A 121896-nucleotide genomic window follows, 5' to 3' on the forward strand; every position below is an offset into this window, starting at 1 on the left:
CAGTATTGGAAGTTGGGAAATACGAATTAAAATCCAACTCCTAGAAAACTCCAGCCTAAGCAAGTCAATTCTAGATTGGTGTTAATCAACAATTTTCTATTTGGGGAATGCAAAATTAAATGAGAGTTATAAGATTATACTTTAAAAATCCCATGTTATTTCATTAACTTCTGTGGTTTCTGCATTCCAACGATTGCTGATTTCTGAATCTTTGTTTGTTTATACAGCCTTGATTCCAATGAAATGTTAATTTTTAGTTTAGCATTTTTTATTTATATGGATGGTTGGATAGGATGTGCTGGGTTATTAAATGTGATCTGAACATCATGTTATTTCTAACCTAATTTGATTCCTTTGCATCTTAAAACTTTATTAAACTTTATTAAAACTCTCACCTTTAATTGGGCAAAACAGTGCACCAAGGTACTTCAAGTGGGTTTATAGAATGTATCCAAAATCAGGGACCATGACTGCTGTGGGATTGAAATTTGGAAAAGTTGTGGCTGCTTCAGTGCTACTGGCTACTGCTGGGCTGCTGCTGCTGCGATCACATAATCCCTATTTTCAACATTCTGTGAAGATTTCCCAGGAATTTCCCTTCCAACCCTATGAATTTTTGAGAAGGCTTGAAAAGCTACAAGGGATGCATAGTTGTCTTTTCCTAGGACAAATTGTCCTAATAGACCACAACTTAAGTATGAGCCAACAGTGCTGTGGCTTCCCGAAAAGCCAATGCAGTCTTGGACTGCATCAACAAAGGGATAGCATCAAGATAATACCACTTATTACTGCACTGGTGAGACCACACTTAAATATTGCATCCAGTTTTAGTCATCGCAATACAAAAAAGATGGCGAGACTCTAGAAAAAGTGCAGAGAAGAGCAACAAAGAAGATCAGAAACTTGGAGACTAAACTGTACAATGAGCGATTGAGGAACTAGGTATGTGTAGCTTGGGTGTCGGCAACCCACAGCTCCGGAGCTGCATGCAGCTCTTTTGTCCCCCTGCCGTGGCTCCCTGTCAGCTAAACCTTGTCCCTTGCCCTCCCCTCCCAGTCACTCTTCGCCTGGCCTGAGAAGGTAAGGGCGACGGCAGGATATGGAAACTTGCTCCATATTCCAGAGCAGGAGCAAAGCACCCCTGTACTTGCCTCCTGTTGCGGACACTTCTTCCGGCCCTTGTTGGTGCTACACGCACCTTGGTCACTGGGGAGACGTGCCACTTGCTTTCCGCCCCCAAGACACTGGCCTGGCCCAACTGCAACTGATGCTCCACGTCATGATGCTGTCTCCCCCATTGTGAAGCTAAATTTAACTTTGCTGCGCAAGGCGCTGCGAGAGCTGCTCTCGTTGCCTCCATGGCCTGCCCACTACATTACGATGCGGAGCATCAGAGAGAGAGAGACAGAGACCGAGACAGAGAGAGAGAAAGAGGGGAGAGAGGGAGGGAAAGAGAAAGAGAGAGAGAGAGAAAGAGAGGGGTGAAGAGAGAATGAAGGTGAAAGAGAGAGGGAGGGAAAGAGAGAGACAGAGACAGAGACAGTGATGTGACTGGATGGGAGTGAGTGCCTCCCATCCAGGTTTTGTGGCTCCCAATGTTTTCTGTGGGATACAGGTCCAAATGGCTCCTTGAGTGTTTAAGGTTGCAGACCACTGGTCTAGCCTATTGAAGAGAAGGATTTGGGAGGTGGGGGCAACACCGTGATAGCTGTCTTTCAGTACTGAGTCACTGTTACAAAGAAGAGAGAGTCAACCTATTCTCCAAAGCACCTGAGAACAGGAAAAGAAGTAATCAGCAGAAGCTCATGAAAGAGGGATCCCACCTAGAACTAAGGAGAAATTTCCCGACAGAACAATTAACCAGTGGAACGGCTTGCCTCCAGAAGCTGTGGGTGCTCCAACACTGGAGGTTTTCAAGAAGAGATTGGACAGACATTTATCCAGAATGGTGTAAAGTCTCCTACTTGAGCAGAGGATTGAACTAGAAGACCTAGCCGCCTTTACACAAGACAAGAGGATGGCCCAGGACAGGAGAAGCAACATCACAGGATCAGAACCAGCAGGTTACCTTCATTTAAAAGAAAACGGTTCTCTTTGAGGACAAAATGTTTACATTTTGGACAGGGAAGATCAATGGTTTGAGAGAAGAATGAAGGAATCTGGTTATGCCGAAGTGGAAACTCCTTGTTGTGGCTCCATTACCTGAGCCTGTGTCATCGGCAGTAGAGGACTCCGAGAGTGAAGAAGAGGAGTTGGCAAGGCCTCCCTCTCCAGGACCCTCCTCTCTGGCAATGCCTTCGGTGTCCGCCGAAGGGCAAGAGATAGGGCCGGGGCCAAGCACGTCCATGCAGCCACAGATGGACAGTGATGAGGGTAATGAGTCTTGGCTGGATCCACGCCAGCATCGCAGAGATAAGCGCGCGCAACAGAAGAAAAGGCGTGCCTGAGATTAGTCTGAGTTACTGGACCACATTCCACAGGATATAAAAGGGAGTGTGGTGGCCAGTCAAACCTTGTGACGAACAAAGCTGAAAGCTTCCATGCCATTCTGCATTGCCGGACTTTTGCTATAAGGCTTAGCTGGATTATCTCTGGACTTGATTAACTCCGTAATTATTGAGCTGATTCTTTTGATGTATCAGAAGTGGGGAGAAGTTATCTCTCCTCTTCGTAAATAATAAACTCTTGGCAGGCAGCCACTAGGTTGTTGCCAAGTTCCATTATCTTAAGGAAAAGGATTTTGCCGGCTGGTTTGGTCTTTAACTCTTGAACGTCTGATGGTGTGTGTGCGTGTGGTTGGGGACAGAACACTCCTTCCTTGACCCAACCTGTGCCTATTTTTTATGCTGCTCTTGTATCAATCCCCGTGAGCATCAAGACCATTTCTCAGGTTCACCAGGGAGGCCACCCTTAATGACCCACCTAAGGATTTAGGAATATTTACATCCCAATAACTCTCTGCCTACGAGCCTATCCAGAAATGAAACCTCCCTGAAGAACATACATGGGGTCCACCCCAACCAACCTGCTCAGACTGAAGAAGCTGCTTGGATAAGCAGTGAAACTTTTCGAACCAACAAGAAAAGAAATCCAGTCACCATAACTCAACTTCTAGATTCCAACCCACAATTATTCTGTGTTCTGCAGAATTACAGTACTTTTTGGAGTATAAAACGCACCTTAGTTTTGGGGGAGGAAAATAAGAAAAAATATTCTGCCTCTGCCTACCAGCATCCATCGGTATTCATCTGGCTAGTGTCCTGTCAGTGTGTGAGACTGGAAACTGAAACTGCTGTGTGAGCAACAAGGAAGGAGACAGCAAGGAGCCTGGGCATGGCTTAGGTCAATTATTCTAAAGCTGCATGTTGTGCTGATCTCTGAAACTAAAACTGAAACTGAAAACGCCTCTCCTCTGCTTGTGTTTTGCTTGCTACTGCAAACTCTGACACTCCTTCCAGCAAATAGCAAACAGCCAGGTCTGCTTCAGCACATTATTGCAGCCTGATTCAGCATGAGCAGCTGATTGGCGGATGAATCGGCCTCCCGAAATACCCCCAACCAGCTGTTCCAAACTGCAGGGATTGTCATAGACCCATGATGGCGAATCTACGCCACGCGTGCATAGGTGGCACGCAGCGCCCTCTCTGTGGGCACCCGAGCTGTCACCCCAGTTCAATTCTGCTGTGCATATGCACGCGCCTCCCATCGGCCAGCTGGTCTTTGGGTCTCTGCCACGTATGCGCGAGGATGGGACACATACGTGGGGCACATACGAATTGCATTTTGGGGGTTCAGGCGTGCTTTGGGCACTCGGTCCAGAAAAGATTAGCCATCACTGGATTTTTAGACCATCGCCTCCTCCGTGCCTCACGTTTTTGGCTACATTCGGTATTTAAGACGCACCCAAATTTTCATTCTCTTTTAGGGGGGGGGAGAAGTGTGTCTTATACTCCAAAAAATACAGTACACCAAGTGGAGAATGCTACAAAGATAACCATTTGGAGAAAGACATTTGCCATGTTCGTTTTTCCTCAGCCTTCTCTGCTTCAGCAAACTATCCCAATTAAAATGGTATCCGGCAGCAGGGGACATCTCTTTTGGCCGTTATGTGCCTCCTCCTGATAATTGCCACGCTTGGGTGTTCATGTACCAGCTATAAAATCTGTGGTGCTGTATACTCTGAGATTCTCCTGTTGAGGTGAAGGCTTTCCTCCCACATCACCCCTGGCTTGGCCCTTTTAGCTCCGTAAACTAGCAATGAATCATGGGACTGGCTTTGCAACCTTATGTATGCTGTCCTTTATTGACTGAAGGCTGGGGACCTCTTCAGAAGCCCGTCCGGGCTTGGGAGGGAGCGGGGGAAGCAAAATGATAGTGTGACAACCACTGTCCCTTTCCCAAAAGCTCCACAGCCCTGTGACTCAAATATCTCCCAATTAGTATTTGTGCTAGCGTTAATGGAAGGACCTCCAGCTGGAGGAAGCATTGGGCGATGTTCTTGTCAACTTTTTTCTCCTCCTCCTCCTCCTCCCCCACCTAAGCCATTCATTAAAAGTTATAAAATACCTTGTTGGAGTGAAATGTTTTTCCCTGCTCCTCTTGATTTTGGCTTGAGCCTGGAACTGCTGCCAATTTAGCTAATTGGGAGTCTCAAGGCTCGACAGACATCTAGGCTTCCTAGTGGTGTTTTTTGAAACAGCAGGCCTGATGTAACACCTAAGGCTGTGTAACACTCCTTGTGCTACCGCTGCAAATTTTGCTTCTCTTCCCCCGTCTAGATAGATAAATAGGCATCCTTCTAAAAAAGATGGCACACATATCACTGATTTTTTTTTTAAATCAGATATGAGTCCAGATCTGCAAGAGGATAATCTACACTCAGAGATAGTTATCTGTGAAAAGGAATATTGAGTGTCCAATTCATCTGATCCATTTCCATCCTCAAAATCTATATACTATTAAAACTCTCATTTCTAAAACCTTTAACTGGGAAAAACAGTGCATCATAAGGCAATGATTTTTGAACCAAGTGACTCAAACAGGCTAACTTCAGAAGATCTCAAAAGTTCAGGACCCGTGACTCCCAAGGGAATGAAATTTGGGGAAATTGTAGTTGCTTCAGCACTGCCAGGTGCTGCTGTAGTCATGTGATGCTCATTTTCAACATTCCATGACAGTTTCCCAGCCACTCTCACAATCCCTCACTCCATCCCTCATCCAGCAGCAGCCATTTACTTGCTTACTGGAAAGGGAAGGGAAGGGAAGGGAAAGGTGGAATAGGAAAGGAGGAAGGGATGGAGGGACAGGGAGGAAGGAATTCCTGCACACCTTTCTTGGTCCACATTGTCCCACCGGCATTTTCCCTGACCCACAGATCACCTCTTGTACACCCACTCACACCCTTCCCAACCCGCACCACCCAGTGTGCTTTCCTGATCAATGCAGGATTTCTTGTACACCCTCATGCACCCCATACACCATCCCTGGCCCGCACGGCACTTCTCGCATATTGCAGACACTATTATTTATTTATTTCGCCAAGCATGTATTAGATAACAGATATAAGTATAAACATAATTATGAATACATGAAATGGATACGAATAAAAGGGAACATTAGGACAGGGATGGTAGGCACCCTGGTGCACTTATGCATGCCCCTTAAAGACCTCTTAGGAATGGGGTGAGGTCAACAGTAGCACCCTTCCTGCCACATGCTGCCCATCTGCACACTCTCCCCCACCCACATGCCATCTCTCATTCATCCTTTCATACCCTTCCCACACTCACCCCCATGTACCCTGTCACTCAGTCCCCTACCCAGCAGCAGCCACCTTTACCTGCCTGCTGACCTTGGAATTCCAAATTCCTGCTGGGTTCCTCACTGACTTTCTCCTAGCAAGCTTCCCATAAGCAAAATAAATGCGGGAGATGGATGGAAGGAAGGAAGGTGTGATTCATTTAACAACTGGCAAGAAGGATTGTAAAATGGAGCAAAACTCACTTAACAACTGTGTCACTTAGCAATGGAAATTTTGGGCTCAATTGTGGTCATAAGTCGAGTACTACCTGTATTTCCTCCCCCACCATCCAGTCATTAGGGTCAATCAAAGGTGGAATAAACACAACTTTAAATGATGATCTTCGTTATATCTTCACTCCAATGTATGTTTGCTCGCTTCTACGCATTTCAGGAACCGTACTCCGTTACGCCTTCACTGACATCAAAGTTTGGAAATTTAGGGGTTGAACCATGAGCAAATACCGGGAATTTATTCATTTCTTGGAAGAAAAAAAAAACCTTATTCTGAAAAGGGAAAGTTTTCTGTTGTAGATGCCAAATAATACGGGAAATAAAATCGCAAATTCACCTTCTTAACTTAAAAGATTAGCAATGAAACCGGAATGGTGTAGTTTTTAATGTCGGCTAAGACACTCAAGGAACAGGAAAGTGAAAATATCCTAAATGGAAAAAGAAAAATTCCCTGGAGCCATCTAAGAATTCAAATTGTTTTGGCCCACCTCTACCCTCCATGTGCCTGGCCCAAGGCCAAACTGTGTACACAGGGCTTCCGTTCCCATTAGGGAAGGATTCCATAGCTAAATGACCCATAAATCAACTTGGCATCCCGAAGGAAAAAATAAGATATCGTGGCCACTGTTTCCTCCTCAGTGGGAAATTTTATTCTACCCTGTTCCTCTGAAGAGGAAGTGAGGAAACCAACGTTGCCTTTCCCTTCAGAAAAATTCTTGAATAGGAAAAACATCCTTTTTGCTGCATTCTGATGAAACTGGAGAATATAGCTTTTTTATAGCCCACACGGAAAGCACCAAAAATAAAGTTACACACTGAGTAATGGCTTTGTCGATATACAGTATCTGGCCATTCCGGCTGATGATACATTGATGGACTTAGAACATAGAATAACAGGGTTGGAAGTCTGGAACTTGGAGGCCTTCTAGTCCAAGCATCTGCCCATGGTAGGAGACCCTATACCAGGGATGTCCAGGCTTGGCAACTTTAAGATCTGTGGACTTCAACTCCCAGAATTCCCTAGCTAGCTATGCTGGGAGTTGAAGTCCACAAGTATTAATTTTAATTTAATTAAATTTATCGCATTTATATGCCGCCCAACTCCCAAGGGACTCTGGGCGGCTTACAACAAAAATAATGCGAACAATGAACATAAAAATTGTTTAAAAACATTATAAAAACATTTAAAAACATTAAAAGCCCATGCACACCATCCATGGCCGGATCTCGCAAGATTGCAACAGCGAGATCAACGGCCCCAGGCCTGCTGGAAAAGCCAGGTCTTCACCACTTTCCGGAAGGCCAATAGGGTGGGGGTGGTCTGGATGTCAGGAGGTAACTGGTTCCAGAGAGCTGGGGCAGCCACAGAGAAGGCCCTCGCATGCGGGCCCGCCAGCCGGCATTGTTTAGCTAACGGGACCCGGAGGAGACCAACTCGGTGGGATCTTACTGGTCTCTGGGAGCTATGTGGTAGAAGGCGGTCTCGAAGATAGCCTGGCCCTGAGCCATGTAGGGCTTTAAAGGTAATAACCAACACCTTGAATTGTGCCCAGAGACCAATAGGGAGCCAGTGCAGCTCGCGGAGAATTAGTGTAATGTGGGTGTACCTAGGTGCATCCACGACAGCTCGCGCGGCTGCATTCTGGACCAACTGTAATCTCTGAACACTCTTCAGGGGTAGCCCCATGTAGAGCGCGTTGGCCTTCCGGAAGTAATAATAATAATCAGAGTAGAGCTGGACAAGGGAATAACAGAGTTGGAGGGGACCTTGGAGGTTTTCTAATCCAGCCCCCTGCTCAAGCAGCAGACCTTATATTATTTCAGATAGGTGGCTGTCCAGTCTTTTCTTAACAAGCTCCAGTGATGAAGCCCCTGCAACTTCTGAAGGCAACTCGTTCCACTGGTTAATTGTCTTCACTGTCAGGAAATTTCTCCTTAATTCCAGGTTGCTTCTCTCCTCGATTAGTTTCCATTTGCCCTGCCTTCTGGTGCTTTAGAAAATAAATTGACCCCCTCTTCTTTGTGGCAGCCCTCAAATACTGGAATACTGTTATCATGTTACCCCTAGTCCTTCTTTTCTCTAGAGTCGAGACCAGTGATGGCTAAGCTTTTTGGTGCCAAGTGCCCAAAGCGTGAGTGCGCAAATGCACGCACACATGCTCGAACACCCAAAGTGCGATGCGAGTGCCCTCCACACATGTACCCTGTCCCCACGCCCCATCTCTGCACATGCGCACGCAACCCCCAGGCATTCGCCCCATCCCCTCGCATCCCATTTTGGCTTCCACGTTGGTGCAGGTGGCTTTCCAGGCCCAAAACAGGGCCCGTGGGGGCCTCACGCGGTGCCCCTGTGCCCCGTTTTGGCTTCCAGGTCCAAAATGGGGTGTGAGCCCCCCCCTTTGCCCCATTTTGGGCCTGGAAAGCCTCCTGCACCAACCTGCACTCCCTCGTGCATGCATCCTGCCCCCCCGCACATACACACGTATGTTCCCCCCCACATGCATCCCACCCCCTGCACATGCACGGCAGAGACCTGGAGACCAGCTGGCCAGCAGGAGGCACGCACACATGCGCTGTGGAGCTGGGCTGGGGTGATGGCTGGCGTGCCCGCAAAGAGGGCTCTGTGTGCCACCTGTGGCACGCATGCCATAGGTTCGCAATCACGGGTCTAAACTGTCCATAGTACTACCCAATTCCTGCAACCGACTTAAAGTTGCTAAGGTTGGATATACCAGCCCTATACCATTGCACACAAATGACTGTCCAGTCTCAAGATGTCCCCCAAGATGTCTCTGAGCATATCAGTCCTAGTAGTATACCTCCAGGATTTAGCCTACCCCGACACATATGGGTGACATATAATAGAATTAGAACAACTCATGGGGTGTGTGCTGACTCCCTGTATAAATGGGGAAAGACACCTTCAGCACAATGTGATTGCAGGGCCCTTCGACAGACTATCCAGCACATAGTGAGGGAATGCCCTAACAGAAGGTATCCAGGAGATTCTAGGGACTTCCTCTGCATAACAACGGCAGCTACTGACTGCATATCCAAACTCGACATTAAACTTTGAAATGTTATTTCTGTTTTCCTTTTATTGTTACTGTAACTTAACTGCTACTGTAACTATTGTTATTGTAACTTTGAAATGTTATTTCTGTTTTTTTTTTTATTGTTTTTATTGTTTTTAACCTGTAAAAATGAAGTGTTTTAATACTGTGTGTGACCAGCCATATGCTAAATAAATAAATACTGTCCAGTTTCTGTAATGATGGAGCAGCCACAGTTTTGGAGGAAATCCATTCCACTTAGTAGCCAGTCCAGTTGGCCAATCATGCAGAACAGCATCTCCCAAAATATTTAGGTTGCAGGTCAGTTTCCACAGAAACAAACGGTAAGGTTTTTTGTCTCTTCTTTGCAAAAGTGGGAAAACACACTTGTCATTCTTGGCTCTGGGTTACAGTATTCCTTTTATTAGAAACATATTCCTTTTATTAGAAAATGTTCCAACTTTCTCCTTCAGACCAGTGTTTGGTAATGAAACATATATTTCAGTGTTTCTCAGCCAGTGTTGCTTTATTGGGGAGATGGGCAGCATATACATTTAATAAATAAAATAAAAACAATAAAACTTAGCAACTTTAATAAGATAGCTAGCTGAGGAATTCTGGGAGTTGAAAGCCAGATATTTTAAAAGTTTCCCAGATTGGAAAACACTGGTACAGGAAGTCCTTGATTTACAACCATTCATTTAGTGATTATTCAAAGTTACAATGGCATTGGAACAAATGACTTACTTAACAACCGTCACAGCATCCCCATGGTCACACGATCAAAATTCAGGTGCTTGGCAACTGGCATGTGTTGACAACCGCTGCGGCATCCTAGGGTCATATGATCACCATTTGTGTCCTTCCCAGCCAGCTTCAAATAAGCGAAGTCAATGGGGGAAGCCAGATTTACTTTGATGGTTGTGAAACTCCTGTCCACCAACTTCGTTGAATAACCTCTGGCTTATTATTTGGACGAAGGCAGAAGGTCTGTCTATTTTTGATGTCCTGTGTGATTTTAGACAGCTTGATCAGGTCGTTCTACCCTGGATCAAAAGATGGGAGTTGTTGCTTGAAAACGTCTGATGCCCTTCCTTTTAGTTTTATAATCTATTTTTTATAAGAGCCTTGGTGGCGCAGCAGACCAAAGCACTGTTCAGTAACACCAGCTGCCTGCAATTACTGCGAGTTCAAATCTCACCAGGCTCAAGGTTGACTCAGCCTTCCATCCTTTTGAGGTAGGTAAAATGAGGACCCGGATTGTGGGGGCAAAAAGCTGACTTTGTATAAAAAAGAACACCGCTTGGGGGGGCCCGAAAGCCCTACTAAGCAGGTATATACAAAAGTATGAAGGCTATTGCTTAACGCATTGTAAGCCGCCCTGAGTCTCCGGAGAAGGGCGGCATATAAATCGAACCAATAAATAAATCGAACCAATAGATAATCTCTGTTCTTAACATCTGTAATCTGGGCCAATCAAAGCATCTAAACTTCCAAAGACAACCTCGCGCACCGTGTACAATGAAATCTGTCATAGGTGCACTCTGCCACCTAATTCTTCCCCAGTCCCATGTCTGAATACCACAGTGTGTGTAATAGCTAACAAAGTCTCTTTGATCCTTTAAGCTTGGCCCTTTTAGATAAATATCTCCTTGGACTGATAACCAAAGAGTTTGAGTTATCCTACCGGTTGCATCTTTTCTTTCTTTTAAAACATTATTTCTTTTAAAACATTATTTCTTTTAAAACATTCAAACCATTCTGTGTGCTTCTTCAGCACACATTCCAACCAAAACTAGTGTGAAGAGAGCACCAAAAAGTGATGCACCTGGAGCATTTTCTAAAGAGGAATAGTTCAGGACTGTTACAACATAGCATCTCCTGCTTGAGCAGAGGTTGGACTAGAAGACCTCCAAGGTCCCTTCCAACCCCTGTCCAGTCTCTTCTTAAAAGCCTTTAGTGATGGAGCACCCACAATGTTCAGAGGCAAGCCATTCCACTGTTTAATTATTCCCTCTGTCAGGAAATTTCTCCTTAGTTCTAGAATAGAACAACAGAGTTGGAAGGGACCTTGGGGGTCATCTAGTCCAACCTCCTGCTCAGGCAGGAAACCCTGTACCACTTCAGACAAATGGTTATCTAATCTCTTCTTAAAAATTTCCAGTGTTGGAGCATTTACAACTTCTGGAGGCAAGCTGTTCCACTGATTAATTGTTCTAACTGTCAGGAAATTTCTCCTTAGTTCTAAGTTGCTTCTCTTCTTGATTAGTTTCCATCCGTTGCTTCTTTTCCTGCCTTCAGGTGCTTTGGAGAATAGTTTGACTCCTTCTTTGTGGCAGCCCCTGAGATATTGGAACACTGCTATCATGTCTCCCCTAGTTTTCATTAAACTAGACATGCCCAGTTCCTGCAACTGTTCTTCATATGTTTTACTTAAATGGTCATCCATTAGGATACCTGTCACAGTTACTACTATTGAGCGAGGTACCACCTATTCTATACCTGTGCACTTGGTTTTTCTTGCCTAAGCGTAAAACCTCAACGACATTCAACTATCAAACAAAAAAAACTACATTCTTTTGTACATCCTACAACTTTTCTCACCGCTTGGAAGCACGTTCTCCCATCGCAGTGGCTCAGCTCTTGGATAAAAGTCAGCTTTTCCAGGTAATCTCTTGACACATTGATACAAATCGTCCATCAGCACCACAGAGAAGTTCACATCGAAGGATGTGAATCATAATGAGATTTTTGTTCTTTGTTTATTTAGCGTGCCCTCGAATGTGCCTCTTTTCTGATTCTGAAGAAGTCGGGGTCAGTGTTTTCCTTTCCATTCCAGGGGACGGCAACTGCCGGAACCGAATGTCAGTGATCCTCTTAATGGTGCTGTTTTTGGCATTCTGCAAGCTTCATCTCCGGCCTTGAAATAGTTCACCCTTTTTACTCTTGCCAGATGGCTATTGTTTGCACAAGTGGGTCTGAGATCCTCTTTTTTGGGACAGAGGTTGCCTTCCCTTCCTGTGGAGTGAGGAGAGGATGCCACATAAGCATGATCTCAAAGAAGAGCTAAATCCAGACATATAGGCAGTCCTCGACTTAATGACCACAACTGAGCCCAGTTAACCCTAAGTGAGACAGTTGCTAGGTGAGTTTTGCCCAGAGGTGGGCTTCACATAATTTAACAACTGGTTTGCCCAGAATCGAAAATGTGAGTGTGTGCGTGCTTGCGCGCTGCGTGAAAAACACGGCGATTGTATCGGACGGGATAGCTTCGCTCACACACGTGCCTTACGAACTTGCACGCTGCGTCAAAAGCACAGTGATTGCATAAGACAGGATAGCACCGGGGCAGTGGGTGGGCCCAACCGCTGGCCATAACTACCGGTTCGCCAGAACCGGTTCAAACCGGCTGAATCCTACCCCTGGTTTTGCCCCATTTTACGATCTTGCTTGCCACAGTTGTTAAGTAAATCACTGCCGTTGTTAAGTTAGTAACATGGTTGTTAAGTGACTCTGGCTTCCTCATTAATTTTGCTTGTCATAAGGTTGTAAAAGATGATAGCATGACACCAGGACACTGCAACCGTCGTAAGTATGAGTCAGTTATCAAGCGTCTGAATTCTGATCACATGACCATGGAGCTGCTGCAACAGTCATAAGTGTGGAAAACGGTCATAAGTCCCTTTTTTGAGTGCAGTTGTGACTATGAATGATCACTAAATGAACTGTTGTAAATTGAGGACTACCTGTATTCTGTATTTTACCTTTTTGGAGATAAATTGTCTTGGAGCAGTGATGGTGAACCTATGCCATGCGTGTCACAATGACACACCATATAATTTTTGGAGACATGCCTAGAAGGCACACAAGAATGTGGTCCTCAGGTATTCCTCAATGTATGGCCACATTTGAGCCCAACATTTATGTTGCTAAGCAAAGCAGTTAAGTGAGTTTTATCCCATTTTACCACCTTTATTGCCACAGTTGTTAAATGAATCATGCAGTCATTAAGAACCGTGGTGGCGCAGGGGTTAGAATGCAGTATTGCAGGCTAATTCTGCCCACTGCCAGGAGTTCGATCCTCACGATTGACTCAGCCTTCCATCCTTCCAAGTTGGGTAAAATGAGGACCCAGATTGTTGGGGGCAATATGCTGACTCTGTAAACCGCTTAGAGAGTGCTGGAAAACACTGTGAAGCGGTATATAAATCTTAAGTGCTATTGCTATTAAGCGAATCTGGCTCCTCCCATTGACTGCTTCTCGGAAGCTGGCTCGGAAGGTGATCACATGACCCCAGCACAATGCAACTGTGCTGGGGTCATGTGATCACCTTCCCAGCCAGCTGCTGGGAAATACATGCCAGTTGCCAAGCACCCCTATTTTGATCATGTGACTAGAGAGATGCTGCAATGGTCATAAGTCACTTTCATTGCCGTTGTAACTTTGAACGGTCATTAAATGAATCATTATAAGTCGAAGACTACCTGTATTCCCCTGTGGCTTTTGGACACTTTTTTCCAGTGTCCCATGCTCACATGCCTTCATTCTATAACAGTTTTGTCAAAAATCGCCACTTCCGTTTTTGGGCAAAACTACACCCTAGTGAACAATGGGTTTGCTTAACGGACGCAGCGTTCAGTTAACAACAGCTGCAGAAACGTCATTAAATCGGGTCGTTCGTGTGACTGGCCATTTTATCATTATGATTTATGACCATAATGGTCAGGCTCCATTACAGTCATAACTCGAGAACTACTTGTACTGTTCTATAGAGCAAACAAATAGAGCATAGAATAATAGGGTTGGAAGGGATCTTGGAGATCTTCTAGTCCAACCCCCTGCCCATGGCAGGAGGTCCTATTCCAGAGGTGTTCAACCTTGGTAACTCTGCTCCCAGAATTCCACAGCCATCCTGGGGAATGGCTGGCTGGAGAACTCTGGGAATTGAAGTCCACAAGTCTTAAAGTTGTCAAGATTGGACATCCCTGCCTTATAACATTCCAGAGAAATCACTCTCTTATCGCTTCCTCAAAAGCCTCCAGTGATAAAGCATCCCCAGCTTCTGTAGGCAAGCTGTACCATTGGTCAGCTGACCGATGACCATCCAGTAATAAATAACCATCTAGCTGTCAACTCTAAAGTGAAGCGGGCTGAAGCCATCTTTTGCTGCCTCATAATTGCCACGAACTCTGAAAGGGGGAAGGGAGGGGGAAGTAGATAGACTGACTAACAGTCAAAACAAAAAGTTTTCTTGTGGGAACCAAGGTCATTCAACAGGTGGCAGTTGAAGGAAGAGAGGAGTGACCAAGCAGCCTGCCAGCTACTTTCATTGGACAATGTGACCGGTGACATCTGGGGAAGGAAACATTTGCTCTTTTAATGAGGGGAAAAACCGTGGGAATTTTTAGAGATGGTTTTTACTGGCTGTGCCAGTGAACATGTTCTTTGAGGAATCTACCTGCCTCGGAGTTTTGCTGTTGGCGGATGTGTTACTTAGAATGCTGACATTAGTTTCTGTATGAAGGCCTCTAGCAAAGAGAATTTAGCAGCTGAGGAGTTACCGTATTTTTCGGAGTATAAGACGCTCCAGACTATAAGATGCACCTAGCTTTTGGGGGGGAGGAAAACAAGGGGAAAAAAATCTGCCTCCCAGCAATTTGTCTCCTTGCAGCAAACAGCCTGTTTCATTTTCAGCACAGCCTGATTAGCACAAGAGGGGAGGGGGGAAATCTGCTTCTGCCTCCCAGCAATCTGCCTCCTTGCAGCAAACAGCCCATTTCAGCTTCAGCTTCAGCACAACCTGATTAACACAAACAGCTGATTGTCGGTTGGATCGGCCTCCTGAAGATCAGTTGTTTCAATCTGCAGGGATTGCCATAGCCTATTGCCGCCTCCGTGCACCCCATTTTCCGGCCGGCGGGCAGGGCTACATTCGGTGTATAAGACGCACCCAAATATTTTCACCCTCTTTTATGGGGGGTAGGGAAGCGCGTCTTATACTCTGAAAAATACGGTAGTCTCTTCCACTGGCTGATAGTTTGTACAGTCAAGAGGTTCTTCCTTGGTTACAAATTTGAACTCTTTCCTTGTAAAGAGCCGAGGTGGCGCAGTGGTTAGAGTGCAGTACTGCAGGCTACTTCAGTTGACTGCTAGCTGCAGTTTGGCAGTTTGAATCTCCCCAGGCTCAAGGTTGACTCAGCCTTCCATCCGCCCGAGGCGGGTAAAATGAGGACCCAGATTGTTGGAAGGGCAATAGGATGACTCTGTAAACTGTTTACAGGGGGCTGTAAAAGCACTATGAAGCAGTATATAAGTCTAAGTGCTATTGCTATTGCTTATAAGCTTAACTCACTGACTCTGGTCTTGCCCTCTGGGTGAATAGGCAGCAAGGCCCCTCTCTCTTCCTTGTGAGAGCCCTTCAGATTTCTAAAGACTCCCCTTGTACCTCTCATTGGTCTTCCGCTCTGCAGGTTAAAGTCACCCAGACCCTTTGAATCATTCCTCAAAGCCCTGAGTTTCCAGGCCCCACACTGTCTTAATAGCTCTCCAAAAAGCTTGTTCCATCTGATCACGCTTTGTTTTCAACTGTGATGCCCAAACCTGGAAACAGCAGGCAAATAGGATCCAACCAGAATGGAGCAGAAATGGCACGATGACTTCCCATGTTCTGGATTCTGTGCACCTATTAATGCATTGCAAGGTACGCCATAAGCTGCTTGTTCAAATGAAGCAAAGATTTGCCTGTCTTTTTAGATGGGAAGGGACACTTTGAGAAGTTCTAATTACTTCATTATTAATTTCCTCCTTTCAGCTGCCAGGACCGGAGGTCACACGGCATCCCCCGTCTCTGCATGTCAGTTCCATTATCCAGCCACTCTTCCTCTTCTATTTAGGAGTTGTTTTCATAATATCCAGCAGGAATCTGTGTTACTGTAACTTAGCTCTATTCTTCTACATCCTGCAATCTGGAATAAGTAAAATAGGATCTGTTGTAGCGCGGGAATAACGAGAGGCACAAGCAGGCTAGTAACAACAGCTCTTTAATTCAGGGTGAGACTTCAGCAAAAACTCACAGGCAACAGCCCTCTTTATATGCTTTCCAGAGGCAACCAAGAACCAATCAGAATTCACTGTGCATTTGAATTTCCCGCACAAAATAGATACATACACAACACCCCTCCCCTCCCAGAAGGCACTTATTCTATCTATTTACATATTTACATACAAAATCATGCAGGTGACCAGGGCATGTCTTAATCCTGGTTGACCTACGCAGTTCAGTTGTTGGCGAGGCGTCGAGCCGGTCGGAGGGACCTCCCGTCTCTCCCGGCTCCGCTAATGGAACCTCCTGGATTTTTCCGGAGGTGTGGCTATCTCTGGCTGGGAGTGTCGGCTCGCTGGGGCGGCGCTGGAACTCAGGGTTGCCAGATAAGTATTCCGGCTTACTCGGGCTTGAGGTAGCTGTGTCAGGAAGACTTGGATAGTTAGGACACGAGTTTTCGTTTGGTAAACGTTTACGCAATTGATCTATATGTCTCCTCCAGATTTTACCATGCCCTATATCAACTGTGTATGACTTTGGACCGGTAATTCCTACGATGGTTCCCTCTACCCATAAAGGCCCATTGGTGTAGCTTCTAGCAAAAACTGGTGATCCTACTTCGAAATGTCTTAGTCCTTCCCCTTCCCCGATGAAGCTATTGGAGGAGTAATTAGGATGCAGTCTGTCTAGAACGCATCATAGCTTTCGGCCCATTAAAAGCTCGGCTGGGCTGTGGCCCGAAGTGGGGCACGGGGTGGCATGCTGTACCGCTAAGAACTCATCTATTCTAGCCTGCCAGTCCCCTGCATCGAGTTGGGAGAGGGCTTCTTTGGCCATTCTTACAAATCTTTCAGCAAGGCCATTAGAAACCGGATGAAAAGGAGCGGATAATGCATGTCTTATGCCTAATTTGGCTAGGTAGCCTTCGAATTGAGTCGCTGTGAATTGGGGCCCATTGTCGGATACCAGGGTGTCCGGCAATCCGTGTGTTGCGAATAGTTTTCTGAGTACTTTGATTACGGCTTCAGAAGTGGTAGATGGCATTAAGGCAATTTCAAGCCACTTAGAATATGCATCTACGATAATAAGAAAGTTCTGGCCATGGAACGGGCCAGCGAAATCGATGTGAATCCTCCCCCACGGCCCTTTTGGTTTTTCCCATTCCCGAACAGGCGCTATGGGAGGATCTGGGCGGGACTCCTGGCAGGGCCTACACTTCCCCACCCACTCAGTGACATCTTGGTCGAGATGTGGCCACCAAACATAGCTACGAGCTAGGCCTTTCATGCGAACAACACCAGGATGTCCCTCATGCAGCATTTCTAGAACTCTATGCCTTAACCGCGAAGGAATGACCACCCTGTCTCCCCATAACAAGCAACCCCCCAACATTGACAGTTCATTTTTTTTGTTAAAATACAATTGGAAGTCACCACCGTCCACCTTGGTAGGCCAACCCCTCGTTACCCAGCCCATTACTGTGCGCAAAACAGAGTCTCTGGCAGAAACCCTCGCCACCTCGTTCAAAGAAATGGGGCCCGGGGAAACAATGTCAAGCAGTAAAACCAGGGCTTCCGGGGTCGGGTTGTCCAATAATTCAGGCAATGGACATCAGCTGAGGGTGTCAGCATGTCCTAAGGTTTTGCCCGGCCGGTGGAGCAGTCTGTACGAATATGCGGCCAAGAAAATGGACCATCTGGTCATCCGGGGGGAGAGAGCCGCCAGGGTCGGTTTATCTCCAGCCAAAAGTCCCAAAAGAGGCTGGTGGTCTGTAATAAGTTCAAAGGTGCGGCCAAACAAATACTTGTGAAATTTTTTGACCCCCGCTACAGCCGCTAGTGCCTCCCTATCTAGCTGGCTATAGTTCCTTTCAGCACTAGACAGAGTGCGAGAGTAATAGGCGATGGGCGCCTCTAACCCATTCAGCAGTCTATGGCTTAAAACCGCGCCTACGCCAAAGGGGGAAGCGTCACAGACCAATACCAGAGGTAGTTCAGAATTGTACTGGATGAGGAAACTGTCCTCAGACAAAAGTCTCTTAACTGCATTGAATGCGGTCGCTTCTCGCTTGCCCCAAACCCACAGAACGTTTTTTCCCAGGAGCCTGTGCAGAGGCTCCGCAACAGTGGCTTTGTGTTTCAAAAACATCGTATAGAAATTGAGAAGGCCCAGGAAAGCCTGCAGCTCGGATTTCGACTTGGGGGTGGGCGCGCTTTGGATAGCCCTAACTTTGCTTTCTGTGGGGTGAATGCCTGTGCCGTCGATTCTGTAGCCTAAGAATTCCACTGATGGAACCGCTATCTTGCATTTATTTTGTTTGAGTTTAAGTCCCACTTCTCTGAATCTGGTTAAGACTTGTCTAACCCTTTGGCCTAACTGAACTTCGTCTTGGCCACTAATCAAAACATCGTCGAAATACGGGACGACACCTGGGAGGCCTTGTAGAAGGCGCTCCATTGTGCTTTGAAAAAGTCCTGGGGCGATGCTGACCCCAAACTGAAGCCTGGTGCATTTAAAGGCACCTCTGTGAGGTACTATTGTCTGTGATTCTGCCGTAGCGTCATCTACTGGCAGTTGCTGGTAGGCCTGCGCAAGGTCTAGTTTTGCGAATAGCTTGCCAGGCCCCAGGGAGTGTAGTAGATGCTGGACTATTGGAACCGGATAGGCGCTCTGCTGCAACGCCTTGTTAATCGAACATTTATAGTCAGCGCAAATTCTAATTGAGCCATCCGATTTGACTGGCATGACTATTGGGGTTTCCCACTTAGCGTGATCCACGGGAACTAGCACCCCTTGCTTAATGAGCTTGTTGAGCTCCGCATCAATTTTGGGCTTTAAAGCAAAGGGAACTCGCCTTGCTTTCAGTCTAATTGGTGCTACGTTGGGGTCTAAATTAAAAGATATAGGGGTCCCCACGTACTTGCCTAGAGTCTCTTCGAAAACGTCCCGAAACTCGTGGAGCAAGGTTTCTTTAAGTGATGATCCGCTGATGCTGTGAACGCCGTGAAGCCCATGCCGAGGGCCTGGAACCATTTCATGCCCAGTAGACTTGGAAGGGGCTTGCTAATGACGGTCAGGGGCAGCTCTTTCTGGAACTCGCCGTAGGTGACCCGGAACGTGCCCACGCCTTCAACGGGAACTCGGTTTCCCTGGTAGTCGAGTAGGCGGATTTTCTGACGGGACAGCTGGTTCTTCTGAAGCTTGGGCAGGAGTGCCTTGAGGGTTGACCAGGACATGATCGATAATGTAGACCTGGTGTCGATTTCCATTTCGCAGGATTTGCCGTCAATTTCTACTTTCGTGTAGACTTTCTCGTCGTCGGTTGTGCTGGCTTGGCCGATTCTCGTGCTGTAGGTCTCCCGCTTTTGAGGTTCGCACCGTTTTCTCGCGCCATCATTTTGATTGGTTGTTTTGAACGAGCCAGCTCTGGTTGGTCGCGGTAGTCACGTGGCTTTCGACTACGCGGAAATTGAGCTCTGCAAACTCGTGCTAGGTGGCCTTTTCTATCGCAACGCCTGCAAATGGCTTCTCTTTATTTACACGAATGTCTCTCGTGATCCCCGCCACAGCTAGGGCAGTTCTCGTGGCGGCGGCTTTGTTCACTCGATTTCTTGTCTGTATGGAAGACGTCCTCGTCTGACTCTTCCTCTGTGCTGGTTCACACCTCTTCTCTGTGGACGGGGGCTGTTTTTGGCCCGTCTTTGCTTGAACTTGGTCGCTGCAGCGCTTGCAAAGCTTTCGTTGAGGCCTCATGTGCTCGGGCTTCGTCTAGCGTGCCGGCTAGCGTTAGGTCTGGCTTGGCTAGAAGACGCCTTTGTAACCGGGTATCTCGAACCCCGCAAATCAATTGTTCAAGCAGCGCGTCGTCTAAGTCTCTGTAGTCACAATGCGTTGCGGCTTTTCGAAGTGCGGCCACATAAGTGCTGACCGGCTCTCCTTCTTTTTGAACTTGTTGCTGGAGTTCGTAGCGCTGAACGAATTTAGACGGAACTGGAGCATAGTAGGCTCTCAGGTTGGCCTGGAGGACGTCCAAGGGAACCGTCTAGACTGGGGTTGGCTCGCAGAGTGATTCGGCCATCTCGAACACGTCTGGTCCGCAGTGGCTTAAGAACAGGGCCCTTTTCCTGTTTGCCGAAAGCCCTTGCATTTCGCTTGCTTCCAGGGAGCACTCGAACCTGGTCAGATACGATCCCCACTTCTCTCGGGTCAGGTTGAAGGGTTTTGGCGGAATGTAGGCAGACATGCCGTGTCTCCGTGTTCGCTAGTCACCCTGGCTGAAACTCCAAGCTCTTTTTGATTTGCCTCTTGTGGCCTCTATCCCATCTTTGTCGCCAATGTTGTAGCGCGGGAATAACGAGAGGCACAAGCAGGCTAGTAACAACAGCTCTTTAATTCAGGGTGAGACTTCAGCAAAAACTCACAAGCAACAGCCCTCTTTATATACTTTCCAGAGGCAACCAAGAACCAATCAGAATTCACTGTGCATTTGAATTTCCCGCACAAAATAGATACATGCACAACAGGATCAGTTTTTCTCTGATCATTAAGAAGGCAGCCTTTATCTCCACCCTCCTCGCCCTAATCTTCTCATCTCAAGCTTCCTTCACAGGGTTTAGTTTACAGGGCCTTCTTCATCCACATTGTTCTTCACTGCACATATTCCTGATATTTATTTAGTTAGTTTAGTTTAGTTTAGTTTAGTTTAGTTTAGTTTAGTTTAGTTTAGTTTAGTTTAGTTTAGTTTAGTTTAGTTTAGTTTAGTTTATTATATTTATATACCGCCCTTCTCCCGAAGGACTCAGGGCAGTGAACAGCCATGGTAAAAAAATATACAATAAAAATTTAAAAACCTAATTAAAATAATTCAATCATTGGCCGAATTTAAAACACCCAACTAAAATCATTTTAAAACCCCTATCAAAACCCAATTAAAAAAACCTTTATCCTGTCAGTCCAGCTTGCTGGAATAATAGGATCTTCAGAGCACAACGGAAGGCACGGAGGTCGGGGCCCCCACAGAGAAGGCTCTCCCCCTGGGGGTCACCAGCCTACATCGTTTGGCCGACGGCACCCTGAGGAGGCCCTCTCTGTGGGAGCGTATTGGTCAGTGGGAGGCAAGCAATGGCAGAATGCAGTCCTGTAGATAACCATTTATTAATGTAATGTGTGGTTTCGAGTCAGAGGGTTTTTTTTACTCCTGATGGCTACCTGGAAAAGTCCCTGGAGTTTTCTTGGAAAGATTTCAGAAGTAGTTTGCTATTTCCTTCTTCCTAGGGCTGAGAGAAAGTGACTGGCAAAGGTCACTCAGCTGGCTTCATACCCAAGGCAGGACTAGCACTCACTGTCTCCTGATGACTGGCTCAAAGTCATCCAACCAGTTTTGATGCCTGAGGCTGGACTAGAAGTCACTGTCTCCTGATGATTGGCCCAAAGTCACCCAACCAGTTTTGATGTCTAAGGTGGGACTAGAACTGTCTGTCTCCTGTTGATTGGCCCAAAGTCACCCAACTAGTTTTGATGTCTAAGGTGGGACTAGAACTCCCAGTCTCCTGGTGATTGGCCCAAAGTCACCCAACCAGTTTTGATGTCTAAGGTGGGACTAGAACTGTCTGTCTCCTGGTGTTTGGCCCAAAGTCACCTAACCAAGTTTAATGTCTAAGGTGGGACTAGAACTCACAGTCTCCTGGTGATTGGCCCAAAGTCACCCAACCAGTTTTGATGTCTAAGGTGGGACTAGAACTGTCTGTCTCCTGGTGATTGGCCCAAAGTCACCCAACCAGTTTTGATGCCTAAGGTGGGACTAGAACTCACAGTCTCCTGGTGATTGACCCAAAGTCACCCAACCAGTTTTGATGTCTAAGATGGGACTAGAACTCCCAGTCTCCTGGTGATTGGCCCAAAGTCACCCAACCAGTTTTGATGTCTAAGGTGAGACTAGAACTCACAGTCTCCTGGTGATTGGCCCAAAGTCACCTAACCAATTTTAATGTCTAAGGTGGGACTAGAACTCACAGTCTCCTGGCGATTGGCCCAAAGTCACCCAACCAGTTTTGATGTCTAAGGTGGGACTAAAACTGTCTGTCTCCTGGTGATTGGCCCAAAGTCACCCAACCAGTTTTGATGTCTAAGGTGGGACTAGAACTCCCAGTCTCCTGGTGATTGGCCCAAAGTCACCCAACCAGTTTTGATGTCTAAGGTGGGACTAGAACTCCCAGTCTCCTGGTGATTGGCCCAAAGTCACCCAACCAGTTTTGATGTCTAAGGTGAGACTAGAACTCCCAGTCTCCTGGTGATTGGCCCAAAGTCACCCAACCAGTTTTGATGTCTAAGGTGGGACTAGAACTCCCAGTCTCCTGGTGATTGGCCCAAAGTCACCCAACCAGTTTTGATGTCTAAGGTGGGACTAGAACTCAGTGTCTCCTGATGATTGGCCCAAAGTCACTCATCTGGTTTTATTCCTATGGTGGGATTTGAAACAATCTCCTGATTTCTCAGCTAAGCACCTTAATCATTGCACCAAACTCCTTTCATCTTAAAGGGCCAGAGACAAAAGTGAGAATGACCTTTGCAGCAGCGCCAGTGAGGACAGAATTAAAGAGAGATGCAAAAGCAGCTGAGTTGGACTTCTGTAAGAGGGCGACATTTTGAAATGCTGGCTTTCCCCCTGGAACCATGTGATTCAAGGGTCCAGCTTAGCATATTGATTAGCAAATAAACTTGAATACAGGTAATCCTCAATCTACAACCATTCATTTAGCGACCATGCAAAGGTACAATGACACTGAAAAATTTCGCTGATGACCAGTCATCACCCTTAAGACTGCCACAGCATCTACACCAGTTTCCAACCTTTCTGGCTTTGCGGACTGGCGAAGCGGGGAGGGGAGAAGGGATGGTTCTGTGTGAGCAGCGGATGAGCGTGCAGGCACGCAGTTCCATTTGCGCAAACGGCGGGTACACGTGCCCACCGCTCACACAAATGGAGCTGCGTGTGTGTGTGCTCGCCTGCCATTTCCACAGCCCGGGGGTTGGGGACCCCTGATCTACACATCTACACAGCAATTACAATCACATGATCAAAATTCAAGGGTTTGGCAACCATCATGTATTTATAATGGTTGCAGCATACCAGAGTCATCTGATCATAATTTGCAGCTTTCTGACAAGCAAAGCCAATGGGGCAGGGGTGAAATCCAGCAGGTTCTGACAGGTTCTGGACAACCGGTAGCGGAAATTTTGAGCAGTTTGGAGAACCGGTAGCGGAAATTTTGAGTAGTTCGGATACCACCGTTGGCTGGCCCCAGAGTGGGGTGGGAATGGAGATTTTGTAATATCCTTCCCCCAGGAGTGGGGAGGGAATGGGGATTTTGCAGTATCCTTCTCCTGGAGTGGGGAGGGAATGGGGATTTTGCAGTATCCTTCCCCTGGAGTGGGGTGGGAATGGAGATTTTGCAGTATCCGTCCTCTGCCACACCCACCAAGCCACGCCACGCCCACCAAGCCATGCCCACAGAACCGGTAGTAAAAAAAAAATTGGATTTCACCACTGCAATGGGGGATTCATTTAACAATTGCATGATTCACTTAATAACTGCAGGGATTCGTTTAACAACTGTGGCAGAAAGGTTGCAGAATTGGGCATGACTCCCTTAACAACCTTGCTTAGTAAATGGAAATTCTGGTCCCAATTGTGGTTGTAAATCCAGGACTTTCCTGTAATATGAAAATCGTTTTTGTAACCTGCCATAAGCTTTCAGATAGAGCCAATTTAGTGTAACATTCTTGGAACATGTTGCCGTTTGAGGAAACCAGCTATCCTAACTGTACTATTATCAAAACGTGGATGAAATGGATCTTCCTTATTAGCATAATCTTTTTTTTTTTGGTCCTCTTCTAATTTGCCGCCTGATTGAAATAGTGAACAAATGGATAAAATCCATTTTTAAGCATTCCGACAGGAATCAGCATATTGCAATTCTGGCTTAGGAAGGCCAAAGGTCTGTGTGTAAAACCTTTCTGCCCGCCAAATTAGGGGATTTTCCCCCCTCGCTTGAAAAATGTATCTGCTGGAAGTCTAGACAATAGCGGGGAATTTCGTGACATGTCTCTAATTCTACAGTATTTGTGCTAGGCTATTCAATCTCTTCGCTTGAAATGGGGATGGAGCCTTTTTTGGAATCAAAACAGAGAATCCGGGAATTTGAAGTAATGAATACTTTGAAATAATGCTTCTAAGGAAACCCCCCCCAAAAAAGGAAAATTCAAATATTTAGCCTGGGCAACTTTCATAGTTAATATCTGTGAATTGGTGTGCCCCCTGCTGGTGAGCCTTGGGCACTACATTTGAGATTTCAAGACGGGCAATTTTACCCAGTGTCTGTGGAGATTCTCATCCAGGTCATAGTTATCTCAAAGGTATTTTTTTTTCAAAAGCCAACTGGACTGGATTTTTTCCTTGAGGAAGAAAATAAGTTTTTTCCTGAAGGGGGAAAAAAACAACCCAGTTGCCTTTTGATAAAACACCTTTGAGAATTTTAGCCAGTGTTTCTCATCCTTGGCCTCTTGAAGATGGGGGGGACATCAGCCAGCATGGGGGATTCTGGGAGCTGACATCCACCCATCTTCAAATTGAGAAAAGCTGAGTTATTTGTTTTACACTCCTGTTGTGTCTGCACAGAGGATGCCAGCCTCTTAAGGAAATTTATTTATTTATGTATGTATGTATGTATGTATGTATTTCATCAAGCATGTATTTGGTAACAGATACAAGTGTAAACATAATTATGAATACATGAAATGGATACGAATAAAAGGAAACATTAGGATAGGGACGGTAGGCAGGATGGTGCGCTTAAGCACGGCCCCTTAAAGACCTCTTAGGAATGGGGTGAGGTCTACAGTAGACAGTCTAAGGTTAAAATTTGGGGGGTTTGGGGAAGAAAGCACAGAGTCAGGTAGTGCATTCCAGGCGTTGACCACTCTGTTGCTGAAGTCGTATTTTCTGCAGTCTAGTTTGGATCGGTTTACCATGAGTTTGTATCTATTGTGTGCTCTTGTATTGTTGTGGTTGAAGCTGAAGTAGTCATTGACAGGTAGGACATTGTAATGGATAATTTTATGTACTATGCTTAGGTCGGACCGAAGGCGACGTAGTTCTAAGTTGTCTAAGCCCAGAATTTCAAGTCTGGTGGCATAGGGTCTTTGTTGTGAGCGGAGGAGTGGAGGACTTTTCTCATGAAATATCTCTGGACTCATTCAATTGTATTAATGTCTGATATGCAGTGCAGGTTCCAGACAGATAAGCTGTATTCAAGAATTGGTCTGGCAAAAGTTTTGTATGCTCTAGTTAGCAGTACAATATTACTGGAGAAGATGAATATAAGATTCATGTTAAGTGTCCATATACCTTGAATAAAATGAATAAAGAGACCTCCAGAATTCCAAAATAGTTCTATTTTGTGCCTGCCATTTTTCCAAGAGGCAGAAGGCAATGCGGACCAAAAGAAATATTTCCTTACTCTCTCTCCCCCCACTTCCTTCCCTTAGTTCATTTTTTATCTGTACATCAATCCTGTGATTGAGCTTGGGATGAGCGATGAAACCAGATCAAGGAGGAGAAGGAATTGAAATGTCTACCTAGTCCTCATTTTAGATGTTAAACATATTAATAGAAAACAATTTAATTTTCAGTGTATTATTTCCAGCAAGTCAGACCAATTCTCCCAAATCCTCAAAGCAGGCTAAAATGGGGTTGGTAGTTTGGGATTCAGCATGGTGTGGGAATCTGCTATGTATTATTAAGCTATACAAGTGATCCTCGATTTATGACAGGTCGCTTAGCTTAGAAAGTGTGCAGAGAAGAGCAACAAAGATGGCAACAGGTCTGGAAGCTAAAATCGCATGATGAAAGGTTGAAGGAGCTAGGTGTATGTCTGGCCTTTCAAGGAGAAGGATTAGGGGTGACATGATGGCTGTCTTCCAATACTTGAGGGGCTGTCACAGGGAAGAGGGGATTGACTTGTTCTCCAAAGCACCAGTGAGCAGGTAACAAGTAGTAATGGGTGGAAGCTTGCTCAGGAGAGATCCAATCTAGAACTAAGGAGAAATTTCGTGACAGTGAGAACCATTAATCAATGGAACAGCTTGCCTCTCGGAGTTGTGAATGCTCCATCACTGGAGGTCTTCAAAAATAAAACTGCACAACCATTTGACCAGGATGGTGTAAAGTCTTCTGTCTTGAGCAAAGAGTTGGAGTGGAAGACCTCTGAGACAATGGTGAAATGTAAAATTTGTTGCTACCGGTTGGCATCTGTGGGCGTGGCTTGGGTGGTCATGTGACTGGGTGGGCGTGGCCAAGTTTTGTTGTTGTTGTTGTTGTTTTACTTTTTAAAGCAGTTTTTTACTAACGGTTCGGGTAAATAAGTAGTAAAAAATGCTTTTAAGGAATAAAAAAAAATTGTGCCACACAAACGTCGGAACCTCTTTTTTTTACTTTTTTAAAGCATTTTTCACTATTGGTTCGCCCGAACCAGAGCGAGCCAGTAGCATTTCACCCCTGCTCTGAGCTCACTATGTTTTTGTTCAGTGGTGGGTTCCTCCCGGTTCAGCCCGGTTCGGCCGAGCTGGTTGCAGTGACAATATGACGTTACCGAAACGGTTCTGCCACCCCCCCCCCGCATTATTCTTACCTTTTATTTGGTCCCACCCCCAATCTATTGCTGCCTCCCAGCTGATAGGCTAGAAGGAAAAAAACTGTTTAAACTCTTGCCGTGGGGCTTCAAAGGGCCGCCCTACAGCTGATCAGTGTTAAAAGGCAGTGTGGTGGTAGACTGGGGCCTCCAAAAACAAATGGGTAGACCGGTACAGCTCTGCAAGCAGTTAAAAGCCTGGTAGACCAGTACCTCTGCTAAATCCTAAAGAATTGTCACATGACCATCAAGCCACGCCTACAAAATAAGCCACACCCACAGAACCGGTAGTAAAAAAATTTAGAACCCACCCCTGGTTTTGTTGCTGAAAACCAAAAGGAAACGCCAGAATTTGGCAAATCTACCATAAAGCACACATGGTCTCGTGACCACAGGACACTTCAAATGGCCGTGAATGCAGGATGGTGGCTGAGCACCTCGTGAGCAGTCACGTGACCTGGCTCTGGTTGGTGGGGCCTGGCTGTCAGAACTTTGAGTTCAGGCCATAAGTAGCCCCCAGATAGGTAAGTCCATCGTAACTTCAAATGGTCGCTAAGGGACTGGTCGTAAGTCATAGACTACCTGTAGATAGTCTCCAGCTAGAATACCTAGCTAAATCTGCAATTAACCTTTGCCTATGGCCGTGATGGCGAACCTATGGCACGCGTGCCACAGGTGGCATGCGGAATCATGTCGCCTGGCACACTGGCTCAGCTCTCAGCCTCTCTAGGAGACTCTGGAGGCTGGGAACTAACCGAAAGTTGGAAAACGGACGCGTTTGGGCCTCCAGAGGATCTCCGAGGGGGTGGGGAAGGCTGTTTTCGCCCTCCCCAGATGCATAGAGAGGATCTGGAGCCAGGTGTAAAAGAAAAACGGGCTTACTGGGCCATCGCGTGCCAGGAGCGGGGGTCGCGTGGGCACACATGCACAAGAACCTCCCCCGCCCCCCCTTCCTGGCACGCGATGGCGAAAAGGTTAGCCGTCACTGGCCTATGGAGTAGCAGCATTTAGCTGAATGCTTTTTGTGTTTCTTTTGTGTGTATGTGTGTGCGCGCGGGGGCATGTGTATGTGTGTACTTATTTATTTAATTATTGGCACTGCCAGCAATCTACAGGGCATGTTATTACTTCGGCAGTATGTTTTTACATCAGGTTAATCGACAGAAGAAGAAGAAGAAGAAGAAAAGTGTTGGATGGCAGAATGAGCAACAGAATGTAGCCACAAAATTAATGATGATAGTAATTAGGAAGAAGAGTAATAAATGGAACAAAACAAAGAGGGGGAAACCTAGAAAGTGTTGTTAAACAGCTCCCAAAAAATATGACCGTGTTACCTGGAAGTCTTTTCCCTCGCCTTTTGTCAAAATAAGGATATTTTTCTTCAACGGTTGACAACCAACACAACACAACCTCTGATCAAACGTAGATTTTTTTTTTCCTTCCAAAATTGGATAATAATTAGTTTAACCTGCACTCATTCATTCACCCCAAGGCTGAATTTGTATTATTGCCACATTTGAAGCTGAAATGAGCAGCATTAGCAGCGCAAGTTTGCAGTCTGTTCCTGTGGGGGAATGAGGCATACACGTTCTTGGCTAAATCCCTCGTACAGGTAGTCCTCAACTTACAACAGTTTGTTTAGTGACCATTGAAACAAATTACAACAGCACTGAAAAAAGTGACTTATGACTTTTTCACACTTACGACCATTGCAGCATCCTCATGGTCACATGATCAAAATTCAGACCCTCAGCAACTGGCATGTATTTAGGACGGTCGCAGTGTCCCGGGGTCACGTGATCCCTTTTTGCAACCTTTTCACAAGCAAGGTCAATGGGGAAGCCCGATTCCCTTAACAACCGAGTTACTAACTTAACAAACTGCTGTGATAAGAAAGGTCGTAAAATGAGGCAGAATTCACTTAACAAATGACTTGCTTAGCAACCGAGATTCTGGGCTCAATTGTGGTCGTAAGCCGAGGACTACCTGTATTTGAGCTGCGGTGGCGCAATGGTTAGAGTGCAGTACTGCCGGCTACTTCTGCTGATCACCGGCTGCCAGCAGTTTGGCAGATCGAATCTCACCAGGCTCAAGGTTGACTCAGCCTTCCATCCTTCCAAGATCGGTAAAATGAGGACCCAGATTGTTGGGGGCAAGAGGCTGACTCTGTAAACCGCTTAGAGAGGGCTGTAAAAGCACCTTGAAGGGGTATATAAGTCTTAAGTTCTTTTGCTTTTGCTATTTGGGATCTAGCACAAAGTCATTAGAATTGACTTTTGGGGGCCTGGGAGAGGCTTAACTTTAATCTCCCCCGGAGATACGGAGGATCCTGGATCTGCGCATGTTTCGTCGTGCTCTCAAAACATTTTTATTTCAGCAGGCTGGCCTGGCCTAACTCTCCCTTTTAAATTTTTAAATCGTTTAATCTGTTTTACAAATTGGGTGTTTTAAATTTGTTTTCAGCCAAAATATTTAATAATTTTAATGGACTTTTAATGTTTGTATTATTTGTGTTTTATCTTGGCTGTTCACCGCCGGGAGTAGGGCAGTATAGAAATTTGATAAATAAATAAATAACATGAAGAGCCTTGGTGGTGCAGCAGACTAAAGTGCTGCTAAGTAGCACCAGCTGCCTGCAATTACTGCAAGTTCAAATCTCACCAGGCTCAAGGTTGACTCAGCCTTCCATCCTTCCGAGGTAGGTAAAATGAGGACCCAGATTGTGGGGGCAATAAGTTGACTTTGTATAAAAAAGAACACCGCTTGGGTGGGGGGCAAAAGCCCTACTAAACAGGTATATACAAAAAGTATGAAGGCTATTGCTTAACGCATTGTAAGCCGCCCTGAGTCTCCGGAGAAGGGCGGCATATAAATCGAACCAATAAATAAATAAATAAATAAACATACACCCGTCAGTTTGAAAATGAAACAAAACACCTAAGAAAATACTACTGTGTTGTTTAAGTTCTACTATAAGGGAGGAGACTAGGGGAAGAGAAGGAAATTGCTTTCCATAAGGTCAGGGTGGGCAGTGACATCCCTTTTAGATTTAAAAGCGTCGTCGGTGTGTGAGTTTTGGAACAGACGAAGAATTAGCAGCACAGCTGGAAGGAAGGAAGGAAGAAAGAAAGAATTAACTCAGAGCAGGATTGACTCCTGTGTATAGAGAGATCCAGGAGTCAAAGAAATGGCCACGATTTCCTTGGTATTCCTGTTCAGTTTGGTCTGCTACGGCTGCAGTAAGTCAGATTTTGTGTGTGTGTGTGTATGTTTATAGCCATATATAATGTTTGTAAATCTCTTCCAAAAATTCAATTCGTAAACGCATCCATGCCTATGTGCCTATATAGCTCATCTGAATTTACAGTTATGGGGAGGTGCAGGGAGGAGACTCAAAAAAACAGAATTGCACCGATAGTGAACTCCAATGGATCGATTGCCATTGTATAATGCAAGCCGTTTTATCCTAGATACGTTTTGAAAAACTGGACCAGAAAAAGCGATAAGGGGATAGTATTTGCTGCATTGAGTGCCGTTTTGTTCTGTCCAGACCTTTTTTGCTTCAAGTTCAGAATCAGAACGTTTTAGATTGGCTTTGCTTGCACAATATACTTAACTTGATTATGTCTATGGAGATTCTCAGTCATCCAGGTCATGGTTGTCCCAAAGGGGCTTTTTCAAGAGGCAACTAGACTTTCTGGTTTTTTATTTTTTTTCTTTGAAGGGAAACATCTTCAAAGAAATACCAGAAAATCCAGTTGCTTCTTGGGTTAACTTGATTATAGAATAAATCCATCTTCTGTGTCTGCATAGTTCATTAAAGCCTCAATTAATTCTTCCAGGGACCAATTTCACTGCGATTTCATCCCCTGGTCTGTCCTTGGGAACAATGGAGAATCAGTCTTTACCTTTGGCATAGCAGATAACAGAGTTGGAGGAGACCTTGGAGGTCTTCTAGTCCAACCCAAGAGCCTTGGTGGCGCAGGGGACTAAACTGCTGTGAAAGTAGCACTTAGCTGCCAGCTGCCTGCAATTAGTGGGAGTTCAAATCTCACCAGGCTCTCAAGGTTGACTCAGCCTTCCATCCTGCCGAGGTAGGTAAATTGAGGACCCAGATTGTGGGGGCAATAAGCCAGAGTGGATTTGATTTAAATCGAGTTGATTTAAATCACAATTTAAATCATGATTTAAATCACTAGTAAAAAGGCTTGATTTAAATCAACTCGATTTAAATCATAATTTTTAAAGAGCAACTGTCATCTCTGCTACTCCTTTGACCCACTGTTGACTCACCGATAGTCCCAGTGTTGCAGAATATACAGCCTCATGCTACATAACTAAGCTCCATTTTATCCTGAATAAACTAAATTATTTATGTATCTTAAATAGAAAACTATCTTACGATAGATTTTTACCCCAAAAGTTTTTATTAAAATAAATTCGATAAAAATCAAAAAAATCCGATTTAAATCAAAAAAATCTGATTTTTTTGATTTTTTAAAAAATATCATTGATTTTTATCCACCCTGGTTTCCTGCCTAAGCAGGGGGTTAGACTAGAAGACCTCCAAGGTCCCTTCCAACTCTGTTATTCTATTCTATTCTATTCTATTCTATTCTATTCTATTCTATTCTATTCTATTCTATTCTATTCTATTCATATATCTTCATGGAACGCCTTGACTCCAGAAGCTGTGAATGCTCCAACACTGGAAATTTTTAAGAAGAGATTGGACAGCTATTTGTATGGAATGGTATAGAGTTTCCAGCCTCAGCAGGGGTTGGACTAGAAGACCTCCAAGGTCCCTTCCAACTCTTGTTATTCTGGGCACATATTTCAAGACAGAAAGGCAGGATGTAAGAAAGAAAGAACAACGAAATGCTGACAGGTTCACCCAGGATCTCCTGTACTGTAAAGGATCCTCCTTTGTAACGGAAGGCAGATCGGAGGTACAGTTGGTCCTTGATTTACAACCGCAATTGGGACCAGAATTTCCATTGCTAAGCAAGGCGGTTGTTAAGGGAGCCATAGCCAATTTTGCAACCTTTCTGACCACGGGTGTTAAGCAAATGGCTGCAGTTGTTAAGTGAACCATGCCGCTGTTAAGCAAATCCAGCTTCCCCACGGACTTTGCTTGTTGGGAGCTGGCTAGGTAGGTTGCAAATGGCGATCATGTGACCCCAGGATGCTGTGATGAATACCTGCCAGTTGCCAAGCGCTCAGATTTTGATCGTGTGACTGTGGGGATGCTACAACGAGGAGCAGTCACGAGTCACTTTTTTCAGTACTTTTTTAACTTTGGTCACTAAATGAATGGTAAGTTGAGGACTACCTGTATATGTTTCTCTGTACAATTTTGTACAGACCTCTGTGCAGTTTTGACCATGTGACCGTGAGGATGCGACAACGTGCACACTCCTTAAGTGTGAGGAGCAGTCCTAAGTGACTTTTACCAGTGCTGTTGTAACTTCAAATGGTCACTAAATGAATGGTTGTAACTCAAGGACTATCTGTAATTTTTTTTCGGGGGCAGGAGAGAGAGAATTCAGGAAGAATCTGGGTTGAAACCTTGTAATCTGCACCTCTATAACTGTCTGTTTCGGTTCTGCAACCCAACAAGACAGACACAGACTTCAGAGGATAATTAGAATGGCAGAAAAAACAATGGCTACCAACCTGCCTCCCATGGAGGATCTGTATACTGCATGAGTCAAAAAGAGGGCTGGGAAAATATTTACAGACCTTTCACATCCTGGACATAAATTGTTTCAACTCCTACCCTCAAAACGACGCTATAGAGCACTGCACACCAGGACAACTAGACACAAGGACAGTTTTTTCCCGAACGCCATCACTCTGCTAAACAAATAATCCCCTCAACACTGTCAAACTATTCACTAAGTCTGCATTACTATTAATCTTCTCAATGTTCCTATCACCCATCTCCTCCCACTTATGACTGTATGACTAACTTTGTTGCTTGTATCCTTACGATTTATATTATTTCCTAGTATGATTCAGTTCCGTATTTGTACCCTATGACTATCATTAAGTGTTGTACCTTATGATTCTTGACGAATGTATCTTTTCTTTTATGTACTCCGAGAGCGTATGCACCAAGACAAATTCCTTGTAGGTCCAATCACACTTGGCCAATAAAGAATTCTATTCTATTCTATTCTATTCTATTCTATTCTATTCTATTCTATTCTATTCTATTCTATTCTATTCTATTCTATTCTATTCTATTCTATTGGATGGGGAGTGGGGGAGGATGGGGAGGGGAGGAGGATGGGGCTTGCATCTTTTACAATGAACTGGACGGATGGTAGTTGCAGTCCAGCATAGGTGGGGAAGAGAACTTGGTGCCTAGAGCTGAGGAAGTTGTCCATTTGTCACAAACAGGTCTTCCAATTTCTAAGCCCGCCATCCAGCCTCGGAAGCCGCTGGTGGAACGTGGAGGCACTATTCAACTGATCTGTTCCATGGATTGTCCTGATGCTGAAGTGCAATGGGAAGGCCTGGACACCGACTTGGGGAACATCATTTCAAACCACACCCAGAGCATCCTAACGCTGAGCAATGCAACCATTAACATGGAGGGGACAAAGTTGTGCTCAGGACAGTGCCAAGGGACTCCCTCTCAGGCCAAGGTGGAGCTGAATGTATATTGTAAGTTCAAAAAGCATCTGCTGCTTGAATCTATTTCCGGGGGAGGAAGGGAGAGGGGGAAGGGAAAGGAGTAATTTAAGACAGAAAACAGAATTAGAAGGAGGAGACGAGGGGAGAGGAAGGGAAAGGAAAGGAAAGGAAAGGAAAGGAAAGGAAAGGAAAGGAAAGGAAAGGAAAGGAAGTAAATGGATGAAGAAGGGAAGGAGAAAGGGAAGAAAGTAAATAGACAGAGAAGGGAGAGGAGAAGAAAGGAAGTAAATGAATGAAGAAGGGAAGGGGAAGGAGAAAGGGAAGAAAGTAAATAGGAATTGGAGAGGAGTGGAAAGGAAAGGACAGGAAAGGGAAAGGGAAAGGGAAAGGAAAGGAAAGGAAAAGAAGTAAATGGATGAAGAAGGGAAGGAGAAAGGGAAGAAAGTAAATAGACAGAGAAGGGAGAGGAAAAGAAAGGAAGTAAATGGATGAAGAAGGGAAGGGAAAGGAGAAAGGGAAGAAAGTAAATAGGAAGTGGAGAGGAGAGGAGTGGAAAGGAAAGGAAAGGAAAGACAAGGGAGGGAGGAGAAAGAAAGATGAAAGGGAGGGGAGGGAAGAGGGGGAGGGAGGGAAAGAAAATAGAAAAGAGAAAGAATGAAGGAAATAACTTTTGCATACTTGTGTTTGTAGTCATGAAAACTCAACCTTGTCTGAAGGGCATCTCTAACATTTTGGGGATAGACAATGATTGAGTGAATCATCGAATGAGGTTGTTGCTATTGTTCTTTATAACGGGAGCTATAATTATATTTCTAATCCAATAATGCCAGTCCTCTGGGTAGATTCCAATATTTCCTGAAACAATAAGAGGAACAAATGTCCCGAGAATATCATTACAGTTAACACAACGCAGTGCAATTAATCAGTGGCCCAGAAAAGGAACACCACCACACGAACACACACTCCAGGGTGAAGCCGGCACTTAACCCCCGAAAGCAAAGCTACAAAGACACACAGCCTCCTCTTCACCTGCCTCCTCTTTTCTCAGCTTTTCCAGATACTTTGCAGTTGGACTCCCAGCCCAAAACGCTCACCGTTGGGCAGCCGGCTCGCTTGCTGTGTTCCATGAGTCACGTCTACCCTCACGGTGCCCTTACGTTGAGCTGGTTCCAGGGAGATGAACAACTGGAGGCTTCCAAGGAGATGGAAGAAGAAGAAATGGAAGGCTCAGAAGACCAGCTGTTTGTCTACCACTCTGAACTGGAGCTCCCGAGGGTGGCCGAAGATGTAACTTACAAATGCAAAGCAACTCTGGAGGTCGAAGGGGAGGTCTTCGTCCACGAGAGGGTTGCTATCGCCATCACTGGTCCCAAATGTAAGTTTCCCAGGCGGTCCACTCTTTCCTCAGACTTTGAAATAGGGCCATGGTGGCGAACCTGTGGCACGCATCTCTGCGGGCAAGCGAGCCGACGCCCAAGGTCAGCTCCACTGCGCATGTCTGTGCGCCTCCTGACAGCCAGCTGATTTTCGGGTCTCTGTCAGGAGACGTGCATGCGCGTGGGTGGGGGTCGTGTGTGCAGGTGTAGGGGAGTGGGGGGAGTCGCATGCACGTGGGCGGGGGTGTGTGGCACCCCACCCCACCCCCCGTTTTTGGTTCCAGGAGGCTTCAGGGAGGCCCGCTAGCAGGGGTGAAATGTCAAATTTGTTACTACTGGTTCTGTAGACGTGGCTTGGTGGGGGTGGGTAATGTGACTGGGTGGGCGTGGCCAACTTTTTTTTTTTTTTTAACTTTTCGAAGCATTTTTTCTAACGCTTTGAAAAGCCTCTCTGCCGATCAGGCAACTCAGCTGGGATCGTCAGAGACTTTTCAAAGCATTTTTTTTACCACCTCTTTGGCCAAGAGGTTGCAGAAAAAAATGCTTTGAAATGCCTCTGATGATCCCAGCTGAGCCGCTCGATCCTCAGAGGCTGTTTTTTTTAAAATTATTTTTAAAAGCATTTTTTCAGCCGAAGAGGTTGTAGAAAAAATGCTTTTAAAAGTAAAAAAAAAAAGCCTCTGATGATCGTGGGCTCAGCTGGGCATGGTGGGGGAGGGCGCAGGGCTTTTTGCTACCAGTTCTCCGAACCTCCCGCCGCCATCACTACCAGATCCGGCGATCCGGTCCGAACCAGGAGCATTTCACCCCTGCCCGTTAGCACAAAAACGGGACATGTTTTTGGTTCCAGGAGGCTTCAGGGAGGCCTGCTAGCACAAAAACGGGGGTGTGGGCGGAGGGAGCACGGGGGGGGGGGTCATGCACACATGCGCGGGGGGAGCCCGGGGGCAGGGCCTGCGGAGTGGCATTGAATTATGGGTGTCGGCATGCGCACTGTCACACACACACACACACACTTTGGGCACCTGAAGAAAAAAAGGTTCGCCATCACTGAAATAGGGCCTGTGCCAGATCAGGATTATGGGTGAATCTTTTCTTTCATAATTGTTTTTATTAGTTTTCATTTTAAAATAAAAATACAGGGGAAAAAACAAGAAAAAAGGCAAAGGGGAGGAAAAGGGTGATTTTTAAACTTTTTTTCAGTGCAGTAAACTACAAAAAAAAAGGACACACAACCTTCATCTTTGGCTTTAGGTTTCTAAATATTTCAAGAATAGTAAAATCATTCATCATCAAAATTTCATTGTTTTTTTCATTTTGAGCAAAAAGCCCAGAAGCTTTGGTTTTCAAAGAGAACCAAAACTAGATAAATACTTCTAATTAAAATAGTTTGGCTATCCCCATAATTACAGGCAAATCTTGTACTTGGAGAACTTTATTTTGAATACCATATTTTCATTTGCATCCCCAATTTCATTAATCAGTAACTTTGAAAGTAAAATATTATTCATGTATAATTTTGGTTTTTTTTTTCTTTTTTTAAAAAAAGCTAAAAATGAACTATATAAATCTAGCTCAATTCCAGTTTTGAAGAGCTGGCAATTTCTTCAGCCTTCATCTCCATTTTTGGGGCCTTGGCTTGGGAGTGGGAAGTGAAACAGGACCAGTGATGTTTTAACTTTGTTGTAAGGGGTGAGGCCAATTTTTTTCGGCAGAGGTCTCCAAATGCAAATTTAAGTTTTGTGGATTTCAAACTCTCAGAAATCCTCACATAGCTGGTTGGAGAGTTTTGGGAGTTGAAGTCCGTAAGTCTTAAAGTTGCCAAGTTTGGAGAGCCCTGTGCTAGGAGATAAACTGGATTTACCCAGGTGGGAAAAACAAAACTGTCTCAGGTTTTTGCTGGTTCATTTTAGGGAGATCATTTTGCCCTTTCCTGTCATTCTGGAGATTTCTGGATGCCCGTCATCTAACAAAGGAGACCTAAAGTCTTGAAACAATTACTCTTAACAATTCTAAATATTTGGTTTCCAGCTACGCAGGAGCTTCTCAGTGCTACTGAGAGCATCACCCTTACTCCCACATCTGGAAGGATAAGTCAAACATCTGTTCCGGAGCTATTCACCACAGCTGATTGGAAGTCCTCAGTTGGGACAACCACTAGCCTCCTCGATCTTGTTTCCACCAAGCAAACCAGCTCTGGGACATCTGTGGCTACACCAACAGCCGCCCCCACGCTGGAATCCCTAACTGAAGATCACAACTCCATCACACTGGTCAACAACTCCGCTGGATCTTCTTACCCAACAGGTAACCCTCTGGCAGAGCTAGGGACCACATCTCCAAAATTTGAGACATGGTCCATCACCATGCACAATTCCGTTTTCAGATCAGTGCTGGGTTTCAAATATTTTTACCGCCGGTTCTGTGGGTGTGGCTTGGTGGGAGTGGCATGGCTTGGTGGGCGCGGCAGGGGAAGGATACTGCAAAATCTCCATTCCATCCCCAATCCAGGGGAAGGTTACTGCAAAATCCCCATTTCCTCCCGATCAGCTGGGACTTGGGAGGCAGAGAATAGATGGGGGCGGAGCCAGTCAGAATTTTTACTACCGGTTCTCCGAACTACTCAAAATTTCCGCTACCGGTTCTCCAGAACTGGTCAGAACCTGCTGAAACCCACCTCTGCTTCAGATGTCACTAGGTTTAGGTCTTTCAGCCAAACTCAAGATTGTTTTGCTTGTCCCTTACTTAACAGACGAAGAATTAACTACCAAGCCAATTTCCACGACAGAAGGGACCACAGAAAAACCAACTACCAAGCTGGTTTCCACGACCAACGGTTTCTCGACAGAAGGGACCACAGAGAAACCAAAGGATCCCTGCCGGCCCACGATCGTGCCTGTGCCCGCCCAAGGGATCATGGGAGGCGCCCTTCGCATCACGTGCCAGACCGCAAAATGCAGCAGAGATGTCCAAATCCAGTGGGTGGAAACCCCAGCGGCCCAATCGCAGTACCGTCTGGAGGAAGCCGAGGGCCGTTCAACCCTGATGGTTGAGAGCGTCAGCTTGGAGCACCAAGGGGTCTATCGATGCGTTGCGATTGCCAGCCCACCCCGAACAGCAACCTTGCGTGTCGTGGTGTCTGCCGGTGAGTGAGATGAAGTTGCGCGTGCAAAATAGTCTTCAACTTACGACAGCTTGTTTAGTGGCTGTTCGAAGTTACAACGGCACTGGAAAAAAAGTGACTTATGACCGTTATTTTTTTTTTTTAATTGAAAAAGTTTTACAAACATCAATTTTTCCCCCATTTCCCCCCCCATCCCTCCCTAACCCTCCCTAACCCTCCCTCCCCATGACTTCCCCAAGGTGAAATCCATCCACATTATATTATATCATACTTTACCACCCTTCTATTGTCCCCCCTGTGCACTATACATTTCTACTTAACAATAAACTATTTTGCCCCCTATAAACTATACGTTTCTACACAACCTTTAGCTAAAAGCTATCTGGTACTTCCTAGTTTGGTATTTATTCTGCACATAATCTATCCATTTCTTCCACTCCCATGCATAAATCTCTTGAGTCCGGTCTTTTAAGTATGCTGATACCTTCGCCATTTCTGCGAAACTGGCCATCTTCAAAGTCCATTCTTGAATTGTAGGCATATCAACCCTTTTCCAATATTGACCAATCAATAACCTAGCTGCTGTCACCATATACAATATCAATTTTGTTTCACCCACTGAAAAACTCTTAACTATACCCAGTAAAAACAGACTTATGACCGTTTTTTATACTGACAAGCACTGCAGCATCCCCGTGGTCACGTGATCAAAATTCGGACGCTTGGCAATTGACTCGTATTGATGACGATTGCAGTGTCCTAAGGTCATGGGATTCCCCTTTTGCAACCTTCTGACAAGCAAAGTTAATGGGGAAACCAGATTCACTTAACAACCGTGTTACTTAACAACTGCAGCAGTGGTGAAATCCAATTTTTATTTTAATACCAGTTCTGTGGGCGTGGCTTGGTGGGCATGGCCTGGTGGGCATGGCAAGGGAAGGATACTGCAAAATCCCCATTCCCTCCCCACTCCTGGGGGAAGGATATTGCAAAATCCCCATTCTCTCCCCACTCCTGGGGGAAGGATATTGCAAAATCTCCATTCCCACCCCACTCTGGGGCCAGCCAGAAGGTGGTATTTGCCTGTTCTCCTAACTACTCAAAATTTCTGCTACCGGTTCTCCAGAACCTATTGGATTTCACCCCTGAACTGCAGTGATTCACTTAACAACAGTGGCAAGAAAGATCCTAAAATAGGGCAAAACTCATTTAACAACTTAGCAGCAGAAATTTTGGGCTCAATTGTGGTCATAAGTCGAGGACTATCTGTATTGGGTTTGGGTCACATTTGAATGCACCAGGATAAAATCTGGTTGGGTGACTTTGGGCTAATCACCAGGAGACCGTGAGTTCTAGTCCTGCCTTAGACATGAAAACCAGCTGGGTGACCCTCTCTCAGCTCAATCCACCTCACAGTCTTGCCGTTGTGGGGAAAATAGGAGGAGGAGGAGGAAGAAGTATTAAATACGTTTGCTGCCTTAGCTTATTTATAAAACTAATGAAGGTGAGATTTAAAAAAACTAAAATAAATAATGTATTTTTAAAAACATTTTTTGAAAATGCTTTAAAATGGCTAATTGTAAAGTTTTAATGTTAAAAAAATCTTTACAAACAATACTATTTACATTAAAAAAGAATGAACTTATATGAATGAAGAAGAGATCAAATTACCATAAATTGAGGAGAAATGTAATATAGAGGCAGAGGTCTTTAATATTTGTAACCCGATATTTCTAAACCTGGGAAGTGGCTCGTCTTAGTCTCTTGCTCACCTACAGACAGAGGAAGGAAGGGTGGAATATACTAACAATAACAATAGCACTTGGATTTATATACTGCTTCACAGTGCTTTACAGCCGTCTCTAAGCGGTTTACAGAGTCAGCCTCTTGCCCCCAACAATCCGGTCCTCGGAAGGATGGAAGGCTGAGTCAACCTCGAGCCAGTCAGGATCGAACTCCAGACTGTGGGTAGAGTTTGCCCGCAATACGGCATTCTTACCCCTGAGCCACCAGTGAGCTCTGTGAGGTGGGTTAATAGAAGATGGATGCACCTGTCTGCTTATGGCACTAAATACATGGTTTGCACACCTTTTCTTTTGCAGATGTTGTCAACACAGATGCCCTTTTCACCATCGGAGCCACCGGATCCCTCTTCGGACTGATCATCACAGGCTACATCGCCCATCGATGGCGGCAACGGCAGAGATGGTGAACAAGCGAAAGGCCAAAAGATTTATGTCCATCTCCTTGGCTATGCCCCCTCTGGCTTCTGGACTTCATGAAAACTATTCTCTGGTCTTCAAGGGCTATCAGGGACTCCCACTGGACACATCGCCAGGATTTTCTGCACTGGTCAAGATCATAGAGGTGGAAATGAAGAGCCCGTTTCCAGGGTCATTCGCCCCATTGACGGGGCAGAGGTCATTCGCTGCAGAACTGATGGCCGGATCCTTCTTCCGTTTTGATGTGAACTCAGTGGAACTGTAGGTTTGAGTGCAACTGTTTATGTCAGGCGCGGACAACTAGAGCCACTCGGGAAAAGTCTAAGCCAGTAACTCTATTGACTTCTACCTATACTACAAGAATCTCCCAGATAAGGTTCCACGTGACTAAGGGGGAGTCAAGCTTATGCATCTCGTGACTGCAAGGACTCAAGGCTGGGTCCCTGCTTGAGCCCTCCTGCCTGCCTGGCTGGGAGTTTCCCAACAGTTTAGGATGGACCTATAAGGATGCCAGCCAAGATCGGCTGCTACGGTTTTGAACATTGAAGGGAAAGTAACTCAAATGAGGTTTTTCTTTCTCACACTCCCTTTTTTCTGCACATCCTGAACCTACAAGCACTGGTTCTCAAATAGGTACTTTCTGAAAGTTTCAGGGTTTTTTTTTCACATCCCAGCCAGCAGGAAGTTTATTTCAGAGAAAGGCTAAATTATCTCGGGGGCTGGTGAGTATACTGGGAATTTGAAGAGCATGATATGGGTGCTCTCGCCAAATGGCTTTAACAGAATAACACAGTTGGAAGGGGATTCGAGCCCAACCTCCTGCTCAAATAGGAGACCCTCCACCACTTCAGACAAATGGTTATCCAACCTCTTCTTAAAAACTTCCAGTGTTGGAGCACATACAACTTCTGGAGGCAAGTTGTTCCACTGGTTAATTGTTCTAATTGTCAGGAAATTCCTCCTTAGTTCTAGGTTGCTTCTCTCCTTGATTGGTTTCCATCCATTGTTTCTTGTCTTGCCTTCAGGCGCTTTGGAGGATGGGTGGACCCCCTCTTCTTTGTGGCAGCCACTCAAAAACCGGAAGACTGCTATCATGTCCCCGCGCCCCCCACAAATCCTTCTTTTCTCTAGACTTCGCCGTATCCAATTCCTGCAAGTGTTCTTCCTATGTTTTAGCGTTCAGTCCTCTAATCAGCTCTGTTGCTCTTCTCTCCACTATTTTCAGTGTCACAACTGGAAACTCTCTCTACCACACATTTATTTCCCAGATGAGATTGGTTCTGCCCACCACCACTAGATAGAATAGAATAGAATAGAATAGAATAGAATAGAATAGAATAGAATAGAATAGAATAGAATAGAATAGAATAGAATAGAATAGAATATTAGAGTTGGAAGGGACCTTGGAGGTCTTCTAGTCCAACCCCCTGCTTAGGCAGGAAACCCTACACCACTTCAGACAAATGGTTATCCAATCTCTTCTTAAAAATTTCCAGTGTTGGTGCATTCACAACTTCTGGTGCGACATGCCTGCTTACCTATGTTGTTGTAGGTACATTTCCAGTCAGGGATTCTAACAATTGTAATTATTTGGTGAGATGTAACAATGTGAAGTTCCTGTTTTGTTCCTGTTCCCAGCTGTAGGACTGTAATTGGTTCCCACACTAATAAAGGTTTCAACAATCTTTGCAAAGAAGGCCACGTCCTCCCCAGGTCCCAGAAAGACTTCTAGAAAGGACATCAGAAAGTCTCACTTCAACACACCTGGGGATAAATTGGTTCTAAAGCGGAACTAATTCAGGTGCTGGAATTCTTGTGACACCCTCTCCAATACAGGTGGTCCTCGATTTACGACCGTAATCAAGCCTTGAGGTCTTAAGTCATGACGGTCAAAAAGCAGGTCATTATGTGGGTGACCTTTTTGCAGCAGTTGTTAAGTGAACACCACAGTCGTTAAACAAACCACCATTGATTGCTCTGGGTAATCTTTGGTGGAAATTAGAAGTAAATGCCGGTTTTCAGCAACAATGGTAATCACATTTTTTTTTTAATTTGATTTATATGCCGTCCTTCTCCGGAGACTCGGGGCGGCTTACAATGCGTTAAGCAATAGCCTTCATACTTTATGTATATTTATACGAAGTCAGCTTATTGCCCCCACAAACTGGGTCCTCAATTTACCTACCTTAGAAAGGATGGAAGGCTGAGTCAACCTTGAGCCTGGGGAGATTCGAACTTGCAGTAATTGCAGACAGCTGGTGTTAATCACAATGCTATCAGTCTGCTGAGCCACCAGGCACCAGCCACATGACCATGGGACGACGCTGCAAATGGACACAAATGCAGGCCGCTTACCAAGGGCCCAAAATGCAGTCACATGACCATGGGGGGGGAGGGGGGCTGTCAGAATTCCAGAACCAAATCTAAATCCCTTTTGGGTACTCCGTCCTAAGTTTGAACGGTCACTAAGTGAGTGGTCGTAAATCAATGACTCTCTGTAAAACTTTGTAAAGACAACTCTGCAAGAATCACACTAGGAAGAAAAACTATCTTTGCTTCTAGGTAAAGGTAAAGGTTCCCCTCGCACATATGTGCTAGTCGTTCCCGGCTCTAGGGGGCGGTGCTCATCTCCGTTTCAAGGCTGAAGAGCCAGCGCTGTCCAAAGACGTCTCCGTGGTCATTTGGCCGGCATGACTAAACGCCAAAGGTGCACGGAACGCTTTACTTTCCCACCAAAGGTGGTCCCTATTTTTCTATTTGCATTTTTTACGTGCTTTCGAACTGAAGCTGGGACAAGTAATGGGAGCTCACCCCGTTACGCGGCACTAGGGATTCGAACTGAACTGCTGACCTTTCAATCGACAAGCTCACTGTCTTAGCCACTGAGCCACCACGTCCCAAACCAACTGCCAGCCAAACCAGCTCCCAGCCAGGGCAGAAGGGTGGTTAGGAATGCAGAGACTCCAGAAATCTGATCTCTGCGTAGCCAACCTTGCAGGGTGTTTGTTGAGACTATAAAAACAACACAAAGGACCTGCAACTCTGAGCAATGTTAATCCAGTATTTTATGCTGGGCTAGCTGGGGTGCATAGCCTCCTGTCTCAATAAATCTCACTAGAGACCTGGACTTTTTTTTAAAAAAAAAAAATCACTTTCCATTTAAGGAGGTTGCCAAGAAGCCGGACACACCATGTAGGATCTTGAACTTCTGGCAGAACAACCCATTTCCCCCCTTTCAGCTTTTTCCTCATCTAAAATTGTGCGGTAGATGATTGATTGGGTGCCATTACATTGTTGACTCCCAGCAACCACATAGACAGATTTTCTCCATGACAATCTCTCCTTAACCTGGTTTTTCAGGTCCTCCAGTGTTGTCCCCATTGCCACTGTTACTCAGTCCATCCCAGGGGTGAAATGCTACCGGTTCGGGCGAATCTGTAGTAAAAAATGCTACCGGTTCGGGCGAACCGGTATTTTCGACGATCAGCTGGGCGATGATCAGCTGTGATGCAAGATTTATATTAGCTGGAATCGTCAGATTTCCTGCTTTCTAGCTAATCTAAATCGCGTGGCACAGCAGATTCCCCCCCCCAACTGTTCTACTTACCTTTGCAGACTCAGAAAACTTCAAAATGTTCTTTTTTTAGCGCTGTGTGGGTGTGCACTCAATAGCACACTCACCAACCTCTTGGCTGCTGCTGGTCCTTCTCTTCTTCTTTTTTCCTTCCACCTTTCCCAGCATCAGAGCCGCTTCCGGAAAGTTGGGTCTTCCCATAATTAGTTCAAAGTAGGATAATTTGAGCCTGGTCATTGGTGCCTTGAGTGACAACTTTGGATTGATTTGTTCTTTTGATCTATTTATTTGTTTTCTTGGCTGTCTGTGGTATTCTTTAGCCCAGCCAATAAAAATATAATAAAAAAATCCTGATTTCAGTTCATTTCCATTTCTAGGTATACATTTTAATTGCTGCCTCTTTCTCCTCTTACGTTAACAATTGTGTACTTTTTTAAAGCTGTAATGCGATCATTGCAAACTTAACAGTTTTACAAACCAAGGAAATTTGGCGCTTAGGAAGTTAGATTAGGATGTTGTGAGTTTTGTTTCAAGCCCATTTTAAACCATCAAAATTCCCTGGGCAATTTTGGGCCTTTCTTTCTCTCTCTTCCTTGAGCTGACCTACTCAGGATTATTGTTCTGGGAAAAAATGGAAGGACGGAATGCTAGGGATATAGGTAGGCCTCCACTTACGACCGGAATTGAGCCCGGAATTGTGGTCATAAGTCGAAACATCATGTGACTGATGTTTCAAAGTTACAATTGGCTTTTTTACAATGGTCATTAACTGAATGTTCCAGTGTTAAGTGAATGCCACAGTTGTTAAGCAAAATCTTTTTTCCCAAAGGATATTTTTTTACTGGAAAATAGGAAATCACCCTCAGAAACCAGCAAAAAATACCCCAAGTCAATGTGATTGCAGAAGACTGAAAAAAGCCAAAAAGATCAGTTAGTTGCCAAGCACCCAAAATGCAATCACATGATTGCTTTGCGAGTGTGTGTGCGTTTGTGTGTGTGCACAGATGCTGTCCAGTGCAGGAAATCAAGAGTCCAGGCAGTTGAAATGAGTATATAGGTTTATTGTTCGCTAAAGCCTTCTACAAGAATCTGACCTACTAACAATCAAAGCAAATTGGTGGTAGATAAGAGTCAACAGAATTCAAGGTTGAGATGGACTTTGGTCTCTTGTGGGTGCAAAGGGACTCCAGACCGATGATGTATTTGACCCCTCCCTTGGGCTCAGCCTGGTCATCTCCTACACATGTATGGCCATCGTAACTCCAAAAATGGATCACAAGCAGCTCTGGGAAGATCTGTCTTAACTTTGAACTGTCTTTAAGCGACCGGTTCAGAGGTGGGTTTCAGCAGGTTCTGACCAGTTCTGGAGAACCGGTAGTGGAAATTTTGAGTAGTTCGGAGAACCGGTAGTAAAAATTCTGACTGGCTCCGACCCCATCTATTTTCTGCCTCCCAAGTCCCAGATGATCGGGAGGAAATGGGGATTTTGCAATATCCTCCCCCTGGATTGGGGAGAGAATGGAGATTTTACAGTATCCTTCCCCTGCCACGCCCACCAAGCCATGCCACACCCACCAAGCCACACCCACAGAACCGGTAGTAAAAAAATTTGAAACCCACCACTGGACTGGTTGTAAATCGAGGACTACCTATACTACCTTGAGCTCCTTATAGGGAAACAAGACATCCCTTTAACAAATAAAGTTGATAGCACATCTTTGGGGGGGATACCTGGACTGCATCCCCACAGGTTGTTTCAGTTAACAGTTTTCCTTGTCTTTTTCGGTTGAGCTGTTTGCTTGCATTTCGTTTGTGCAACAGGCAGTTAATATACGGACTTTGTTATCAGAAGCTGTAGACTTCTTGAAGTCACTGAAGGCTGACCTTTCATTCAGTTACGGAATCTGGTCGAATGGCCAATTCTGAAGACCCCCTGAAGACAACGGCTTGGCCCTCAGGACACTCCTGGACATGGGAACCATCTTCTGGAGACCAGACAGTATAAGCCTGCCATATCTCGGATACCCAAATCCAGATGACCACCAGAGTACAACAAAGAATTAAAAGTTTCCGCATCACTTGGTGTTTCCATTTAAATTGCGTGTGGACAATTCTAGAATTTGCAGGACGGTTTCCAAAGGAAAAAAAAACACCAAGAGAGACGCCAGGACTTTTAACAAAAGTTTATTAAGAAATTACCCATAAATATTTACAACTACGGGAGGATATATGACCCCAGTCGGTCGGGTAAATCCTAACTGGTGGAAAAAGTTCGTGTTCCTGAACTTGAGTCACAAGGAAGCTAGGGAAAAGGGCTCTCTTTTATCTCTTAATCCTGGCAATCTTATATTTCCCCACTCCTCCATCCTAGTTCGGGAATAATTAGCGAGGGGAAATCAGTGTTAGCATTTGCCCTCAATGGAAAGGAAGAGAATAAGCAAAGCACACAATGAGGAACAGGCATGGGAAGGAATGCAGAGCTTGGCACTAGCAAGCCTGGCCCTTTTAAGATACAAAAGGAATGAAATGGATTAGAATTAACCCAATTTCAGATAGCAGGGCAAGCTGGCCCCGGGTGCTTTTTTTTTTTTTAATTTGATTTATATGCCGCCCTTCTCCGAAGACTCAGGGCGGCTTACAATGTGCTCAGCAATAGCCTTCATCCTTTTGTATATTTATACAAAGTCAGCTTATTGCCCCCACAAACTGGGTCCTCATTTCACCTACCTTAGAAAGGATGGAAGGCTGAGTCAACCTTGAGCCTTGGTGAGATTCGAACCCTGCAGTAATTGCAGGCAGCTGGTCTTAATAACCAGCTTAATAACAGGGTGCCTTAAACCCCTGTACTACCAAGGCTCTTTAACGAATCAAAGTTGCAGAGCTGAGCTAACTTGCCGTTGGCCCCTTTCAGAGGGAAGCACAGTCTGCAAAGCAAAGAAAATTTGAGGGAAAAGAGAGATATACCTTGTCCAAGCAATCTCTTTCCCTCTGCAAGGGACCACATTTTTGAGAAAAAAGGGAAAGGGGTGTCAGTTGCGAACAGATCATACGTGAAGAGGGTCAGTTGGGCTTTTTTATTTCTCATGTCCGTTTCACAGGAATCTTCCCAGTCTGGCACCCGGGTGTCAGGTTTCGACGTCATCTCAAATAAATTGCACTCCCAAACAATTCATCTTTGCTGAAATATTCCATTTATTGAGTACGACAGATCTGGCCCCGACTTCGTCGTAGCCGATACTAACCCTCTGACCCGCCCCCCAAACCCTTCCCTTTCCGTTCCCCAATTCTCATCTTCTCATTGGCCATCTTCCAAGTCAGTCTCCCCAGCTTCTGACCTCACCCCACAGGAACGTTCCCCCCCCTCCTATCCCATCTCCTAGGGCAGTGTTTCTCAACCTTGGTAGCTTGAAGATGGGTGGACTTCAACTCCCAGAAACCCCCAGCCAGCAGCGCTGGCTGGGGGAATTCTGGGAGTTGAAGTCCACCCATCTTCAAGCTTCCAAGGTTGAGAAACACTGTCCTAGGGGATATTATCTACAGAGAAAATAAGTAGATGAAAAGTCAAGTCTCGTCTTTTTATGGCAGCATCAGAATGCTGACACTGGGCCTGTCTAGATAAGATTCAGCTGCATTCAATAGAGGTCAGACCAGGGGTGGGTTCTACTTATCTTTACTACCAGTTCGCATGCGCTCTTCTGCGCATTCGCTCTTCTGCGCATGCACAGATCATCTATGACGTCCGGGTCAATGGGTAGAGCCTCCCGCCAGTTTTACTACCGGTTCTTGCGAGCCGGTCCAAATGGGGGGCAACCCACCAATCGGTCAGACGTTGCCCTCTTTGTGCCTATGTAAGGATTCCAGACTAGTTCCCTGCTTGACTCCTTCCCCCTGCCTCGGCCAGTCTCTCTCTCTCTCTGACAAAAGGAGAAGAAAATACAAAATATATATATATAAGTTAGGCAATCAAGTATAGGACACTTCTCCGCCTTCTAGGGGCAGTCTACATTTTCATAACCAATATGTTTATTCCTAAAAAAATCACTGACTTCCTCCAACAAGCCAAAGCTTTGCCTTCGTAGTATTTTTTTTTTTTTCCCCCAGAAAGGGAAGGTCAATTAGCTATGACAGCTGGGTGCAGATTCCCAATTCAAAGGTAGCAGATGTTTAGAAAACTGTTGCTAGGGAACAAAAGGGGCAGGATCGCATCTTTCCCGTTGCCATGTTCACTCGCAGGTTCTTCTGATTCCTTATTATTCTTAAGGTAAATCTTTCTATGTAGAAGGGGTGGCAGAACCTGGAGGGCGGAGTGAAAGGAGATCAGCCTAGAATCCCTACGTAGCTACAAAAGAACTAAGACCAATCGCTCCTTGAGTGCCCATTGGTCCTTATCTAACCCAAAAGATTAGCTGAGAAGATTTCTATGCATGCCATTTTAGCAATAATTCCATTTAATTGAACCTTCAACTGTGTTCCTGGTCTTTTCGTGCCTGACAATTTCCAAATATATGAATACCAATAAAGGAGAATATTTGTAGCTCAGGGTTGAAATGAGGGGTACTCGGTGCTCCCTGTTGTTGCTTGTTTTCTTGCGGACGTTTCGTTACCCAACCAGGTAACATCATCAGTGGTAGAAGAGGATGAGATTTGTGGGGAGGAGGAGGAGGAGGAGGGAGGGAGAGAGAGAAGAAGGAGAAGGAGAAGAAGAAGGGAAGGAAGGAAGAAAAAGAAAGAAGAAAGAAAGAAAGAAAGAAAGAAAGAAAGAAAGAAAGAAAGAAAGAAAGAGGGAAGGAAGGAAGAAAAAGAAAGAAAGAAAAGAAAGAAAGAAAGAAAGAAAGAAAGAGGGAAGGAAGGAAAAGAAAGAAAGAAAAGAAAGAAAGAAAGAAAGAAAGAAAGAAAGAAAGAAAGAAAGAAAGAAAGAAAGAAAGACAAGACAAGACAAGACAAGACAAAACAAGACAAGACTGTGGGGTCCTTGGTGCTCTTTGAGCATGCTTCTTTTCTTGCAGAAGTTTCATTACCCAACCTGGTGGTGTAGTGGACTAAACTACTGTTAAAGTAGTACTTAGCTGCCAGCTGCCTGCAATTACTGCAAGTTCGAATCTCACCAGGCTCAAGGTTGACTCAGCCTTCCATCCTTCCGAGGTAGGTAAAATGAGGACCCGGATTGTGGGGGCAATAAGCTGACTTTGTATAAAAAAGAACACCGCTTGGAGGGGGGACAAAAGCCCTACTAAGCAGGTATATACAAAAGTATGAAGGCTATTGCTTAAAAAGCATTGTAAGCCGCCCTGAGTCTCCAGAGAAGGGCGGCATATAAATCAAACATAATAATAATAATAACAACAACAACAACAACAACAACAACAACAACAACAACCAGGTAACCTCATCAGTGTTAGCATGGAGTGCTGTTTGCTATCAGTTTATATTCTGGTGGCTTCTCTTTTGGGCTGGTTGATTGTCTGTTTTGCATATGCAAAAAAAGAGACCATCGACTCAGCCCAAAAAAGAAGAAAAACACTCCTGCACCTCTCCATCAGGAATTGGCACTCAGATCAGAAAGTTAACTTCAGACCAACAGTCAAGTAAGCGATAATCAAGAAACCGCCAAAGAGCCAAAGATAAACAGCCAAGCAAAGAATCTCTAATACTGCCCCCACCCACACAAACAGGCAAGACACCAGAATATAAACTCATAACAAACAGCAGTCCTTACTAGCACTGATGATGCTACCTAGTTGGGTAATGAAACGTCTGCACGGAAACAAGCAAGCTCAGAGAGCACCAAGGATCCCACAAATATATGAATCTTATATGACAAGTATTTCAATCAAATAAGTCTCTTTTTTTTGTTATTTTGTACGATGGCTGTTTTAACAGCCCCATTATTGGCCTCACCTCATTGTCCCCTGACTTACAAGATACTAGAGCGGCTCTGCTGTATTTTTGCAGGTATCTTGAGTTTTTTTAAGGCAGAAACCCCTGGCAGATTTAATACACACAATAACTCAAATTCATTCCTCCACTTCTCCAATGCAAAGTCTCATCGAGCAAGCGATGGGTGGGAGGGTGGAGGTGATTTAATTATATAAGACCAAAGTTGGTGAACCTACGACACGTGTGTCAAAAGTGATAGATTTAGATAGATGGATAGGTAGATAGATGATATATAGATATTAGATAGATAGATAGATAGATAGATATAGATAGATAGATGATATAGATATAGATAGATGATAGATGATATAGATAGATGATAGATGATAGATGATATAGATAGATAGAGATGATAGATGATATAATGATATAGATGATATAGATGATAGATGATATATAGATAGATGATACAGATGATATAGATGATAGATGATATAGATGATAGATGATAGATGATAGATAGGTAGATAGATGATATAGATGATATAGATGATAGATATAGATGATAGATGATATAGATAATGATATAGATGATAGATGATAGATGATATATAGATAGATGATATAGATAGATGATAGATGATATAGATGATAGATATAGATATAGATGATATAGATGATATAGATGATAGATGATATATAGATGATATAGATAGATGATATAGATGATAGATAGATGATAGATGATATAGATAGATGATAGATGATATAGATAGATAGATGATATAGATAGATGATATGGATAGATGATATAGATAGATGATATAGATGATAGATAGATGATAGATGATATAGATAGATGATATAGATGATAGATAGATGATAGATGATATAGATAGATGATAGATGATATAGATAGATGATAGATGATATAGATAGATGATATAGATAGATGATATAGATGATAGATAGATGATAGATGATATAGATAGATGATATAGATGATAGATAGATGATAGATGATATAGATAGATGATAGATGATATAGATAGATGATATGGATAGATGATATAGATAGATGATATAGATGATAGATAGATGATAGATGATATAGATAGATGATAGATGATATAGATAGATGATATAGATAGATGATATAGATGATAGATGATAGATGATATAGATAGATGATATAGATGATAGATAGATGATAGATGATATAGATAGATGATAGATGATATAGATAGATGATATAGATAGATGATATAGATAGATGATATAGATGATAGATAGATGATAGATGATATAGATAGATGATAGATGATAGATGATATAGATAGATGATATAGATGATAGATAGATAGATGATATAGATGATAGATGATATAGATAGATGATATAGATAGATGATAGATGATATATGATATAGATAGATAGATGATATAGATAGATGATAGATTAGATAGATAGATAGATAGATAGATAGATAGATAGATAGATATAGATAGACAGATAGATGATATAGATGATATAGATGATACGTATAAATCAGTGATAGTTAACCTTTTTGGTGCCGAGTGCCCAAAGCGCACGCATGCATGCAAAAATACACACATGCATGCCCAAACTCCCAAAATGCAATGTGAGCTCCCCCCCGCCCCCCGCACATGCACCCTGGCCCCCGCATCCTGTTTTGGCTTCCAGGTTGATGTAGGCGGCTTTCCAGGCCCAAAACGGGGCACAGGGAGCCTTGTGTGGTCCCGCTAGTGCCCAATATTGGCTCCCAGGTTGGTGCAGGAGCCCCTCCCCCCATGTCCCATTTCGGGCCGGAAAGCCTCCTGCCCCAACCTGCACCCCGTGCCCAGTGTCCCCCACATGTGTCCACCCCCCGCGCATACACGAGAGAGACCGGAAGACCAGCTGGCTGGCGGGAGGCACGCTTGCATGCAAGGTGGAGCTGGGCTGGGGCAACGGCTGGCGTGCCTACAGAGATGGCTGTGTGTGCCACTTGTGGCACGTGTGCCATAGGTTCACCATCACCATCACAGATATAGATGATAGATAGGCAGGCAGGCAGGAGGCAGACAGACCACTGAGCCACCTCGGCTCTCATGATCTTATGATATTCAGACCACTTGTCCATTCAGAGATAATGGAGAAGAGTTATTTGTCCCTATACAGAGAATATGCAACAGACAGCAACTCGCAATATGTTTTTTAATGGAAGCTATATACATTTTAGTGTAGATTTCATTTCTTGTAACAAAATAGGGCTGTTTGTCACTGGTTACCATTGATGCTTTTTAAAAAATGCAAAACTAAGTACAAATACATACATACATACATACATACATACATACATACATACATATATATATATATATATATATTACGAAAGTAAGAAAATAGATATTGTACCTTTACAGGGAGGATACATGAAATGTGGGTGTGGCTTACTGATGATGGCTAATGAGCCAGAAATAGATCTATATAAATCTCTCACTAGGCAGCATAGGGCCTGTTCAGGCTGCCAGAAGAAAAAAGCCCAGAATCGAGTGGATGTGACTCCACTGAGCTAGGGCTGCAGAAAAATCTTGGTTACGTAGGAAAAACCTGGCTTAAAGAAAAACACACATAAAACCTACGAAAGAAAGAAAAAAAAATACATACATATATGCATACATACATACATGTTTTTCTTTCTTTTTCGTAGGTTTTATGTGTATGTCTCTTTAGCCAGGTTCTACCTACGTAAACCAAGATGTTATGCATATATATATATATCAAATCCATCATTCCAAACTTAATTATTAGCTTCAATACCCAATGCAGACTCAAGTTTCTTCCCAAAAATAGGTGGAATTCAACAGTCTCTAAGCCAAATGGTAGGACTGGAAGTTGGCAAACGGGCCATTTTCAGCTTCTGGAGGGCCTCCGGGGGTGAGGGGGAGTAGGGAAGGCTGTTTTCGCCCTCCCCAGACTCCTAGAAAGGCTCTGGAGGCTGGGGACAGCAAAAAACGGGCCTACCATGCCATCACATGGGGAGCGTGGGGGAGTTCACATGTGCATGTGCATGCGTGGGGGCAGGGCACATAGAATTATGAATGTGAGCACACACACATGCGACCTACCCATCCCTGGCACACAATGGCAAAAAGGTTAGCCATCACTGATATAGAGTATGGGTGATATATAGTCAAAATAACATTCTTTTCTCAGAGAGTCAAGGCCACAGTGCCCTGCAGCTGCATGAGGTAACTGGGAGGTAGCTTAAGTTTTGGATAGTGCCTGATTGGATCATGTGATGGACATGTGGGTGCTGGGCAGGGACTTAAACTTTCTTTTGGGTGGGGAAAACCTGGAAACTTTCAGATTCGGGTTTTCCCAGATGTGCTAATACGACATCTCTAATAAAATGGAACTTCTAGCCTCAGAGTCTTCTTTCATTGGGGATGTTACTTGGAACCCTGACATTAACCCGAATCTGACAGACATAAAATGGGGCAAAACTCACTTAACAACCTGGTCCTAATTAAGCAATAGAAATTTGGTGCCTGATTGTTATCATGAAGTCGAGGACTGCCTGTAATGTGTTTCACTGAATAGCAAGGCTAGACCAGAAACAGAAACTGAATTGAAACCGAACTGAAACTGAAACTGAATTGGAAAACAATACAGAGAACTTCATCCAGACCCTCGGAAAAAAAATATAGGAAGAAAAAGTTTTAATTTCCTGCTCCCAGTCCGTGGTGGTAGTGCCTCTGCCCAAATGGGACCCAGTGCCAAAGAAAAAAGAGGTATTGTACCATATTTTTCGGGACTATAAGACACTTTTTTGTCTCCCAAAAGGGGGTGAAAACATCTGTGCATCTTATAGGGCGAATATTACTGAAGCCGGCCGTTTTTTTGCCTCCACACACCCCAAAAAACAGGCCCAATAAGCCTCGAAAACAGGCCAAAAAAGCCTTGAAAACAGGCCGAAAAAGCCTCGAAAACAGGCCGAAAAAAACCTCAAAAATGGGCCCGAAAAGCCTCAAAAACAAGGCCAAAAAAAGCTTCAAAAACGGGCCTAAAAAGTCTCATAAATGGGCCCAAAAAGCCTTGAAAATGGGCCCAGAAAGCCTTGAAAACGGGCTGAAAAAAGCCTCAAAACGGGCCGAAAAAAGCTTCAAAAACGGGCCTAAAAAGTCTCATAAATGGGCCCAAAAAGCCTTGAAAATGGGCCCAGAAAGCCTTGAAAATGGGCCCAGAAAGCCTTGAAAACGGGCTGAAAAAAGCCTCAAAACGGGCCGAAAAAGCCTCAAAAACGAGCCGAAAAAAGCCTCGAAAATGGGCCAAAAAGTCTCAAAAATGGGCCGAAAAAAGCCTCAAAAATGGGCTGGAAAAGGGCCAAAAATGGGACGTGCAGAGGCCAAAAACTTTTTTTTTTTGTTGTTTTCCTCTTCTAAATGTAGGTGCGTCTTATAGTCCGAAAAATACAGTACTTCTTTTGACGGGAACACAATCTCTCTAATTAGAAGCAGTGATAGAGATCGGCACTCATGTCACCCAAATGACCTTTTTTGTGTTATTGCTGATTGCGTGGAATCAACAAAGGCAGGACCCAAAGCAGCTAATCAAGGCCCACTTCAGAGGGGGGCATTATGTCAACAGTCACGTAATGGAGGGCATCACATCAAGGAAATAGTGAGCGCCACTCCTCTAAACAAGACATATTGAAAAGAGTCGCGGTGGCGCAGTGGTTCGAGTGCAGTACTGCAGGCTACTTCTAATGCTCACCGGCTGCCAGCAGTTTGGCAGATCGAATCTCACCAGGCTCAAGGTTGACTCAGCCTTCCGTCCTTCCGAGGTGGGTAAAACGAGGACCCAGATTGTTGGGGGCAAGAGGCTGACTCTGTAAACCGCTTAGAGAGGGCTGTAAAAGCACTGTGAAGCGGTATATAAGTCTAAGTGCTATTGGTATCCATTTGAAAATGTGATGTTCCTCAGTCAAAAAAAAAAAAAAGTTTTCTAAACATGCCAGGCCTAATCAAAAACAGTTTGATTGGCATTTGGGATTCTTCTCTTGCTGGTTTCCTCGTTTTTTTGTTTTTTTTTTTGTAAAAATGAAGACAACACACCAATTTTGGCAGAGGGGCGGGAAAAGATCAAGCAGGGGTCCTTGGCGCTCTCTGAGCTTAGTGGTTTCCCTTGCTGATGTCTCGTTACCCCAGTGGTGGGTTTCAAAACTTTTTACTACCGGTTTTGTGGGTGTGGCTTGGTGGGCGTGGCATGGCTTGGTGCGCCAATCCAGGGGAAGGTTACTGCAAAATCCCCATTTCCTCCCGATCAGCTGGGACTCGGGAGGCAGAGAATAGATGGGGGCGGGGCCAGTCAGAATTTTTACTACCGGTTCTCCAGAACTGGTCAGAACCTGCTGAAACCCACCTCTGAATTACCCTACTAGGTAACATTATCAATCAAAGGGAACGCCTCCATTTTTGTCTGCTAGTTCTTCTACAAGTCATTTAGGGAGAGTGGTCTCATTTGCAAGCTTTTTCTCCGTGAGAAGACGGCCGTGGCACACCTCGCAAAGTCTTTGGGCACCCTGAGAAAGGGAAGGGAGCAATAGTGAAATTCAATTTTTTTTACTACTGGTTCTGGGGGCGTGGCTTGGTGGGCGTGGTGTGGCTTGGTGCACGTGGCTTGGTGGCGTGGCAGGGGAAGGATACTGCAAAATCTCCATTTCCACCCCACTCCAGGAAAAGGATACCGCAAAATCCCCATTCCCTCCCCACTCCTGGGGGAAGGATATTGCAAAATCTCCATTCCCACTCCACTCTGGGACCAGCTGTTCTCTCAACTGCTCAAAATTTCCGCTACCGGTTCTCCAGAACCTGTCAGAACCTGCTAGATTTCACCCCTGGAAGGGAGGGTCATTTACGGATCCCGAGCCCCTTCGCCCCCCCCCCTCTTGTCCCTAAGAGTGCAACCTGCGGACGTGCTTCAGAAGGTTGGACTTGTGATTGAAAGACCTGGGGCAGTGCTTGCAGCCGAAGGCGGGGTACTTTTGATGGGTGCGCTGGTGCTGCAGGAAGGTGGAACGATGCGTGAAGGTTTTGGGACACTGGTCGCAGCGGTGGGGACGCTCGCCCGTGTGGACCCGCTCGTGTTCTTTGACCGAGGCTTCCCACTTGAAGCGCCGGCTGCAGTGGGAGCAGGCGAAGGGCTTCTCCTGGGTGTGGATCCGCAGGTGTTTCACCAGGCAGGAGGTCCGCTTGAAGCGCTTGGGACATAAATGGCAGGGGAAAGGGGCCTCGTCCGAATGCACCTTGGCGTGCTTGTCCAGGTCAGCCTGCAGCTTGAACCGTTTCCCGCAGATCCGGCAGTGGAAGGGCCGGGAGGCCGAATGCACCAGGCGGTGCTTAATGAGGTCGGCGCAACGGGTGAAGGTCTTTTGGCAACGCTGGCACTGGTACGGGCGCTCCCCCGTGTGGATGCGCTGGTGTTCCCGGAAATTGGACTGGTGTTTGATGTCCTTCCCGCAGATGTCGCAGTGGTGGAGTTCCAGGTCAGGGGCAACCACTTGGGGACGTTTCCTCTTCGGCTTCCAAACGGCCTTCTTCCTCCTTTTCCGCAGCCGGGTTTTGGGAGGGCTCATCCGGGGGTCCATGAATCGCCTGGAGAAGCGGAACAAAAGGGCCACAGCGCACCGTTAAGCCTTTTTCACAGATTTCTTACAGCCAAAAATCTTTTCTGGACTGGATTCACATGATCAGATACAGCACTTTTTTCAGTGCTGTTGTAACTTTGAACGGTCACTAAACAAACTGTTGTAAGTCGAGGACTAAGTCTTGGGTAAGCCAAAGGAATCTGGGAACTCTCCAGGAAGTCCAAGTCTCTTTTTTCCACCTAGACACGCATTTCTGTTTCATAACTACCATTCTTGCCTTGGATCAAAATTTTCTTCGGAAATCGCTGATGTTTACTTACTTGATTTATACAAAGAATAGAATAGAATAGAATAGAATAGAATAGAATAGAATAGAATAGAATAGAATAGAATAGAATAGAATAGAATAGAATAGAATAACAGAGTTGGAAGGGACCTAGTTCAACCCCCTATTTAGGCAGGAAACCCTGCACCACTTCAGACAAATGGTTGTCCAATCTCTTCTTAAAAACTTCCAGTGTTGGAGCATTCACAACTTCTGCAGGCAAGTTGTTCCACTTATTAATTGTTCTAACTGTCAGGAAATTTCTCCTTAGTTCTAAATTGCTTCTCTCCTTGATTTCCACCCATTGTTTCTTGTCCTGCCCTCCGGTGCTTTGGAGAATAGCTTGACTCCCTCTTCTTTGTGGCAGCCCCTGAGATATTGGAACACTACAATCATGTCTCCCCTGGTCCTTCTTTTCATTAAACTAGACATACCCAGTTCCTGCAACCGTTCATGTTTTAGTCTCCAGTCCCCTAATCATCTTTGTTGCTCTTCTCTGTACTCTTTCTAGAGTCTCCACATCTTTTTTACATCGTGGTGACCAAAACTGGATGCAGGATTCCAAGTGTGGCCTTACCAAGGCATTATAAAGTGGTCTTAACACTTCACGTGATCTTGATTCTCTCCCTCTGTTGATGCATCCTAGAACTGTGTTGGCTTTTTTGGCAGCTGCTGCACACGGCTGGCTCATATCTAAATGGTTGTCCACTAGGACTCCAAGATCCCCCTCACAGTTAATACTATTGAGTGAGGTTCCTCATACTGTACCTGTGCATTTTGTTTTTCTTGCCTAAATGTAGAACCTTCCTTTTTTCAACTTCCCTGAAAAGGGACCACTGAGCCTTTCCTGCAGGTCCATCTTATTACCAAAGCCTCTGTCAGGTTTTCAGGCCGTCTTCAAATAAATTGCGTCTCAAACAAAGTCTTTTTTGAAACAAACTTCCATTTTATTTAGCACGGCAACTTTTACACTGACTCCATGCAGCCAGCACTGACAAGCTGACCCAAAATCCCTCCTCTTCCTTCCCCCACTCCTCTGCATTCATTGGCCATCTTCCCAATCATTCACCCCTAATCTACTGCTCCAATTCAAAGAATTTCCCCCCTCCCATCCATCTCCTAGGGGACATTATCTCCAGAGGAAATAAGTAGGTGAAAGGCAACCATCCCGTTGCAGACACTTGCGTTCTCCTTCTCATGTCAGCACTAGGATAAATGCATCTTGACGTGCTGACATCCTCTTCTGTAGTAAGAGAAAGAGATGATGGTCAAAACACGGGATCCCATCCCAGTGTCCCCAAATACTTACCAACTTTCACTTCCAATCCCGCTCCTGAGACCACACGGTTATGGGAAATATTCCATTACTTAAAAAATGAAGACACCAACATGTAAAGAGAAAAAGGGTTATTGAAGAAACATCTGAAAGAGATGCTAATAATATCCACAATAGTTCAGTGGACAAATGCATGAATACATTCGTTGTTCTGTTGCAATTTTAATGGGTCGCCGTTGACATTACGTGCATATCTCACTATGCTACACCCAGGTTTAGGAGCCTTGGTAGGACAGTGGTTTAATGCACCCTGTTATTAACACAGCTGCCTGCAATTTCTGCAGGTTCGAATCTTACCAGGCTCAAAGTTGACTCAGCCTTCCATCCTTTCTAAGGTAGGTAAAATGAGGACCCAGTTTGTGGGGGCAATAAGCTGACTTTGTATAAATATACAAAAGTATGAAGGCTATTGCTTAACGCATTGTAAGCCGCCCTGAATCTCCGGAGAAGGGCGGCATATAAATCAAATTAAAAAAAAAAAGGTTTCTCAAATCTTGGAATTTTGGGAGTTGAAATCTGCACAACTTTAGGTTGCCAAAGTTGAGAAACATGCCCTAGATCAGTGGCCTCCCAACATTAGGGACATTAGGGATAGGTTCCATGGAGAGAAAGTTTTCCGCGGACCAGAAGGGGCATGGTTTCATGTGCTGCCCACATCCCAAGGATGGGGCTTTGCTTGTTTGCATGGCCCAGTACTGGTCCGTGGACTAGAGGTTGGGGACCCCTGCACTAGATTATCTACATCAGGGGTCTCCAACCTTGGCAAACTTTAAGACTTGTGGACTTCAACTCCCAGAGTTCCTCAGCCATCTTTGCTGGCTGAGGAACTCTGGGAGTTGAAGTCCACAAGTCTTAGTCACCAAGGTTGGAGACTCCTGATCTACATTGTTGTTTTTTTTCTCATGTCTTCCCTTTAATGTCTTTGGTTTTACTATTTTTTTCTGCTTTCTCTCCCATGCTGCTTACTCCAAAATGGAAGAACACAATATGATATTCACGCATGCTGGGGGGAAAAAGGATGCACAATAATCGATTCTCCTGTATTTCTACTAGCTATTGATTAAATCAATAACAGTAACAGAGTTGGAAGGGACCTTGGAGGTCATCTAGTCCAACCCCCTGCTCATACAGGAGACCTGTACACCCAGCTCTACTTGCAAGTGCAATCAATTCAATTCAATTCAAACCTTTATTGTCAAGAGTACAACGTGTCTACAATGAGATTGGCTGAGCCTCCCTTCGTGCACCCCTCCAAACTAATACAACTCATAGTGAAAGACAGGAGTAGAGTAGAGTAGAGTAGAGTAGAGTAGAGTAGAGTAGAGTAGAGTAGAGTAGAGTAGAGTAGAATAGAATAGAATAGAATAGAATAGAATAGAATAGAATAGAATAGAATAGAATAGGAATACTTTATTGGCCAAGTGTGATTGGACACACAAGGAATTTGTCTTTGGTGCATATGCTCTCAGTGTACATAAAAGAAAAGATACATTCGTCAAGAATCATAAAGTACAACACTTAATGATAGTCATAGGGTACAAATAAGCAATCAAATCATATTAGGAAACAGTCAATATAAATCGTAAGGATACCAGCAACAAGGTTACAATCATGCAGTCATAAGTGGGAGGAGATGGGTGATGGGCACAATGAGAAGATTAAAAGTAATGCAGACTTAATAACTAGTTTGACAGTGTTGAGGGAATTATTTGTTTAGCAGAGTGATGGCGTTCGGGAAAAAACTGTTCTTGTTTTTTTGGCAGAAAAATCCCTAACCCAGTGAATCCTACTAACAAACACACAATCCTACTGCACCGTGGGAACTTATTGCATGTCGCGCTGGCCCCGCAAATCAATCGTACTATGTTGTTGTAAAGTTATTTCCCATTCAGAAGCCTGACAGCCCATGGATAAAAACTGTTCTTCAGCCTATTTGTGCGGCTGGCTATGCTTCTATATCTCCTTCTGGATGATAGGAGGGTAAAGAAGCGCTGACCAGGGGGTGAGTCATCCCTGAGGATTTTATTTATTTATTTATTTATTTATTTATTTATTTGTTAGACTTCTATACCACTTCAAAGTGCTTTACAGCCCTCTCTAAGCGGTTTACAAAGTTAGCATATAGCATGTTGCATATTAACATATTGCATTAGCCAGGGTGGATTTGATTTAAATCGAGTTGATTTAAATCACAATTTAAATCATGATTTAAATCACTAGTAAAAAGGCTTGATTTAAATCAACTCGATTTAAATCATAATTTTTAAAGAGCAACTGCTCTCATCTCTGCTACTCCTTTGACCCACTGTTGACTCACCGATAGTCCCAGTGTTGCAGAATATACAGCCTCATGCTACATGACTAAGCTCCATTTCATGCTGAATAAACTAAATTATTTATGTATCTTAAATAGAAAACTATCTTACGATAGATTTTTACCCCAAAAGTTTTTTATTCAAATAAATCCGATAAAAATCAAAAAAATCCGATTTAAATCAAAAAAATCTGATTTTTTTGATTTTTTTAAAAAAATCATTGATTTTTATCCACCCTGGCATTAGCATATTGCCCCCAACAATCTGGGTCCTCATTTTACCCATCTCGGAAGGATGGAAGGCTGAGTCAACCTTGAGCCGGTGAGATTTGATCTGCTGATCTGCTGAACTAGCAGACAGCTGAAGTAGCTGCAGCACTGCACTCTAACCACTGCGCCACCTCGGCTCACCTTTCCCTCACTCTTCTAAGGCAGCAAGCCCTAGTGATCTCATCTAGTGTTATCGGGGGTACCAGCCCACAATGTTTTGTCCTGTGCTCACCACCCTCTGTAATATCTGTCCATCTGCGGCTGTCAAGCCAGCATACCGCACCGTAATGCGTTACCACCTTTAAAGCGCTCCATGGCATCGGACCTGGGTACTTGCGGGACCGCCTTCTGCCGCCAATAGCCTCCCACCGGCCAGTACACTCCCACAGAGAGGGACTCCTCAGGGTGCCGTCAGCCAGGCAATGTCGGCTGGCGACCCCCAGGGAGAGGGCCTTCTCTGTGGCAGCTCCTGCCCTCTGGAACGATTTGCCCCCGGAGATACGACGGATATCGGATCTCTGGGCCTTTCGCCGTGCCCTAAAAACTTTTCTTTTCCATCAAGCAGGGCTGGCGTGAAACCCCCCCCCCCACACCTTTTTTTAGTTTTTTAGTTTTTTAGCTTTTAATCTGTCAATGGGTTTTAATTCGAATTGTTTTAATATTTGGGCCAAAGTATGTAATTCTTTTAATAATTTTTAAATTTTGTATTGGTATGTGTTTTAGTTCTGGCTGTGCACCGCCCTGAGTCCACTAGGAGAAGGGCGTTATACAAATTGAATAAAATAAAATAAAATAAAATAAAATAATAAAATAAAATAAAATAAAATAAAATAAAATAAAATAAAATAAAATAAAATAAAATAAAATAAAATAAAATAAAATAAAATAAAATAAAATAATAAAATAAAATAAAATAAATAAATAAATAAATAATGCACTGAGGCCGCTTTCTATTGTGAACTGGCAGCGGGCAACACCATTTGTGTGAATGGCAGGCGCGCATTCCCGCCGCTCTGCAAGTGGAGCTGCGCACGCACAACTTTCACTACATCAAACAGGAAATGACACGTGTCTGAAGAATCAACATTGAGGGCCGCAGAAAGTCCCTAAAAGTTTGCATTTCATGCGTGACACTTCATCATGTCCTTTCCTGAAAATAGGCGCCCTGAATTTGACTTCATTCAAAAAGCAAACAAAGTGGATGTTTCATAGGGCACTACACGACGAAAGAAGACAACTCAGCATTGGAAAGAAAGGGGGTTTCCTTCCCAGGCTGGTAAATATACTTCCCTACGGACATAAACTGTTGTTTCCAACCAAGTATACTGCACGAGTCAAAAAGAGGGCTGTGAAAATATCTACAGACCCTTCGTATCCTGGCAGGGTGGATTTGATTTAAATCGAGTTGATTTAAATCACAATTTAAATCATGATTTAAATCACTAGTAAAGAGGCTTGATTTAAATCAACTCGATTTAAATCATAATTTTTGTTTTTTAATTTGATTTATATGCCGCCCTTGTCCAGAGACTCAGGGTGGCTTACAATGCGTTAAGCAATAGCCTTCATCCTTTTGTATATTTTATACAAAGTCAGCTTATTGCCCCCACAATCTGGGTCCTCATTTTACCTACCTTAGAAAGGATGGAAGGCTGAGTCAACCTTGAGCCTGGCGAGATTCGAACCTGCAGTAATTGCAGGCAGCTGGTCTTAATAACAGGATGCTTTAGACCACTGTACTACCAAGGCTCTTTTGCAACAATCTTGCATTCTTTTCTGGGGCAACGACCTTGAAGACTCTTGAGTGTCTCTAAGAGGGAGGCTTTTTCCCACAACTTCATCAGTTTCACTTTTCCCCCTCTCTGCCAGGCTCCCTCCCCACCCCCATAGTACATGGCAGGATGACAGCTCTGACTGCTATTAATAGCAATAGCACTTATATACCGCTTCACAATGCTTTACAGCCCTCTCTAAGCGGTTTACAGAGTTTAATAGAGTCAGCCTATTGCCCCCAACAATCTGGGTCCTCATTTTGCTGACCTCAGAAGGATGGACGACTGAGTCAACCTTGAGCCTTGTGAGATTCGAACTACCAAATTGCAGTCAGCTGGCAGTCAGCAGAAGTAGCCTGCAGTACTGCATTCTTAACCACTGCGCCACCACAGCTCTTCAAGTGAGTTTTATCCCATTTTACAACCTTTTGAGCCACCGTTGTTAATGAAATCACCGCAGTTGTTAAATTAGTAACATGGTTGTTAAGTGAATCCGGCTTCCCCCTTGACTTTGCTTGCCAGGAGGTCGCAAAAGGTTAACGCACAGAGCCCGGGACACGGCAACGGTCATAAATACATGCCACTTGACAAGCATCCAAATTTTGATCACGTGGCCCTGGGGAATGCTCCAGTGGTCATGCCAAACACGGTCGTAAGTCATTTTTTCCCCACTGCCGTTGTAACTTTGAACAGTCACTAAACAAATGGTTGTACGTCAACTACCTGTATGCGTAACGCATCTGACAGCACAGTGATCAAACAATAAAATGTTGAGTGCATGTGAGACTTGAACAACAGGAAACACCAACTCTTGATAACATTCCACAAGGGCCAAATTTATGGGTTTTCCCCATTTCCCCATTTATAGCTTTTAGCCTTACAAGTGTATTCAAGGACTTTCTGAAGATACTATTGTTTAGTGACTGATAAAGCAGATTATCACCTACGGGAAAGAAATGTCCTTGGCTAAGAAGAAAAAACATGCTTTACCACAGTTAGAAAAGAGGCCTAGACTACTGTGTTAAAAATGCTAATATCGCCTTTGAAAAAATGCTAATGATAAAGGCTAAAATTTCAAATAAGAATTGGAACTGTTAGTCCATTGGGGTAAAAACTGCAATATAGCTTAATGCATTGCAATCGAACAAGCATTCTTCAAAATGAAAAAGGATCTTCTTAGGGCAGTCACGACATAAGCCTAAAATTGAAAATCAGGCTTCTCAGATGTTACATCTTTTCTCTCCTCTACGAAGTGAAGAATTGGTCTCTGACAGCAAGCCACTTGAAGAGACTAGAAGCATTTGAAATGTGGATTTACAGGCGGCTGTTACGTTTAAGCGGGGTTGGCAAAATCAGAAATGAGGAGGGGATAAGCCACCTGGGAAAGCCAAGGGAAATCATCAAAACCATTAAAAAGCGAAAGTTAGAATATTTTGGACATGTGAGGCGACACCTGGAAAAATACGCCATACTTCACTTAATCCTCCAGGGAAAGACTGAAGGAAAATGAGGTCCAGGCATAAGAATAACCTCATGGCTTCAAAATCTAAGGGACCGACCGGTTTGGACAAAACTCAACAGCCCTTTTTCGTGTGGCTGTTGATAAAAATAGGATTGCCAACATGCTCGTCAACGTCCGATAAAGGATATGGCACAACAAGAAGAATTGCAATTTGGGCTCTTTCTGTCTTTCCCTTTTAAAGCTCTGCTTGCAAACTTCGGTTCAGAATCCTTTCTTTTCCAGGCTTTCAAATGCAGGTAATCTTCGACTTACACCCTAGAATAGAATTCTTTATTGGCAAAACAAAACAAAAACAATTTACTCAACTATACAGTTAATCCCCAATTTACAACAGTTCACTTAGTGGCTCTTCAAAGTTGCAACGGCATTGAAAAAAAGTGACTTATGACCATTTTTCACACTTATGATCATTGCAACATTCCCCATGGTCATGTGATAAAAATCCAGATGCTTTCAAACTGACTCACCTTTATGACGGTTGCAGTGTCCCGGGATCACGTGATTCCCTTTCGCTTAACAATGGTAGCAAAAACCTTGTAAACTCAGGAGTGACTCACTTAACAACTGCCTTGCTTAGCAACAGAAAATATGGCCCCAAATGCTGGTGGATAAGTCAAGAACTACCTGTATCTATCTTCATGTCCTATTAGACGCACGGAGGGTAGAACCAAAGATGCTTTTTTTAGGAGGCAACTGGACTTTCGTTGTTTTTTTCTTTTGAAGACGTTTCGCTTCTCATCCAAGAAGCTTCTTCAGCTCTGGCCAGATGGTGAGGAACGGAAGGATTTATACTCCTTGTAGACAGCTGGCCATTTGCATCCTTTAAGAGGGTCGTTGAGGCCACTTGGAAGTCTGTGTCTTCAGGATCACCTGAGTAGTGTAAATACTACTGTATTTACTGTATTTAAATGGGCATGGAGCCTTCTTGGTACTGTCGAAAGGACCGTGTTGTAGACTGGAGACAGATGATGTGGTATCCCTCCCCCTCTGTTGAGAGAGGGCTGTTCAATTTTGGCCTCTTTGACCCACCCCTGCTAAATAAGGCTGGGCTCTTACGGGGAACCGCATTTCATATTTATTTATTATTATTTTATTTTAATTTTGCCACCCATCGCGCTGCAAGGTGAGATGGGCAGCCAAGGGCTCCTCTGCAGGGGTGGAATTCAAATTTTTTTTTTTTAACTACTGGTTCTGTGGGTGTGGCTTGGTGGGCGTGGCGTGGCTTGGTGGGCGTGGCAAGGGAAGGATACTGCAAAATCTCCATTCCCACCCCACTCTGGGGCCAGCCAGAGGTGGTATTTGCCGGTTCTCTGAACTACTCAAAATTTCCGCTACCGGTTCTCCAGAACCTGTTAGATTTACAGGGGTCCCCAAACTTGGCCGCTTTAAGACTTGTGGACTTCAACTCCCAGAATTCTCCAGCCAGCATAGCTGGCTGGAGAATTCTGGGAGTTGAAGTCCACAAGTCTTAAAGCGGCCAAGTTTGAAGACCTCTGTGTTAGAACCTGCTGGATTTCACCCCTGCCCATTTCTTCCGGGAAGGAGGAGACCGTTGCATCGCAACCCGCCACCCCAGCGACCTCACCTCCTTTCCGGCATCCAGAGGCGCTCCAGGAACCGCTTTCCCGAACTCCTTAACTCTCGCGAGACCTCCTTCGCGATGGCAAGCCCACACGGGAAGAGGGTCAAACGTAGAGACGGCGAAGCCAGAGAGGGAAACGTCGCGTCGGGGGATATTGCCCCCCCCCACACTACCATGTACACATAGGTTTCCCGACGAAACTTCCGGGTGTAGAGACGTTAGAGCCTAGAGCGGTTTGATTCCGGAAACGGAAGTGCACCTACTCTTCCGTTAGAGACGGAAACAGGATGCTGTCTACTTCGCTTTATGGGCACGAAGGGCCACTCTAGCCTCACTTTTTTTTTAATCTCTGTGGCTGCTCTTTTTTTTTTATCTCTATGGCCGAAATGCTTGGTACGTTTTCAGAATGAGGTGCGCTTCCGCCTCACAAAAGTGAGTTCTCCACCTAAAAAGTGAGTTCTCCACCTAAAAAGGTGGAGAATGGCAGTAAGTTTGGAACGCGCCCTTTCTTCCCTCCCGCTGAAAATTAATCTCCCGTTTGGCTGCTTTGGGAAGCCGTTCACGAGACAAATTCTTGTCTCGGCGCAGATTCATGACCTCATAGCGGTCTCTTGATTGGCCACTAGGAAAAACTATAGAGGGCGCTCCCGGGGTGGGAGGGAGCGTCGAAAAGAGAGGGCCCTTACTTAAGATGGCGATCCAACGGACCTCAGTCGAGATGGCAGCCCGCGAGAAACAGTGCCCTCAACCAAAATGGCGGCCAATGAAAAGAGACGCTCATCCCCCGCGGCGGCGGCCGCGGCGGCCGGGACCGATCAGAGCCGCTCGACCTTGTCAGCGAACGGCGTCTCCGAGGGTGAGGCGGAGTTCCTCTTGCAGTCCGGCGTGACCGACATGGTGCGAGAGGCTCTCCTCAAAGTGCTCGAAGCCCGGCCGGAGAAACCCGTCGATTTCCTAGCCGGCTACTTCGAGAAGCTGACGCAGAGTAGCCCGGAGGCGGCGACGGAGGCCTTGTCGGACGGCGGGGACCCCCAGCGGCAACTGTGTCTCGACCGGGCCTTGTGGTATCTGGGCCTGGCCCACCATTCCCACAGGTGGGGGCGAAGAATTCCGTTTGCGAGGGACGGAACTACGATCCCCACAATGCAACGGGTCGGCCCACGGGCGGGTCTAAGGGACTCCGCCCGCGGGGCTCATTGGGAAATGTAGTTTTTTTTTCTTCTCTCTTTCTACAGCGGCCGAGCATGGAGGTGTGAGGGACCCACAGGAAGGAAAAAATGGAAATAATGGATTGTTTTGGGCTGCATCAGGAACTCTGACTGCCTTTTAATGGTCGGTTTGGGCTGACTGACATGGGGGCCCCAGAGGCCCTTATGGAGCCTGGTAGAGAACAAAACCTCCGATGCTGTAGCCCATTTTGGCCAATTTAAATCCTCCCTCCTCACTCTACATATCTGATAAAGGGATCTTCCTCTCACAAAAAGCTGGTGCCTTTATAATAAAATTTGTTATTCAGTAAAGATGCCACCCAAACCCCCTCCTGATTTTTATTTTATTTTATTTTTGCTACCAGCTCTCTTCCTACCAGGCATAATGATTCACCCATTTCACGATTCTAGATGCATTCATTATCAAACATAATTCATAATGATTAAAACTTTAAAGTAATGTATAGTGTAATACATGATTAGTCATAAAGAATTGCAGTATAATCAGCTGAAATTATTACAGCTTAGTAAATGGGGAAACAAGAAGCCTAGTCAGTGACCAAGGGCATTTTTTACTTCAATATTCCGTATGCTAAATATTTTTGAGTCTAAAGAGGGGAAATATTACATCTATCACTGAAGACTTGGATGGTTTTCGAGTTGAGACTAAAATTCTTTTAAAAAGCGTGAGGAAAAGTGGAGAAGGAAAAAAGGACTTGTGTATTAACAAAGGAAATTTACAGAGTAAAATATCTTGCTTTTGCAACTTATAGGAAAAGCTAAAGATGAGACTTGGAAGAAGTTTAGTAGGTTCTGTTAGCCATCATGGAGAAATAAATATTCCCCTTTATCTCACCATTTTTATAAACTCGATGAAATACAGTATTTCATGAACCATGACTACAGAAGATCTGTGAATAATATTAATTTTTATTGCTAGCCAGATGAAATTTCCAGATGAAATCATTACTGATTTCTTTAATCCTCTGCTTTTTACTTTGATTTACTTTTGGCGAAAGCCAAGTCACAAATATGTCTACTCCAAGCATATTTTTCTTGGCATAAAGTAAGTTTGATGTGTTTTCCCAAGGCAGCCTACCATTTTATGTGTAGAAGGAACAAAATAATTCTACTGTATGTTAATATATGAATCAAACAAAATATAAGACTTTTGTCAGCTGATATGTATAAATATTAGTTGTCATGTAAAGTAAGCATAAGGTTTATTGGCAAGTCTCTGGTGTGTGTATACACACACACACAAGTAGTCCTCAACAAGCACAATTGGGACCAGAATTTACACTGCTAAGCATAGCAGTTGTTAAGGGAGTTGTGTCTGATATTATGACTCTTTTGCCATGGTTGTTCAGCGAATCACTGCAAATACGGCTTTCCCCATTAAATTTGCTTGTCGAAAGCCAAATGAGATGGTAGCAAATGGTGATCACATGACCTCAGGACGCTGCAGCTGTCTTAAGTGTATACCAGTTGCCCAAATTTTGATCAGATGACGATCATGTGAGGATGCTGCGGTGGTTGTAAGTGTGAGGACTGATTGTCAGTCACTTTTTTTCTCTGCTGTTGTAACTTTGAATGGTCACTTAACGACCAACAGTTGTAAGTCGAGGACGACCTGTATGACGTTTCCTAGGAAGAAATACAGAAGAAATGTTTTGCCAATGGCTAATCCTATTTAGTTGTTTGAAACTGATTACAATCATTGACACATAGAAAAGCTCAGCATCCTTGATGCCATTTTCTAAAGTTAAAAGAAAACTTGTATGAGAAAAGCAATAACAAGTGTAATAATTATACAACTTTAAATGTTTTCATCAACAGTTGAGTGTTTTAAAATATTTAGTTTCCAACCATTTCAAACTCAAAACACCTCAATTTGAGTCTGAAATATATCTTATTAGATACAGAATGGCTGTCTGGAGGGTATTTTTGGAAATTTTCTTCCAAAATAGTGAAAACAGTTATTATGCAGCTGATATATTTCCAGATACCCCAAACTCTTTCTTGACTTTGGAATTAGAAATGGCTGAAACTAAAACAGTTAGCCTAGCCCTAAGTAAGTTTTTTTTACTTCAACGAAGACCCAATATGGAGCGCTGATCAATTCAGCTTGTCATTTCTTAAAGTAATACAGTACTTGATCCAGCTTTAATGTGATCTAGGCTCCATTTGGGAGGAGGGGGCATTATGGATCACCAGTTAAAGATGCTGAGCTTATCCCCTGTAAAGCTGACAGCCTGGGTTCGAGACCCAAGTGCCATGTGATGGGGTGAACCCCAGTTATGTGCTCCAGCTTCTGCCCACCTAGCAATTCAAAAGCATGTGAATGCAAGTAGATAAATGGGTACCACTTCGGTGGGAAAGGTAACAGTGTTCCATGCACCTCGGCGTGTACAGGTAATCCTCGACTTACAACAGTTCATTTAGTTCCCAGTTCCTGGGGTCATGTGATCCCCTTTTGCAACCTTCTGGCAAGCAAAGTCAATGGGGAAGCCAGATTCACTTAACAGCCATGTTACTAACTTAACAAATGCAGTGACTCACTTAACAACTCTGGCATGAAAAGTCGTAAAATGAGATAAACTTACTTAACATGTTTCACTTAGCAACATAAATTTTGGGCTCAATTGTTGTAACTTGAGGACTACCTGTAGTCATGCTAGCCACATGACCACGGAAAATGTCTTCAGACAACATTGGGTCCCTCATCTAACTCTAACCCATCCCCTCGAGTCAGAAATGACTGGACAGGGGAAACCTTTACCTTTACCTAAACTCAATTCCTTAATCTTACCATCCTTAGTTTGGTCTAATGGTTAAGACACCAGACTAAAAATTGGGAAACTGTTGAGTTGTAGTCCCGCCGTAGCCATGAAAGCTGGCTTGGTGACTTTGGGCCAATCACCAGGAGACTGGGAGTTCTAGTTCCACCTTAGCCATTGAAGCTGGCTTGGTGACTTTGGGCCAATCACCAGGTCACTGGGAGTTCTAGTCCCGCCTTCATCGTGAAAGCTGGCTTGGTGACTTTGGGCCAATCAGCAGGACACTGGGAGTTCTAGTCCCGCCTTCATCGTGAAACCTGGCTTGGTGACTCTGGGCCAATCATCACGAAACAGGGAATTCTAGTCCCGCCTTTGTCGTGAAAGTTGGCTTGGTGACTTTGGGCCAATCACCACAAGACAGGGAGTTCTAGTCCCGCCTTCCTCGTGAAAGCTGGCTTGGTGACTCTGGGCCAATCACCACGAGACAGGGAGTTCTAGTCCCGCCTTTGTCGTGAAAGCTGGCTTGGTGACTTTGGGCCAATCACCACAAGACAGGGAGTTCTAGTCCCGCCTTCCTCGTGAAAGCTGGCTTGGTGACTCTGGGCCAATCACCACGAGACAGGGAGTTCTAGTCCCGCCTTCATCGTGAAACCTGGCTTGGTGACTGGGCCAATCACCACGAGACAGGGAGTTCTAGTCCCGCTTTTGTCGTGAAAGCCAGCTGAGTCCCTTCACTCTCTCGGCCCAACTCACCTCACACAGTTCTTGTGAGGAAAATAGGAGGAGGGAAACATGCTGGAAATATTCACCACCTTGAGTTATTTGTAAAAAAAAATAATACAGGGTGGGATGAAAACAAACAAATTAATAAAAATCCAGGTTTGGGGCCATCTCGCAGTTCCAAGTACTTTCCTGTCAGCAGCCCATTGTGACCAAAACCACACACACACACACACACACACACACACACTCTCCTCAGACTGTACTTTAGGGCTTTGCTGCTCCAAGACCATCCGTTAACATTGTTAATTTTTCCCCCTCCCTCCCCTCCTCTTCCATTAGGACGGCCTTTAACAACAACGTCCACTCCGCCTACGATGCTCTCAGTGCTGAGGGGAAGGGCAAGAAACCCGGCGTGGACGGGAAGACCTACAGCGAGCTGCTGCGACTGCTGTGCCAAGAGAGGGGCGCCTCCGACGAGACCTTGCAGCCCCTCCTGCAGAAGGTCTCGTGCCGGGACCACGAAGTGGTACCCTTCGACATCTTCCGTTACGGCGTCCTCACCTGCCTGATCCTTCTCGAGTTCTTGACCAAGGCCGACGGTCTCTACGATGCCCTCGACGACAGCTCGGGAGCCGCCGATAAAAGGGTCTGCACGGCCGTGCTGGGCACCCTGGAAGATGCCCTCCACATAACCGACGTCTCTCCTCCCATCCGTTGCTTGGAAGCCGGATCCAAGCTCAGGCCAGACTGCTTGGCGATGGCGATGGACCAGGCGCTGTTGGAGAGGAAAGCCAGCGCGGCCATGAAGAAGGACGAGTTCCTCAAGAGGGCTTCCTCCATCTTTGTTACCAGAGTGAAGTCCGTTCACTGAGTCCCCGCAGGGAGAGGAGGTGTGGTTCTCTCTGGCTTTCCTGAGCGCCAGAGATCTGTGATGCTACAAGGGTGCAAATGGACATGGACTTGGTCTGTTTTGGGGGGTGCAGGCAAGGGGGATCCCCAGAATCGGTTTGCTTTCTTCAGTTCAGCAGGGCAGCTCCCCTTTAAAGCAGGGGTGGCAAAATATGGCTCCTTTTAGGACCTGTGGACTTCAGCTCCCAGGATTCCTGAGCCAGCCATGCTGGCTCAGGAATTCTGGGAGTTGAAGTCCGCAGATCCTACAGGAGCCATAGTTGTTCACCCCTGCTCTAAGGTATGCCCAAAGGCTGACCTGACCTCTTATTATTTGTTTACTTATTTATTATTGGTTCTTATTTATTCTTGAATTATTGATTTAGATATCTCAAGGCAATACATGGGGCACAGCACTCATATTTTACCACAGTGACAATTTTATGAGGTCATTTAGGCTGGGAGAGAGAGAGAGAGAGAGAGGCTGATCCAGTCACCCAGGGAGCTTTTGAAGATGAAGGGCTTCTTTCCTGTTGCAAGGGCTTCCCCGCTTCCTTTAAACCACCCACGTCCTTGGACATTCACGATCCGGGAGGGTGATTTGAGTCTTTTGTGGGACTGGGTGGATTCTTGGGGGTGCCTGCGGTGGGGGAAGGGCAGTAGGATTAGGTCTGTGTATCCAGGCATAGGAAGAAGGGGTCTCCAACCTTGGCAACTTTTAAGGACTTCGAGTCCCAGAATTCCCCAGCCAGCCATGGTTGGACACCCCTCAAGGACACCCCTATATGGAGACCCCCTCAAGGATCTGGTGGGCAATTCGGCCCTAGTTGCCATCTGAATGGGGCAGAAGGTTGGGCTTTGGACTATATTGTCCTCATGGTGCTAATCCTGGATTGCACCTTGGTTTCCTGAGGAGTTAGACATAGAGATAGAATAATAGAGTTGGAAGGGGCCTAAGAGAACTTCCAGTCCAACCTCCTGCTTGAGCAGGAAATCGTAACACCATTTCAGACAAACGGCTGTCCAGTTTCTTTTTGAAAGCCTCCGGTGATGGAGCATATACAACTTCTGAAGGCAAGGCTGTTCCACTGGTTGATTGCTTTCACGGTTAGGGAATTCCAGAATGTGCCAGAAGGGACTCCTGGAGTGCTATTGGAAGATGACTGGGAGTGAGTCTGATTGAATTTAGGTAAGGGCCCGTATTAGGGATTCCTTTGTTAATGGAGATACATCAATATTTCTCCACCTTTATTGCATCCACAGATAACCATCCAGTAGATGCCCTGGTTCCTACTGAATTGGGACAGGCCAGAGGACCTGCAGATCTGTGAAAAATATTCTAGTTACCTGGTAGATAAAGTCACTCAAATCTGCCCCAAGGCCAAGGGTGCTTGAGGCTCTATCTTCTAGTGTGAACTGGGAACAGTTTGAACCGTTGATTTTCAAGGAAATTGACCAGGTTCTCCGTGGTGTTAGCTCAACCGCCTGTGTGCTGGCTCTGAAGTCCCTTGGGTCTTGAAAGTGGCAGGCAGGTTGGGTCCTTGCTGTAGTGTTTTTCACATTGATGGATGGGTAGCACCTCTGACCTCGAAAGAGATGGTAGTTTGGCCCCCTCAAGAGGCCCAACATTGTTAAATAACCACCAACCATCTCCAATCTTTGAGAGGATGGTTAGACCGTAGCTGCAAAGAATCTTGGAGGAAGGAGATTATGTAGACTGGTTTCAGCGGGATTTAGGATGGAGAGGGTCTGGATGATACTTGTAGATGACTTTTGACAAAGCCTGGATGATGATGGCCAATCCATTCTTGTGCTCCTTGATTTCTTGGCAGAGTTCAATCCCATCAATCATGGCATCCTTCCACACCAGAGGTTGGAAATTGAGGGCACATTTTTATGACAATCGTCTTCCTTCAGGGCTACTGTTGGCAATCGGAAGTCACTCTCAAGCCCTATAGTCTCCTCTCCTATATAACATCTACATAAAACATCTAGATACGGTGATCCCCTGGTCTAGAGTTCAGTACCATCAATGTAACTGACATCCAATTATATTTTTCGATACCAGGCTGGTCAAGTGCCTGGAGGTTCTTACAGGTTTGGATAAGGAGGAAGTGTCTCCAACTCAGTCTTACCAAGACTGAGTAGCTGTGGACATTAGGGCCATCAAGATCCAGAGATACCTTAAATGAGATTGTGCTTCTCTTTTTGAAGGTCAGGTACAATCTGAAGGTCTTTATGGATTTACAGCTACTGCTGAGTGAGGAGGTGGCCAAGAAGCTTTGCCCAGCTTTATCTGGTGGGGCAACTCTGCCTTTTCCGGGATCAGGAAGCTTTTCAGGTGGTCACTCCTGCCCTAGTCACCTCTTGACCTTGATTACTGCAAAGTGTTCTACATGGGGCGGCCCTTGAAGACTACTTGCCAGCTTCCTCGGGCCCAGAATGCAGTAGTGCAGATAGTGATGCCCATGTGGCAGCTCTGCTCCCATCAACTGACCTGGTCTCGTCTCGCATCAAAAATGCAGGAATTAGAAAGGGAAAAATTATATCTTTAGCCAGGTTCTTCCTACGTAAACCAAGATTTTTATGCAGCCCTAGTTCAGTGAAATCACAATCTACTAGTTTCTAGGCTTTTTTTCTGGCAGCCAGCAAACACTCTGCTGCCCATTGGGAGACTGTTTGCTGGCTGAGCCTGTAGCACAGTGGTCTAAAGCACTGTTATTAACATCTGCTGCTTGCAATTACTGCAAGTTCAAATCTCACCAGGCTCAAGGTCGACTCAGCCTTCCATCCTTTCTAAGATAGGTAAATTGAGGACCCAGTTTGTGGGGGCAAAAAGCTGACTTTGTATAAATATACAAATCAAGGCTATTGCTTAACGCACTGTAAGCCGCCCTGAGTCTCCGGAGAAGGGCGGCATATAAATTAAAGCAAAAAAAATATATATCATCTGGGGGGAAAACCCCATTTTTCCATATAGTCTTTAGTTAAAAAGGATGTTTAATACAAAATAAAAAGGATGTTGAGATTCTGGAAAGAGTACAGAGAAGAGCAACAAAAATGATTTGGCTGGAGATCAAAACATATGAAGAACGGTTGCAGGAATTGCGTATGTCTAGTCTATTGAAAAGAAGGATTAGGGGGTGACATGATACCAGTCTTCCAATATCTGAGGGGCTGCCACAAAGAAGAGGGAGTCAAGCTATTCTCCAAAGCACCTGAAGGCAGGACAAGAAGCAATGGGTGGAAACTAATCTAGGAGAGAAGCAACTGAGAACTAAGGAGAAATGTCCTAACAATGAGAACAATTAACCAGTGGAACAGAACTTGCCTCCAGAAGTTGTGGGTGATCCATCACTAGGGGGGCTTTTAAAGAGAGATTGGACAGCCACTTGGTATAGGGTCTCCTGCTTGAGCAGCGTGGTGGATTAGAAGATCTCCAAGGTCCCTTCCAACTCTATTCTGTTACAAACCAGTGTACAGTCTATTTAAACATCTCCAAACCTCCAGGCAACTCCTCAAGTAGTACTATCTCATGAAGCTGGCTTGGTTACCAATGTGTGTTTCTGGCTGGGATTTAAGGGGCTGGCTATAAAAGTCCTAAATAGCATACAGGCTAGTAATTTGAGGAACTACCTATCTCTTGTAGTGTCTGCCTGGCCCAGCGGTCTGCAACCTTAAACACTCAAAAGAGCCATTTGGACCCATTTCCCACAAAAAAGAAAACACCGGGAGCCACAAAACCCTTCCCGTGCCTGACTATTTCTTGAGCGGCCACAAAACTAGCTTATGTAGTTGAACTAAACATTCTGTTTTCTTCTGAAACTTCTTTTATCCATGGTTGGCCTACCGGGCTCAATCAATCTGTATCATACACACAAACACAGAATCCTCGATTTTAGTATCGTCACCAACATTAACCCTACCCAGATTCTTGGGCTGAGAGGAAGGAGCTGCCCCAATATCAGCGAATGTGTTTCTGTGGCCGGGGGGGTGGACTCGAACCCAAGTCTTGCCACTCCTACTCCCAACTTTCCTGCTACATCCGATTGGTTCTTAGGTTTAGAGGGTTTAGAGGTGTTGCACATTGGCGGTTGTGACGCATATTTTGAGTGACAGGGAGCCGCAGCAGAGGGGTGAAAGAGCCACATGCGGCTCCAGAGCCGCAGGTTGCTGATCCCTGGCCTGGCCCTTACAAACTGACCGCAGATTCCACATGTTCCAGGTTCTTTCCATCAAACAATGTCGTTTATCAGGACCCTGGAAGTGTGTCTTTTCTGTCATGGTCCCCTGGATGAGGTTATCCCTGAGATCCATCCATGTGATTTTCCAGAAAACGTGAAAGATTTTTCTTCTCTTCCCAGGGCTTGGGCAAGTAGAATGACTGGAGCAGCCCCTGGAAGTTGTTGGTATACATTCTTGTATGGTTGACCAATTTTGTCCTCATTTTCTTTTTTCTAGTGTGTCTGGGGTTTTTTTTTTTTGTGTGTGTGTGTGCTTTGTATCATTCCTATTTATATATATATATATTTAATTCTGTTCATTATATGAGAGTCACCCACCATCATTCTGGAATCGGGCAGCATCCAATTGAATGAAATAAATCTGTATCATACACACAAACACAGAATCCTCGATTTTAGTATCGTCACCAACATTAACCCTACCCAGATTCTTGGGCTGAGAGGAAGGAGCTGCCCCAATGTCAGCGAATGTGTTTCTGTGGCCGGGGGAGGTGGACTCGAACCCAAGTCTTGCCACTCCTACTCCCAACTTTCCTGCTACATCCGATTGGTTCTTAGGTTTAGAGGGAGGGGTTTAGCCCAAAGTCAGCCAATGAGCTGCTGTGCCTGAGGGGGAGACTAGAACCCAGGTCTTTCCATTCCTAGTGTATCCATTGAATAAAGTAGATTTTTGAAAATGGCAAATGTCAAGTTGGTTTAAAAAAAAAATTTATGGAGGCATTTGATTTGATTGTTTTTAAAGGCCACAGTAGACATCATTTCCTTTTCACTGGAAAAGTCTAGATCTTTCCTCGTCTAGACTTTTCCAAGCTTCAAGGAGATTTTAGTGCATACAGAAGCAGAATTATTTATTCTCTTTGATCTTTCTTTTTTCAAGATTATTATCCTGCCTGCGGCTTAAAATTCTCCCTACTTAATCAAGAATTTGGGGTTCGGTAGCATTGTGACTCATCCTTGGTTCATCCTTTGGCCAGACACATCTGCTATTCTGACATCTAGATCAAACAAAAGTTTTTATCTAGTCCAAACAGTCATATGGGCCCGTTCAGTGTCTCAGTCAGATAAGACCTGTTTTTTTTTCCCTCCAACTTTTTCTCAGCATTCCTTACTCACCTGAAGCCTGTTTTAATCTTTTTCTTCGGTTGGAAAAAGTTTGCAGACTAGCTGGCAACGGGTAAAGTGTCCATCAGCAGAACTCTAAAACAGGTGACATGAAAAGGAATGAGAATGAAGCAAAAGAAGAAATTAGCAAATTCAGCTTTTCAGAGACTTCATCTTTTTACTCACTGGTTGCCTTTAGATCTGGATTACTGTTGATCTTAGGACATTGTGTAATCCTCCCAAGTGGGATAACACGGTTGTTAAATGAATCCGCCTTTGATTTTCCTTACAGAAAGTGACAACAGAGGTGGGTTTCAGCAGGTTCTGACCAGTTCTGGAGAACCGGTAGCGGAAATTTTGAGTAGTTCGGAGAACCGGTAAATACCACCTCTGACTGGCCCCATCTCCATCTATTCTCTGCCTCCCGAGTCCCAGCTGATCGGGAGGAAATGGGAATTTTGCAGTAACCTTCCCCCGGAGTGGGGAGGGAATGGAGATTTTGCAGTAACCTTCCCCTGGAGTCGGGAGGAAATGGGGACTTCCCTGGAGTGGGGAGGGAATGGAGATTTTACAGTATCCTTCCCCTGCCATGCCCATCAAGCCATGCCTCGCCCAACCAAGCCACGCCCACAGAACCGGTAGTAAATAATTTTGAATCCCACCACTGAGTCACAAAAGCTGATCACATGACCCTGGGATATTGCAACCATGAAAACTACATGCCAGTTCCCAGGCGTCTGATGTTGATCATGGAATGAATCAAATCACATGGGGATGATGTGACGGTCACGTGAAAAAGTCATAAGTCACTTGTTTGCACTGCCGTTGTAACTTCACACGGTCACTAAATGAATGGTTGTAAGTCGAGGATTTTAAAGGCTTAGTGTCTATGGGGATTCTCAGACACCCAGACATCATCCTTATCCCAAAAGCTGCTTTTCTCCTGATGACAACTGGGCTTTCTTGATTTTTCTTGAAGACATTTCACTTCTCCAGAAGCTTCTTCGATGAAAAGTGAAACTTCCAAAGAAATAAAACAACATCCTATTGCTGTTGGAGGAAAACACCTTTGGGAAAAGCTTAGCACAGTGGTTTTCAACCTGTGGTCTGCCCATCCCTGGGGGGGGGCTGTGATGTCATCACAGGGGGACCACAAAGGCTTGAAGAAATGTTATGATTGAAATCTTGAATTAAGGTTTTTTTGGGGGGTGGTCCGTGGTCATGGTCCATGTCCACAAAAGGTATTGCAAGGGGATCTGTGGTGAAGAAAAGATTGAGGACCCCTGGCTTGGCACATTTTGGAGGCAATCCCAAAGGTGCTTTTTTTCAGGAGACAACTGGACTTCCTTGTTTTTTTCTTTGGAAGAAGTTTCGCTTCTCATCCAAGAAGCTTCTTCAGCTCTGACTGGATGGTGAGGAATGGAAGGAGTTATACTCCTTGCAGGCAGCTGGTCATTTGCATTCTTTTTAGAGAGTCGATGAGGCCACTTGGAGGTTGGTCTTGTCCTCAGTCTGAGTTGGTTGGACTACACTGTCAGACTGCGGTGCTATCTCAAAATTAAATGAATTTCCAAACTGCCAAACTTTAAGGAAAGCTTTCTTTAATTGAGCTCAGCCACCGGACAAGACTGACCTTTTGCCTTCCAATCCCCCCCTTTCCAATGCCCAAATCTCTGCTTCTCATTGGCGGTCTTCCAAGTCATTCTTCAGACTTCTTTTCCTCGTCATTTCCCAGGAATGTGCCCCCTCCCCTCATTTCCACGACAACCGGGCTTCAAAGGGATTTAGCAGGCAAAAGTTTCAGAGTTTATCTCTCGCTCTCCTCTGCTCTCTCTATGCCAGCGTTGAAACGCTGACATCCGGCCCCTCTCCCTTCACTCTCCCAGCGGGGCCTGCGTGACATAAATAATAAGTTTAGTACCTCACCTGCCCCGAGGGGTTACCCCACCCCCTCCTGGCTTGTCCGGGTGATCTGCATGGAATTTAGCTATGAGGCGGTCAGCTTGGATGTTTGTGCTCTTCACCCAGGAAGCTTCTGACATACACTACACCATCTAGTCAGAGCTGAAGAAGCTTCTTGGATGAGAAGCAAAACTTCTGTGGGAAGTGTACCCCAGGGGGACAATGCCAGGGACCTCATAGCACCAGAAACCTCACAAAATAATGTGCCAGGAGATCAGGGGTGAAATCTACTTACCTTCCCTACCGGTTCGGAAATGCACGTGCCACTCGTCACATGGTTTTAATGACAACCAAGTGGGTGGGCGGAGCCTTGCGCTGCTGTAGCTACCGGTTCTCCGAACTACCTGCCACCATCGCTATCAGTTCGGCCAAACCAGTCCGAACCTGTAGCATTTCACCCCTGCAAGAGACTCAAGCCAGCCCTTCCCCCTTTAAGAAAACCAAGAAGCACCAGCTGAAAGAAAAACACAGAGCAGACCTGCTAACAGAGCTGACAATAGAAATACTTAAGCAGAGCCATTAAGCGGAGGGGAATCAGGCTAAAAATAACTCCCCTGGAACTCCCCTTTTCCTCTTTCCTGGCAGAATTACCCCCCCAGGATAAGAAAGACAAAGACCCAGGAACAGGATTAAACCATTAAGGCAGGAAGACAGAATTCAGAGCAATCACCTTAACTAAAGGCACATACAAAATCTCATCAAACCACATCAAAGGGAAGATGGGTATAAAAATCCATACACTTATCAGGCCACTTTGCTTGCAACCCAGAAACGTTCTAGCTATGTCACTACTCTTCTTGCCTTCCTGAATCAAAGGATCCCTTTTCTGGCAGCTGCTTCCATGCCTATTTCTTCTCACCATCGGTGACTGCTTCCCAGCTGGGAAGGAACCAGGGAAATTTCTTCCCACAATTCTTCCAAAGAAAAAACAGAATGTACAGTTGCTTCCTGAAAAAGCACCTTTGGGATGTTGGAAGAAATATCCTTCTGGGTTCAGCTCCCAAGTGGACAAAAAGACACTGGAAATATGGAGACTTGCTTGGAAAGATGGTTTAATGGTGGACAGGATCACATGGTTTGAGTTCCTGAACAGAAAAAGGGGCGAGATACAGCGAGTCCCCAGGTTTTATGCTTTCTCTGACTTTGAACTTCCTGGGGCCCCGAAATAGTATCCTGATTGGTTGTCAGACTCCCAGGGGGTGAGGGTCTTAGCTAGCCTTGCTGGCTGATGTAATCTTCCCAGGTGCCATGTGGTGAGTTTCTGTTGCTATTGTGTTGCAGATGGGTCCTATTGTCAAAGATTGAGCTTCTGCCTCTGGCCCATTAACAAAGGCGGAGAGGCAGGAAGGTGGGAGTTGCTTTGTCTTTAAAACAAGTTTCTCCATTTCTCAACCAGGGAAACATAATATTCTGTCTTTTTTAATATTTCCTAAAATATTTCATTCTTCCAGGAAAGGGGTGGGTGCTAACTTCCTACAGGGACAAGTGTGACCTGGATGACTGAGAAACTCCGTAGACTTTAACCTATGCACTTTGGAATGAATACCCTTCGAATGGTGGAGTATGAGAGTATGAACGGATTTCCAGAAAAAAATGCAGACTACAGGAACCATTTGCACTTCAGTTTGAGATGCAGACAACACAGGCTCATCCCCAACAGCCTGTTCCTGATTTCAACAGGGAAGGGACCAAGGCCAGAAAACATCCTGCAGCCAAGAAGGCTCCACACCCATTTGCACCACTCAGGTGACCCTGAGGACATAGATTAAATCTCCAAGTGGCCTCAAATACTCTCTAAAAGAATGCAAATGACCAGCTGTCTGCAAGGAATATAAATCCTTCCGTTCCCCACCATCCACTCAAGTAGCTTCCTGGATGGGAAGTGAAACTTCTTCCAAAGAAAAAACAAGAAAATCCAGTTGCCTCTTGAAAAAGCACCTTTGGGACAACCATGACCTGGATGGCTGAGAATCTCCATAGACATTAAGAGAGTAATAAAGCTTTTTGTCTCACAAGCGTAGACCTAAACAAGGAGTCAGCAACTGGAGTCAGCTCTGGAGCCGCATGTGGCTCTTTCACCCCTCTGCTGCGGCTCCTTGTCACTCAAGATATGTGTCACAACCAACGTGTAACACCTACCCGCATGTGATTTACTGAGCTTTTCAACCCCCGATAGGCCAACCATGGATAAATGCAAAAAAAGAAAAGTTTCAGAAGAAAACATAACGTTTAATTCAACAACATACGCTAGTTTTGTGGCTGCTCAAGAAATAGTCAGGCACAGGAAGGGTTTTGTGGCTCCCGGTGTTTTCTTTTCTGTGGGAAACAGGTCCAAATGGCTCTTTTGAGTGTTTAAGGTTACAGATCCCTGACCTAAACTATGTCTGAATAAGCAACCCGAGTTAAGAAAATGGTCAAGTTAGGCGATCTTCAACCAAAACTTGGTAAAACTTTTCTATCATTGGCGCAAAGTAAAAAAAGAGGTTTTGCTCTGTATATTAGAAATATATTTACAGCTGAGCAGAAGTATGCTGACCCAGATGGCAGAATTTTGATGGTGGAATTAATTGATAACAATACAAAACTACTTTTAGTAGTAATATACGGCCGTTAACAATAATCAGAGTGATTTTTACAGGAAATTACATAACAAGATAATTGAAATGGAGTATGAAAATGTTTGCATGATGGGGGACTTTTAATGGAATTGTAGATGAAAAACTGGACTATAAAACAAGTAGAACAACAAGATATAGTAGAAAGATATTGCCGAGGACCTTCTTTAAAATGAGAGAGGAAATAAACTTGAAAGACATTTGGAGGGAGAGAAATGGGAAAAATAGACAATATACTCTGACGGACACTTATCTTGGTCCAGATTGGATATGATATGGGCAACAATGGAATTGACTTTAAATATTGAACAAGTGAATATAGATACTAATACATGGGCGGATCATAATCCAGTGACTGCTATTTGGAAAGGGCGAAAAGGCAGATCTAGATGGACATTGAACAATACAATATATATATGTATATATATTTAATTTGATTTATATGCCGCCCTTCTCCGGAGACTCAGGGCGGCTTACAATGCGTATTAAAAGAGAAAGATTTTACACAGAAAATGAAACGAGAATTGGACTTTTTTTCCAAGGAGAATAAGAAAGAAACATCGATACAAAACCGTTGGGATACAATGAAAGCCTTTGCCAGAGGATTAATCATTGATTATACACGGAAAAGAAATGTGAAGAAAAGACAAACCCTTAAAAGTATTGAGCGTCCTCCTGGATTCACGGCTGTCTTTAGAAGAGCACTTGAAGGCCGTGACCGGGAGGATTTTTCATCAGGTTCGCCTGATTCGCCAGTTGCGTCCCTTTCTGGATCGGGACTCCTTACGCACAGTCACTCATGCCCTCGTCACCTCCCGCCTGGACTATTGTAACGCTCTCTACACGGGGCTCCCCTTGAGGAGCACTCGGAGGCTCCAACTGATGCAGAGTGCGGCCGCGCGGGTGGTAATGGGAGCGACATGGCGCTCCCATGTAACACCCCTCCTGCGCGAGCTGCACTGGCTCCCGGTGGTCTTCTGGGTGCGCTTCAAGGTTTTGGTTACCACCTTTAAAGTGCTCCATGGCTCAGGACCTGGGTACTTGTGGGACCGCCTACTACCACCAATAGCCTCCCACCGGCTCTCATAGAGAGGGACTCCTCCGGGTGCCGTCGGCCAAACAATGTCGACTGGCGGCCCCCAGGGGGAGAGCCTTCTCTGTGGGGGCACCTACTATCTGGAACGAGCTCCCCCCAGAGATACAGAGGATCCTGGATCTGCGCACCTTCCGCCGCGCTCTAAAGACCATTTTATTTCACCAGGCGGGCCTGGCCTAACTTTCTCCCTCTTTTTAAACAATTTTAATATTTTAATATTTTTAATTCTTTTAATTTTCAAAGTTTAAATCTGTTTTAAATTGATTGGGGTTTTAATCTCTCTGGGCCAAATTATTTAATTCAATTTTATTTCTGTTTTTTAAATTTTTCTATGTATGTATTTTATTGTTGGCTGTTCACCGCCCTGAGTCCTTCGGGAGAAGGGCGGTATACAAATTAAATAAAAGTAAAGTACAGTAAAAATGATCATAAAAGACTTCAAATGGCTCTTTTGAGTGTTTAAGGTTACAGACCCCTGACCTAAACTATGCCTGAATAAGCAACCCGGGTTAGGAAAATGTAGTCAAGTCAGCCAATCTTCCCGGTGAAATGCATCAACGCAGAGGCACAAGGTGTGATGATGCACAGCAACCTTCACAGGGCCGGTGAAAAGAGGGAATCATTGCATTTTTTCCCCCCTAAATTGTAACCTTGCTCAACCTTTTGCGGTGCAAAAAAACCCCATATAAATAAAAGAGTTCAGCTGTTCTCAGGCGGGTTGGGTGAGCGTTGCCAATAGGTCTCTCTGTATGACACAACGCATCCCCGTGACACACTTATTGCACACGCGGGGACACGTGTTTACCGTCCGGTGCTGGGAGGGGGGGAAAAAAATCTAAATAAACAACTTCGGATGGGCAATTCCCCAGCCGAGCCAACTTTCTCACGAAGGCGCGTGCGTGCTCCGCCCTCTGGCCCCGCTCGCTGTCGGGAATTGTAGTCCGGCCTCACGTGGGTGGGCGGGCGGGAGGGAGGCTACATTGAAAGGCGCTGCTCTCAAGTCTTGCTGGGAGATGTAGTCGTCTCCACGCCCTCCGGACCGCCCTCTCCGGAAATCCGTCTCTCATTGGTGGAGAAAGGCGGCGGTTTTTTTTTTCCCCCTCCACATCCCTCCCTCCCATCAAGAACTACGCGTCCCAGGGAGCACCGCGCGCGCGCTCTCTGTTGTCGTGCCGCCGCCTCTCAGTGGTGCGGTTGTTCGTGGCGCTCTTTCGGGTCCGCAGCGCTTCCGTTCTTTCTCCTTTCCTCTGCCCGGCCCGCCGCTGCTTTCCCGCCCGGTTCCCCCCTCCCCTTTCGCGGCCGGCGCATTCACGCGAGTCCCCGGCTTCGCTCGAGGCCTACGTCCTTTTATCGCCTCCTCCGTCAAGCCGGTGACATGGCGCGGCTGTCTGTGCCCAGCTCGCAGAAGGCCCTGCTGCTGGAGCTGAAAGGGCTTCAGGAGGAGCCCGTGGAGGGCTTCCGAGTCAGCCTGGTGGACGAGGGGGACCTCTACAACTGGGAGGTGGCCATCTTCGGGCCTCCCAATACGCATTACGAGGGTGGCTATTTCAAGGTAAGGAAAGGGGGCTGCCTCTGTGTGGGTGACTGTTTGGGGAGGGCACCCTCCTCTCTTTGGTGGTCTCTAAATGGGAGGTTGGATTACAGCTCCCATCATCCCCAGCCAGGTAAAGGATAACCAGGTAAGAGGCCAAGTCCAGACATTTTATTTTGGGATGGTAGAGATTTATTTATTCATTTATTTATTTGTCAAGTACCTATTAGGTAATATATGTAAGTATAAGCATGAATTGAATACGTAAAATGAATACAAATAAAGAGAATATTAGGACAGGGACGGTAGGCATCTTGGGGCGCTTATGCACACCTCTTACAGGCCTCTTAGGAATGGCGTGAGGTCAACCGTAGACAGTCTTAGGTTAAAATGTTGGGGTTAGGATCCAATGGGCAAATTTCTGTGAAGCAGCAGGGCAAAGAGGTGAAAATCCTGGAAGCCCAAAATGGGGGAACCAGGAAACAGCATCTCCAAGTGAGCTAGTTTCAAAAAGGTGAAAACCAAGAAGGTTAAAAAAAAAAAAAAAGATCAAAGTAGGGGGGGGGGAAACACAACTGGGGAAAGGAGGCTGGAAATCTCAAGTGTGGCCCCTTCCAGTTTGGGATGCCTGCCCTCCTCCTGGGTACCCACCTGAGCATAGGAGAAAATAGAGGGGACTTTCTTCCCAGTAGACACGTACCAACCAGGCGACAGACGCTATAAATCCCTCGGTCTAGATAGAAGTAAACAAAGCACCGCAGTCCTGGCTGGGTTCCTGCTGAAGAAGTGCCACCAAACTGGGTAGATCTCAAACCCAGTTCTGAGAAATTGAGCTTCTTGGAATAAATCCTACACCCACCCATCCACCCACCCACCCTCAGGGGGGATCTGATTACTTCTGCTAAACAACATGTGGATGGTTTTTGCTGCTCATTTTTAGGTTGGGGTTTAAATTGGTGCTAAGTAGCGCTTTTCAGAGGCAGGAGGATTTCTTTGTTGTTGTCGTTTTGGTCAGAATGACTGTATATATAAGCCTTTGGGATGGTTTCTCCCCCCCCCCACCTTCCTCTTTTTCCAATTTTTTTTTTTTTTTTTGGGCTAGCTATTGCTCATTTTTATGTCGGGTTAAATTGGGGGGTGGTCCTGGTCACACCTTTAAAGAGCACTTTTTAGATGTTACAAGGGTTTTGGGGGTGTTGTCTTGAGCAGAATTACTGTTCAAGCCTTATTATTTGTTTCCCTTCTCTTTTCCGGATTTGTACTTCTGTTTAAAGGAGTCATGGTTATAAAGAATAGCATGAGCAAGCAAGTGTGTGCGTGCTTGTGTGTTTTTGTTCGTGTGTTCACATCGCCATTTCCTGTTTACCGGGTTGCTTCCCAGATGTGTGGATTATAGTAGTTACAGAAATGAGAATTGATAATCCAACATTGAGGGAGTAAATGTTGAGGAAGACTGAAAAAGCTCCCCTTTTTAAACTTCCCTCTCCTCCCTTTTCTATATAACAATTTCAATTATTGGAAGAGACAATTTGGATTACTGCAGCTTCTCCCAATCAATCTAGAAATTGAGTAGGATAACCCTTTTCACTGCTTACACACTCCTGAGTTTTATTTCTCCTCTGAGCACAATTCCTCTGAGGAGAAACAAATCCTCAACCATTCTTCAATAACAGGAACAAATCCTGGTAATAGATATTTGGCTGCATGTTCTCCCCATCTAATAAATAAACAATTATTGTAGTAAAAAAATCCATATGTTTTCAAAATAATGAATGGGGTGAATTCATCGTTGTGAATTGATGGGACTTTTCTTGTACAGTTTTAATATGGATGTTTATTGTTTTTTAGATCTTGTTTATGGTTTTTATTGTTAGCCATCTTGAATGTGGGCTTGCTCTGAAACCTTGTTTTCAGGATTTTTCTTCCACAGTGCCTACAATTTCAACTCTTTGTTTCCCACAAAGCAGTATCAGGTTTTCATGCCATTTATGCATAATTTTGAATTCCTTTAGACAGAGGAACCCGAATGACAGGATCTGATGACTTCAAATTAAATTAAGTTTTAAAAAAAACAATTAAAAGCTGCTTTATTAGCAACCACATTAGGATAGCTTTTAATCACTGAAGGAATTGTTAATTCTGGATATCTTTTAAGGGGTGTCATGGTTCATTCCGCTTGTGGTTTACATTCTTTAAAAATTAGGGTCAGTTGATTATAGGACAGAGGTTTCTGTCTCAGTGGGGTAATGAATAGAAATTACAATGCGAGGAAGAACTGATGACTTCATGGACAAGTCTGGGTAATTTTCTTGGCACCCCATCTGTCTTTATCTGGCCTAAAACCTGAGATTTCCATTTCATTCCTCAACTTACAACAGTTTGTTTAGTAACCAAAGTTACAACAACATGGCAAAATGTGAATTATGACTGTTTTTCACACCTATGACCATTGCAGCATCCCCATGGTCACATGATCAGAATTCAAACGCTTGGCATCTGGTTCACATTTATGACGGTTGCAGATTCCTGGAGTTATGTGATCAGCTTTTGGGACCTTCTGCCGAGCAAAGTCAATGGGGAAGCCAGATTCACTTAACAACCGTGTTACTAACTTAACAGCTACAACGATTCACTTAACAACTGTGGCAAGAAAGCTTGTAAGACGGGGCAGATTTCACTTAACAAATGTCTCGCTTAGCAATATAAATTTGGGGCTCAATTGTGGTCCTAAGTTGAGGACTATGTCCAGTCCTACATCATCCAAAGACAATTAGGTGCTTTAGCTGGTAACAATAGAAAAATGTCGGTATTTAGGACAGCCTTTCCCAAACCCAAATGGTATTCCTGGACAATAATTTCCTTGAATCCCCAATTTTGACTAGAAAGGATGTGTAGAATGGGGGGGGGGGGAATAATAGAATGACTATGGCAAGCGGAAACAATGACAGTACCAGGTGCCTTGAGTGCAATCCCAAAACAACTGGAGCACCATTTGAATACTATCAGCATAGTCCACTGAGCCTTGGTATATACAAAAGTATGAAGGCTATTGCTTAATGCATTGTAAACCGCCCTGAGTCTCCGGAGAAGGGCGGCATATATAAAAATTGAACTAATAAATAAAATTGAACTAATAAAGTAACAAAATCAGTCAATTGCAAAAGGCAATATTATTTGGAACAACGTATATCCTGAGACGATACCCTTAGCACCAATCAACAGGAACCTGTGCCTACCCTAGGTCCTTGGGAAGGACTTGATAGGTGAAGAAAAAGTCAACATCCAGTCTAAACATCTGGCTGAGAAGAGATTGGACAACCATTTGTCTAAAATGGTATAGGGCAGGGGTGTCACACTCGAGGCCCGGGGGCCGGATTCGGCCCACGGGGTGCTTAGATCTGACCCACAGAGCCACCCTGGAAACAGCAGACTGGCCGGTGCTTCTGCCAGCAAAAACGGAGCTCGGGAGCCCATTCTCACTGGCAAAGCACTCAGGCCATCACAGATGCCCCCGACACAAGTGACATCGAGCTGGTCATGGCCCCCCTAGCCCCCCAAGGTCAAACACAACCCTGAAGCGGCCCTCAATGAAATCGAGTTTGACAAGCCTTAATAACACAACAGCCCGAAAAAACATCGCATCATGTGCTCTGATGCCGAACTACAGTATGCCGAAGTTTAGCCGACGTGTCGAAAAGGCATTAGGTTGGCAAAGGGAAACCAGCAATCCGTCCGAAGGGATCTTTTGTTTCATTACTGTTACTAATTTGGCAAGAAGACTAGAATTATGAGTAAGTGAAGATTTATCTCCTGGGTAAACAAATAAGAAGTTATAGATAAGTCCAGGGGAAGTGAAGTACAGGCTCTTCCGCCGAATGAAATCTGACTACGGAAATTTTCTGGGTTTGTAGGCTTATGTTGCAATTCCTTACTACTTCCTGGCCATGGTCTCACTTCCTTGCTCCCAGGCCTAGGTGGAGTTGTGGATGAGTCACCCCAAAGTCGGTGATGAACGACTTTATAAAGGCAGCTGCTGTTTTCCCTCAACTGTCTCAGCTGAAGCCTCGGGGTATACAGTCACCTGTGGGGATCCCATAGGCGTCCCAATGGCTTCTCCCATTTGGCTGGGCAAGGAAGGTATATTTTGCACATCAATATATTTTTAGTGTTTCAATTGTTTCACCTGCTTTAAAGAGCACTCAGAGAGCCCTATGAAGTGGGCCAGGGACATTGCCCCGATGTTAGCAGTGAGGAAGGCTGAATCTGAGCCATAAACGTGCCTAAGATCATCTAAACGATCCGACATTTGCTGCAGATCAATGGATTTATTATAACCAATATAAACAACCCCAAAGATGTAGAAAACTGCACAGGGATGGCCGTTCTCCAGAAGCCCCTCAGCGGTGAGGGCACCAGGCTAGAAAGCGGGAGATCGTGAGTTCTAGTAGCATCTTAGCCATGAAAGTCAGCTGGGTGACTTTGGGCCAATCACCAGGAGACAGGGAAATCTAGTTCCATCATAGAAATGAAAGCTAGCTGAGTGACTTTTAGGTCCATCACTAGGCGATGGGGACTTCTAGTCCTGCATTAAGTATGAAAACTAGCTGGGTGACCTTGGGCCAATCACCAGGAGACAGGGAAATCTAGTTCCATGATAGAAATGAAAGCCAAGTGGGTGACTTTACGCCAATCACCAGGAGACAGGGAAATCTAGTTCCATGATAGAAATGAAAGCCAAGTGGGTGACTTTACGCCAATCACCAGGAGACAGGGAAATCTAGTTCCATCATAGAAATGAAAGCCAACTGGGTGACTTTAGGCCAGTCACCAGGCTACAGGGAGTTCTGGTCCTGCATTAAATATGAAAGCTGGCTGGGTGAACTTCAGCCAATCACCAGGAGACAGGGAATTCTAGTTCTGCCTTAGGCATGAAAGCCAGCTGGGTGACCTTGGGCCAATCACCAGGAGACAGGAAGTTCTAGTCCTGCCTTAGGCATAAAAGCCAGCTGGGTGACCTCCAGCCAGTCACCAGGAGGCAGGGAGTTCTAGTCCTGCCTTAGACAAAAGCCAGCTGGGTAGTCTTGAGCCAGATATTCTGTTGGCCCAACTCACCTCCCAGGATTGCTGTGGGGGAAATGGGAGAAGGAAAGTGTGTTGGATATGCTGGCCATTTTGAATTATTTCTAAAAGACAATATGATAAAGGCAGGATACAAATCAAAGAACAGGTTAAAAGAAACAGGATGGAAAAGAAGCAAGAGCACTCAAAACAAGTCAGATGGTCCAGCCACAAGGTTAAAATGGGGCAAAGTCTCTCAGATGTCTCACTTAACAACAGAAATTTTGGGCTCCATTGTGGTCGTAAGTCGAGGATGGCCTGTATGCTGACATTGTGAACTGCTCAGAGAGTGCCCGTAGAACGCTACGGAGCAGTATACAGGTAAGTCCTCAACTTACAACCATAACGGAGACCAACATTTCTGTTGTTAACCGAGACATTGGTGAAGTGAGTTTTGCCCCATTTGACGACCTTTCTTGCCACCGTTGTTAAGTGAAGCGCTGCAGTTGATAAGTTAGTCAGGCGGGATTTAAGTGAATCTGGGCCCTCTAGGCTCTGTTGTTTGTACATGGAAAGAAGAACATTGAAGCACGTTCAAAACCAAAGGCTTATAGGAACTCGATTGTTTAATCACACAAAATCTGGTTCATGCCCTGTAATGGAGCGGGGGCAGGGCGGGGACGGGCAAATGCATCCAATTTAATTAATGTATCCCTTAAAGCCAAAGCTTACTAAATGCACGGGAGCATTGGCAGCATACACCCAGGCTCAGAAAGACCCAAGCTGCGATTACCAGCTGCAGTGACCTGCTTCCTATTAGTTGTATTTTGTAGGGCTGCTCTTTTTAAATGGTATATTGAAGAGGATCTCTTCAGCTAACCACCAATCCGTACGAAGAAGAAGAAAAAAAAGCAATATTATTTCATAAAAACTTGTAAACTTGCAAGATTCATTTTTCTTGCCGTATACGTGCATATATCCAAATTAGTCTGTGTTGTTTCTCTGTGTGTCACATAATATATGTGGGCATAAGCATAATTTTTGTATTTATTTATTTTGTCATGTTTATGTAGGGTATGTTGGTGGTGACCCTTTGAGAGCTCTGTGCAACGAAGTTTCATTTAAATGTATGCCGATAAGTGTACCTTCAACGTGACAATAAAGTTATTGTTTTATTCTACTCTATTCTGCATTCTATTCTATTCTGTATTCTATATTCTATATTTTATTTTATTCTATATTCTATTTATTCTTTTCTTTTTTTCTATTCTATTCCATTCCATTCTACTTATTATGCTATGCTATGCTATGCTATTCTATTCTATTCTATTCTATTCTATTCTATTCTATTCTATTCTATTCTATTCCATTCCATTCCATTCCATTCCATTCTATTCTATTCTATTCTATCCCATTCCATTCCATTCCATTCCATTCCATTCTATTCTATTCTATTCAGAATGAAAATACAATTAAGCATGTAATTGCCTGTTTAGACCTGGGTGGGCAACTCTGCCTCCTTTATGACCTGTGAACTTCATCTCCCAGAATTCCTGAGCCTGATACTTTGGCAATAATTAATAGATCTGATTTTTTTTTTTTTAAAAGGAAATATTCATCCCACATATATAGGTAGGAGTTCATTTAGTGACCATTCCATGTTGCAACAGCACTGAAAAAAGTGACTTAGGACCGTTTTTTCACACTTACGACCGGTGCAACATCCCCAGGGTCACGGGATCAAAGTTCAATCGCTTGGCAACTGTCTCATATTTATGACGGTTGCAAGGTCCCAAGGTCATATGAGCGCCTTTTGCGACCTCCTGACAAGCAAAGTCAGCGGAGAAGGCGGATTCCTTTCACAGCCGTGTCAGTAACTTAACCACTGCAGTGATTCACTTAACAAATGTGGCAAGAAAGATCATACAATGGGGCAAAATTCACTTAACAACTGTCTTACTTAGCAACAGAAATTTTGAGCTCAATTCTGGCCGTAAGGCGAGGACTACCTGTCCCCTTGTTGTTCATTACAGTTAGTCCTTGATTTATATCCACCATAGAGGCCGGGAATCTCCATTACTAAGTAAAGCAGTCGTTAAGTGAGGCGTGCCCAATTTCTCAACCTCTTTTTGCCACGGTTGTGAAGCAAATCCCAGCAGATGTTAAGTGACTCGCACGGTCGTTAAGCAAATCCGGCTTCCTCCATTGATTTTGCTGGCTGGAAGCAAATGGGGAAAGTTGCACAGGGCGATCACATGACCCCAGGCAGTTGCAGCAACCGTCACAAATACATGTCAGTTGCCAAGCATCCGAATTTGGATCGTGTGATCTTGGGGATGCTGTTTATGGTCATAAGGACGAGGATCAGTCCTAAGTCTATTTTCAGTGCTATTGTAACTCTGAATAGCTACTAAACCAGGGGTGGGCAACTGTGGCCCTTTTACAACCTGTGGACTTCAACTCCCAGAATTCCTGAGACAGTCCACAGGTTGTAAAAGGGCCACAGTTGCCCACCCCTGCACTAAACAAACGGTTTGTAAGTCGGGGACTGCCTGTTTACAGCATATTGATAGGTGATTATTTTTTTTTAACGGAGATGAGTAGCAATAGTAATGAGTAAAATAATAGTAACTGTAAGAGGGATCTTGGGGAGCTAGACAATCATTTAGATATGAGCAGGGGTGGGTTCTAAATTTTTTTACTACCGGTTCTGTGGGCGTGGCTTATTCTGTGGGTGTGGCTTGGAGGTCATGTGACTAGGTGGGCGTGGCTAGCTGGTCAGAGTCATCTCTGGAAGGTCCTCACACTTACGACCTGACTCATTTGTTTGCTTTTAACACTGATCAGCTGTAGGACGGCCCTTTGAAGCCCCCTGGCAAGAGTTTAAACAGTTTTTTCCCTCTAGTCATCAGCTGGGACTCAGGAGGCAGCAATAGATTGGGGGTGGGGCCAAATAAAAGGTAAGGGTGGGGTGGGAGGGCGGGGGGGAGAACCGGTTCAGTGACGTCATATCGTCACCGCTACCGGCTCGGCCGGACCAGACCGAACTGGGAGGAACCCACCACTGGATATGAGCCAGCCATGTGCAGCAGCTGCCAAAAATGCCAACACGGTTCTGGGCTGCATAAACAGAGGGATAGAATCAAGATCACGTGAAGTCTTAATACCACTTTATAATGCCTTGGTAAGGCCACACTTGGAATCCTGCATCCAGTTTTGGTCACCACGATGTAAAAAAGATGTGGAGACTCTAGAACAGAGGTGTCAAACTTAAGGCCCGCAGTCTGGATCCAACCCATGGGGTGCTTAAATCAGACCCGCGGGGCCAGCCTGGAACTTTCAAAGAGCCTCTGCGAGCCAAACACGGGCCGCATAGGGGCCTCTGCCAGTGTTGTGGCTCCGTTACCGGAGCCTGTGTCATCGTCAGGAGAGGACTCCAAGAGTGAAGGGGAGGAGTTGGCCAGGCCTCCCTCTCCAGGACCCTCCTCTCTGGCAATGCCTTCGGTGTCCGCCGAAGGGCAAGAGATAGGGCCAGGGCCAAGCACGTCCACACAGCCACAGATGGACAGTGATGAGGGTAATGAGTCTTGGCTGGATCCACGCCAGCATCGCAGAGATAAGCGCATGCAACAGAAGAAAGGGCGTGCCTGAGATTAGGCTGAGTCACTGGACCACACCCCACAGGATATAAAAGGGAGCGTGGTGGCCAGTCAAACCTTGTGACGAAAAAAGCTGAAAGCTTCCACGCCATTCTGCATTGCCGGACTTTTGCTTTAAGACTTTGCTGGAGTATCTCTGGACTTGATGAATTCCGTAATTATTGAGCTGCTTTCCTTTGATGTATCAGAAGTGGGGAGAAGTTATCTCTCCTCTTTGTAAATAATAAACTCTTGGCAGGCAGCCACTAGGTTGTTGCCAAGTTCCGTTATCATAAGGAAAAGGATTTTGCCAGCTGGTTTGGTCTTTAACTCCTGAACGTCTGTTGGTGTGTCTGCGTGGGGTTGGGGACAGAACAGCCAGGGGTGAAATCCAGCCACGTATATCCGGCTAGGGCGAACCGATAGCGTCAGCTGCGGGAAAGCTCCGCCCACCCGCACGGACGTCATGATGTCTGTCAGCACTTCAACGCTGGCATAGAGAGCAGAGGAGAGAGAGAGATAAGCTCTGAACTTTTGCCTGCTAAATCCCTTTGAAGTCGGGTTGTCGTGGAAATGAGGAGGGGGGGGACATTCCTGGGAAATGACGAGACAAGAAGTCTGAAGAATGATTTGTAAGATAGCCAATGAGAAGCAGAGATTTGGGGATCGGAACGGGAGGGATTGGGGGGCAAAAGGTCAGTCTTGTCCACATCGAGTCATGATCCGATGGCTGTGCTCAATTAAAGAAAAGATTTCCTTAAAGATTGGCAGTTTGGAAATTCATTTATTTTGAGATAGCATCAAAGTCTGACAGAGTCACCTTTTTGTGACATTTTAAACCTCTGTGCATGCACAGACGACGGTGTGCGCACATTGGCGAACCAGTAAGGAAGGTAAGTGAATGTCATCCCTGCTCTGCGCGGTCTGTTTTCGGCTGGGAAAAGTGCTGCAGGAGGCCATGGAGGCCAGAAATGAGGTGCGGATGGGCTGCACAAGGTCCCCCGTGCCCCATTTTGGCCAGCAGGGTGCTTTAGGTGGCATCCGCCCCGTCTTCCCCCCTTCCCCTTCGCTCCCTGCCAGCTTGCGGAGAACTACAATGCTGATCCAGCCCTCAAAGAGTTTGACACCCCTGCTCTTGAAAGAGTGCAGAGAAGACCCAAGAAAGGTGATTAGGGCACTGGAGGCTAAAACGCATGAAGAACGGTTGCAGGAACTGGGTATGTCTAGTTCAGGGGTCATGCAACCTTAAATACTCAAAGAGCCATTTGGACCCGTTTCCCACAGAAAAGAAAATACCGGGAGCCACAAAACCTGGGTGGGCGTGGCCAACTCGATGTCACTCACTTCTGGTGGAAGTGAGTGACATCGAGTTGGCCACGCCCACCCAGGTTTTGTGGCTCCCGGTGGCCCCTCTAGCCACGCCTACCCAGCCGGTCATTAGGGCAGAGAACCAGTTATTAAAAAACACCGGGAACCACAAAATCCTTTCTCCCCTCCCTCTCTCTGTATCTCTCTATGTCTCTCTCTGTGTCTGCCCTGGCTGCTTCTCCATTCCCCGCCGTCGCCCTTACCTTCTAAAGCCAGGCGAGGAGTGACTGGGAGGGGAGGGCGAGGGGCAGGGCCAGCCAGTGGTGGGATCACCTGACAAGGAGCCACAGCAGAGGGCCCAAAGAGCCGCATGTGGCTCCGGAGCCACAGGTTGCTGACCCCTGGGTTAGTCTTATGAAAAGGAAGACTAGAGGAGACATGATAGCAGTCTTCCAATATCTCAGGGGCGGCCACAAAGAAGAGGGAGTCAAGCTATTCTCCAAAGGACCAGAAGGCCAGACAAGGAATAATAGATGGAAACTAACCAAGGAGAGAAGCAACTTAAAACTAAGGAGAAATTGCCCGACAGTGAGAACAATTAACCAGTGGAACGACTTGCCTCCAGAAGCTGTGAATGCTCCAACACGGGAGGTTTTTAAGAAGAGATTGGACAGCCATTTGTCTGAAATGGTATATGGCTTCCTGCCTTAAGTAGGGGGTTGGACTAGAAGACCTCCAAGGTCCCTTCCAACTCTTTTATTCTATTCTAAATGAGAAAAGAACCCACTCTCTATTAATAAAAAGTTTGTCTGCTTCATTTGTTTGCCCCCGGCAATTGGTTGTTATACATGTTGATAAACTTGGGGCAGTGTCTAATTGACAGAAGGCGAGAGAACCCCGGGTGGTGCTCGAAACTTAAAAATACCGAAATAGGTTAGGAGGAAGTCAGAAAGTGTTGTGTGGATGTTTGCTTTGCGTGACTCACTGTGTTTTCGAGTTTCGGGTCCCATGATAAGGTTAAGAACAAAGAAGGCATCTGGCAAGTTATCCATGCTTCGCACCCTTGTGATGTCATAAAATGTTTACAAAAATTACCAGCAAATAGTGTCGTTTGCTTTCAGAGCGGTGTATCACAAGCCCTGACAACAGATGTTGTCTACGCAAAATTTAGGTGCTGGGTCAGAGGTGTTGAGACTTCTGGGCAATATGGGAGCAAGTCAGGGGTGGGTTCTAAATTTTTTTACTACTGGTTCTGTGGGTGTGGCTTATTTTGTGGGTGTGGCTTGGATGTCATGTGACTATGTGGGCGTGGCTAGATGGTCAGAGTCGTTTCTGGAAGGTCCTCGCACTTATGACCCGACTCATTTGTTTGCTTTTAACACTGATCAGCTGTAGGACGGCCCTTTGAAGCCCCGCGGCAAGAGTTTAAACAGTTTTTTTCCCTCTAGTCATCAGCTGGGACTCAGGAGGCAGCAATAGATTGGGGGTGGGACCAAATAAAAGGTAAGGGGGTGGGAGGGCGGGGGGGGAGAACCGGTTCGGTGACGTCATATCGTCACCGCTACCGGCTCAGCTGAACCGGACCGAACCAGGAGGAACCCACCACTGGAGCAAGTACACCATATGTTCCAAAAAAATATCACAAATATCCATTTTACAGTTACAATCGTTCATTTCATTACCATTTGAAGTTACAAGAGCACCGAGAAAAGTGACTTACGACCATTTTTCACACTTAACGACCGTTGCAGCATCCCCATGATCGTGTACAGGTAGTCCTCGGTTTACGACCACAATGGAGCCCAAAATTTCTGTTGACAAGTGAGACATTTTGTGAAGTGGGTTTTGCCCCATTTGACGTCCTTTCTTTGCCACAGGTGTTAAGTGAATCGCTGCAGTTGACAGGTTAGTAACCCGGTTGTTAAGTGAATCCGGCTTCCCCATTGGCTTTGCTTGTCGGGAGGTCGCAAAAGGGGATCACGTGACCTTGGAGACACAGCAACGGTCATAAATATGAACCAAAGCTGAGGAATTCTGGGAGTTGAAGTCCACAAGTCTTAAAGTTGCCAAGGTTGGAGACCCCTGATTCAGATCATGGTTGTCCCCAAAATGCTTTTCCAAAAACCAACTGCAACTTTCTTTTTTTTTTTCCTTGAAAACGTTTTGCTCCTCATCCAAGACGCTTCTTCCGTTCTGTCTGTTAGAACAGAAGAAGCTTCTTAGACGAGAAGCGAAACGCCTTCACGGAAAAAAAAAACAAAGAAAGTTGCAGTTGGAAAGTTGCAGTTGCAGCTGAAACAAGAGCCTTGGTAGTACAGTGGTCTAAGGCACCCTGTTATTAAGACCAGATGCCTGCAATTACTGCAGGTTCGAATCTCGCCAAGGCTCAAGGTTGACTCAGCCTTCCATCCTTTCTAAGGTAGGTAAATTGAGGACCCAGTTTGTGGGGGCAATAAACTGACTTTGTATAAATATACAAAAGGATGAAGGCTATTGCTGAGCACATTGTAAGCCGCCCTGAGTCTCCGGAGAAGGGCGGCATATAAATCAAATTAAAAAAAACCCAAAAAAACCAAAATCCAGTTGCCTTTGGGGGAAAAAAAGCATCTTTGCGACCTCCATCTTTTACTCGAGAATCAAAGCTGGGGCAGTCTCGTTTTGTTTTTTGTTTTTTTTTCCTCAAACTTTCTTACTTTCCTGGACGAAACTCGTATTTTAACGAACCGTTGCTGTATATTTTCTTCATGGTCCTCTCGGCTCATTTACACATTTTTTTTTTTTTGTAGGAAAATCTTGTGCCGCTTCTGGTTCCTTCGAACCTAAAGGGATTACTGGCGGGTGGCTCTCTTTAACAGATTAGAGCTGATATATCTTTTTTTCCACTAATCGATTTATAGTATCATCTGCCAGATCTATTTGTGATTCACCATCGAGTTCACTGTTATTGTGGACTCCTTAGAACAGAGTTTCTCAACCTTGGTAGCTTGAAGATGGGTGGACTTCAACTCCCAGAATCCCCCAGCCAGCAGCGCTGGCTGGGGGATTCTGGGAGTTGAAGTCCACCCATCTTCAAGCTTCCAAGGTTGAGAAACACTGTCTTAGAAGCAGTGTTGTTCCCTGACAATATATTGTAGTTAATTACAATATACTGTGTTTCCCCGAAAATAAGACCCTGACTTATATTTTTTTGAACCCCAAAATTAAAGCTTGGCCTTATTTTCGGGGAGGTCTTATTATTTTGGGGCGTGTGGAGGAAGACGGGGCTCCTCTTGCCGTCTTACCTGATTTCCAACTCTGTCTCCCTAACCCTAACCAGAGGAAATGGCGGGGACCGGCTCTGCATGCGTTTAAATATTTTCAGGGAGGGCTTATTTTCGGAGAGGGCTTATTTTAGCGCATGCGCTCAAAAGCCCAACTGGGCTTATTATCAGGGGAGGGCTTATTTTTGGGGAAACACGGTAGAGAATCTGGTAGACTGATCCTGGGCTTTTTTTTTTTTTTCAAAATTTGTTGTATTTATGGTTACAGATAGTCCTTGTCTTACAACAGTTCATTTAGTGACTGTTTGAAGATACGGTACTAGAAAAAGCAACTTTGTGACCGTTTTTCACACTTCTGCTGCAGCACGTGATCAAAATTGTTGATCCCCTGTAGTCACCTGATCAAAATTCAGATGGTTGGCCACTGACTCATATTTACGACGGTTGCAGTGTCCCGGGGGGGTTGAGTGTCACGTGATCCCCATTTGCGACCTTCCGACAAGGAAAGTCGATGGGGAAGCCAAGATTCGTTTAACCACCAGTGTTAATTAACTTACCAACTTTACTTACTCTTTGAAGGGGGAGCAAACCATTTGTTAAGTGGGTTTTGCTCCACTTTAAGGACTTTTCCTGCCACCGTTAAGTGAACCGCTGCCGTTGTTAATTGAACTCCCACAGAGTTGGTCTCCTCTGGGTCCCGTCAGCTAAACAATGCCGGCTGGCGGGCCCGCGGGGGAGGGCCTTCTCTGTGGCTGCCCCAGCTCTCTGGAACCAGTTACCTCCTGAGGTCCGGACCATCCCCACCCTATTGGGCTTCCGGAAAGCGGTGAAGACCTGGCTTTTCCGGCAGGCCTGGGGCCGTTGATCTCGCTCTTGTGATCTGGCGAGATTTGGCCATGAATGGTGTGAATGGGTTTTTAATGTTTTTAATTTTTCAATGTCTTTTTATAATGATTTTTTAAAACTAAACTAAACTAAACTAAACTAAACTAAACTAAACTAAACTAAACTAAACTAAACTAAACTAAACTAAACTAAACTAAACTAAACTAAACTAAACTAAACAACAGGCATTTTGGGATGAATAGTCATAAATCGAGGACTGCCTGTACAACCTCCCCCCCACAACTCGTACAATTTAAAGCTTTTTGAAGAGGTATATTTTTTCTACCCGTCCCGAGAATGTACGGTATGTTTCCCTTTCGGCAAACATTTCAATACATCCTTGTTGAGAACGAGTTTGGCCTAGTGGTTAAAGCCACCAGGCTAGAAACCGGGAGATGCGGCGTTTTAGCCTTCCCTCAGGCCCGAGACCAAAACCGGGTGACTTTGGGCCAGTCCCTCTCTTGCAGCCCTAGGAAAAAGGCCAGGACAAAGCACTTTCAGAAACATTGCCTCCCCCTTCTGCCCCCCCCCAAAAAAAACCCTGCAGGGAGTTGTCTTCTCTTCGGGTTGTCCTCAATTTACGACAACTCGTTTAGTGACCGCTTGAAGGAACAGCGGCACTGGAAAAAAAGTGACTAGCTGCGGCTAGCCCTGCGGTGATGAAGCTGCCGAGGACTGTTATTATCTTTGTGTGGTTTCAATTGTACTTTCGCTGCTGAGTAATCAGAAAGCAAAGGTAGTGCAGATCAGAACTTAATTGCTACCGTAGGTTTTTGTGTGTGTGTATGTGTGTAATTTCTCTACTTCTATTCATCCCTGCTTGGATTTATTATTATTTTTTTAATTTCTTCGCTTCTGTGTTAAGCGTGAGAAACATTCCACTTTGAACCTGTTTGCGCTGGAAACGTCAGAAAATGTCCATTGGAGCAGGGGTCTCCAACCTTGGCAACTTTAAGCCTGGAGGACTTCAACTCCCAGAATTCTGGGAGTTGAAGTCCACCAGGCGTAAAGTTGGCTGAGGAATTCTGGGAGTTGAAGTCCACCCGGCGTAAAGTAGGCTGAGGAATTCTGGGAGTTGAAGTCCACCAGGTGTAAAGTCAGCTGAGGAATTTTGAGAGTTGAAGTCCACCAGGCGTAAAGTTGGCTGAGGAATTCTGGGAGTTGAAGTCCACCCAGCGTAAAGTTGGCTGAGGAATTCTGGGAGTTGAAGTCCACCCAGCGTAAAGTTGGCTGAGGAATTCTGGGAGTTGAAGTCCACCCGGCGTAAAGTAGGCTGAGGAATTTTGGGAGTTGAAGTCCACCAGGTGTAAAGTCGGCTGAGGAATTCTGGGAGTTGAAGTCCACCAGGTGTAAAGTCGGCTGAGGAATTCTGGGAGTTGAAGTCCACCAGGCGTAAAGTCGGCTGAGGAATTCTGGGAGTTGAAGTCCACCCAGCGTAAAGTTGGCTGAGGAATTCTGGGAGTTGAAGTCCACCAGGCGTAAAGTTGGCTGAGGAATTCTGGGAGTTGAAGTCCACCAGGCGTAAAGTCGGCTGAGGAATTCTGGGAGTTGAAGTCCACCCGGTGTAAAGTCGGCTGAGGAATTCTGGGAGTTGAAGTCCACCAGGCGTAAAGTCGGCTGAGGAATTCTGGGAGTTGAAGTCCACACGGCGTAAAGTCGGCTGAGAAATTCTGGGAGTTGAAGTCCACACGACGTAAAGTCGGCTGAGGAATTCTGGGAGTTGAAGTCCACCAGGCGTAAAGTCGGCTGAGGAATTCTGGGAGTTGAAGTCCACCAGGCGTAAAGTCGGCTGAGGAATTCTGGGAGTTGAAGTCCACACGGCGTAAAGTCGGCTGAGGAATTCTGGGAGTTGAAGTCCACCAGGCTTAAAGTCGCCAAGATTGGAGACCCCTGCATTGGACAAAAGAGGCTCTAGTCTAGAGAATTTGAGATGCCTCCAAGCTTTAGCAAAAGTCGGACCAGTTCCAAAATATTTAAAAGCAGGACCTTCCTCAAAGCTTGGAATGGTTCAGAATGAAATGTTTTACACAGACCTGTTTCTCAGACACCTTGAGCAAGAAACAAGGAACTTTTTAAGTAGCATCGTATTTATTTGTTGTTTTTATCCCTCCCTTATTATTTTAACAAATAACTCAAGGCGGTAAACATATCCAGCACACCTTCCTCCTAGTTTCCCCACAACAACAACCTTACGGGGTGGAGGGTTGGGCTGAGAGAGTCCAAAGTAATCCATCTGTTTTTCATGGCTAAGGCAGGACTAGAACTCACCATCTCCTGGTGATTGGCCCCAAATCACCCAGCCCAGCTTTCATGGCTGAGGCAGAACTAGAACTCACTGTCTCCTGGTAATTGTCCCGAAGTCACCGAGCCCCAATTTCATGGCTAAGGGAGGGCTAGAATTCACCATCTCCTGGTGATTGGCCCCAAATCACCCAGTTGGCTTGCATGCCTAAGGCAGGACTAGAACTCAACATCTCCTGGCGACTGACCCAAAGTCACCCAGCCCAGCTTTCATTGCTGAGGCAGAACTAGAACTCACTGTCTCCTGGTAATTTTCCCGAAGTCACCGAGCCCCAATTTCATGGCTAAGGGAGGGCTAGAACTCACCATCTCCTGGTAATTGACCCAAATCACCCAGCCCAGCTTTCATGGCTGAGGCAGGACTAGAACTCACTGTCGCCTGGTAATTGTCCCGAAGTCACTGAGCCCCGATTTCATGGCTAAGGCAGGACTAGAACTCACCGTCTCCTAGTGACTGTCCCAAAGCCACCCAGCCCAGCTTTCATGGCTGAGGCAGGACTAGAACTCACTGTCGCCTGGTAATTGTCCCGAAGTCACTGAGCCCCGATTTCATGGCTAAGGAAGGACTAGAACTCACCACCTCCTGATAATTAGCCCCAAATCACCCAGTTGGCTTTCATGCCTAAGGCAGGACTAGAACTCACCGTCTCCTAGTGACTGTCCCAAAGCCACCCCGCCCAGCTTTCATGGCTGAGGCAGGACTAGAACTCACTGTCTCCTGGTAATTTTCCCGAAGTCACCGAGCCCCAATTTCATGGCTAAGGGAGGGCTAGAACTCACCGTCTCCTAGTGACTGTCCCAAAGCCACCCAGCCCAGCTTTCATGGCTGAGGCAGGACTAGAACTCACTGTCGCCTGGTAATTGTCCCGAAGTCACTGAGCCCCGATTTCATGGCTAAGGAAGGACTAGAACTCACCACCTCCTGGTGATTAGCCCCAAATCACCCAGTTGGCTTTCATGCCTAAGGCAGGACTAGAACTCACCGTCTCCTAGTGACTGTCCCAAAGCCACCCCGCCCAGCTTTCATGGCTGAGGCAGGACTAGAACTCCTAATCTCCTGGTGATTGGCCCCATGTCACTCAGCTGTCTTTCAGGCCCAAGTAATCTTTATTGGAACCACGTGCCCCCACTTCACTGATTAAAGGATTTGAGACATTCATTCAGATCCGTGGCGTTTCTCCAGTTCTGTTCTCAAAGGCCTCCTTGTGAGCACAGAGACAAGGAACGAGGCTCTTCTAGGGTGTGACTAGACAAACTGGAAGCTGGGCTGCTCGAACTCAAAAAATAATAATAATAACCCTTTCTGCATGCAATGAGTAGCAGGATAAGCAGTTGGGGAGAAATGGGCTCAACCAGCTTGACAGGTCAAACATGAACAGCAAAGCTTGCGTGGCAGATTTCGCCAAAGGTTCAAGATTTAGAGTTTGGTTGGTGGAGACAAGCAGGTGTCAATGACTCATTTGTGGTCTCTGATGTTGGCAGACAAGCAAAATGTCTCCTGGGTTGAAATTTTGCCCTAACTTGCCAATCCTCCGCTTCCAACCACAGTTGGGATCAGGACTTTCCAATTGCTATCAACCGGAATAGAAGGGAAGGGACCTTGGAGATCTTCTAGTCCAACCCACTGCTTAAGCAGGAGACCGTATACCAGTGATGGATAACCTTTTTGCTGTCGTGTGCCAACAGCGGGGGAGCGCGGGGGTCGTGCTTGTGCCCACACCCGTAATTCAATGCTTCTGCGCCTCCCCCCCCACACGCGCATGTGCGTGTGGACCCCCTGCGCTCCCCACACTTTTGGCACGCGATGGCAAAAGGGTTACTGGTGGGCCTGGTAGGCCCGTTTTTTTACCCTCCCCAGGCTCCAGAGCCTTTCTAGGAGCCTGGGGAGGGCGAAAATGGCCTCCCCTACCCCCCAGAGGCCCTCCGGAGGCCGAAAATTTATTTATTTATTTATTATCAGGTTTATATACCGCCCTTCTCCCGAAGGACTCAGGGCGGTGCACAGCCAAAGTAAAAACATAAATACAAACATTAAAATACAGTTAAAAAGATATATATGCGTTTGGCCCCATAGTTAAAAAACCATAACAAACCTATTAAAAACATTTAAAAATGTGTTAAGCCAGCCCGGCTGGCTTAACACAGAAAAAGAAAGGTCTTTAGGGCATGGCGGAAGGCACCGAGGTCTTGGATTCTTCGTATCTTTGGGGGCAGCTGATTCCAGAGGACAGGTGCCCCCACAGAAAAGGCCCTCCCCCTGGGGGCCACCAGTCTACATTGCTTGGTCGATGGCACCCTGAGGAGGCCCTCTCTGTGGGAGCGCACCGGTCGGTGGGAGGTCGGTGGTGGCAGCAGGTGGTCTCGAAGATATCCTGTTTCCCAACTTCTGGTGGGACCGGAAAGCCCGAAAATAAGCTGGCCAGCGCACGCCTGCACATTGGAGCTGAGCTAGGGCAATGCTCACGTGTCCACGAATATGGCTCAGGTTCACCATCACGGCCCTATACCGTTCCAGACAAACGGCTGTCCAACCTCTTCTTAAAAATCTCCAGTGATAAAACATCCCACAACTTCTGAAGGCAAGTTAATTGGTTAATTGTCCTCACTGTTAGGAAGTTTCTCCTTAATTCCAGGTTGCTTCTCTCCTTCATCAGTTTCCACCCATTGTTTCTTGTCCTGCTCTCTGGTGCTTTGGAAAATAAATTGACCCCCTCTTCTTTTGGGCAGCCTCTGAGATACTGGTACATTGCTACCAAATCCCCCCTAGTCCTTCTTTTCTCTAGACTGGCCAAACCTAAATCCTGCCGCCGTTCTTCATATGTTTTAGTCTCCAGTCCCCTAATCATCTTAGTTGCTCTTCTCTGCACCTTTTTCCCAAAGTCTCAACATCTTTTTTTGTCATGTGGTAACCAAAACTGGATGCAGGATTCCAGGTGTGGCCATACTGAGGCTTTATAAAGCGGTACTAAGACTTCACATGATTTTGATTCTGTGCCTCTCTTTATACAACCCAGGTGTCAGGTTTTCAGGCTGTCTTCAAATAAATTGCATCGCAAACCAAGTCTTTTATAAAACAAACTTCCATTTTATTAAGCACAGCACTTTTTACACCGACTCGTTGCAGCCTGCACTGACGTGCCGACCCAAAACCCCTCCTCTTCCTTCCCCCACTCCTCTGCATTCATTGGCCATCTTCCCAATCATTCACCCCTAATCTACTGCTCCAATTCAAAGAATTTCCCCCCTCCCATCCATCTCCTAGGGGACATTATCTCCAGAGGAAATAAGTAGGTGAAAGGCAACCGTCCCGTTGCAGATGCCTGCGTTCTCCTTCTTATGTCAGCACTAGGATAAATGCATCTTGACGTGCTGACACCAGGATGGTATTAAGCGAGTTGCGCATGATTTTACAATATTCTTTTCCTATGGTGGATGATGCGAATCACTGCAATTGTTAAGTGAATCATGCAGTTTTTAAGCAAATCCAACTTCCCCCATTTGACTTTGTTTGTCGGAAGCCGGATGGGAAGGTCACAAATGGTGATCCCCGGGATGTCTCAACTGTTGTAAATGCACCCTGGTTGCCAAGCGTCTGAATTTTTTTATCACGTGACCATGGGATGCTACCGTGGTCATAAGTGTGAGGACTGCTTGTAAGTCTGTTTTTTTCAATGCTGTTGTAACACTATGAAGTGGCGCAGTGGTTAGAGTGCAGTACTGCAGCTACGTCAGCTGACTGCTAGTTCAGCAGATCAGCGGATCAAATCTCACCGGCTCAAGGTTGACTCAGCCATCCATCCTTCCGAAGTGAGTAAAATGAGGACCCAGATTGTTGGGGGCAATATGCTATTTAATATACTGTCTTTGGTGTAAGCCGCCCAGAGTCCTCGGAGAGTGGGCGGCATAGAAATATGACTATGGCCGCGCGGGTGGTTATGGGAACAACATGGCGCTCCCGTGTAACACCTCTCCTGCGCGAGCTGCACTGGCTCCCGGTGGTCTTCCGGGTGCGTTTCAAGGTATTGGTTACCACCTTTAGAGCGCTCCATGGCTTAGGACCTGGGTACCTACGAGACCGCCTTCTGCCACCGGTAGCCTCTCACCGGCCAGTACGCTCCCACAGAGAGGAGCTCCTCAGGGTGCCGTCATTCAAACAGTGTCGACTGGCGGCCCCCAGGGGGAGAGCCTTCTCTGTGGGGGCACCTGCCCTTTGGAACGAGCTCCCCCCGGAGATACGGAGGATCCCAGACTTACGCACTTTCCGCCGTGCCCTCAAGACTTTTTTATTCCAACAAGCTGGGCTGGCCTAACTCTTTTTAATTGTTTAATTTTAATTTGCTTTTAAAAATGGGGTGTTTTAATTAGTATGGGCCAAATTTGTTTAATATGTTTTAAATTGTTTTTTTAAATTTTGTATTGTATGTGTTTTATCGTTGGCTGTTCACCGCCCTGAGTCCTTCGGGAGAAGGGCGGTATATAAATTCAAATAAACTCAAATTCAAACTAATAAAAATAATAAATAAATAAACAAACAAACAAACAATCCTTCGTTGTATAAACAGAGGCACAGAATCAAAATCACGTGAAGTCTTAGTACCGCTTTATAAAGCCTTGCGAAGGCCAGATCTGGAATCCTGCATCCAGTTTTGGTCCCCACATGACAAAAAAAGATGTTGAGTTTTTTGGAGGGGAAAAAGTGCAAAGAAGAGCAACAAAGATGATTAGGGGACTGGAGGCTAAAACATATAGAGAACGGTTGCAGGAATCGGGTTTGGCTAGTCTAGAGAAAAGAAGGACTGTGGGGGACATGATAGCAGGATTCCAGTAATTTGTGGGGCTGCCACAAAGAAGAGGGAGTCAAGCTATTCTCCAAAGCACCTGAAGGCAGGACAAGAAGCAATGGATGGAAACTAACCAAGGAGAGAAGCACCCTGGAATTAAAAAGAAACTTCCTAACAGTGAGGACAATTAACCAGTGGAACAGCTTGCCACCAGGAGTTGTGTGTGCTCCAACACCGGAGATTTTCAAGAAGAGACTGGATAGTCACTTGTCTGAAATGGTATAGGCCAGTGATGGCTAACCTTTTTGCCAGCGTGTGCCAAAAGTGGGGGAGTGCGGGGGGGGTCACGCATGCACGTGCCCACATCCATAATTCAATGCGCTCTGCCCCCCACTCGTGCGTGTGACCCCTCCCCTGTGCTCCCCCCACTTTTGGAACACGATGGGACGGCCTAGGGAGGGCGAAAACAGTCTTCCCCATCCCCCTGGAAACCCTCCAGAGGCCAGAAACTGCCCATTTCGTAACTTCCGGTGGAACCGGAAGGCCTGCTTTTTGCCATTCCAGGCTCCAGAGCCTTTCTAGGAGCCTGGGGAGGGCAAAAACGGCCTTTCCCACCTCCCCGGAGGCCCTCTAGAGGCCAGAAACAGCCCATTTTCTGACTTCCAGTGGGCCCAGAAGGCCTGAAAATTAGTTGGCCGGCGTGCACATGCGCACTGGAACTGAGCTAGGGCAATGCTCGCGTGCCCACAGATATGGCTCTGCGTGCCACAGGTTCGCCATCGCGGGTATAGGCCATAGGGTCTCTTGTTTGAACGGGGTTGGACTAGAAGACCTCCAAGGTCCCTTCCAGCTCTATTCTGATTGAGAGATTAGTCTGAGTTGCAGGAAGTTTTACTAACAAGTCCACTGATCAGAGACACACTCAGACTTCGTCCTGCGCTGTTCACACTGTGAATATACCCTGTGCGTGTGTGCACACGTGTTTACATTAGCATGTCAGGGTTTAAATCCAGGGGCAAAACACACCATCAAAAAAGGAGCACCTGTTCCTTAACTTAGATTGGCACATTAGGATAAACCGTAGTGGGATGATTCCTTTAATTCTGGCTCAGCATGTTGCCTGGATCCAGCCTGGTGGTTTTTAAACTCTGATTCATGGCTTAGCATGGCAAATTATCTATGTGGCCACTAGGGGGCCTTGATGGGTCGTAAGGCTCAAATCAGGGTAGGATAATGCAGGCAATTGAATTTATTCAGCAGCCTTTGGTTAAAAAATGCTGATGGAGTTGTATGAATCTAGCAACAGAAAGGAGCCACAGCTGCCTCTAAACCCAAGTTGGTTTCTCTGACCCCCAATCTTGGTTCTCCTGCCCCACTTATCTCATTTAAGTGGGGTTCAGAGCTGGAGGGAAGCACCCCTCTTGCTCCCCTTAACTTAGTGTTTCTCAAGCTTACAACTTTAAGACCTGTGGACTTCAACTCCCAGAATTCCCCAGCCAGCTGTGCTGGCTAGGGAATTCTGGGAGTTGAAGTCCACAGGTCTTAAAGTTGTAAGCTTGAGATACGCTGCCTTAGACATTCAGGATTCCGAATTTACCACAAATGGCCAGAGGTTTGATATTGCCTTCCTCACAATTTGAGGTTGGAGGAAGTCTCTCTGCCAGCAATGACAGGTAGTCCTCGACTTACGACCACAATGGAGCCCAGAATTTCTGTTGTTAAGGGAGACACATGTTAAGTGATCTTTTCCCCCCCCACATTTTACAACTTTTCTTGCCACATTTGTTAAGTGAATCACTGCAGCTGATTAGTTAGTAACCTGTTGTTAAGTGAATCCGGCTTTCCCCGTCGGCTTTGCTTGCCGGAAGGTCGCAAAAAGGGGATCACGTGACCTTGGGGGACACAGCAACGGTCATAAATACGAACCAGTTGCCAAGCTTCTGAATTTTGATCCTGGGGCCATGGGGATGTTGCAAAGGTCGTAACTATGAAAAACGGTCATAAGTCACATTTTTCCGTTCCGTTTCAACAAACTGTTGTAACGTTTTATACATTTCAGTGTAGGTAGTCCTCGACTTACAACAATTCATTTAGTGACCATTCGAAGTTACAGCAGAACTGGGGGGGAAGTGACTTTCGACCGTTTTTCACACTTACGACCATTACAGCGTCCCCGGGGTCATCCAATCGAAAATGAGACACTTGGCAACTGACTCCTATTTGTGACAGTTGTGGTGTTTCTGGGATCGTGCGATCACATTTTGCAGGAAGCAAAGTGGATGGGGAAGCCAGATTCACTTAGCAACTGTGTTGCTCACTAAACAGCTACAGTCGTTCGCTTAACGACTGTGGCAAGAAAGAAAGTCGTAAAATGGGGCAAAGCTCCCTTAACAATTGTCTCGCTTAGCAACAAAAATGTGATCGTAAGTCGAGGACTACTCGTACTTCCAACGGCCTGTTGAGGATGGCCGTCAACTTTCCCACCATTGCCACGCCGGGCTGCGAGACGTTAAATGAAGCAAAACTTTGAATGCAGAATCTCTCCCTTCTGAGAAAGCTAGAGGCGAATTGCTCATTCTTTGGCCTAAACGTCTTGCAAAAATTACCATTGCAATCATCTTATTCTATTCTATTCTATTCTATTCTATTCTATTCTATTCTATTCTATTCTATTCTATTCTATTCCATTCCATTCCATTCCATTCCATTCCATTCCATTCTATTAACAGAGTTGGAAGGGACCTTGGAGGTCTTCTACTCCAACTCCCTGCTTAAGCAGGAAACCCTAGTTTACACCAATCACCATGAGACTGGGAGTTCTAGTCCTGCCTTAGGCATCAAAGCTGACAAGGTGACTTTATTCCAATTACCAGGAGACTGGGAGTTCTAGTCTTGCCTTAGGCATCAAAGCTGACTGGGTGACTTTATCCAATTACCAGGAGACTGGTTCTGCCTTAGCTCTAGTCCTGCCTTACACATCAAAGCTGACCGGGTGACTTTACTCCAATCACCAGGAGACTGGGAGTTCTAGTCCCGCCTTAGGCATCAAAGCCGACCGGGTTACTTTACTCCAATCACCAGGAGACTGGGAGTTCTAGTCCTGCCTTAGGCATCAAAGCCTACTGGGTGACTTTGGGCCAATCACCAGGAGACTGGGAGTTCTAGTCCTGCCTTAGGCATCAAAGCCTACTGGGTGACTTTGGGCCAATCACCAGGAGACTGGGAGTTCTAGTCCTGCCTTAGGCATCAAAGCCTACTGGGTGACTTTGGGCCAATCACCAGGAGCCTGGGAGTTCTAGTCCTGCCTTTGCACGGAAGTGGCTGCATGACTTTGGGCCAACCCCTCTCTCTCGGCCCAACGTACCTCACAGGCTTGTTGGGAAAAATAGGAGGAAGAACGAATATTTAGGGTAGGTTTGCTGTCTTAAGGAGCTGTGGTGGCGCAGTGGTTAGAAAGCAGCACTGCAGGCTAACTCACCGCTCACTCCATGAGTTCGATCCTCACCGGCTCAAGGTTGACTCAGGCTTCCATCCTTCCGAGGTGGGTAGAAGGAGGACCCAGATTGTTGGAAAGGCCAGAGGCTGACTCTGTAAACCGCTTAGAGGGGGCTGTAAAAGCACTGTGAAGCGGTATATAAGTCTAAGCGCTATTGCTATTAAGGTGTTTTTTTTTTTTTTTAAATGTATATATAAAATAACAAAGCGTCGAAATGACTGCTCTGCTTGTTGCTGAGCAAGGACAATTTTGGATCTTACTATCCCCAGTCCAGTGAGTTCTTAGCCACCGCCGCCAAATAGAAGAAGATCCCTTCCGCTTTATTCAGTGTGCCCCATCACACTTCCCCCCTCAAACCCTTGTGAGTGTGTGCCATCCTCAGCTAGCACGGTGTAAGACGCCGAGTTTGACAATTGCAATCCGTGTTGCAGGCAGTTCTGCCCTTCCTCTGGTTTTTAATCACCTCGCAACTGCCCTGCGAGGTAGGCGAAGCAGAGATCGAGACGGGATGGATGGATTTTTGTCCCTGCGTTCCTAACCGTCCCTCTGCCCTACCTGGCAACTCCTGTGGCATCTGCCTTACAAACAACATTGATTCTTTCCCAAGCAGTGTTGTCGTTAAAGGAGAATATTTGTAGCTCAGGGTCGAACTGTGAGGTCCTTTGTACTCTCTGTGCTTGGTTATTTCCTTCCAGACGTTTCATTACCCAACTAGGTGACATCATCAGGGCTAGCAGGGAGTGGGGTTTGCCCTCAGTTTATGTTCTAGTGCAGTGTTGCTCAACCTTGGCAGTTTGAAGATGCCTGGACCTCAACTCCCTGAATTCCCCAGCCATGACTTGCTTGTTGGTCTGACGGTTTAAGACCAAAACACCTTCCCGCCAGCAATCAATACCCAGATGAGCCGAGATTAATGCCGAGATTAACATCAGGCCAACCATCAAGAAGTCAACAATACCTCAGTCAAGGAACTGCCAAGTATGTGTGCCAGAGGTGGCACGTAGAGCCCTCTCTGTGGGCACGCATGCCGTCACCCCAGCCCAGCTCCATCGGGTTTCTCCGGGGAAAGAGAGGGAAAGAGCCTCTCTAAGAGCCTTGGTGGTGCAGTGGACTAAAGTGCTGTTAAGTGCTAGCACTTAGTTGCCAGCTGCCTGCAATTACTGCGAGTTCGAATCTCACCAGGCTCAAGGTTGACTCAGCCTTCCATCCTTCCGAGGTAGGTAAAATGAGGACCTGGATTGTGGGGGCAATAAACTGATTTTGTATAAAAAAGAACACTGCTTAGGGGGGCCCAAAAGCCCTACTAAGCAGGTATATACTGAGTGGCGTAGGAGGCTAATGCCTCCTAAGACAGCATTTAACATCCAGTTGCCTGCAATTACTGCAAGTTCAATTCTCCCCATGCTCAAGGTCGACTCAGCCTTCCATCCTTTCTAAGGTGGGTAAATTGAGGACCCAGTTTGTAAGGGCAATAAACTGACTTCGTATAAATATAGAAAAGTATGAAGGCTATTGCTTAACGCATTGTAAGCCGCCCTGAGTCTCCGGAGAAGGGCGGCATATAAATCAAATTTATTTATTTATTTATTTATTTATTTATTTATTTATTTATTTATTTATTTATATATATTATGGTTATATATATATGGTTATTCGGGTCTTCTCCCACGTAAAATTGGAAGTGTCTTGGCGACGTTTCGACGAAGTCTCATTCGTCATCTTCAGGCTGGTGTTCTCGGCTTTGTGCTTCCAGGAGCAAACACACACATATATATATATATGTATGTATGTGTATATATATATATATATATATATATATATATATATATATATATATATATATATATATATATATATATATACATACATATATATATATACACATATATATATACACATATATATATATACACACACACATGTATATACACACACACACATACACACACACACACACACACACACACATATATATATATATATATATATATATACATATACATATACATATACATATACATCTATACATACACACACACACACACACACACACGTATGAAGGCTATTGCTTAACACATTGTAAGCTGCCCTGAGTCTCCGGAAAAGGGCGGCATATAAATCGAACCAATAAATAAATAAATAAACAATAAATAGGGAGGGAAAGAGAGAGAGGGAGGGAGAGAGAGAGAGAGAGAAACATAAAGAGGGAAAGAGAGAAAGAGAAAGGGAGGGAGGGAAAGAGAGAGAAACAGATAAAAAGAGGGAGGGAGGGAAAGATGATATTACAAAAGTTTTTCTTTTTTATTGTTGCTAAACGTAATATTTCAAAAGCAGAAAAAAAAACAAAGGGGCATAAAAGTTTATCACATTTTTCATAGAACAATGAGCTGAACTCTGCCTTATCATTATTTTAGGTAGTAAAACCTCAGTATTCAGGTTAAATTGCCATGTTGGCACTTGGCGATAAATAAGTGGGTTTGGGGTTGAGGTTGGGCACTCGGTCTCTAAAAGGTTGCGCTAGAATATAAATGGAGAGCAAACCCCACTAGAACTGCTAGAACTGATGATGTCACCTAGCTGGGTCATGAAACATTTGCAAGAAAACAACCAAGCACAGAGAGCACCAGGGGCTCCACATTCCTTTTCTTTCCTCTTCCTCCTCCTCCTCTTTCTCTCCCTCCTTCCTCCTCCTCTCCATAAACCCCATTCCCTTCTAGCACTGCTATTGTTACTTAGTTGGGTCACGAAATGTCTGGAAGAAAACAAGCACAGGGAGCACCAAGGAGTCCTCAAAGTCGTCCTTGGCAAGATTTATTGAAGGAAAAGGGAAGGCCTAAGTCCTCCGGGAGTAGGGCGGTATATAAATCTAATAATCTAATAATAAATAAATCTAATAATCTAACCTTCCGCCGTGCTCTCAAGACCTTTTTATTCCATCAGGCTGGCCTGGCCTAATTTTTCCCTTTTTACCTTTTTAAAACGCAAATTTTAATTCATTTTTAATTTATTGGGGTGTTTTAAATCTGTCTTCGGCCAAATTGTTTAATTCAGTTTTATTCTGTTTTTAAATTTTGTATTTATGTGTTTTTTATCTTGTGGCTGTTCACCGCCCTGAGTCCTTCGGGAGTAGGGCAGTATATAAATCAAATCAAATAAAATAAAATAAAATAAAATAAATAAAATAAAATAAAATAAAATAAAATAAAATAAAATAATAAAATAAAATAAAATAAAATAAAATAAAATAAAATAAAATAAATAAAATAAAATAAAATAAAATAAAATAAAATAAAATAAAATAATAAAATAAAATAAAATAAAATAAAATAAAATAAAATAAAATAAAATAAAATAAAATAAAATAAAATAAAATAATAAAATAAAATAAGGCATTAACAAAAATTGTTGTTAGGATGCCTGGTGTTGCTACTCAGTTCTTGACAACATTTTCGTCTCTTCCTCCTTTCTCCACATAGGCTCGGCTCAGATTTCCCATTGATTACCCGTATTCGCCGCCTGCCTTCCGATTCCTGACCAAAATGTGGCATCCCAACATATATGAGGTATGTTCTTGTGCCAGGGCTGGACATGAGCCTGACGTCAGCCGTGGTCTTAATTTGCAAAGTGGATAAAGTACCTCAGTCCCTTTTGACTCCCTTATACTCAAGTATCCTACCAGAATATTTGTCAGTATTCATTTCAATCTTTCTTACTGGGTCTCTGGGGCCCAGAGGATCGACCCCAAAGCAGTCCTAGGCTGCAGCAACAGACGTTTACTATCAAGATCATGCTAAGTGTTGGCAGCTCTTTGTACTGCACAGGTAAGACCACACTTGGAATATAGAGCCTTGGTGGCGCAGCAGACTAAAGTGCTGTTCAGTAACACCAGCTGCCTGCAATTACTGCAAGTTCGAATCTCCCCAGGCTCAAGGTTGACTCAGCCTTCCATCCTTCTGAGGTAGGTAAAATGAGGACCCGGATTGTGGGGGCAATAAGCTGACTTTGTATAAAAAAAAAGAACACCGCTTGGAGGGGCGGGAAAAAGCCCTACTAAGCAGGTATATACAAAAGTATGAAGGCTATTGCTTAATGCATTGTAAGCCGCCCTGAGTCTCCGGAGAAAGGGCGGCATATAAATCGAACTAATAAATAATAAATTGAACTAATAAATATTGCATCCACTTTGGTCTCCACGATATAAAAAAAAAAAAATGTTGAGACTCTACAAAGAGTTCAGAGAAGACCAGTGGTGAAATCTGAACCTGTTTGCTGGCCACGCATGCATACTGCACGCCGAACACGCACTGCAGGCACAATTCACACCAAATGTGCATTATGCGCATGTGTAGTACGTGCCAAAAGACTTGGGAAGGTAAGTAGAACAGGTTAGAATCAGCTGTGGCGCGAGATCGTGGGAACCCTTTTAAAAACCTTTTTAAAGCATTTTTTACTAACAGGTAGTAAAAAATGCTTTAAAAAGGTTTTTAAAAAAAGGTTCCCACAATCACAGCTGTGCCGCACGATTGTCGGAACCTTTTTTAAAAAACTTTTTTAAAGCATTTTTTTACTACCTATTCGCCCAAACCGGTAGTAAAAAAATGCTTTAAAAAAATGGGGGAAAAAAGGTTCTGACGATCGCGCGGCACAGCTGTGATCTTGGGAACTTTTTTTTTTTACCTTTTTAAAGCATTTTTTTACTACCGGTTTGGGCAAATACGTAGTAAAAAAATGCTTTAAAAAAGTAAAAAAAAAAAAAAAAGGCTCAGATGATCACAGCTGTGTTGCACGATCATCTGAGCCTTTTTTTTTTACTTTTTTAAAGCATTTTTTTACTACCTATTAGCCCAAACCGGTAGTAAAAAAAATGCCTAAAATGTAAAAAAAAAAAAAAAAAAAAAGTTTGACGATCAGCTGAGCCATGCGCTATCGATGGAACTTTTTTTTTTTTTTTTTGCTTTTTAAAGCATTTTTAACAACCGGTTCTGAAGAACCAGTAGTAAAAGGATGCTTTAAAAGTTAAAAAAAAAGTTCAGAAGATCGCGTGTCGCTCAGCTGATCGTCGGAACTTTTTTTTTTTTTTTTTTGCATTTTTTACTACCAGTTCGGGCGAACCAGCTCGAACCGGTAGCATTTCACCCCTGGGGAAGACCAACTAAGATGATTAGGGGCATGGAGGCTAAAGCATACAAAGAACAGTTGCTGGAATTGGGTATGTCTAGTTTAATGAAAAGAAGGACTAGGCGTGACACGATAGCAGTGTTCCAATATCTCAGGGGTTGCCACAGATAAGAGGGAGTGAAGCTATTCTCCAAAGCACCTGAAGGCAGGACAAGAAGCAATGGGTGGAAACTAATCAAAGGGAGAAGCAACCTAGAAATAAGAAGAAATTTCCTGACAGTGAGAACAATTAATCAGTGGAACAACTTGCCACCAGAGGTTGTGGGTGTTCCATCACCGGAGCTTCTTAAGAGAAGCCATTTGTCCAGAATGGTACAGGGTTTCCTGCTTGATTAGTGTATTGGATTAAAATAACAGAATCACAGAGTTGGAAGGGACCTTGGAGGTCTTCTAGTCCAACCCCCTGCTTAGATAGGAAACCCTACACCATTTCAGACAAATGGTTGTCCAACATCTTCTTAAAAACTTCCAGTGTTGGAGCATTCACAACTTCTGGAGGCAAATTGTTCCACTGATTAATTGTTCTGTCAGAAATTTCTCCTTGGTTCTCAGTTGCTTCTCTCCTTGATTAGTTTCCACCCATTGCTTCTTGTCCTGCCCTCAGGTGCTTGACTCCCTTTTCTTTGTGGCAGCCCCTGAGATATCGGAAGACTGCTATCATGTCAACTCTAGTCCTGTCTACCGGTATCCCAAATCTGGGTCATAGGTTGTCTTTTTTAGGTCGGTCATAACTTTTATATCCCCTTAAGCCAGAGGTGGGGAACTATGGCCATTTTATGACTTGTGAACTTCAACTCCCAGAGTTTCTGAGGCAGCCATGCTGGCTCAGGAATTCTGGGAGTTGAAGTCCACCAGTCATAAACGGGGCCATAGTTCCTCACTTCTTCCTTAAGCCATTGTATGGTACACTTCTTTGACCCCTGTATGTTTGGTGAACATATCCTTTGTTTACCCATGAGGTAAATCATCTGGATTTTGAGCTAACGTTGTGAGAACTCAGCTTGTGCGTGCGAGAACGAGCGCGCATAGCAGACACATAATTTATACATTCCAGACAGGAGATGTTTGCATTTCAATTCTACATCCTCCAGTGGATGACCCACAGAGCGGAGAGTTACCATCAGAAAGGTGGAACCCTACGCAGAATGTAAGGTGAGTTTTCGTTCCTTTCCTCTTAGCCTCATTTAGAATAGAATGAGAATGGAATGGAATGGACAAACTACCGTATTTTTATACGGTATGGGAGTATAAGACACACCGGAGTATAAGACGCAGCTTAGTTTTTGGGGAGGAAAATAGGGGGAAAAAATCTGCCTACCAGGTACGGCTAGCATCCTTAGCTAGCATCCTTAGTCTAGTCAGCTTCAGCACATTAGTTTGCTAGCTTTTTATTCCCTGCTTGGGGATAAAAAAGAGCTTCTAAGGCACAACTGAGAAGAAGCAGCAATGAGAAAAGCAGCAAAGCATGGGAGGAGATTGCTTCACTCGGCTAGCGCCGAGTTAGGGCTGAAAAAAAGCTTCTAAAGAACAGCTGAGAATCGGAGCAAAGCATGGAGATCGCTTCACTCGCTAGCGCCTCGTTAAAGCGCTCGCTAGTGCCTCGTTAGGGCTGAAAAAAAGCTTCGAAAAAGCTACATTCGGAGTATAAGACGCACCCAAATTTTCAGCCTCTTTTGGGGGGGGGAAAGGTGCGTCTTATACTCCGAAAAATACGGTAAGCGATCAGTCTTAAATCAACGGCTACTGTGTTTCCCCAAAAATAAGACCCAGCTGGAAAATAAGCCCTAGCATGATTTTTTTCCTGAATGCTCATAATATAAGCCCCAATCCCAAAAATAAGCCCCAGTTAAGATCGTCAGCCAAACGGACGCATTTAGTACCGTATTTTCCCGAAAATAAGACCTAACTGGAAAATAAGCCCTTAATGCGTCTTTTGGAGCAAAAATTAATATAAGACCCAATCTTATTTTTGGGGAAACACAGGTACCTATGCTTAAATTAAGCTGCATTGTTTTAATACACTATTTTTTAAAAATGTTTTCCCATATCAGAACAATTCTTCTTAGTGTCATCTCACTCCTGAATGAACCAAACACTTTCTCTCCTGCAAACGTTGACGCTTCGGTGATGTACCGAAAGTGGAAAGAGAGCAAAGGGAAGGATCAAGAATACACAGACATCATCAGGTTAGTAGATCACCCAGCTTTGGAGATGATCTGGTCACTCTGCACGTCTCCCAGTCCTGCGTTTATACTACAGTTAGTCCTCGACTTACGACCTTAAAGGATTTGCCTATTACGGTCATAAGTTGTAACTGACCTGATTTTTGTTTTTTTAATTATTACCTTGTTTGCAGAGGTCATTAAGCAAATCCCCATGGTCATTAGGTGAATCGTTAAATGAACCCATTGTTTGCCACTGAGACATTTTTACTGAAAACCAGAAGCAAACCCTGATTTTCAGCAAAAACTAAATCGCGATGATACAATTGTGGGACCTTGTCAATGCAGGCCCATTGCTAAGCACCCAAAATACATCCACGTGACCCCGAGGGGTGGGGCTACCGAAACTTCAGCAATGGGCCATAAGTACCTTTTGGGGTGTCTGCCATAACTTTGTACAGTTGCTAAATAATCGGTCATAAATTGTTGTGGCCGTACGCAGCCTGTGCAGCTAGTAGCTGATTCATACAGCAAGGAGGCTGGTGTGGTGCTGGGCCAGCAGCCTGTGCAGCTGGCACTCGAGTCAGACAATGAGGAGGCTGGAGAAGATGTGGTGGCAGAGGTGGGGATTCAGCCAGGGCCTTCAGAACCTCCAGAAGCTCCCTTAAGTGAAGAGGACGAAGAGGAGGAGCCTCTTCTCGATGTACGGGTGTGCAGAGCTGCCAAAAGACAGGAGTGGCTCCTCAGAAGGAGGTCTCCTCGAGAGTAAGGCTTGGGGCTAATTGGCCACTCCCTTAGCCTCTTTAAGGAGGAATGCCAACTGAAGCAATTTGCAGGGAACAACTTCGTTCACATACCTTCATGTCTTGTTTTGCTTATCTTATCAGCTTCCTGCAAATTGCTTCTGGGCATTCTGTCAACCACAGTAAGCTTTCAGTATTATCCTTCGAATTCTTGGCGGCTGTTAATGCAGTTAATTAAAAGCCGTTGTTGTAAGAAACTGGTTTATTTAGTAAACTAAGGTTTGTACAGACTTTGTCTGTGCTGCGTTCTTTGGGTCCGTAGCTGGGGCAGAACATAAATTGAGGACTTACTTGTATGCTGTGCATCCCTTCAGTTGCCTTGGGGGCAGTCTCTGCTCACAGATACTGTCCCAGTTCATTCTGTGCCAGGTTTGCTAATCGTGGTTTGTCGACCAAGACGTGGTTGGGCAGAATGCCAGATAAAAACCCTGGATTACAAATCATATGTCTTTGTTCAACATTTGCAGTTTAGCACCCTTTTGGCCCAAAAAACAGCAAAAAAAACCAAAAGGCATGTGCGTGCCAGCCACCTGGTCTTCGGATTTGTAGCGCTCCGGCGCCCGTACATGCACGCACGTTCCAGTTTGTGCACTTGGTGCCGAAAAGGTTCGCCATCACTGACTGAGACTTATATAGCCCTACATAACACTTTCCAGCCTTCTCTAAGCGGTTTATAGAGTCAGCCTATTGCCCCCAACAATTTGAGTCCTCATTTTACTGACCTCGGAAGGATGGAAGGCTGAGTCAACCTTGAGCCGGTCAGGATCGAACTGATGGGACAGTAGAGATGCAGTGTCAGCCTGCAATACAGGCAGTCCTCGACTTACGACCACAATGGAGCTTAGAATTTATGTTGTTAAATGAGCTTTCCCCCATTTTATGAATTTTTCTTGCCACGTTTGTTAACCGAATCCCTGCAGTTGTTAAAACAGTAAACCCGGTTGTTAAGTGAATCTGGCAATCCCCCTTGACTTTGCTCATCAGAAGGTCTCAAAGGGGGATCTCGTGATCCCCCTGGGGTATTCTGCAACCGTCATCGGTACAAGCCGGTTGCCAAACCCTTTGAATTTTGATCATGTGACCATGGGAGATGCTGTAAGGGTCGTAAGTGTGAGAAACGATCCTAAAATCACTTTTTTTTCCCAGTGCCGTGGTCACTTCAAACAGTCACTAATCCCAACTCATTCTAACCATGGCTCTTATAAATGACCTTTTCCCTTTCCAGGAAACAAGTGCTGGGAACCAAGGTGGATGCTGAAAGGGACGGAGTCAAAGTCCCCACCACGTTAGCGGAGTATTGCGTCAAGACCAAGACGCCCGCCCCAGACGAAGGCTCCGACCTCTTCTACGACGACTATTACGAAGACGACGAGATGGACGACGAGGTGGAAAGCTGCTACGGGGACGACGACGACTCTGGCAACGAGGAGTCTTGACGAGGGATTCCCTGCCCCGTCCCCCTTCTTCCGCCGCCCCCACTTCCTTCTCCCCCTCTCCCCCTCCCTCCACCGCTGCCTCCTGCTGCTGAACCTGATAGTAGCAATAAATTACCTGACTCATACTTGAACCCAGGATGCAACCGGCTGAGACCTGGAAAACCCCGTTCGGCCCTGAGACAAAAGGACCCAAAAAACTCTACCTCAAAAGGAAGACTCGGCTTCTGCTTGACTGGGGAGGGGGTGGGAGATCTCCCAGGGGGCTTTCAAGTGCTGTGTGTTTTTTGGGCTTCGAATTTTTATTTTTTAATTTCCTTTTATTCGGGGAGGATTTGGGTGGATGGAAGCGACTCCTGATTCATCCCGAGCTGTTGCTCTGGCCGTCTCGGCGGGGAGTTTCGGGGCCCAACACCAAGGAAGCAGACGGTCCCTTTCAGGAGGCAGCAACCGAGTGCGAGGTTTGGAACAGCTTTTGGTGACGTGGGTGGTTTTTCCTTTAACAAACAAAAAAAAAAAGCAAAAAAAAAAAAAATGCAGGCCAAGAGATTTGGGGAGAATTTCTAGCGAGGATTTCCTAACTGTAAGCAGGCAGGTTGGGGTGACATTATTGGCCAGCCCTGTGTTTGTACAGTAGAAGCAGGTATTGTGAAGTGGGTGTTTCCTTCTGGTTCGCTCTGGAGACGAGGCCGGGAATTCTCTTGAAGTTTTTTTCATGGGAGAAAGACAGTTCCTTCCTTGAGCCAATTCTGGAGCCAATTCTCTCCAGACCACAGGGGTCTCAGTTCCGGCGCTCCACCAAACTTCCGTTTGACCAAGATGGCCTCCATGATGGTTTTAGCTGCTTTCTTTCTGCTTTCCTTGGCTTGACTTCCTTTCGGGGTGAGGCCCCAACTCCCCAGCGAGCAAAGGAACGGAGAGCAAGGCACTGTCTGTGGGGTTCCTGGAGTGAAGGAGGAATTGGGCTGTCGGTTGTGCATTGTCGCTTTGGCGTAGAGCTAAAACAGAGCCAAAAAACTATGCACCTCAGTTCCTAGAGAGCTCATTGCTTGATGTGGGACAGGCACCAGAGTGGACAGAAGGTAGAATAAATATATACCTTCTATACCAGCTTCACCAAGTAGCATCTCCTTCTGAAGCTCACCTCCCTCCCCTTTTTTCCAGGTATCTCCAGCAAAAGTTACGTAGTTCGGTAGGAGGCCACAGCTCTGACTGAATAGGCCCATACCTACAGCCAAGCATGGGGTCCTTCAGCCAGGGCAAATTGTGGGGCGGAAGCATGGAAGAGAAAGGCCTTTGGTCTTCCCCTCCTCCTACAGGGCTCCCACTCCTGGTTTCAGTATAAAGAGAAGACCCCAGGCCACGTTGACAAGACAAGTCACTGATAGGAGAAAGAGACTCTGTCCAGCCTGGATGTCTCCCCTTGAACCCAGAGAGAGAAGGTAAAAGAGTGGATTAACAAGGCCAGCAGCCAATCCTTGAATTCCCTCAGAAATTCCCTCAGATGTTCCACATCTGCTCAGAAAAATCTGAAAGACCCCAGTTCTAAAAGACTGAAGACACTCTTTAACACAGGGATCTCCAAACTTGGCAAACTTTAATAAGACTTGTGGATTTGAATTTCCAGAATTCCCCAGCCAGCCTGGCAGTTGAAGTCCACAAGTCTTAAAAGTTGCCAGGTTTGGAGACCCCCTGCTCTAAATGGACCCACTGGTGGCAGAGGTTTTTAATGTAGGGAGGGAAAAAAAACAGCCAACCCACCTCCTCCCGACTTCCCTTCAACAGAGTCTTTGATGCTGAGTTGGGGGTGACTACTTCCTGCCCACCGGACATCCTGCTTTAGACCAGTTACTCTCCCCTCTGATGGGTGGAGATCCTACGGGCCAGAGTGTGTGGCCCATAGCCATAATCACAGAGGTCACTTTAGTATCTACCAAGACTTCCATCCTCTGGACCAGAGAACGTGCTCAGCTCACCCCTCCAGAATATAGGAAATTCTGATGGGGTGAACAAGCTAGCTGAGATCCCCTCGTAGCTGCTAGCCTGAAGGCTTCAAATCTCAGCCAGAGGCCTTGGTAAATAGCATAACCGCTAACAAACCACGATAGTTGAAGATCTCCTTTGGCCTGCTTGAGGGAAAAACAAGCCATCCCAGAGCTTTCAGGAATGGGAGGCATAGAAGTAAAACAGTAAACAGCATATGAAAGCAAGGGTAGCAGGACAAGCTATGATTGAAATGTCTTTGAATATTAGTAGCTCGGGGTGGTAGTTATGTTGTTGGTTTGAGCTCCGAGCTTGGCAATTTGGTTGCATATGTCTCGTCCCCATTTGAGGAGACATCATCAGTGCGCATTGAAGATTATCTCCTCAAATAGGGACGAAACGTTTGCAACTAAATTGCCAAACTTGGAGCTCAAACCAACAACAGAACAAGCTATGATTCCCATTCCTTTCCATTGCTACCTCACTTAGACTCCAAATCGGAGGCAGCTCTGGGGAAGAACAGAGACCCCAAAAGAAGCCACATCAAACCCACCTCCCCATTGGAAATCTTTTCTCAATGGGAAGTCTTCCTGGTAGGAGAAAGCAGAAGTAATGATTGTCTCGGCCTCACAAACTTATAGTAACTAAAGAAAGCCTTAACATGGTTTCCACCATCAAATTGTCCTGCTTCACCTCTTCAGATTACACAAAAGCGACCAACTGCAGGCTAGTCCTGAGGGCCATAAACCACCTTCAGAGCCTCAAACCAGTCCCATGTGGCAACCGATTCTCTGGTTCCCCCATGCCACATTCATCCTCATTGTTGAGGGAGATCCAGCTAAAACAAACACGGTTTTAAGTTTTGGATGGAATGAGATCCTTTGTAGAGACATGGGGGGGGAGGGAAATGTCCCCTGGCTTCTCCACATATTCTAATCCAGCCATTCCTTGCTTGGGTTCAAGGGCCAAGATGGCTGTTGCCAAATCAAGGCCCCTCCCATTTAAGTCTTGTAATCACAAATGCGATGTAGTTCTCGGATTGCAGGGAATATGCGATGATCTGGGTTATCGGGTCATCTTAAAGCACATTTGGCCTATTGCATGTGGAAGAGAGACTTCTCCCCTCTCTTGCAAAGGGAGGCCGACTCAATGCAGTGTCAGATGAATGATCTCAAGATGCACCTGACAGGAATTCAGCATCTAGGACGGTCTCCTTAGTTTCCTAACGGCAGCCACGGCTGGACCACACAGCCTTCCCCATCATGTTCTCCAGGAGGAACTGGGCCCGGTCTACCAAGACTCAAGAGTGGTCCGTTCCAAAATAGCCCATGCAAAATTGTAAGGTGTTCTAGGAATGCAAGCACCCAGCGCAGCTGTCCCTCAGCACTAAGGGAGCCCCATCTATAGGGCTCCCACAAAGTTCTCCCATATCTTCTAAAACAGTGTTTCTCAACCTTGGAAGCTTGAAGATGGGTGGACTTCAACTCCCAGAAGGAGTTGGGGATTCTGGGAGTAGAAGTCCACCCATCTTCAAGCTTCCAAGGTTGAGAAACACTGTTCTAAAAGTAACTGCTGTACTTTTGCGTTTGAAGTCTCTCTCAACAGGAACTTAGCACAGAAAATAGCATCCAGAAGAGGTAAGACGCCTTAGGATGGTGTTTTCCCAACCTTGGGAAATTTTTAAGGCACGTTGGACTTCAACTCCCAGAATTCCCCAGTCAGCATGGGAATTCTGGGAGTTGAAGTCCACACGTCTTTAAACGTTCCCGTGGTTTTGGGGAAACGCTGCCCTAGGAGATAAGATCCCACCCCAAGGGCATCTCTTTGCCAGGTTCTGTTGCTCACTTTCATGACTCCCATTGCAGGACAACGTCACACCTGACTTAGCCAGGAAGGTGGTTCTAAAATAAATAAATCTGCCAGCACCAGCAAGTTGTATGGAATCTGCTCTCTCTCTCTCTCATTCTCTCCTGCATTCCTTCCTTTTGAAATTGTATTCCTTTTGAGCTCATGCTTCCTCCCCCCCTGATTCCTTCCCCAAGGATTTGACGTCCATC

General features: G+C 45.2%; 4 protein-coding genes across 5 annotated transcripts; 3 read left to right on the forward strand and 1 right to left on the reverse strand.

Annotated features, from left to right (window-relative positions):
• Window positions 1-29896: 29896 nt before the first annotated feature.
• On the forward strand, window positions 29897-41292 carry MADCAM1 (mucosal vascular addressin cell adhesion molecule 1). The gene is made up of 6 exons (XM_060695078.2): window positions 29897-30056; window positions 33223-33489; window positions 34508-34834; window positions 36867-37142; window positions 37588-37980; window positions 40062-41292. Exons 1-6 carry the CDS (start codon window positions 30005-30007, stop codon window positions 40169-40171), a joined length of 1425 nt encoding a protein of 474 aa, XP_060551061.2. The 5' UTR covers window positions 29897-30004; the 3' UTR covers window positions 40172-41292.
• Window positions 41293-53754: 12462 nt separating this feature from the next.
• LOC117668638 (uncharacterized) lies at window positions 53755-65607 on the reverse strand. 2 transcript variants are annotated; one of them, XM_087874517.1, is made up of 4 exons: window positions 65409-65601; window positions 64448-64693; window positions 57919-57976; window positions 53813-56291 (listed from the first exon to the last, which is right to left on the reverse strand). In XM_087874517.1, exon 4 carries the CDS (start codon window positions 56282-56284, stop codon window positions 55592-55594), a length of 693 nt encoding a protein of 230 aa, XP_087730643.1. In that variant the 5' UTR covers window positions 56285-56291; window positions 57919-57976; window positions 64448-64693; window positions 65409-65601; the 3' UTR covers window positions 53813-55591. The 2 variants fall into 2 exon arrangements, with proteins under 2 accessions (XP_087730614.1, XP_087730643.1); XM_087874488.1 differs by lacking the exon at window positions 64448-64693 and having other exon boundaries at window positions 53755-56291; window positions 65409-65607.
• Window positions 65608-66049: 442 nt separating this feature from the next.
• Window positions 66050-73524, forward strand: TPGS1 (tubulin polyglutamylase complex subunit 1). The gene is made up of 2 exons (XM_034422675.3): window positions 66050-66499; window positions 70456-73524. The coding sequence occupies exons 1-2, from the start codon at window positions 66159-66161 to the stop codon at window positions 70985-70987; spliced, it is 873 nt and encodes a 290-aa protein (XP_034278566.2). The 5' UTR covers window positions 66050-66158; the 3' UTR covers window positions 70988-73524.
• A 9618-nt stretch (window positions 73525-83142) lies between these two features.
• Window positions 83143-117990, forward strand: CDC34 (cell division cycle 34, ubiquitin conjugating enzyme). The gene is made up of 5 exons (XM_087874416.1): window positions 83143-83574; window positions 111757-111843; window positions 114513-114610; window positions 115510-115644; window positions 117649-117990. The coding sequence occupies exons 1-5, from the start codon at window positions 83398-83400 to the stop codon at window positions 117857-117859; spliced, it is 708 nt and encodes a 235-aa protein (XP_087730542.1). The 5' UTR covers window positions 83143-83397; the 3' UTR covers window positions 117860-117990.
• The last annotated feature ends 3906 nt before the right edge of the window (window positions 117991-121896 follow it).

This window comes from Pantherophis guttatus, chromosome 1 (assembly GCF_059756535.1).
Source record: "Pantherophis guttatus breed Tessera chromosome 1, ASM5975653v1, whole genome shotgun sequence".
NCBI lineage: Eukaryota > Metazoa > Chordata > Lepidosauria > Squamata > Colubridae > Pantherophis > Pantherophis guttatus.

Excerpts from the sequence above, each read along its gene's own strand:
- CDC34 (XM_087874416.1), top strand. The coding sequence starts at position 83,398 with ATGGCGCGGCTGTCTGTGCCCAGCTCGCAGAAGGCCCTGCTGCTGGAG. Across the intron at positions 83,575-111,756 it reads ACGAGGGTGGCTATTTCAAG|GCTCGGCTCAGATTTCCCAT; the intron begins GTAAGGAAAGGG and ends TTCTCCACATAG. Across the intron at positions 111,844-114,512 it reads GGCATCCCAACATATATGAG|ACAGGAGATGTTTGCATTTC; the intron begins GTATGTTCTTGT and ends TATACATTCCAG.
- LOC117668638 (XM_087874488.1), bottom strand. The coding sequence starts at position 56,284 with ATGGACCCCCGGATGAGCCCTCCCAAAACCCGGCTGCGGAAAAGGAGG.
- TPGS1 (XM_034422675.3), top strand. The coding sequence starts at position 66,159 with ATGGCGGCCAATGAAAAGAGACGCTCATCCCCCGCGGCGGCGGCCGCG. Across the intron at positions 66,500-70,455 it reads CTGGCCCACCATTCCCACAG|GACGGCCTTTAACAACAACG; the intron begins GTGGGGGCGAAG and ends CTCTTCCATTAG.
- MADCAM1 (XM_060695078.2), top strand. The coding sequence starts at position 30,005 with ATGGCCACGATTTCCTTGGTATTCCTGTTCAGTTTGGTCTGCTACGGC. Across the intron at positions 30,057-33,222 it reads TTTGGTCTGCTACGGCTGCA|GTCTTCCAATTTCTAAGCCC; the intron begins GTAAGTCAGATT and ends TGTCACAAACAG. Across the intron at positions 33,490-34,507 it reads GGTGGAGCTGAATGTATATT|CTTTTCCAGATACTTTGCAG; the intron begins GTAAGTTCAAAA and ends CTCTTTTCTCAG.